Consider the following 131779-nt stretch of genomic DNA (forward strand, 5'->3'; position numbering starts at 1 on the left):
ATGTGATGTCATCCCATATTTTCCAACAATAACTTATTTTCTCATTATTAAAATTATACAAGATAATGAATGAATTTTTATCTCATAAGAAAATTATATAAAGGAAGTTCTAAAGAAGTTTTGTATAGAAGATTATTATCCTACATACACTTATGGAATATGGTACCAAGTTAACTAAGGAATGTGAAAGTAAATACATTAATCTAACTTATTATAAAAGTATAATTGAATGTTTAAGGTATTTGACATGCACTCGACCTGATATATAATTTGGAGTTGGTTTAATAAGTAGATATATAGAAGCTCCTAAGACATCTTATTTAAATATCACTAGAAAAATTTTATAATATATTAAATTGATAATTAAGTATGAAATATTCTATTCATTATCTAAAAGGTTGGAGTTTATTGGATATAGTGACAAAAATTGGGCCAAAAGCTATGATGATCCAAAAAGTGTAGTCGAATTTGTATTTTATTTTGGTGAAGCTACATTCACATAATCTTCAAAAAAATAATATATTGTTACTCTATCAAGTTATGAAGTAGAATATATAGCAACATCTTCTTATATTTGTCATGCAAGCTAAAAAAGATTATTCCAAGAACTTCATATGTCACAGGAGAAGTCAACCAAGATTTATATTGATAACAAATCAACTATTGTCTTAGCCAAAAATCTAGTCTAGATCGAGACATATCATCACAAGATTTTATTTTATAAGAGATCATATTAAAAACAAATAAGTAGAGCTATTCTATCTCAAGACAAATGAACTAAGTGGTTAATATACTTACAAAACCTCTCAAATTTGAAATATTTCAACAACTTCAAAAGCAACTTGACATGTTAGATGAAACAAGTTTAAGGGGAGAGAATGTTAAAATTAAACTTGATAAGATATCATAAAGAGGTTCATTGTATCAAGAGAGAAACACAAGACAAATCAAATTGACTATTGATTTTTGAAAGGATTTATTGAACAAGAATTATTCATTTTAAATATAATTAATATAATGTATATATAGAGATTATATAAATCTTATATGTTGGGTCATGAAACACAGAGTTTTTAAAGTTATAAAAAGTTTTGAGAGAAATATAAAAGATTTAGTCTTGTCCTACTCTTCCCATAGTCGTATCTCTTCTTCCATTCTAATTCAATAAATACAAGGCATATTTATGGCTTTGGCATGTAGATAAAATAATTACTTTTTGAAATTATCTTTTCTGTCATTTCAAAATCATTTATGATTCAATAATATTTTAATAATCCATACTCAATAATATTTTACAAATCACAATCAATGAAAAATAGAGAAGACAACATTGGAGCTCGGTATCTTATGATAGGTAAGATAGCTAACGTCTTCAACATAATTTCATTAAAAAATAAAAAATATTTATTAATTAGACAAATATATATAAATTATTCCTAAGAAATTCAAAAAAATTAACCAACTTTTGGATTAAGTTTGCTATATAACCTACTCAAAATTGTTGTGATCAACCTGTAGATAAGAATCACAAATAACACAAACATTTGCTCCTTGCAACTATAGATACAAATATTACAACTTACAGGCGATAGAAAAACACAAATCAGCAGAAGCAACGTACAACACAACAACATGCTCTGCTGTTATTCTTCAGACAAGGCAGAAAAATAAAACAAGTCCACACACAATATCACTGAGCAAAGAGCAAATATAGTAATAGGAATAACATCGTGGTCTTGGCTTCAGTCATGGGATCCGAAGGTGCCGCCCTCTGTGTCAAAGCCACGACATCGACTTTGAGATAGACTCCCAGCCAGTGCTCGCCTTCAGTCGATGGTCTCCTCCAAGGCTCGACATAAGGCTTTCAGGCATATCTTGCAAGTATAGATGGCGGAGAGCGGGAAGGTTGTCGATGCCACGAAGTCTTTCTCCCTGTAGATCTCCGCAGCGGCTAAGATGCAGCAAAGATAAGCTCGGCAGAGCATCTTTCTCCATGTCCAGCTGACTCAGGCATTTCAACTCTGCAATGTTAAGTGACTTCAGACGCAAGAACGTGTTAGCACGGAAGCACAGCCGCGCTCCGTTGTATGCCCTTAGCAACGTCAGGTGCACCAAACTTTCTAGTTTCTCAAGATGAGGAATGGGGTTGCAGGTAGCCTCCAGCTGAGAATCCAGTAAGTACAAGTGAGTTAGGCTGCTTAGGAGATCGAACCATGGAGGGACTTTCCACAGCTGCCCATCCAATACAAGCTTGCGGAGGTGAGGTGGAGGAGAAGGCAGGGAGTCCAACATCAGTGCCTCGTCGGATGCCGCATCGATGGTGAGAGAGAGAAGGTGGCCCATCTTGCTAATGGAATCGCAAAGCAGAACCCCGTCGTCCGCATGCACGTTCGTAAGACCAAGGCTTCTCAGTTGGATCAGCGCAGCCAGGTTAGCGATGAGCCTTTTATCTGCTTCAACTGTTTTCAGAGTCAGCAAGCCTTCTATATTATGTATCCACGAAATGGTACCTGTTGGAACTTTTTTATCCAGTAGCTCGTCGATCTTCCTCATGGTTGCCTGATCAGATACTAAATTAATTATACGCCTCCCTTTTTTTATCTTCTTTAGTACATAAACACAGTCCATTAGCAGATGCCGCAGTTCCTTGAGCCTAGCCACTTCATGGGGAAGACAAATCACCTTGGTTCCCCTCAGATCCAAGGTCTCGAGTATCTTAAGTCTTTCGACATATTTGGGGAGCACTTCAACTTTTGTGTCCCTTAAGCTCAAGTACCTTAGATTGAACAGATCGAACACTTCACTCGGGACATGGTCGATAGGAACATTTCTCAGTTCTAGCACCTTCAACAGCATAAGATATTTGGCCCTGGTTAGGAAAGCAGCAGCAGAAGCTTCGTCATCAACGAAGAAAAGAAGCGATCGAAGGCGAGATAACGGGGTCTTCTCCTCATGCCGGACTTCGGGGACTTTCTCAATGCTGATCTGGACGGATATGCGACGCGCTTTGGCTTCATCTACTTTCACACCTTGCTCATACAAAACCGGACAGAGTTTGTCGGCTTTGGATACACATAGGGATACCTCTCTCATGAGGATGTGCATTCGGCAGGCTTTGACCTTGCCGGATTCATCCTTCCTTGCCACTTGAAGCATGCTACGAAGGATCAGCTCATCGAAGTAGCCCTCTGCGACTTCCTCCGGTGTCATTCCACGTTTGTCCTCCACGAGTCCCTCCGCTACCCACAACCTGAGGAGCCAATTTTTCTTGATGATGCGGCTCTCAGGGAAGACATTGCCACAGTACAAGTAGCACTGCTTAAGATGGTAAGGTAGATCATCGTAGCCAAGCATCAATCTGCGCGACATGGTTTTGAGCATCTCGTTGTTGCTCAACTGTGAGCTGATACCAAGGTAGAAGTTTTTCCAAGTCAAAGAACTCCGATCTTGGGACGACATCAAGCTTCCTAGTGTTAGGATGGCTAAAGGCAAGCCATCACACTTTGCTACGATTCTTCGAGCCCAGAACTCTAAGTCTCTGGGGAAAGACTTATTGGGATCCGTCCAGAGAGCCTTCTTGCAGAAAAGAGACCAAGCTTCGGATTCAGGCAAAGGCTGGAGGTTCAAGATATGGCTGTCAAGGGATAGCGAGGCAGCTACGTGGTGGTCTCTTGTGGTGACGATCACCCTACTGCCGATTTTACCGTTTTGCAGGAGATAAGAAAATTCATTGCATGCGTTTCTGCTCCGCACATCATCTAACACGATCACGTACCTGTTCTGATGAAGGCACTGGTCGAGTAGGCCTAGTAGGGCTGCTCTGCTGCTCCGGTCGAGCTCGTCTGGTGTCGCCTGCACCTCGCGCTTGCCTATGATCTGCCTTATGATGTTTCGCAACAGCTCTTCAGCGTTGTAGGTTTTGGAGATGGAAACCCAAGCAAAGCAATCGAAGTGTCTCCTGACATGCTGGTCGTTGTAGACTCTCCTGGCCAGGCAAGTCTTGCCCAGGCCGCCCATACCACAAATCGAAATCACCATGTTCCTCTGGGAATTGTCAGTCTCGCCCAGGAGCCATGGGATGACTGTGGCTTCGTTTTGTTCCATTCCCACGACGTCAGTGCCCATGGTTTCGTGAGGCAGCTCCTCGTGGGGCTGCCTCATCTGACGGCCACTGCTGCAGCTTTGTTCTTCTCTGCGCACCAAGCTTGGTTGCAGGTATCGGTCTCTTCTTTGTGGAATCTTGATTTCGAATTCTTCTTTGAGCTTGGGCAAATAGCTGCTAATGTATTTAGAGGCCTTGGATCTCCATGATTTATCCCACACCGGTGCATGAAAGTAGTAGACGATCTGTTCCGTCATGGCTTCGAAGTCCCCCGCTGCTTCCTTCACCTCCTCCACCCAATTCACCAGGGACTCGCTGTCGAGTTTGCTATGCTCCATGTCACGTAGAAAGGACTGAATGCTCCTGAGCTCCTTCGTCAGGTTATCGAACTCATATACGATATCCATACTGCTGGATCCTTGATTCTTGCTGATGGCTGCTATCGCTCCTTGGACGACAGCGGAGGTCAGGATCTTGCCCAGCATAGCCCAAGTCATCGGATCCATTTCCGAAGATATACTCTCAGCTGCTATATATCACCAACACTTCCGACGTGACGACCGCCTCTTACTGCTCCATAAACAAGCAACGAAGGTTATGCATGCAAAAGGAGCCTATAATCTATCATACATAAAGAGAAGGAAGTTACATACCTTCTTCCACGGCGTCGCTCCTCCTTCCACAACCATTCCCAGCTCAATCAAAATTGAGTGCATCCGAAGGACTAGTTTCTCTGTATAAGCATGAAACTATGGCTATTGTGACAAGACGATCACTCGTCTCCACCCCCTTTTTTGTTTTTCTGTCAAAGATTAAAAAAAATTATTAGCTCAAAAAAGGAATCACATCACCTCTCCTATAGGAGCTATCGAAACATCCATCCAAAAACTTTGGATCCTATGGACCCTTACAAAATTGACTAGCCGGTTAGCAACACATTTTCTTTCCCTAAACATATGAGTTATCCTAAACTCCACAAAATATTGAAGTAGAGACTACAAATGTCCTCGCATACACTAAAAAATAAACCAAGGAGCTTCTCACTTGTTACCTAAAATATGAATCAAACCATCAGCATCAGCTTCAGCTTCAACATGAATTAGATGCACATCTTCCCTCGTAGCAGCCAGCAAGCCAATTCTTATAGCAATAGCTTTGTTGTCGATTACATGCCTATCCTCCGGTATACCACCCATCACCAAAAACCCAAAAGACAGGATCACAGCCTCACCACTCGTCTTGTTGAATCATTCAATCATATTCCAAGCTTGTTGAATCATTCACCCAACTTGAGGCTGTGAAAGCATCACTTCGTTGGATCTTAAGTGGACTGACCCAACGCGTTGGAAGTCGCAGCTGGTTCAATCTTTCATTGGCACTGACCCACCACCTTGGACACGTGATCAGCACGACTTGGTGGGCTTGGTCAACTCAGCGACCACACTGAAGTCTAGGTGTGGAGCATCTTGAGGTGACTGACTACCTTGCTTGCTCGCGCACGGCATTGCGACGTGATTATTTGTTAGAATTGAAAAGTATTTTAATTTTTTTAAATGTCTCTGAGTTTAGTATTCGTAAAAAAAATCTTAATACATATCGAACATTGAAGTCAGTGTTTGTGACGAAAAAAAATCTGATAATTAAAATTTGATTATTATATAAATATCTCGTTTTTTTTTTTATGACGAGAGGGTAACGTGAGAAATACTATTAATACTTTTGGATTTCGTGCGTAAAGAGAGTATTCTCTAAAGTTTCAAAAGAATATTAGAAAAAAATTTATAAATTCTTAAGAATTTATGTGATAAAGTGTATAAGAAAATCGTGAGGATAACTCAAAATTTTATAATTGATCTTACATTATGAATAATTTAAATTTTCTTCGTCGTTGTAGATGGTATTCGTATAATTACGTTGAATCTTATGTTGGTTTTTTAATATGCTTTTTAATTTGTTGCTTAAAAACTTCTCAATTTCTTTAACGAGGGATATCAAAGTCGATCAGATATTCAATAAAGATGAACAACGAATATCATAAGTATTGTAAAGCAAAAGTATTTTCTTTTTAGAAGGCACAAAGATAGATAAAATACTCACTAAGAAAGAGATTATTGGGATTAATAAGTATTTAAAAATTTCTAGAACCAAAATTCTTACTGGATAAGGAATCTTAATACCATAAAAAATTCTCGTGAAGAAATAAAACCTTAGTAATTAGGGTTTTATTCTTATATAAATATCTAATCTATCTTTGGATTTTGATGGAGTGTATAAGAAATATTTTTGATACTTTTGAATTTATTTCTAATCTGTTTAGAGAAATAACTCTCTATGATTTATAGAGAGAGAAAGAAAAAATAATGTATTTTTTTTTAAATTTTTTTAGAGTGTCTTTAAGAAGAATAATTCAAGTTCTTATAATTGATATCATATGATAAAATTTTTATTTTTTTGATAAATATAAACAAAATTTATTGAATCATATTAATTTTAAGTTGATTTTTTAATATATTTTTATTATTGATATCTGATTTTTTTTTAATTCTTCACTCCCTCCTGAACACTACTTTAGTTTCTAGTCCAAGTTTCTTTAGTTTCTTCATGTGAAGCACCGAAAAAATAAAAACATGGAATCGTCCACACTCTCTCTCTCTCTCTCTCTCTCTCTCTCTCTCTCTAATAGTCAAATAACAATTACTTGACGAAGATTAACGACAATCATATACATGATTTTTTTAGATTTTACAACTAAATATATAAATTATTTATTTTAGATGGGCATAAGTATACCCACACAAATGCAAACTCCTTCAAAAGAGTGATGAAATATCATATCCGACGTATCAAAACTACTCGCGCATATGATCTATCAAAACTCAAGGCAATCCCGAATCTCCAAGCGTGATGTGTGGTTAGCTTGATCCGGTAACGAGTCTCCCGAATCTCCAAGTCTGACGTACGGTCAATCCTAAAACTGGAAAGGAACGGTCCACCAAACCGGGGCACTGACAGGGGTCTGGATCGGACCGGCCCACCAAATACCGATTCATAATTGGGCCTGACCAGCCCGGTCTAATCACCACCAAATCTGTTATCCCCTTTCTCTGGTTCAACAAACCACACACAAATCAAGGGGAGGAGAGGAAACCAATCTATGGCTGCTGCTTCTGTTCTCTTCTTCCTCCCTAAACCCCCGCCTCTCCACCTCCACCACTACCGCCACCGCCACCAGCATCTGCAGCAGCTCGTCGGACTTCGCCTTCCCGGTCCCTCACGTCGTCGGCAGTGGCGACGTTTCGACTCCTACCCTGTTCGCGCCTCCAAGAACGGCGACGCCGCCGACCCCCCGGACCGCCTTCTCGCCGCCGTCTGCTACCTGTACCCCTTCCTTGACGGCGTCCACTACGGGCGCTTCGTGCTGACCCAGTTCCCGGCGTTCCAGGTCCTCCTCCAGCCCCTTGTCCCGGCCATTCGCCTCTTCCGCTCCTCCCCCTTCACCCCCTTCCTACTCTTCCTCACCCTCTATTTCGCCGTCGTCCGCAACCCCTCCAGGTTTAGCCGTTACGTCCGCTTCAACACCATGCAGGCCATCGTCCTCGATGTCCTCCTCATCTTCCCCGACCTCCTCGAGCGATCTTTCAACCCGAGTGAGGGCATCGGGTTGGACCTCCTCCAGAGCCTCGACAGCACTGTCTTCCTGTTCCTGCTCCTGTCGCTCATCTACGGGTCCTCTGCGTGCCTCCTGGGGCAGGTCCCTCGGCTGCCTATCGTCGCCGAGGCCGCCGAGAGGCAGGTCATGTGATGGATGCAATGTGAGTATCTCCCTCCATATACTTTGTACATCTGCCATCATTTTATTCTTACTGCTTTCAACGAATGTCGGCTAATTATACTTAGATCTCTTTAATATCTCGGTCTCGAGCGTATGAAAGTGAATTATCTAGCTTTATTTATCTAACATTGTCGATCTTTTCGAGGAAAGTACGAAAACACTAGATTAAAAGGTAATTTCAACATTCAAGTTATGTTTTTGATGGTAGCGAACGATGACATCGTTGAGGGCCATGGCTGGTCCTTGTGGATAAGGAGTAAGAGCTACGGTGAAATGTGAGACAAAGGGAGAGGAAGAAGAGGAAGATGCAAATATCAACGCTTTACATTTGGTGCTGATGTAGATGCTAAGCGACTCTTTCTTCGCTCTGCATCTACGTTGGTGCTGACGCAGATGCATAGCGATGCTAACGCAGATGCAGAGCATCGACATCTGCATCCTCCTTTTCCTCCTCTCTCTTTGCCTCATCTTTCGCTGTCACTCACCCTCCCCATACACAATAGTCACCAGCGGCTCCAGCGGTGCCGTTGTCTGTCACCACTAACGTCATCTGTCACCACCAAATGAAACGTAAAATTATATTTTTACCCATTATTTTTGTGCTTCCATTAGTAAAACCGACGGTATTATAGTAAATGGAGTTAGATGTTTCATTTTCATAACCATAGAGGTTTTAATATAAATTTTTTTAGCCTAGGAACTTGATGCTAAATAGGTCTAACTACATGGGATAATACGTAATTAGCCCATTAAATATTACACTAAAGTGGAATCTTTCGTGTTTATTGATTATGTGAGGTTTTTAGTGATCCTGAAATATATAGCATTAGAGCTTATATCTAATCTACTCACTTAGAATAGATAGAAGGGGCAAAAAAAAAAAAAACTGATGATCGGCAAAGGAAGACACCAGATTTTTGGTTGAAATGGATTTCTGAATCCAAAGAACCTGACCTCTTTTTGACAGTTTTTTTTATTGATTAAACATGTAGAATAAAGAAATCAACAATTTCCTAGGTATTTCAAAAGCTGAAATTAGCAACAAACATGTAAAAGATTCTTATCCTAATATGCTATGAGTTCTTTGTATTACAAGTTCTCAGTTATAAAAATGTTATGATAAAGAACTAACTTTGACAATGATGATTTAAACCAATGCCTCCATCAGAGTCCAGATAGGAGGGTGAATCTCAGGTGCCTGGCTTTGCCAAAGATCTTCATTACATAAGGGAGGGAGGAAAAGGGGAGAGTGGAGAGGAAGAGGTGGATGGGGTGGAATTCCTATGCATTGCAGTCCTTGAAGGAAACACAGAAAGAGAGGAGGGCAGTGAGAGGAAGAGAGGGAGCAGGGAGAAGTGAATTGGGATGAGGCTGCTGCATTTTGCACTTATTTTGAGGGTAAAATTGAAGTCTTAAAGAGGATTTGGACTTTGGTTTTTGCTTTTGTTTAAGTTTCAGATGATATATGTATTCATGGACATGCCTCCATGATGCAGAGGAAATCATAGTAAATCTCTAAAATCTGATTCTAATTTCTTGTTACAATAATTTCAAATGAGATCATGGATAATGTTGTATGAGTTTTTCTTCACGAATTTACATATAGATAAGTGTACTATTTCTTGTTGTAGGATCAAAGTTGGAGAAAAGTTTAAATAGGTTATCACATGGCAATAAAACCTCACTTTCAAGATATTTTCTTTTTTCTATGATTTTAGAAGTATACTTTTTATTTTTTTAGGCTAGTACCATTTTTTTGAATAATGTAGAATATATGTTCCTGTATATACTTGTATCTTCAGTTCAATTGTTAAAATACTAAATGTCACGACGCGGGTCTAATGGGTTAATTAGCCTATTAACTTTGTTTAGTCTAAATCATTGATCAAAATATTGATAGTAATACACTCATTAGACCCTTAATAAGTCAATCTTAATTTTAGTGTATATGAGGCGTAGTCTAGTGGTGGCTCCACACTGTGATGAGTCCTCCGACTCCATCTATCGGCAGTCCTTTCCTACTCAAGCCCTCTTACCATGTCCAAATACTAGGTTGCCTCTGATACCAAATGTCACGACCCAGGCCTGATGGACTAACTAGTCCATCAACTTCGTGTGGCTCAAACCACTAGTCAAAATGCTTAAGCTGAAGTTAATAGGCTAGTTAGCCCATCAGTCCTGGGTCGTGACATTTGATATCAGAGTCGAGCTAATATTTGGGCATAGTGAGGAGGTTAGAGTAGGAAAGGACTATAGATGGAGTAAGAGGACTTGTCACGGCGTGGAGCCACCACTAGGTTACACCTCATATGCACCATGCTAGGGTTTGATCTAGGCTATACTGGGCCTTGATGAGGATATGAAGTCTTTGAGTGTGAGAGATTATAACACCACTGATTAGTCCCACATCAGAAGTGGGTAAGATGAAGATTGACTTACAAGGGTATGATAAGTGTACTATTATTAACTTCAACTTAGATGTTTTGGTCAATGGTTTGAACCAAACAAAATTAATAGGCTAGTTAGCCTTGGGTCATGGCACTAAATCAAATTAAACTGATATATTTTTCTCTTTTCAAGTTGAATCTACCCAGCCCAACTGGATATATGTTCTGTTAGGTTCATCGGCACACCCTAATTACAGCCAATTTATGGTTTTTTGATTTTAGATCAACATTTCTTTTTTTTTTTTTTTCAAGATGATTCGCAGTTGTACAGCATGATGTGAGAGTAGTGATTTAAAAAGCGTTAGGCGCCAAAAGGCGCCAAGGTCCAAAAACGCCCGAGGCGCTAGGCGCTCGCCCAGGCGCTCGCCCGAGCATGAGGCGTTAAAATATAAAAATATATAATATAATTATTTTAAATTTAAAATAAAATATGCTGTTAACAGTATACTTTCGACAGAGAAGCGAAAGAGAAGAGAAGAGTGTAAGAGAAGACCGAGGGTGCTGATTGAAAAAAGCGGGAGCGATAGCGATAGCAACAACGACGAGTGACGACAATGGCAACGGCAGCGGTAGCAGCGAGCAACGGGAGCGGTGACAGCAGCGGGAGTGGGAGCGACGACAGTGGTAGTAGCAACGGGAGCAACGATCGACAATAGTGGCAGCGGGAGCGACGAGCGGAAGCAGTAGCGTGAACGACGAGCAGGGTTAGGGCTGGGGAAGTCGTGCTGATATCGGTGCTTTAGTTAGTTCGATTGAACCAACTAAAGCACCAGAGACTGAACCAGACCTAAAATGTTGGTTCGGTCGCTTGGTTTAACCCAAGCGCTCGCCCGAAGCGCCAGACGCCTGGGCTCGGGCCAGCGCCTAGGCAGTGCCTCTTTGAAGCGCGCCGCGTGGAAATGAAGTGAGGCGCTCGGGCCTCGTCTCGCCTTGCCCTAGGCGAGCGCCCGAGCACCTTTTTAAATCACTGTATGAGAGTACTTTTAATTTCTGATATTTTTGTGAAAATGATGGTTGTAGCATTATCATATTGGTTGTTTTACTATGTTGCTTAATTTTGTTTTTTTAGATGTTTCAATTTAATCATATGATGACACCAACATCTTAGCTCAATTATTTTGTTTTATTTGGGATATGTCATAGCATGAATGCGTCCATATTAACTGTCATTATTTGATCATAGGACATTCCATGACATTCTATACGCCACACCACAGAGAAGCCAAGTTGGTCTACTAGCAATGGCCCTTGTCCTGCTTTACAAACATATTCCATTGATCACATTCAACTTCGAGATGCCGAGGGCATCGATGGTAAGCATATGAAGAACAACATTGGGCAAGTGATAGCATGTTCATCTGTATGGATGATCATGCAAGACCCATAATTTATGTTTTTGGTCACACTTGTTTCTACGACAATCATATAGGTGCTCCAAATTATCTGCTATTTACTTTTGAAGATTTGGAATTATATTCAGCATTATCTTCTGTTGTTAAATATGGCTAATATTGGCGTACTCTTGCTCCATCCATTTATCTTGTGCTGCTGCACATGTTATTGCATTGCTTGGGTTTTTTATTTTTTTATCAAAAAAATTGATTTTCTTTTACTGACAGTTGGTACCGACACATGATATGCTGATATAGCTCGAAGCCGTATTGGTTCGAAACCGACACATGGTATGCTTGCTCGTAAAGCGAAGTCGTATTGGTCCAAGATCGACAAATGGTATGCCGATATAGCTTGAACTCATTTTGGTTAGATTTCCGTTATGAGTTTGGTATTCAAAATTAGAAGTTTTGAACCTTATCACCATTGCCAATGTAGTTTGTGCAAACTCTAAACTTTACTATTTCAGATCCATTATCATTTAGCATCTAATGGGATCTCATTACAGACAGATAACTGGATTCTACATCGTAAGAATCAACCCCTGGTCATCCATGATAGCAGAGGAAAAATGTACCGATTCAAGATTGAGAACAGCCAGCTCATGAGAGCATTAAAGATGGAACACGACATAAATGATAATTGAAAACAATTGTACCAATTACTGTCGACTAAACCAATGACCACGAAAGAATGGACTTCACCAAATGAAAGAAATAGAGATGCTAACTATGGCTGTCCAAAACGTTATCTGATTTAAAATATTACAAAAAATTAATATTAAAATATAAGATTAAATAATAATAGATTAAATTTATGATATATATATCTTTTGATGTTATTCAGAAAGTTATTTGATCTACTAACACATTGTTATGGGATTCGGAACACATTGTTATGGGATCCGGAAGCTATAATTATTTAAATTAAATTATTTAAATTAAAATTATTTTTATTTTATTTTATTTTAAAATTTTTTATATCTTATAAATTAATATGTTAAGTGAAAGAATGTTAGATCATGTTATCTTATCTAATTAGGTAGGATATATTATGGATATGATTAGATTTTAATTATGATTATGCGTCAATAAAAAGAAGTCTAATTATGATATAATTCCTTAGGAGATGATATTGATGAGAGGAGCTCTCCAAATTATTTATTCTAGACCCTCTACTCTTATATATAAATAGACCGGATCACTTAGGGGCTAAACAATATAATACGTGAATACATAAATGATATAACACATGGATATGTAATATTGTTGAGAGATTACTTTTATCTCTCCTTAGTAAATAATCAACGAGAGATTATAGATCTTCTTTCATATTATTGAGAGATTACTTTTATCTCTCCTTAGTAAATAATCAACAAGAGATTATAGATCTTCTTTCATCTCTCCTTTGTTACTCATCAACAATCAACTGCATTCAATGACAAAAAAAAAAAAAAAACATCTAAGGGTAGATATATATTATAAAGGATTTATTGATACACTGTCATAAGTTTGAATTTATATTGTTAACCCACAGCAAGACTCATTTTACAAGGGAAAAAAAAAGAAAAAAAGAAAAAGAAGAGGCTTGAAAAAGAAGCAGCCCCACCCACGATTGTCATGGAGGCCACTGCGAAAAGACAGAAATGCAAATGAAAGAATGAACACAACAGTTCCCAAACACCTCAACAGGCCACAAAGGCTGAACAGAATATACATTCATACGAAGAATTCATCATTATGACAAAATCAAACTATAATGGCCAACGAATGCAGTACTAGCGATGAGCTTTGTGTCTTTTGGATGCTTGTGATGATTCCTCGCCACTGATCCCCATCCTGCGGTAACCAATTGATTGATTACATGATGCAGGATCTTCTGGTTCCTACAATAATGCAAAGGAAATAAAAGTCAACAGACTAGGATTGTTTAGCATAAGAAAACAATGCCAACTCGAAGACAAGATTCACAGTAATCGAAGAAAGTTGCAATCATGAGATAGTAGAATGATTATTTATTTTCATACAAGAAAAGTAAATTAAAGATCATTTTTTGCTTTAAGAATAAGATTCGACATCTTTTTAACTTATGAATCGGGGTTTTAAACAACAGTCAGTGTGATATTTTTTTCTCAGTTGATAGGTATATTAGTAGCACTGCACTAATATAGTTGATGAATGATACTAGTAACAGATCGAGATATTAAACCCTTTTACCATCCAAATCCAATCGAAAACCGAGAAGTTGGGAAACAATAGAGCCCATACCTTAATGGTGGAAGTTGTGGCTGTGGCATCAGGCCTCTTATTAATTGGTGGCTTGCCAAATTTAAACTGTACAGAGATATTGGCTTGAGACAGATCTATGCCAGAGCTTTGCAATGCCTCCGTCAATGTGTTTAACAACCTGTTTTTCCACCAGGAAACTAAGCAATAAATGTCTTGCAAAAATGTTTGAAAGATTGATTCGTCTCTTCGAGGACATTTAATTTAGACTAAAATTTTCACAGCAAACAGACATCTCTACCACTACACAGGAAATTAATCTAAAAAGATTGACAAGAAGATCCACTTACAATAATGCCAGTGCAAAGTACCAAATTGAAGAAAAACTTGCATAACTTTTTGAACCAAACCATGAGAAAAAAAGAACTCAATAATTCTCATATACATACATACATACATACATACATACATACATACATACATACATACATACATACATACATACATATATACATACATATATATAAAAGAAAAACAACAGAAAAAAAATAAATCTCGCTCTGAAAGATATGGCTGCATTGCCAGAAGTATATATTCAGAAATAGAATCAACTTATGGAGTTATGCTTAATACTCACCCATGGGAGTAAACAGTAGACACACTAATTGTGCCCTCATCAATTGTCAGCTCCTCTTGTTCATTCAACATCTGCTTGCTAACAGAACAATCAGCAAGGCTGCATGTTCTTACACAGGGAGATCGATTGTGGGATGCCATGGTACCAGCATCAGCCAGCCTCTGCTGTGACTGAGAAATGCTAGTTTCGCTTCCAACAGGGAACAACCTTGGTTGCAATAGATTCTGTGTGGCAACCAGGTTACTATTTGTCTTGTAAAAGACACCAGCAGTATGACCTGTAGCGGGTGGACTGTGCAGACTTAATGGGGAAGGAGGTACAACTGGAACTCTACTTTCATCAAGTTGTTTGGAGAACACATGTGCAGGAGGAGCAGAATCATTTTTCACTACATGAGGTGGGACAGATAAACCATTTGGAGGGACTTGGCTGTTGTTCTGCTACAAACAATTTTTTTAACCAAAAAGAAACAGAAAAAGAAAGCAAAAAAGATAAATGAGTAAGCTTATCAGAAAAGAAGACTAGCAAAATAAGAAAAAGTATGCAAGCAGGATTATGATGAAGTAATTTTGAGCCCCTCGTTTCATAATGGTAAATGCACATGTTTGTTCTTCATTATGATTAAAAGAAAATATTACCAGCCAAGAATCCAAAGCACAACATTGAAAGATTTTTTCAGTTTGCAGAAATAACAAAGGGATCACAAGCTTGGTGCGACCAGACACATTGCTTCTGATTTTGTTAGGCAATCATTTTGGCACAGATGAAGCAGAACAGCAAGGATAGTAGGATCCATGCAGCAGTCTACAAGCACAACTCATCTTGCAAACAGTTAGTTTCTTTTTAGTTGGTTGCTACAATCTAAATGTTAATGAATCTAACTAAAAAAGAAAAGAAAATAATTAAAAGGTCAATTACAAAGACAGTTCAAACCTCAGGTTGTGGACTTTATGAGACAGAAAAAATTATAGAGATACTGACTAAGGAGTCATTATACACTTCTCGTAAAGTCGCCTTTTTTAAAATATCCTAGTGACATAATTAGTCTCTATATATGACTGTTGCTATAATCAGACTATGTTTGAGGAAAATCCTAAGCCGTTCAGATGTATTGGAGATCATTGACTATCTCGATGGGAGTATTCATGCACCATGGCACCTACAAGCATTACTCAAGGACATTTTGATGATTGGAAAGAGTTCAATCATGTGAAATTTTGTCACACTAGGAGAAATGTGAATGTGGGTCACCCACCATCTTGCTTTGTTTTGGCAGAACCGGAAAAGCTACACACTCCTGGGTTTTAATTTCAATCTTAGTTTGTAGTTGGACACAGGTCCAATTTAAGGTTAATCTAGTGAAGACTTGTCTCTAAAAACATAATAACATGCTAAACTTTACTCCATCATAATAGCATGTGTGAAAGAACACATTATGCACACATATAAATTGTGCTTTGTGATTTTACCCATCGTATTAACTTGGTATTGTCCTTATTCCATCCTGGGGGTGATGACTCATGCTTCTGTATCTTCTCTTGTAGGAAGCGGACGTATTCAATGACCTGAAGAAAGTTTGCTAAAAGACGTCAATGCGAAGGAACTCCATTGTAGAAAGAAGAGAATATTGTGCTTAAATACCCTTGGCATGATGAATTACCTCCATGAGAAACGAAGCTTTATCCCTCCTCTGATCGCTATGAGGTATGAGCTCCCTGAGTATTTGAAATCTGCACAATATTTTTATGTTCTAGTATAAACACACAAGTCTAGGAAAATAAATGACTAGTATATAACTCTACACCTTGGATTTCATTAAATTTAGAAAAAAAGAAGACAAGTAAATAACTCTACATCTTGGATTTATGTATTTTATGTACTATCCATAATTCCATGTAAAGGTCAATCCAAAAAAGCAGCAGACTGAAGAATGAAGTCAAACAAGAAGGACGATTAAATGATGAAGTAAAATCTATGTTGTCAATCAAATGGTAAGAATCATAAAGTTGGCATCCACTTGTGGAAATTATCTTCCCAATTTGACAACACGTCACCTATAAAACTTCAGTCATATTAACTCAGATATGGTTATAATATTTGTGCTCGGAGAAGGCTAAAGCATTCGACTGAATACACCTTCTAGCTCAATACTTTGTCATGATTTATCGATCTTTACATATTTTTTTGTTCAATATACTTGAAACAAAAACCATGTCAACACCAATAGAACCACAAACATGTTCTACAATACACTGTCTATAATGAACTATACAGTAGGTAAATGCAAATTCTAGTTCTAAGGAGCACTATAATTTGTTGGAACGTCAGTCTAATATTGTCATTGCATGACACTCCAAAAAACACAGGAAAATAAGGAACTGAACGAAACTAGATTTGGTAACAAAACAAACATTTTTCGTTGACTTGCCTATCATTGATTTTGCTTCTTCTTCTCTGCTCTGTGGCAGAATGCTTTGATCGTGGGTTGTTTGGTCTCTGATCGACGCAGCTCGCTTTTCCATCCACTTTGATGGTCAAATCTGCATCCCATTGTAAATAAAATGAATAAAATCAGATGATTTTGCTCCAAAGATAAAGCAACACAAGTAACAAAATTTCAGCTTCTATGGCTCCAAGAAGCTGGATAAGGAACAATATGAACGAAGCAAAAAAGGAGCCACCTTTACTGGCGGAAGAGCCTTCCCTCTTTGCAAAATCCTCATCTTCCACTCCATCATAAGCTCGACTGGATCTCGATGTGGCAGTCTCTGTCAGCTGCTTCTTCTCTGGCGTTGAGTCCTGCCTGTCAAACAGTTGCCCACACAGTTCAGGCAAGAAAAGCCTCTAGAAAATAGAGGGATGAAGAGGAAGACAAAGGATACGAACCTGCCAGTGGTGGCTGCGGCTATGGCGACGGTGGCGGGGATGGGTCCAGAATCGTGGCATTCGCCTGCGGCAGCAAATTGTGACGTCCTCTGCCCTGCCATGAAACCAACCAGCATACGATATGCTAAATTTTATGATAATTCAAAGATCCCAAATTGAATTTCATAGTATTTTTTTATTTATGCAATTTGATCTCTGATATCTAAAATCTTGTTCACTATTTTTTTTCTTTTTTGAAAAATATTTTGATCTTAAATTATATATATATATATATACATATATATATACATATATATATACATATATATATATACATATATATATATACATATATATATATGTAGTTATAGTTATAGTTATAGTTATAGTACTTCTTTCACAATCAAAATAGTAATTAAAAAAGCTTTTATGTTTGATAAGAGAAGAGAATAGTGAACAAAGAACTATAATTACAAATTAATTTGGGCTTCTACTTGGGCTTTTGCACGGGAATTGTATGGCCCCATGGAGGCCCAATAATCTCACGAGTCTATCACGTGCATATATCAACATCTGTTTTTGTTTTCAGAAATCACAACAAAATTTGCTTTCGGGAAACGGATTCGTTTCTAAGAACATGAAGCGAGCGAGGAAAACACTGCTGTTTTTTTTGTCTCGAATTGAAAGTAGAAAACGATTTTTTGTTTGCGAAAAAGAAAATAATTAACTATAAATAAAAAAGGTGATGAAAATGTTACCTCCCGAATCCGTGTCGTTGTCGTCCCACGGCGTGTAAGAAGTGCCGCCGGCGTGGCGATAGCTGGCGGTGGTGGTGGTCCGGCCACCGTATTCGGGTTCGGGTTTGGTCTGTAACCCGGCAGGGAAACCCGGCGCCTCGCTGCACCCTCTCCGCTGCGGCTTCGCCGCGCCCGCCGCATGGCCGATGGCGTACGTGCCCACCTCGCCGGGAAGCGCTTGCTCCGCCGGCCTCTCGACCGGGACAGCGTCCTCCTCTTTTCCCCGCTCTGGCGGTTGAAGGAAGTCTCGCGTCTTCAAAAAGAAGCCTGGAAACACATTTGCAACGACGAAGGGAAAAAAGACAAAAATTGAGAGAAAAGAAGACGACGATTTCATCAGTAGACAGCATAATTCCAAGTTCTACATCAGTTACTACAAATTATGGAGCTACTCGGCGGACGGGTACCTTGTGAGGGAGGCCTTGGATCTTCGAGCTGCAATGACGAATCCGAGGAGTAAAGCGAAAGGAAATCATGAGTTACTTTCTTCCCTGTTTACGCATATGAATTATCGACTCAATAAGCGTCATAATTGGGCGTTAAATTGCAAGAACGCATGGAAAAACTTTTAGTACCCTGCCCTACCTTGGACCTCCATCTATCTTCTATCTTTTGCAGGTTATCCTCAGCAATTCATCACAGAAACTGTAGAATTGCGCCCAACTTCTTCTCTCCGAGAAGCGAAATCCCAAATTCCTGCCGCAGAATTACGATCAAATCAGAAGCCTAGGAAGAATCTTCTTGGTTCTCCGCCGGAGAAGTCGAACCCGATCGCATTCAGGGGAGCAGAACGGATCCAAGCAGAATGAGAAAATCGAACTATGAGATCGATGTGATGATTCCCAATGGAGAAATTTGGCCTTCACGGAGGAGAAGCGAGGGGAGACCCCTTCGAGATCTTAAAACGCCGCGCTTCGGTGAACTCCCGTCTCTGCTCTCGCTTTTTACATATCCTTTTCTCAACCCTTCTTTTCCGTCACCGAAAACGCCGTTGACGGTATCTAACGGCGGTTTCTCTCCCGTTTCTGCCCATCGCCGCGTGGGTGAAACTACGTACCGATTTGGCTTTCGATCCGTATTACCGCGGGCGCTACATTGGCGATCGTACGGCCGTGATCTACAGACGGAGGCGATGGGTGGGATCACGTGCCGTACGGCAGTTTGACTGCGGTTGGTCGCTGACGTATCAGTTTAACGAAAGCGGATAATTTAGCAGGCGATGATTAGGCGCTAATCCCGAGGAATAATAAAAGAGGATTATTAGTTTACGATAATAATATTTACATGAAGGAGGAGAGGAAGAGATTAGATTAGGGACAAGTACAGCAGAGCATGTTGGGGACGTGGGTGGAAGGATCACGTGACGCTCATGTGCTTAAGATTCTCCCACCTCTCTTGCACAATTCATGAGAATTTTACCTGCTTTGATCCATCAAAAAAATTGCATATCTTAGGATAAAGCTCACACGATGTTTCTCTTTCAGGTTGATGTTCCTACAGAGAAGTATGTTGCTAATAATCTACAGTGTATCTTGGCATAAGCAATTTTTCTCTGGAAGAAGAATTTGATCGATGTTAGACTAAATATGATCCATTAAAACTTGAGTCAGATCCTCTTTAGATCCCGTATCTACTCTAACTCATAAATAATTAATTGTTTTAAAATGAAAACCTAACCATTTTATTATTTCGGAATAACGGTAACTGTCTACGTGGTGGACTAACCATGACCTCACCATCCACGTACGTCTCGGCAAGTCATCGGTCATTTGTTGAGACGAGCCCCACCGTCTCTTCGACCCCTTTCTCACGTGTCCTTATCCTCCTCCACTGTCTGCTACACTATTTATGTGCAAGATTCAATCGGATGAAACCATTCCTGGATCACTTTGTCAACCATCACCTGATCTGTGAATGCCAACCAGTAGATGATAAGGTTCTTTTCTCTTTTTCTATGGCATAGAAACAGCTGGTTTCTGAACCTATTTGTTTGAGGGAAAGAGAGTAACCTTGCTGCTGTCGATGCTGGAACTCCCGTGATCACATCGGGCAAGGAGACAAAGTAACTGGAAAAGCTCAGGCACTTGTGTTGGCTTTTATATCGGAAACTGACGAAAATAGGTTCAGATACAAAACAACAATCGAAATGAGCATTTAGAGGAGATAAAATAGATGAGATACGCAATGAGGTTGCATGGAAATCCTCGGAACTCGGATGAGATCAAAACCTGTGGCTTTCCCACCATTACCTCAGTTGTAGGTCATGCATTGCACAGCTCCCAGGAGATCTGAGATGGTCACAATGTGTCTCAGGTCTACGTCTCTCTGCATGGCAACATCTCACGTGCAAACAGTGACAAGCTCTTCCTCCGGCAAATAGTAATCAGGGCTTCTCTTCTGTTCTCGCAGCTGACTTCTCCACCCCCCTCCAGTGATTTTGTTAGTTTTCTTGCAGATTATTGCTTGGAAACGAGTATCGATCAAGCTTACATAAAATATTTGCCTGATCAAGTAGTATATTCTACTGACAGCATCTCTCTTTCGTGGATAGCTGAAAACTACACCCTCCCAATCATTTCTGGCATCTCTCCTTCCAAGAGAGAACGTTACGGAAACTGGCTTCACCATGGTCCACGCATATATAAGATCATGTCCTTTAGGGAGAGCATGCTTGCAGCATCTATCTGTCTCTATCCACACACCACAAAATATATGTATACACATCTACCTAGTCTCAATCGTCTCCATAACCTATGTCCCCCACCTAAGTGACTTATGCTAACAAAAGGACATCTCAACAAAAAATTGACACGTCCGTAGAAAAGAAGACTCCCACAAAGCATATATTTTGTGTCGATTCCAGACTTGTTGCGTGACACATCCGACAAAGAGTGGGTGGTCGGAGGACTACTTTTGTGTTGCTGTGGCCACTCCGTGAACCACACGCATCACTAATGTTAGGCAGTGTTTAATGCATCTTCCCTTGTGAAAAGGAGAAGATAAGGATCACATGGACAGGGATGCAAATTCCAGTTCATGCGAGGAAGCAGAAACCAGAAACAAACACTTGAGCATTATAAGGAAAAGAAGAGGAGTTTGCAGCAGTAGTTGGGGGTTTAATTACACAGGTTTTTGTTTGGATCGGTGAAAATTCTGTTCTAAGGTTTCAGCTCAGGGATGAACAGTATATTATAATTTTATTTACCCCTCTCTCTCTCTCTCTCTCTCTCTCTCTCTCTCTCGCGCGCCCTTTATTTTCTGGAAAGACAGGAAATGTTGTTGTTTCAAGTGGATCAAACAAATCATCCAAGTATTGTTGCATTTGAATGCTTCCATTATTTGGCGTGATTAACATCTACAACTATTCTCGTCATTTGCTTATTTGTTATCCCATGCAGTGGCACGCGTCTGGGGATGGTTGGCGGATGAGTTGGCGCCACGTGATTAAGGGGGGAAAGGCCTCGCTCACACGTTGCCTCACGAATCACGTGGCCAACTCACGGCGGGTGGCGGAGTGGGTCCCGTAAGGTAGGAGGTTAAAAATAGGGCGCGCGAATGGGACGAGGGTTGGCCACAACTTTCTTTACCCCAAAAACGACCCAACCTGTGTGTGCCATTCGTTCGGAAAGGGTGGGCTCTCTTCCTGAGATCACCGAACACGTCGTACGTTGCGTACGCAACGTGCGTGCGGGAAGACTGTTTCTAGTGGCGCTGTGGGGACGTCGCGAAGTGGTGGAAGGAGGTGGAGGATCGGTGGGGCCCAGAGGCGGCTGGGCACGTGACGATGGTGGGGGAGGGCGAAGGTCACGTGCGGCCCATACGGGTGCTCTTTGTCGGGAAGCGGAACGAGTTGACGGGCGTACAATCCGTGGAAACGGCCGTTAGGAACGGAACGGAGAACGGACGTCCCGTTTGCCGTCTGTTAAAGCGCCCGCGAGGTGCTCGCTCGCGTCGTGTCGTGAGTGGTGGCGGAAGGCGGAGCGCGCGGAAGCAGCGGAGCTCGTCGACGTCACATGCGAGCGTGACGACAACGCGGTGTCACTCGGTGACGTCGTCCGTGGCAGAGACATTATCTCGTGCGGTGGAATTCCCGCTCCATGTCCCGCCACGTGCTGTGGGGCAAGGAAAGGGCGACCAGTCTCCATCGGGCGCGTGGTTCAGACCCCTCATGATCGCCTAGGTGGACGCCGCCCTCACGTGACGAGGCTCCCTTCTCCCTTCCTTCCTTGCAGGGCGTGGCCCCACATTCCTCACACGTGTTGCTGACGTCCGGTCGAACGCTCCCACCATCTTTTGGACGCATGCATGCATATTTATCACCTCATTTCTAAAATTTCACACAGTTTTTTTTATTTTTTAATATAAAAATATTTTAATTTCTATCTTTTCCTCCCCTCTCTTACATCGAACTCGTCGTTATCCCCATAACCCTACTAACTCTCATCAATCTTATCCGTACATATGCATCTCGTTTTTGTCATCCTCGCTTGCGACATATATAATCAACAACATAAACCTAATGATCTAGAGTCCACCCATAGAGGCAAAGACGATTAACGATGCCTCGTTGTCATGTCGATGAAGCTCGACTACCTATAACACTAATAGAGATGCAGACATTTATAAAAGTGAAGACTTCGATCTACATACTGAGTTTAATTTTTAGGACATTCATTGTTAGAAGCAATCAATAATCGTCCGATCATCATCAAAGGCAAAACATATAGCTTATCAAACAGTATAACTGAGGTGACTTTTTAAAGATATTTGTCATAAAGAGAAGTAAACAACTAATAACAAACTACTTTTGCAATAATAAAAAACCGCACCTTGAATGAAAGAACTAAAGATATAGACACTATCATTTCATCTCAGATCTTTTTAGTAAGTCATAATTCTAGAGTATTATAGGTCATATGAATAAGTAGTTTGGTATATGTAATTATGAATCTAGTGAGCGTGTCGAAAATTGATTCATAATTAATGGTCCGAGTGATTTTAGTAGCTCTATTTTCTCTCCTGATATGGTTGAATACTAACCATGGATTTGATTAGTAATGTTAATTTCCTCTTACATTATAACTATTTTGGTGTTCTTCTATGGTAGCATTTCCTCTCAATTCACTTAGCTTGCTCCACCACCCCAACCAAGCGCAAGATGCTCAAAGGCAGTGATGAAGCCTTTTGTATGAAATATGCAACACCTTTGAAGCAACATGAACTTTCAGTCAAACCAGCAACAAGGACTGCAGGATAATGGTTTCATGCTGCCTGCACTTCTTGAGGTTTACTGTTGAATTCTATGAGTATAGAGATTGGTACTGCTGCTACATCTCATTTGCACAACATTGTGGAGCTCTTCATCCCATGCATTAGACACCTGCAAATGCTTAGAAAGCTCAGTGCCACAAAGAAAAGCAGTCAACTGTGTGGACTGGAAAATACAAGTTTTAGGAAAACAAAACCATAATGCAGAAATCAGATTGAAACAATTTCCTCTACAAAGTTCAAATAATTATCATTTTATATCCAAGGAAAAAGCCTTTTGGTATTCTAATGAATCTATTGAGTTTTTTCTGTTTAGTGTATGCAGATGTGATAAAGGAGAAGAAAAAAAATGATGTGGTAATTGGCCAAATAGAACACTTCCTGAAAGTAATCCAGACATAAAAATTCATGCTGACAAGTAGCATCTTATTTCAGCTCAGTCTACTGCAAGGCTATACTGACAAGAATAACAGAGCATCATGTATTATGGTCAGTGGTTAGAAGTTTTTGTGCATTCTTGACTTTACTTTTTGTGGATCCCTTTGTTTCTTTGAGTTGAATTCATTTTGTCATCTTAATATTCTTGAGGAATCATAAATTGCTCATGAACTGGTCAAGAATTGTATTTAAAGATACACAGAACAAATGAGCCTTGCTAGTTTGCCACAGTCCTGATGAAGTCAGTGAATTGACTATACCTGCATGTTATATCCATCTTCTGCAGTCATTTGAGTATCTATTGATCTTCCAAGTAAATCTGGAGGGTTTCTGGTCCCAGATAACCCAGATTGGATCAAACCCTGGTGTGGCAGTTGTAGTTGCGGATGAATTATGTCTGATGAGAAACCAGCAGCAGCTGAGGGGCTATTGCAGGGCTGAAGTAGCTGCCAGGGAAAGAGAGAGAGGCTTTGATGTGATGATAAATAAGCAATACTCATCAATTAGATAAGGCTGTATGATCAGCATAACGAAGCCACATACATATTTAGGAAGAACTCCCTCTCTGTCAATGTCCAGCCTTGGATTGATAGCTGCAAGCTTCATTGACAGGAACTGGGAATCAAAAGAGGAAGTTATTTGTTGCTATAAAATGGTCAGCAGGAAATCTGAGAAGATGTCTCAAAATACAGCAGAAAATGTTTATGTTATGAAGGATATATACCTCAACCTGCTGTTGTAGTGATTGAACGTAGTTGATGATCTCATCCAGCATTACTGCCTTTCCTGTGACCTGTGTTCATATGTCGAATGGTGATAAGGATAGGTAGAATGGAGAGTTCAAGAACCATACCTTGCTGCAACCAGGAACAAGGCCTTGAAGAAGCTTCATCCTCTCATTGATCTTTTCCCTTCTTACCTAAATTGCACATATCGGTACATTTCTATCAAGAAAGAAAGATTGGCTCTTATAGAATCTGGGACTCTCTAATGCTGGCAAGATCTTACTCTTTCTGCAAGACTGTGGTTGCTTGTTGCCTGGCCATGCCTAGCCCGGACGTGAACTAGATTTGATTCAGTGATGTCTTTTACCTGCTTCCGTTTAGGATTAACAGTAGCCACCGTCAAACTCTTTCGCTCGGTTTTTGGTTCATGATCCTCTTCCATCTCCATAGGTATCTGACAGGATACTTGTGCTCGTTGAGATATCTACTTGTGATCAATGGAAGGCAACGACAAAGAAGACAGACAAACGAAACATATCTGAGAGAAAAGGATCTGAACTACCTCATTTGCTCTTCTCCTTGTCGTAGAGGAAGAAGAATTCCCAGCTGCAGTGGCTAGATTAGATGGATCTTCTTGGTGAACACCAGTGCGGTTAGGCTGATGATGCATGTCCTTTTGTTCCTTCATCAGACTGCCATTCTTGGATACATAATCAGTAGATAATGAGGCAATTCTGACAGCTTCCATCATGTCGATTTTGTTCTTCTTCTGCATCTGAGCTCCAGAGTTATCTCTTGATGTAGTTGCATCGAAAGGATTCATCATGTAGCAAGAAAACTTTGCAGTTGATCTCTCAGTGAAATCTGAAATCAGCTGGGAAATCTAAGCTATTTTTGCATGATTTCAAGCTTGTTGAGCTTGTGGACAGGTTCTAAAGCTCACTGCTGAATGAGTCATCCATGGAAATTGATGAGCATTAGACAGCGGTTGAAGGATTGCTGGGAGTCAATCAGAAGAATATCCAGAGTTGCAGCTCAAATTATCCTCACTCCTAACTGAGTTCAGCACAAACTATATCAATCAAAAATTGAGAAAGAACAGCTGCCTGCTGTGATCTCAACACTGTCACTGATCAGTAGCACACATTTGGCAAAGATAAATCTGCTCACAGATAAAAAAAAATGGAGCCAATGAATCTATCAAATAGCAGAATCACCTACTCCACACATCAGTAAACTGCTGACAAGCAAACGAAGTGAAGATTTTTACCTGCCACAACAAGTTGCATTAAATCAAATCATTCAAATGTGTAGATTATATGGCATTAGAACCACTTGCAGAAGCTAAAATTCACCAAACCCACCTTTTCAGAAGAGAATCTTAGAAAAGTCAGACACCCATTCAAAGACAACTCAGAAAACCAAGATTGCTCCACTGCCCATCAAACTTTCCTTGGATTTCACAATGTAGGAGATCAAAAGGATGGATAGATGAGTGATGATACGTTAGGCCAAAGATTCCAAGCCCTAGGAGTTGAACAGGGACACAAGTACCCAGCTGTGACCAGAGGTGAAAAGACTACCAACCAGAGAATCCTTGCTTCTCAGCAATCATTGAAGGAAGCTGAATAGAACTTGCCCTTCTTGACTCGGTGCAAACATTCATGGTCACCACTGTTGCACATAATAACACTTCTTGACCCACTGCAGAGTGAAACAAACCCTACTGAAGCATGTGTAAGTAAAAGGACTATCGAAGGCAAATTATATAATCCATTGTAGATTCGATTCTACTCTCTATCACAATGCTATGAAGAGAGAATGCAACTGTCTACCAATGCTTATAAGAATATTGGTTAGCATACTCACACCACAGGAAGACACCCTTGAGACCTGAGTCCCCCCAACTCATAATCCCCAGTCTCTTTGTTCCAAAGGAACATTATACCACCAGCTTCTCTTTATCTTTCATAGGCATTGTTGGATTTTGATCCTTTTATCTTTGTTTCTTTACTTGGCATATTACAGGCCTTGAGCTAGCAGCCTGACATTGCCAACCACCCTTGTGATGTTTGGGATCTCAAAAAGTTCTGTCATAATGATTTGGCACATTTGGAGTTGCCCCTCTCAGAAAAAAAATGTATATAATAACTTGCATAGAAATGGAACCCATGTACCACTGCATTTTATATCATGTAAGGTAACAGTGGCACCACTTAGCATCTGAACTCTCAGTTACTGTTTGATAATGAATAATATGCATCTAACTATGCTTAAAGATTGTATTAGCCTACCTTGCATATCTGATTGATTCATTCTTTGGTGTGACTCCAATTAGTGGAACTCAGGCTTCACTATCCTCTTGCATATTATTTCTACAATTTTATGGATGACAAAAAAAAAGATAAAAGACATGATTTAGCACTTGTGTTTCCTTTCTTTTTTGTTCTTTGGAACATTCAAAGTAGCTTAAGAGTTATTTTGTGCCTCATGAGAAATTTTAGAGTATAAATTCATACATGTTTTCAGGAAAGGTAATAAACCTGCAAACTAGCTTGCAAATTATGCAAGATCCAAGAACATTTGATTCTGATTTTTTGGTTCACTATGACACAAACAGTATAGGATTTGTTAGATATTAAGTTATTTATTTATTTTTTTGTTTGGAAAAAAAGGCAGTGAAATTGCACCTCAGAGTCAGCAACAGCTGAGTAATTTGCTGTTGACACAGGAATCATGCACAGTGGAACCACTTGCTCTTCCAATCATTGCAAGGAAAGACCATGGATAGTGCATTCAAACAAAAACTAGATCTCTGAAGAAGAGGGAGGGAAAACTCTGTGGGGAGTCTTTGTTTATGTTGCAAGTAGTACTTGTAGGGCCATTCCCAAGGAGTTCTACTAATATTTTCAGAGACAGTCTCTGATACAAAGAGAGGAGTTCAAGGGGAATCTATACTCATCCTTGCATGTAATTATTAGGTTACATTGGAACTTGAGCATCTTGCTTTGTTAATTACTGCAGATTAGGTGCCTAATTTTATAGCATTCAGGAACATGATCTCTGTCAATGAGATCTGATTCACAAGACCTTCCTTTGTTGGTGTGCTGGCTACCATGGAATTTACTCTTCCATTTTTCCTCCCTCCTAGTTGATGATGAAATCTGTGTTCCAAGGATGATGAACAGAAATATCAGTAAAGAAAAAGTGGTCCATCTGTTGCAAAAGTTTCTATTTTCAGATTTGCATATATGAATTTCTAATTTACAGGTTTTTTGCATTAAGTATATTTGTATATATATAAAAGCAATTTTTATTTATTACTCTAAATTTAAGCTAAGCATATATATAAATTTGCAGACAAATGTATATGTTATTGTGGTTAATTTTTGTTAGTTAATTATCATTTGACTATTGGTTAAAACTCTAAATGAGATTAATCCATCATAAAAACTCATCATGTTTCTCAGAATATTAGGAGTATTTTAGGTATTCAGATTCTTGGGGTAATAAATGCTGCATACAGGCATGTCATACTGCTTTTTATATGTTGACATCTTCCATCTTTTCTATTCATAGAATTCCTTGATTTTTGGTGAAAACATCAAATACAAGTGTTTTCAGAATGGGAAATAGCAAAGGTTATGTGAAGCAATTTATTGCAGTCTAATCTAAAACCTAAAGAATTTTATGTGGTTGATTTAGTTGCAAGGCATTGTTTCCCCAAATTCCCTTAATTAGATTGTGTCCCTGCTATCTTTCAAACAAGATATCAGTCTCCTTCTTTCTACCACATTTAGTGCAATTCCAGCCTGGAATCAGCCTATTTGACAACACTCTATTTTCACATCTAGCAGAATAATGGAGAACAACAAATGTAAAATAATTTGGGAAAGTGTTTGATGGATTTTCAAACTTGCAGGAGATGCATATGATCATATTTTGTCTTGAACAATTTCACATTCATGATCATTCATACACCTACCACTTCAAATTCTTTGTGAATGGATTTTGCAGCAATCTGATGCCACAAACTCTGAACTCAAAAGCCATAAGTGAGTCAATTCATGAGGAATTGTGTCACTGGGGTGCTGAGTTCCTTTGCATTCCTCTGCTGCTGGGGTTGCTTGCAAGCTGGAGTAGGAACCTGATCCCTCTCACATATGCCAGTTTTCCATCTCACTCTTCTAAGGAGGCAATCTTGTAGCAAAGTCATCTTTTGGTTTTATGTACTGGTGACAGCAATGTCAAAATGAATAAGAATGACATTAAGCTACACCAGGTTCCTGAATATGTGATTGATGATCATTATCTGCATCATAAACAAGACAGTATTGAGTCAAAACATGAAGATGATCTATGGGGAAATTATAACAAAACACATGTTTCCTTAACACTAATAATAACATTTTAGGTACAAGCATCCAAGCAATCCCTAGAGTCAATTGCTGCATGATGGTCTTAAGTCTCTGCACAAGAAGCAGCAACATCCATGCAGGAACTGCATATTTTCAAAAGTTGGCTGAAGGTGGTGGTGGGGTTGGCAGAACCAACCAAGGATGATCTCTCAATATATGATTGAAAGCATTCAGACATGAGGAGAGGAATTCCTGAGTTTTTAATGTGGCTGTCACATCTAAGGTGAAGAATCATTTTATCAATTATAGACCTAAATAATTAGTATAAGAATATCTTTGAGAATCTGGTACCTTTGAGAAAGCACTCACGAATGAAAGAAGAGTGTAAGATAGGTGAAGGGTATACAACTCAAGCTCATGAGGAGGCAAGTTTAGAGTTGAAAATGATGTGACCTAAAAAGTTTCTTTGAACCATTTACACCTGCTGGCTCCTAACTCACAATCATAGAGTGGCATGTCTATAACAAATATAATGTATAGATTGAGTAAGAATCCTTATTTAAGCACAATAACAACAACAATAATAAAATCGTAAGTCTTTGGAGTCGGATATATGAATCTTTTGTTGTCATTAAGATATGTAAAAAATTATATGTTTAGTTCATAATACTTAAATCTTTATTTATGTTAGAATAGAAAATTATTATATTTGTTAATGTTATAACGAACTTAGCTCGTCAAGCATCTCATAAGAATTAGAGTAAATATCTATCAAACCTTATCAGATACTTGAAGGCTAGTCCATGAACAAGTAGGTCATATGTAACTAAAAAAATTGATGACCTCCTCATGAAAGGAAAAACAAAAAATCATACCAAAAATACATAGACATTATGAAATTCATTAGGTCCCAACATTAGCTATGACAATAAATACATGTTTAGCAAATAAATTACTTATTTCTTGGTTTGTTTGGATGATTGCCAGATGCCTAAAGAGAGAAGGAAAAGCCACTTGCAACTGGGCTAGTGTTCCATAATCAATTCAATATGGATCAACTTTAAAACATTGTTTCTTTCTTTTATATGATACACAAGAAAACATGCAAACCTCCTCCTTCGTAAAAGAACTTTTAAGAAGCAGCAGAGGAAGTCTGCCAAAGAATTGAGCTTTTAGCAAAATGTTCCATAACATCCTTCCGGATATACCTTGACATGATAAGAGAATAAATGCTCATGGTTAGAAAATTTCTAATGTGAAAGTCATAAAAGATATATTCTTAATATAACCTTGGCTTAAAGGGCCATGACATTAAAGTTATGAATTTGCATCAAATAAGGAACAGGTGAATGGTTAACATAAAAAGAAGCACATAACACAATGTCCAGAAATAAGATTGTTGACATGAAGATAATAATAGCACTATCAATGTACAAGAAGTCTTGCAAGATGGATAATAGCATAAGCATATGAGAGTATTTATCAGAAGTAGGTGCAATGACTAAAACAAGTTGAGACCAAAAAAGAAGTAGAATAACAGTAATATGACAAGTGATCAAAAGAAATCTGAGGAACAAGAATAAAATTTACAACACAACGAAAAGAGATCGGTGATGGGATTAAGAGAATTTTAGTTGATAGTTAAACAATATTATTATGAGATATTTTGTTAGGAAAATTAATAACATATTTTTATGCCTGATTACCCATCCTCACCAAATGGGCCTGTATTTATGGATTATTTCAGTGGCATAAATAATATGTCAACTTTTCTGGGAAATGACTTCCATTATGTCACTCATCTTAATATAAATATAAAGCCAGTGTCACAGAAATACACCAATCAAACATTCCTTGCATATCTTCTTTCATTTTCATCCTCTTTCACCTTGCTCTTTCACCAATCAAACTATCAACCCTCCAGTAAAATGAACTCTAACCTCTCATTCAAGAATTTATCTATCCTCATCTCATTAAGCACCTGCAGCTGCAATGTTCCAAGCTTTAAGCCCACAATCCTTTCGTCAATTATACATGATCCAGATTCATGCTTGCACCAAACCTTTGTCAATATCCTGTTCTCACCTCAGGGGAAATGCTTGTCATTGTTAAACAACCAGCACCTCATTTAATGGTAGTGGATGTGATGCTATTGGGGGTCCATTCCATTTGCACTCTAGTGTCCAACCTTGATCAGACAATCATGATGGAGACACTCTGGACATGCTTGGAAAACACAAACATGAAAACTGAGCCACTCATTCCCTGGTATCCCACAAGCTGGATGGTGATCTCATGGATGTGTGTTCTTATTGCCTGTTTAACAAAGTGTGAAATGCTTGAAGTAGGTCTCTTACCCTTTGGTCTTTTAACACTATAAATAACCTCCACATCCTGTTCTTTCATGCTTCCATTGCTCACCTCAATTCTTTCTTTGTAACAACTCTTCCTACCAAAGCTGTTCTTACCTTATGCAGTCTTTTTGAAACGATACAACCATGCACCATGATGAGGTTGATAGAATTTGGTATCTTTCACCTTCAAACCTGCCTTCCTTCCAAGCCCATTATAGTATGGCTCCAAGTGACATCTCATCCTTCCAGTTTAGCAGTCTCTTCAGATCTTTTGCCACTTATGATTCCAGGATATATGCTGATTGCTATCCAAGCTCTTGTTATAACACTAACTCAGCTGCAGATGAGGAAGATGAAGACAAATCAAGCCTCATCGAAGAGAGGAGGAAGAGAAGGATGATATCCAACAGAGAGTCTGCTCGACGATCGCGCATGAGAAAGCAGAAGCAATTCAATCAGCTCTGGTCACTGGTCATTCACTTCCAATCAGTGAACCACCAACTCCTCCACAAAGTAAACAACATGATGAAAGAGTGCCATCACATCCTCCATGAGAATATAAAGCTTAGGGACAAAAAGCTTGAGCTCCTAAAGGAACTTGAAAATCTAGCAGCTGAGTATAATTGTGTCTCACATGTCTAGAATAACCCAGCTTGCATGAGACTTGAACTAAAAATTGTCTGGTCTCACCTGAGATGCTCCTTTGGGGCCTTCATTTCCTCGATAATAACATTTTTGTTCTGCTCATGCAGTCCACCTAATTCAAGCTGCACACCAAAATTCAGAATGATGCATTCAATAGTTTTTGTGACAACCATTTTCATAAAATTTCAAACCAGATTTTCAACAAGTAATGTATGGAGCTTTCTTGGTCCATCAAAGTGGCATTTGCATGCAAAACTAGTCCAGTTTCATATCATTTTATATGAGACAAGTAATTTAACAGCTGCCTCCTTTCATAGCTTTCTGTGTCCTACTGTCCTGGCTGCAATAATCCATAAGCACAAAGGCAATAAAATAAGTACCACGACAACACATAAATACAACTTACCTTTTGTCTTCATCACGTTGTCCTCCAAGTCATCATTAAAAGTTTTTTTTGGAAGATTATTTATTGTTGGCTGTCATTGTGGTTTCTGCTTCCAGTGCTGACTAGTACTGATCTTCCAGGTATTTAATTGGGTCAGAGATGATTTTGGACAGGGCTATCTAAATAGGACCACAAAACTGTGGTCAAATCCAAATTCAATTTGAAATATAAAGAACCATGAAATTTACCCATTTGACTTTATGTCCTCATCATCAAAAGTGTGTTTCATGGTCATATTGCCCCCTGTAAATTAATTGCAGAAAAAAATAAAAGTCGGTGAATGCCGAAATGGAATATTATGTACTTGACAAGTTAAAATGTATATCATGGTCCAACAAAGCTTTAAATAAAAAAAGCTTTGCGACGGATGTAGGTTACTAGTTACCAGAACATGTAATAACCTCAGAATGCTCTATCTTGATTATGCAATGACAAATAAATGAAACAGAATAACAAAAACCATGCTGAAAGTGGAATGATGTAAAATAAGACCCTCACTACTGCTTAGAAGTAATGAAATTTTGTTCTAAAGACAACCAGCATAGATAAAAGTCATATGGAGTTGATGATATTAACAATATATTCTATCAACATAATATGATAGAGGGCATGTAAACTAAAATTTTTAGATTATCAAACTCATGAAATCTAATAGCCCAGATCAGGTTTCAAAACATGGAGAGCCTTGACTTGATAAAGGTATAATGCATTGCTAATCAACATCAAGAAAGCAGATTTCATTCTGAACCATTAGCATGCCAAAAATGGATTATCTGAATGGAAAATGGACAGAAGCTGATTCAGATGAAACTTTCATAAACGTATTTGTTATTAACAAATTCTTAGAAGATAGTCTTTAGTCCACAAACACATCTGGTTCAATATAGTCTATAAAGTTTTCAACCATGACATCAACTTGAACAAACTTTTAGTGGATCATGGACAAAGATATCCAAGATGCCTCATATTAATCCTCAATCAGATAAGTAAATATGTATCTTAATTGCAGAAGTCCATAGTAAAAAGATCTACAAGAGCCAGTTTCATGGATCCACAAAAGAGTATCTGGGTTCTCCCAGTCAATATCTAAATTTAGTTAAGAGAATGCATTTAAGACTCTCCTTATGCTTGATTCTCAAAAGTAATTGTGGCCTTTATCTTGGAGCAAGAACTGGGGCCTACCAGTTGCCTACCAAGAAGGATAGTTGATAAAAAGTTATCAACTCGTAACAAAGTACTAAAGTTAAATGTACATCCAAGATATTTGTTTGACATACTGATTGCAAGTGAGCAAGGACAATATCTTTTTTCAACTATAAATTAAACTTAGGAGAATGCTAAGAGAAACTGAAAATTCCTCTGAATATTTGAAGTCCTAGATACTGTGATAAGCTATATTAATTTAGGTTTCAACCATTGAAAATAGATGTAAGCATATAATATGTGAATTTAAATTTCCTTCTACCAATATAGACAACAAGTTGTTAGAATCGTATCATCTTTTTATGAGTTCATGCATAGTTTGAACTAAATAAAGTCGCAGACTTTACCTTTACCTCCATGTAGGGCTTTCTTGGAAAAGTACTTGGTCCTCAAACATCAGGAATATAAGGGCTCACATATCTTATGTTTCTCATATATTGCAGCTTCTACTTCCCTGTGGATGTTTAACATAATTTTCACCATAACACCTTAAATAAAAAGAAAGGGTTTAGAGACGAGCATCAAAAGTGTTCATAGAATATTAAAGTTGCAAGATTTGAAATGTTAAGAAGCCTAAGAGATGAAGCAACGAACAGAGTAAGTATGATGGGACATGGAAAGATCATCCAAACTATTAGCTGCTATATCTGATTACAAGGCTCATAACATGCATATCAAACCCAGAGTTCTAACAGAATTCCCTTTGCAGGGCAAGGGACTTCATTAACAAGTTGAAATCAAGATGCCTACAGCACTGCATGCAGAAAGCTGAGGTACCAAACGCGAATGATTTTGATGAATGGTGAGGTTGAAGAAGATTGCATCAGGCGACGGCCGACCCGAGGCCCCGGTCGCCGTTATACTGGAGGCGAGCAGGCTTCCGGGAGACGCACAACAAGAGAGAGAATACGGTCTTCTGCACGACCCAGATTTCCTCCAATGGCCGCTTTATTTTGAGCCATCGAGAACCACACACAGCACAGGATCCACTGTCTTTAGAGGGTGAGTATGGTCCGATCATAATTTAGTTTAAAATTGTAATTGTAGAGGATCCTAACTAGGACTAAACGTATTAGCGAAGAATATACGGAAGAAAATACGTATCGATACCATTATATCGAGGGGTATATACGCGTAAAAACTTGGCCGAGAGGAAGATCACATGATTGACCTCTTGTTATCACGCCACGTGTTTTTTATCAATCTCAAAGCTATTCTATTCATCCCTCCCCTCTAGCCGCCGCCCCTTGTACCTCCTTCTCACAGGCTCGCTCCACTCCACCCTCCGTCGAATTCCACTCCGGCGGCCACCGTCGGCCGCCGCGGCGCCCCCTCCTTTCATGCTTAGGGTTGTCGTTCTATGACCTTCTGTAGTTTTGCGCCCATTTTTGTTATGGAAATCTTTCCATTTCCAAGAAAGAACTCATTTTGGAACCCTAACTAGGAACTCCTTTTTCTGTCGTTCGTCATCTCTGCAGTCAAAACTCAGAAAGCATGCATCGAAACTTGTACGTGGACCGAGTTAGGATGAAACTGTTTCTTTTGATGAAAATGTTTTCTTGATTTTGAACTTAGATGTTGGACGCCGTGGTGATCAGTCTTTGCTGTGCTGGGTTTCAGATTTAGGGCCGTCCGGAGATCGTTTGCTAATTTTTGTGACGCGCAGATAGTGCGGAAAAGGGTGGGATGATTCTTTTACCTTTTTCCTTTCCTTTCTTGATTTCTCATGTGAAGTTTAATTGGAATCTCTAAGTTGGAATTTGCCCAACAGGCTTGGAAGAATGGCGTACGTAGAACACAGCCATCTCATACTTTTTCAGGTTCTCATGGTATGTCACTGGAAGCCTTTTGTGATATGATATACTACAGTGGTATTGGAGAATGTAGTTCATATGTGAAATGAATTATATAAGTGTGCTTGGTTATTTTTTTTGTGACAAACCATGAAGAAACTGAATGCCTTTTGTGACAGAGCATGAAGAAACTAAATTCTGTAACTTTACGTTATTTAGGAGTTGATATGGTGTGGATTATCCGTGATGCTTCTTTACTACCTTCATATTGAAGTACCAAAGCACCGATGCTTGATTTTGTCAAATACATTTTTTTAAGAAATATTGTTGAATACGTATTAATATGTGATACTGTTTAAATGCTAAAATTTTTATAGTTGCTAAAACTGAACTCTACAAATGATACTATATACATACTTGGTGATGTTAGGTTCTGTTTCTTTCTCCTTAGCTTCATTGACATTCAGTTTATAGTATTTAACACTAATCATAATTTTAGTCTTGAAGAAGAAGACATCATGTTGACTGTTATCTGGGAAATACCTAAGGAACATCAAAATTAAAAAAGTTATTCATGACCTGCAATAGTTGTCCAAAACCCCAAATGGCATTCAAGGATCGATGTGACTTTAATATGCATTTCCTCGAGTGGTTACCATGTTTTCTCTTATGAGGAATTAGCCTGGAAATTTGCAGATTTCAACATTTATCATTTGAGAGACAATGTGGGGACTGGATTTGTGCAGCTGCAAGTTGTTAATGCACTTCGGAAAGGAGATAGACAGCTAGCCTCCAAGATGCTTTTGGACCTTGGTGAAGTAAATGACAAGTTAAGTGCTAAGGATTTTGCTTGTATTTTGGAATATTGTGCACGCACGCCAGATCCCTTGGTAATAATTATGGATGGTAATTCTTAATCTTGATTTTAGGTGTTTGAGTGTGTTTTTCTTTGCAAGTCTGCTCTTTTCTTCTTCTGTGGAGCAAAATATTGATGTTGTACCTTATAGTAAAGCTATTTTATTAGTAGGACTCTTGTTGACTTTTATTTTGTTAGTCTTTGATATTTTTGTTGATAGAAAACACTATTGCAAGGACCCATTGGATTCTTTTGCTCATGTTTGTAATTAGTGAGCTCTACAACAGATTATACATAACTGAAGTTACTGAATAGTTAATATCCTCTGTCTTTACTTTTTTCTTTGTTACTCATCACTCTTTAGTATAATCATCACCACTGTAGTACATGAGGCTTCAGCTAATGATTTTTTTTTTTTGAATGGGAGGAAATGCTTTTTTTTTTTACTTTTCTTTTTATTTGAAGAATTGTCTTGTTTCAATGTAATGGAATAAACCCAGTTATTATAAAAAAAAAGAAAGAAGAAATAACTATTGAAGCAAGAGAGTGTTTATAACCACTGGCTAGACAATCACTTTGAATTGAGACCAATTTTTCAAAAAAAGTGAAAATAGAAAACAGGCAACTCTAGAAGCAAGAGAGTGGTTGTTAGGCACCAGCCAGGCAAGCATAATAGTGCTATTTCATTCATTGGCCAGGTAAATATAGTAATAGGCTTTGTAGTTGTGGGACAAGTAAGCAGCAACAATTGGGATGTCTCCTTAGAATTGAATCATGAACTAGGAGGGTCTTGATTGTAAACAAGAAAAGGGAAGTATTAGGTATTTGATATCAAACTAAGGATGGATTGAATTCAACATGATAAAAAAATGACTTATTTCTCTTTAAAAACCAGAGTGGGATGTCTCCTTATAATTGAATCATGAACTAGGAGGGTCTTGATTGAAAACAAGAAAAGGGAAGTATTAGATATTTGATATCAAACTAAGGATGGATTGAATTCAACATGATAAAAAAATGACTTATTTCTCTTTAAAAACCAGGGTTGATTTTTCCCTTTGACCTGGATCAAGGCATTTGGGCACTGGGTTCCTCTGCATCTTTTTTTTCTCCTTTTTGGCATAGAATAAGATTCTTGTTTTGTTTTTTTTTTTGGGGGGAGGGGATGTGGGGTGGTTTATCTCATCAGACTCCAACACTCACCTGGAATGACATGTTAGTACTTTCTTTTTCGATGATTAACATGTGGGTTGTTGGCAAAGTTTTAACTCTCATTCCAATGGGTTTCACTAGTCTATAAGACTGATATGGTACACCATGATATACCTTGCCATATCACCCAACCTTTGTTGGACCAGTAAATACCGATCAGTGTGCACCTTGCTGCTGATGGGTATTTGAAACCTTGTTTGCTGGTAAATTTTTGAAATTTGGTGCAGAACCCATCTGGGACATATGATTTATATTCACATGTCTAGGTAAATTTTTACTAAGATTCCATTGTATTTGGATAACTGAAGGTGAATATGTTTATTCTAGTGACTAAAGTCAAAAAACGTATGTAGTGCTTCTTTAACTATTTGATGTCTCTACGATGGATCATCTCAAACTCTGTAGTGTCTTTTTGTGTTTAACATAGTGGTGCTGATGTCCTTACATGATTGTATGTGAATAGAATTGTTGTTTCATGATATGGTCCATTCAGAAGAGGACCAAATGCTTTCGGCAAGTACTTCTGTTCATCCTCATGATTGCAGGTTTTACTTTAATGATCCTAATGAACTAATGAAAAAGAAAAAAATAAAGAAATTGTACAGGGATTTTGAAAACCTTATTTTATTATCCTTCTAAAACTGTTAACTTTGACTTAATTTTTTTAGAAGTCAAAATTCTAAGCATCAAATAATGTGATGTACACATACATATGATTTTGTGAAGGAAGTACTATGCCTGATAGCTTCTTTTGTTAGCAGTGAGTGCTCTTTTATAGTACTACAAATTAATCAGATTATGGAGCTAGTAGACAAATGTAGTTACCAAATACAACTATCATTATGTCAAGGTTATAAATTCCCCTAGCTGATCCAAGACTGCATTGACTGAGATAAACAACATTGAGATGTTTCTAGCATTAGGGACCTTATGAAATCTTCCTGCATGCTCACATTGAATTATGGAATTTTTGTTATAACTTACTCTTACTTGAGAGTTCTAGGGAAAAAAATGCAAGATGATTTTAGGAAATGTAGCATAAAATATTTTCTTTTTAGGGAACAAGACCGAGTTGTTTTGTCACACTGCATGCTCGATATATTCTTCAAGTCTCTGAGAAGCATGCTCAGTGTGTTTGGAGGAAGTGACCAAGTGATTATACTAAACAATCTTCAATTTACTAAATATTATTAAATTTATATATGATTAAACAATCTTCACCCTCCCCATTTGCCATATTGGCAGGAGCCTCATGCATTGGTTTCCCCTATTGGAAACCCTCCAGTTGTTTCTTGGATTGAAACTAGTTATTCTTCATTAAGTGCATAATAGTTCTTCGAGTAAAATTAGATTTGTTTAGTGCCCTTTATTGATTATTGATGGTAAATGAAGCACCCTTTTTATTTTATATTTTTGTGGCAATACTTTGTTGATTGTTTCGACACGATTTGCCTTTGCATTGGTTTATTGGTATTTGTTTTGTGTAGTTTGCTATGGAGACATGGAAAATCATGGAGGACAAAATGATAGACATAAACAAGAAAAGTTGTATATTCATACTTCAAGCTTTCAGCAAAGGAGGATACATTAAGGAGGTCTGCTTAAGATTTCCTTGCATTCTTTGTCTCTTGATCTTTCTATTCTTTATGTTTATTATAATACATAAAGTTCACTTTTGGCAAAAAAAATAAACTATCCTAAAATTTATCAATTACTTTAAAGTCAATAAAGAAATCTATTAAAACTTTTGATTTTTTTTTTTCTACATCTTTAGATAATCTTCTTATCCAACCAAGCCTTTATAAAAAATTAGCCATAGTAGTTTAGGGGTGCTAACTAGACATATGGATTTTACAGATCTCAATGGCGGCAAAAGATCGATGTAGCCAACCCTAAATAGTTGGACTTACAGCTTTGTTGTTGTAGTAGTAGTAGTTTACGGGTGAAAATTGATTACAGATGGATCTGATAGTGAAAAAAATTTAATGCCAATTAGTTCTGAATCAGTGGATACAAATACATATATGGGCTTTAGATGGGTACCAAATTTTGAGCCAATTTGTTTAAAATGTATTGGATGTCAGAAGGGAATAAGAAGGATAACATAGCTATTAATATTGCATGAAGCAGAAATTTCTACAACTTATTAAAGGACTAGCTCAAACCAATCAGATTGACAACAGCAACAACAACAATAAGTTGTAATGTCTCAACCATGACATGCAGATCGGCACATATTGGGTGGTATTTGTCAATTTGATTCAATTTTTATAACACGAAGTGGGACTTGGGGTTTTTAATAAACCCCTTACTCTTTCTCCCTCGTCTAGTAGACTTGCATCTCATGCCACTCATCATCATCGGCAGCCCACAATTTAACTTTGAATCAAAAACTTTGATTTACATTAATTTACTTTAGGATATAGTTTTCAAATGTCATAAATTGTCAAATGGCAATTGATTGTCAACTACTTTAGGAGATAGACTTGCATCTGCTTCATTTTTTAATCCCCTTCTTACTGATGTTACATCCTTGGTTCTGAAATATTGCTTTTAAGATCTAATATTGCAACTGCTTGTTTCCCTTGTTCAAAGATACCTGATATATATTGCTTATTATACTTCTATCTGTTGAGTTTTCTGAGGACTTCTTATACTTGTCTACATATATTGCTTATTACCTTTTATTTGTTGAGTTCCACTTTAGACAGAGATGTCCACCAGCATTTGCAGGAAATTATCTGAACAGAGAATTTTCTGTAGGGGTTTTTAAATATGTTTTCTTCCTAGGCATTTAACTGGCTCAATTTTCTTGCGGAAAATGATCGGATGCATTATGTGCCAATGTTCAATATTTTCTTAAGTGGATGCTGGAGTTCAAAGAGCTTTAATCATGTAGACCGCTGCTTGGAGCTAATGGAAAACCAACTTGTTGGCAAGTCTGAAATAACTCATTGGGAACTTCTTAAGGTTTGTATCAATGTGAAACTGTATTCTGATGCAATGAACTTAAAGAGCATGAAATAGAGTAATTCAGAGATTATTTTTGGTGGCATATGAACCATCTAAAATATTTTAGCTGTTAACTTATTTCTGTGCCAACCAATCATGTAAAACATTTTTATTTCTATTAAAATCGTCTACATGTATGTTAAATGATAATTCATGATATGTTCCCATCAATTACTGTCATACCCTCTCCAGTCATACTGTAATAGTTTCATTGGGCTGTGGCCTTTGCTTACTACTGAGAAAAAAATACTGTTGTACTGACTTGTTGAGATTGGTACTTTTTTCATAGCTAATATGATCATTTGAAATTTCATTTTTCTTTCCTTTGGTCTTCAATTGATTTTCATGTATGCAAAATGCATGTACAGTCTCTTTATTGCAGAATGATGTTTTTCTAAGGACAGAAGCAATGCTACAAAAGCAACAACACTAACAAGCACAATTCCCTAAAATAGAATGGTAAATATTTTGTTCAAAACTTAAATAATTGGTCATGATCATAGCCATATAGCGAGTTAGCATCCAAGTGGCTTGGGTCAGTCAATGTTACAATTGACTGTATCACACGGCAAGGTTGCTCAAATGGATAAATCTGTATAGTGGCCTGGGGACTGTCTTCCACTTTGCAGTCAATCTCACCATTTTCCGACTGCTTGATCCTTGTGACATGCAGGGGCTGTTGAGCCTTCTATAACCTTTGGTCTCTAAAATGAGTGATGAGGAAAAAAAAAAAGAACATCTTTGGTTATCTGCTCCAGCTGACTAGAACTGGAATCTAAAGGACCTAGTTCTTATATTGCATTTTTTTTAATCTTACACGTAGAAAGCAACCTTGCCAATAATACCCATTGTTTGTTTGTAATGTTTTAATTATAAACTTTATGATAGTATGATGACAAATCCATATCCTATCATCTATTGACATGACAAGTACTTGATGAAACACGAAGAATTCTCTATCAATTCTGAGCTATTCTTCCAAGTTAACATATGGTAACTGTTTCGTGAACCCTAAAATAATGAAGTCCTAAAAATAAACAATCAATGAAATTATAGTTGATCTATGACTTAGAAGTAAATCCAAATAAACTAGGGTCCAGCAACTCTTAAAATTAACCTACTGCATTTTAAAGATGATTTTTTTATGTTTTAGGTAAAAAGATTTCCTGGCATAAAATTAAGTATCATCATGAGAAATTTCATTCCTAAACTAATAATATATCATATTTTTGTCAATGACCTTCCATGTTTGTGCTTGAAACGTATATTTGCCTTTCAGCAGCTTCTAATCAATCTTGTTTGTTGCATAGACTGCCGTAATCTTAATATAATGCAGCTTGTTCTATGCTTATGCTACTACCAGTGATTTGTTCTCTAAACAATCTTATTAGAACCTAGGTAATTTGATAATTTACTACCATTTAGTCCTAGCTGACATGGGTAGTATCAGATTAAAGATTCTTTCTACTGCATGGTATTGATAGGATAAATGCCTTGTCCACAGCAAACAAGTCCCATAGGATCATTACATCAATTATTATGTCATTCATTTTCGGTCTCAAATTATCTCAAATGCTTGTTATTGGTAATCTTTTTTTTTTACTTCATAGAAGTTAGTTATCCAGAGTGAAATTTTTAGTTGCTGAAGTTAATTAACTGCACCTTGAAGCCTAGTCAACTATACATCAGCAAGATGAGTTTACTTGCCCCAAATGGCTATATGATGGCAATTTGTATGATTCTCTAATTATGCTTTACAAGTACATGCCTATGCTCATGCCCACTGATTGTATGTGAGCAAAGTACCTGTACACAGCCGTGCAGCACGCTGGCATCCACCTGCACATAAATTTGTGCAGGCAAGGCGCACTAGTGCCATCATAATTAATCCTTAGTTTGAGTCAGGTACTTATGTTGAACTTACCTGTTTGGAATGTGCTTTTATCATTGTGTCAGGTTCATATGTCTAGTTTTGTTTCCCCAGTTCTGGAAAATATTATTTTCTCCTTGTTGAAAATTTCTTCTTTGGTTTTATATGTTCTATATACGTGGTCTTCAGCTACTGTCATTTTATTTATATGATTGTTGATTTTAAGAAGTCTTGCAGCTTGCAGTTTTGCAGAGGAACTTGTCTGCAGTTCATGAGATTTGGAAGGAATATACTAGATATTACAGTCCAAGTGTCATAATGCTACGGAAATTTATTTGGTGCTATGCTAAATTAGGCGATCTTGATTCTGGAAATGCTGCCTTGAAGCATCTTTTGGTGCTTGCTAGGCAAGGACGTGCCTCACTTTCCATATCTGGCACAGGGAATTATCAATCATCAGCAGTAGATATTCCTATACCAACAAAAGAGAAGTCATATGAAAAGAGATTTTCATTAGACAATTTGAGTTCCTTGACATTTGAAGGAAACCCAGAGAAAAATGAAGGCCCCGTTGAAGTTAGCATGGATGAATCCAGTATGGGACACCACAGCATCATGAAGAATCTTGAATTGAAGAAAAGTTTTGAAAGTCAATCAAAATTGAATATAATTGATGCACTTCTATTGAAAATCAATGGAAATACTTTTTTTAATGAATTAGGGAAAGGTAGATGCATTCCTGTGGCCCATACAATCTATGATGGTGCTGTTCGAATTGACAGTTCAAACTTCCAAGTCAAACAAGAAGATTTTTCTGAACTTAGCAGTGGAAAGATGAAACAAGGATTGGAAATGACCTCTTGTCCACTTAAGAACTTGTTGAGGTGGTCTTTCAATGACATGATACATGCCTGTGCACAATCTAATAACTACCAAATGGCTGAGCAGCTATTTCTGCAGGTACCATTGTCGATATTGTTTTTTTCCTTTATCTTTGTTATTTATTGCTCCCAAGGTAATAATTTGAATGTTGTTTTGAAAACTTTATGGGCAACATTTTGTGCATTTGCTTTCTTTGATTGTCTACAGAGCTTGTCCATCTTGTTTGTTCTTATTTATTGATCCGATATTTTGAGGTTATTTTTGTGCTGAAGTAGTAAAAGGTTTGCTACTTAAATCTTGGGGATCTGTTTGTGATATAGAGACATTAGTTTTGAGCTATGATTTTAGTGATATTATGATGGGGCTTGTTAGCAGGCATTCTTTGTCATTAACTTGACCTCCATGAGATGGCAGTTAGCAAACATGTACAGAAAGCTAGTGTGGCCAAGATAGGGATGTTGAGATAGTATCATATTAGTCTTGATAAAAATTAAACTGAAGGAGAACATATAAGTCTTGATAGTCAAGATAGTATCATATTAGTGTGGCCAAGATAGGGATGTTGAGATAGTATCATATTAGTCGGACTGGTATGTACCAACCTTATCATACCATATTGATCGAAACTGCAAACAATGTTATTAGCATATGCAAAATAGACCTATAGAACTATTGATTAGATGAGGTGGGTTTATTAGGATTAGTGGTGCTAGAAGAGGTACGAGATATGAGAAAACTCTATTAGGACAAAGAAAAGAAATTTACTCTTAGCTTGACTTGTGATATTGTCGTGGACTGAACTCATTGGAGAGAAAGATCCCTGTAGTAGTTGGGACACTAGTTGTGGTGTTTCTTTTTAAGTCTGTCACCTTTTCTAGTTATTAGCCTTCTGAGTATTTTAGCATGCATGGTAGATTAGGCCTTTTTTTTATTTACTCTTTAAAGAATGCAGTTAAAAGTCACAGTAATTTTGTTTTGTTTTCTGTCGAAGCTAAATTCATTACACTGATTTCATAAACTATTTAGCAGCTCACTCATCATTCATCAGACCTCTTTATCTTTTTTAAATAATTCAGACACTAACTGAATTTGTTTTTTTCTTTTTTAGATGCTTGACATTGGATTGAAACCATCAGAGCATACATACGATGGCTTTGTTAAAGCTGCCATTGAAGGGAAAGGAGTTGATTATGGCATGAAAGTGGTACCTTCTTTGGATCAATCATAATCAATCTTTTTAAACTAGAAGTGATAGTGTTGCTATCTATCAGTGGTTACCTTATGCCCTGAAAAGAAGATTATGAACCTATGGAGTTACCAAGAGTGGAAGAATGCTGCACAAATACTGTTAAACTAGTTCTCTAGTTTGATATATTTTCTGTATCCTTTGTATTGTTTGGTTTTACTGTTTATGCGGGAGTTCCACTTTTGTATTTATGATTTTGCAGGTTAAGATGATGCAGGAAAGGAACATCAAGCCATATAATAACACTTTTGCAGTTCTCTCAGTTGGTTACAGCAGAACTTTTGAACTGGATATGGCTGAGTCCTTTTCAAATAAAATATCTGATAAATTACCGAAGAACATACATACCTTCAATACCTTACTTGCTGCCTGTGGTTTCATGGTACCTCTAATTGCCACCTCATATTTTTGTCCTTTTCTATTTTTTTAAAATATAACTTCTACATTGTCTAAATTGGTCTTTGCTGTTGTCAATAAGATACAACTAAACTTCTTGATGTTACCATCGCAAATTTGAACTTCTCTCAGAAAATGATACTCTTATATGGTTGCTGCAAAGCTGCTATGAGTACTGACCTTTCTTTCATAAACCATGGCATTTAGAAGTGCAGTTAGCTCTTACTGTATTATAGACACCTAATAATCATAATCATGGTTCTTTGTTATCTTCTATTTGTAACTGCTAACTTGATCTAAACTGGTTATGCCATTAGTAGATGCGTGTTACTCAAATGAAGGTACTCCTCTTGAAGTGGTATTACCATATCTGTTCCATGACCTTCAATGTCACACATATAGTAATTCAGTTATGTGTAACACCAGGCATACAACTATGCCAGAAGATGCTGATGTGAAATGGAATGGCTAGTGTTGAATCATTGAATCTTTGAATCTTGGGCTCTGAAAAATAGGACAGTCTGATTTACAAATTAAATTGACTAGCATATGCAAGCTTTACTTTTTACTATTGGAATATGTTATTTTTTTATTTGTGATTGTGCTAACGTCATTTCCTTTACTATTGCATGTTTTTCTGATTGTATAAGTCAAACGAACTCTAGGTTATGGATGCTTTGACCACTATAAACAGCCTAGGGATTTAGAAAATTGGATGCCTGGATAATTGGTCTAAATGCACTATAAATATTTTTGAGCTCTTGCAGGATGAGCCAGAACGTGCTGTCCGTGTACTGGCAAAAATCAAGAGATTGAAAATCAAGTTAAATATCAGGACTTATGAACTCATGTTTACCTTGTTTGGCACCGTCAATGTTCCTTATGAGAGAGGAAATATACTCTCACATATGGATGTTACCAAAAGAATAGGTGCCATCGAGATGGATATGATGAAGAATGGAATTCATCACAGTTATGCATCCATGAAGAATCTGGTACTTTGGCCTGTTTTCCTTCTTTCAGATTCTGATAATTGCACAAATTAATAAATTGTTGAGACATGCATTCTTCCATGATATTATACAGGATCTTGTATGAACTGCCCTTTAGGAAAATCCAGATAATATGGCAAGTCCTGCACTGATTGCATGTAACAGTTTATCAGTGCAGCCACCACTGATGACTTGTGATGATAATTCTTGAAGGTCACATTAGATTGAATTGTTTCCTAATTGGCAAAGAACTTTTGACAACGTATAATTATTACTGTCCCATGTCATTTGACATACCGAAATAATAGATGGCCTACCATTTCACCTCATGTTTGATCATCCGTAAACAACATCTCTCTAATGCAACTTGATTAGGTATTTACCGTATCAACAAGCTTACTTGTTGCCTGCTATTGTATTATCATTATTATTTTCCTCCATTTCAGATAAGAGCTCTAGGATCTGAAGGTATGATACAAGACATGCTGCGGTATTTAGATATTGCTGAGAACTTGCTATGGCAGACCGATGCTCATCAAACAAATGATTTGTATAATATTGTACTGCATGCACTAGTCAAGGCAAAAGAGGTATCTAGACTTCTGAATAGTGCAGTAAATGTGACAGACCTCTTCCTTCCAAGTCACTTCCACCATAAAAAACCACGAGAACATATATTTAATGAGATCTTAAGTTCTTGAAAAAGTACTGTAGAATTTATTCAATGACTATTTTTCCTTGAATTTCAGAGACACAAGGCAATTGAAGTCTTCAGAAGTATGAGATCATGCGGTCTTCCAGCTAATGTTGCAACATACAATATCATGATAGAATGTTGCAGCATGCTCAAATGTTTCAAATCTGCATGTGCAATTATTTCCTTAATGTTGCGAGAAGGCTTCTATCCACAGACTTTGACCTATACTGCACTGATTAAGGTATGATCTTGAAATGGCTTTTGAATACATCGGAATACTGATAAATTTTATCCAACATTGTTATTGCGACTAACCTATATTATAGCCCCATCGATCCTACAGTTTTTTGTGTTCTTTTGTACCAATTTAACCTTGGTTAATTTACTGCTCAAGACACTACTGTAGCTAAGGTTTTTGACTTTTGCACTAAAAATGAATATTGAAACAGATCTTAGCATAGAGGTCTTTTGGTTCTGTTGTGTGGAATGGGGTGCACTATCTGGCCGTCCTTCAGTTCAAAGTTTTGGTTCCCTTTAATTCTGTTTTTTCTTTGCACGTAGTTACCTACACCAGTACCCATGTTATCTCCTTCAACATGGATAACTTGAGGTTAAATTTGAGGGTCCTTTTAATGGTTTTAAAGGCCAATTTAATTAGGGCACCATAATCTTTCACCATAGAAGTTTTCGATGTTTTCTAGGTTTATCAAAAATGAACTGAAGTGCAGTTTGAATCACAATTGTATATGTGGATTCGTACATAGTTTTATATACGTAAATACATATCAGTTGGTGAATAATAGCATTGCAAATGGGTGTTGCAAGACGAGTATTCAAGTACATGGCGAGAACATTGTCTTCTCTGTTTACATGTCCACCCAATACAATGGGTGATAATCTCTCTTGCAACACAGACATCTAAAACTCTGCATATTGATAACTTTGTTGTATTAGGACCATATGGCCTAATCGTGCATTGGGAATGACATTTTAGATTAGTCGACTTTGTGTCCACCTGCAATTTTATTGTCATGATATTTCATAAGGGGTATGCCAACATCTTTTTCTTTATAACATCCATGCCAAGTTCATGATTTTACTTGCTCCCAGTTCATGACGTCAAGGCAATCAGAAAAGATACCACTCTGGGTTTCAGCATATTCACCGGTAAATGCAGTCAGTCAATTGGTCCTTTTCCACATATTTGATGGTACAAATTAAAATCTTAGTGGCCTATTATCCACTCTTATTCAATAAGGAGATTTGGAGACATTTTTGTCGCTACATCAGTGAAACTATGATGCTTTCATGCAGCGATTTAAAAAGGCGCTCGGGCGCTCGCCTAGGCGCTCGGGCGAGGCGAGGCGAGGTCCGAGCGCCTCGCTAATCTCCCAAGCGGCGCGCTTCAAACAGGCGCCGCCTAGGCGCTCGCCCGAGCCCAGGCGCTGGGCGCTTCGGGCGAGCGCCTTGGTTAACCAAGGCGATCGAACCAGGATTTTAGCTCTGGTTCGGTCTCCAATGGTTAGTTGGTTCAATCGAACCAACTAAAACTGCTATAAGTGACAACCGAACCCTAACCCACGTCGTTGCTGCTCCCGATCCCGCTGCTCGCAAATGCTACCGTTGTTGCCGACCTCGCCGCTGTTGCTGCCGCTCGTGCCTCTCGCTGCTCGCCGCTCCTGCTCCTGCTGCCGCTGTCGCTACTCGCAAACGCTGCCGCTGTCGCCGCTCGTGCCTCCCGCTGCTCACCGCTCCTGCTCTTGCTCCCGCTGCTCGCCGCTGTTGCTGCCGCTGCCTCCTTACACTCCGCTGCCGCTGTCGCTTCCTCTTTTCTCAGTCAGCAGGCTTAGCACCCCCTTACACTTCCTTCTTCTCCTTCTGTTAACAGTATACAATATACTGTTAACAGTATACTGTATACTGTTAATATTGTTAGGTTTATTTGAAATTATTAATTTTCAATACTGTTAATAGATTTTCTTAATTTAATAGTATATTTTAAATTAAAATTTTAAATAATTATATTTATTAATTATATTTTATATTTTTATATTTTAGCGCCTCGCTTCGCTCGGGCGAGCGCCTAGCGCCTCGGGCGTTTTTAGACCTTGGCGCCTAGCGCTTTTTAAATCACTGCTTTCATGACCTAGAACCTGCTCCAGATAGGCCCAAAAAGAAGAATTAATTTCTTTGTACTTTGAGATGTCTTGTTAAGACAATAAGCATTTGTGATTCCATTTATATAACACATTCATTTATTAAATTCCAGCTGAGGGTTATAAAGTTGTGAAACTTATTTTTATCTCCCTGGCATTATAGACTTGATCCTTTGCATATATCTGCCATGACAGCTTAAGAAATTATTGAGTTTGGATTTTATATTTGAAATACTTAACAAATTATAGGCTTTTGTCTGTTCTTATTTTTTCAGTATTGGTTTTTCATTGGAACTACCTGAATATGAGAAGATTGAACTCATTTTATCTTTCTTTTATGGCCACTTTCTGATGTGATTTTGAGGGTGATCAAACAGGTTCTTTTGGCAAATGAAGACTTTGAGGGTGCTCTGAATCTTTTGGATCAATCACACTCTGAAGCTATTCAGCTTGATGTCCAGCTTTTTAACACAATTCTTCGAGAAGCATATATAAAGGTATTTCTGTGGCATGCACAATTTTTTAGTTCTTCATTCTAGTTTTTAACAAACAGCTGATCATTTATAATTTTGTCATTTTCTCAGAGAAGAATTGATGTTGTAGAGCTTGTTGTTGAGAGTATGCACAGGGAGAAAATCCAACCTAATCCTACATCCCTTTGGTATACATTCTCTGCATATGTAGAGAGTGATTTTCACAGCACAGCTATGGAAGCTCTACAGGTGTTGAGCATGCGGATGATCTCTGAAGACAATGAAATTCTTCAAGGGAAGAAATCTGTTTTCGAGGAACTCATTCTTAATGAAGACCCAGATGTTGAGTCAGAGATCATCAAAACTTTTAAAGGTTCTCAAGAGTTTCTTGCAACTGCTCTGATGAACTTAAGATGGTGTGCCATTATGGGTTACTCAATATCATGGTCTCCCGAGGAAAGTCAATGGGCCAAAAGGCTTGCCAACAAAGTATCTACTTGATTCTCTAAGACTGGTCTCACTCAAATTCTGCTGCCCCCTTACACTGCTGATATGTAAAATATCAGGGGCGTGTGAATCCAACTGGCATCTAATGTCTGCATCTCTCTTCAGCTGATCACTCATTTCCCTACATTCAAATCCAGAGCAATCTGGGCTGTCTAGTCGACATTGTTTGTTGTGCTGACAACCCTAAGGATGTCTGAAGTTTGTGTCACCTAAAATGTTGCTGACTCTGTAGATACCAAGGCAAAAGCACATAACTAAATTGGATCTTTTGTGGCCAGCATTTTCCATGTAGGTGACTGGTTCTGGAATCCTTGCGATTGCTTAGTGGCTGACAAAGTCAGAGTGTCAGTGGTTTCCGAATTCCATTGCCAACAGCTAGCTAGATGTTTTACTAGATGTAGAACATCTTGTACTTCAGCGGAAGTCGACTAGGTTTTTGTATCAAACAGACAGATTCATGTACCTTACCAAAGTCTGCTCTCGATTTGTGTATTATTAATTTGTTAAGAGATTGGTAAACTGAACATAATTTTATTCCTGGATAAAATAAGAAAATTTATAGATCGAACAATCTGATTTTACCTAATCAATAAAATTTCACACTAACTTTTCTGATCTACAGCAAGTTTTCTATTTTAAGCTTCAAGTTTGGCTGTTGATCTACAACAATGAAGTGCATTTCTCAGTCATCAGATGTTCTAAAACCTTGTTGCATGTCTGAAAATTATTGTTGCAATGCTTGAGCAATTAAATAAAGTACATTGTGGATCTTAAATTCTGCAGCTACCTCATGATCTCTTTATTACACTATTGTTTAGAATTTTCTTTTGTCTGGTATTTGTACTGCTGGTTTTAGTGGCTAGCAATCACACAAAACTGAGCAAGGTCTTTCTACTGAAGGTCTGCAACAAGAGTTCACAGCAAAGATACATATCCATTTTTGTCTTTCATCTTGTCCCCTGTGCTCTGATGACTAGGAAAAACTGGCATTCGGATGACTCGATCAAAATGTAATCGTTTATCACACAGGAAGATGAGTATTCATTCATTCACAGGAGGACAAGCTCATCATAATGGAACTTCCTGTAGTCCTGAACTTTATCATGTGTTTTCTTTTCTTTTTCTTTTTCTTTTTTTTTCCTTATAATACACCTGCAGGTTGAAGCAATCCCTGGTAAATGAAAGTTGCGGCAAAATGTGATTGATCGTATGTTGCAGCTGAAAAGGATGAGCATATTGTGTTTGTGGATTGTCGAGTGATGACCCTCCTTTTTGGTAGGTACAACTAGGAAGTGAGGTTGTGGCATGGATACTACTGATATCTGTTACTATTAATATTATTATCTTTCATAGATCTTTTTTAGTGTTATAAATTTTAGTCTTAAAAAAATTTATATTAAATTTTTATAGTTGAGACTTCTTTTGTATTTCGGACCTAAACTTTAAGATCTATATAGTTATAAAAGTGAAACATTTAATCTCATTTATTATAATGTCATCGCTTTTACATACGGAAAAGATATAGATCAAGTCGAAATCACCTTTTTACCTATCATTTTTATGTCATTCGTACATGTATTGTCACGTCCGTCGGTAAAATCGATAATATTATAATAAATTAGGTTAAATATTTTATTTTTATAATTATATAAATTTTAATATAAATTTTTTAAGTCTGATGATACTAAAGATGTCTAACTATAAAAAATTTTAATATAAATTTTTTAAGCCTAAACCGATGATACTAAAGAAGTCTAACTACAGACAAACGATAATTAGTAATTAGTTCAATATATAATATAGATGAATCAGAAGACAAGTCTGTATGTGTTTTTTTCTTGTGAATCTTCTAACTAGTAAATGAAAGTTTTTATGTGATTGAATTTAAGCAGCAACTGCAAAAGGATTATTAGATTCTGTCTGTGGATTCCAAAGTCATCCCTCCTCAAAATAGCTACAACTGGGAACTGGGACAAATTATTTCACTCTTTTATTTGCACCAATTAACTCTTACATAATTCTATCTATATTTGAATTAAAAAAAAGCAAACAATATATTAGTTATTAATAATGAAATACCAAAAGAATACAAGCAGGTCAGGATGGTCGAGTGGTCTAAGGCGCCAGACTCAAGTTCTGATCCTCGTGAGAGGGCGTGGGTTCAAATCCCACTTCTGACATTATTTTTATTTTTTATTTTTTTTTATTTTATTTTATTCTTTTTTTTTTCTTTTTGAACAGAAAATTAACAGTTGCAATATTTATTTTATTGTTTTAAAGTGGACCACTTAATTCCTTTAAAGAAAAGAAAAAAAACACTGATGATATTTTATTGAAGGACAGAAATAATTTTATTTTATTGCCTCTCTATGTATGCATTCACCGAACTCTTACATAATTTCACTCTTTTATTTGCACTAATTAACTCTTACATAATTTTATCTATATTTGAAGAAACAATACAAGAATATACTTGTTTAATTCTTTTAGTTTAAGTTATAATAAAAATAATATACCAAAAACTTACAAATAAGTCAGGATGGCCGAGTGGTCTAAGGCGCCAGACTCAAGTTCTGGTCCTCGTGAGAGGGCGTGGGTTCAAATCCCACTTCTGACATTGTTTTTTTTTTTTCTTTTTGTTTTTTTTTTCTTTTTTTTTTGCTTTTCTTTTTATTTTCTTTTTCTTTTTGTTTTTATTTTTATTTTTATTTTTATTTATCTTTTTTATTTTTGTTTTTGTTTTTGTTTTTGTTTTTGTTTTTGTTTTTGTTTTTGTTTTTGTTTTTGTTTTTGTTTTTATTTTTATTTTTATTTTTATTTTTATTTTTATTTTTATTTTTATTTGTGAACAGAAAATTAACAGTTGCAATATTTATTTTATTGTCTTAAAGTGGACCACTTAATTCCATTAAAGAAAAGAAAAAAAACACTGACGATATTTTATTGAAGGACAGAAATAATTTTATTTTATTGCCTCTCTATGTATGCATTCACCTTCTGAACTCACTTAAGAGACTTTGAGCTTTGCATGAATGCCTCCAACCATAAACCAAATTTTGATTTGATCATCCAAAGGGTATTACTATGAGATGCAAATAGTTTTTTTTCGTAAGAGCAGATTAAAGTGAAATCATTTTTGCAACATCAGGTTGTCGATCAAAGATGACGGTATCGTATAAGCACTAAAAAGCAGTCGATCCGCAAAAAGATAGAACGAAAACCAAACTCAAAAACCGCATAACATAAATTAGTTTCCGTATCAACATCACAAATTTGCCATAAAGTTCAATTTCTTAAAACACAAGTCCTATAGAAAATTTGATTAAACTACATAGGCAAAAAAAGATAGACAACAGTGCAGGAAAATTACTACTCCTTTATTTACAAGCACATCAATTGTTGTTGCAAAGTCCAGTGCATAATATGATATTTGACTGAGCAAAACTATCAGATCAGCCACCTGAAACTTCTTTATTGAATATGAGAGTTGGATTCTTTTAGAGTGCATAATCCATTAGTCTTGCAGAAATGATGAGAAAACAAAAATCCTACAAGAAATTTCCTCCTCGGTTTCACTTAGTTTCTCTAACATTACAAGAAATAGCTGGTTATTGTGTATGAAATGAAAACTGCTACATCACCAGGAGATTTATTAAAATCTATAGCACTAAATATATCAACCACTCGAAACTTTATAAGGATAGGAACAATTTGGGTATGGTTGATGAAAAAAGGCCCTCCATGGAAGAACACCTGAACTAATTTTTGAAGTCTATCACGGAGTAGCCGGTTGCTGTTGCGTGATGCAATGAATGTTCCCACCTCCAAGACAAATCTCCCTTGCACCTTGTATCATTACAACCTGAATGGCACAACCAACACATTTGGTTTATCAACATATTTATCGGACTTGAAAATAACCAAAGTTCAAAGAACAAATGTTTGACATGTAACATAGACAGCAAAATCAGATAAAACATATTTGAATAAATAAATCAAATCACATGTAAGTGCTCAAACATGTCCTTTCACAAGATCTCAGAATTGCACGAACCAGACTGATCTCACTAGTATCAGAAGAGCATTTGATTGGAAGTGTTACAAGCTTATTTCATGGTTAGCTGTGCCAACAGAATGCACTCTGCCCGCTGCACTTAGAGAGAGCTCATACCAGTACTGAGAGAAATATTCAGATATGACAAATAAAAGGAAAAAGAAGTTGAGTAATGCCAACGAAATGTTACATTCAATCAATTTATGAAAACAAAAAATTGTAGTGCCTTAGGGTCTCAGTGTTGTCTATCAAATTATGTCTCGCTCTACATATTCGTGTAACAAAAAGGCTACCAAAAAGGAAGGTGAAGATAAGGTGTGACAAGAAACAAATGGACGTTCATCTTACCTCATGATTAGGGAATGCTGACGTAAGAACATGATAAGCTTGTTGGTCCCACTTCTCATCACCAAATGCAGGTGCTATAATTCCACCGTTGGCAATATAGAAGTTTACATAGGAAGCAGCTAGCCTTGTACCTGCAAGTCTGGGTTTTGCACTCTCATCCTACGATTACATACGAAAAATTGAAGTAAGAACTTCCAAGCTTTAAATAGATAAAACCTGCAGTTTCTAAAGCAAAGCAATGATATTATGGAGAGCAAACAAGGGCAATGAAGACAATTCATAGAATTTGAAATAGCAACAAAAAGGGAACTCCACCTGAGGAACAAAACTTTATATGGCATATCAATTATGACGCCACTGAAATGAGACAGTCAAACTCGCCTCACCTTTGAGGAAATGATGAGCAGATAAAGACCATAAAATAAAATTTTAAACAATGTTGCAGTGCCTCACCTTTGAGGACTTATAAGGTGAACAATGTCAAATCAGCAATCTATTTTAACAAAAATTATAAATGGTCCTATATATATTATTTACTCCAACCAGAAAAGTAAAAGAAATGAAGCAATTCTAGATAAATTAAACAATTATTTACCATGAAGTATCAACAGGATAGTGATTGACATTTTGGATCACAGAATCAAAACAGACTGCAGTCTGGAAGGATAAATTATGCCCCAGAAACCTAAATGTAACAATGCATCTATAGGTTGGATCGGCATGCTAAGGCAATACTAAGGGGAAAAACTTTTTACACATATTCAAATGAATTGTCATTTTTTCTTTGGATTGGTATCCATGTGTTTCTACGTTACATCCTCATTCAAATCAATCTACAGATAAACATGTATAAATATGGAAATATGTGTTTCCTGTTCCAAATAGACATAGTTTGTTATAACTACTAATTAAACCATCCAAAGGAAGTATACCCATCAAACATGTCTTTCATGACTTGTAATCCCATTTCGCTCCATGAAATATTACAATGTTACTTCAGTATGATGTCTTACTCATGCTACATGTTCTAGTTTATCAGATTCAAACATTCAGTGGTCTTTCATTATATATACCATCATAACACGGCTAGCCTCCTTGAGGGCAATGGCATCCTTACACCTGGTGAAAAACCCACCAACACTCCTTATATTAAAAGCGAATTATTCAGAAAAAAAAAAAAGATGCCTGAATATCTCCATTCCAGAAAGCTTTAGCTTAGAGCAAGTACAAACAAAATGCAAAAAAATCGAAAAACCGTTATACTGACCAGTGTAACTAGTCCATCTGCTTCTTCTTTAGTAATATAAAGTGGCCCAGGTACGTGAAGTTTTATAATCTCTATTTTTCTATCCTTGGCATCAGTAGTATTGGATAGAACTGAAAATGCCTCTACTGACCGTTCATATTGTGGGTCTAGCTCATCATCTGTCCATGCCAACAGAACCATGCCAGGCTTAACAAAACAACACATGTTATCCACATGACCATTGGTATCATCATCACCTACAAGAGTTGTAAAATTGTAGCTGCTCAACAAGATAAGGCTAACAAGAGAGAGAGAAGAAAAACAATAAAAGCCACATATCCCAATTTTTTATTGTAATATACCCAAGTTAGGGATCATATAAGTGAAAAAAAAAGTGCGGTAATCTGCACTTGATAAGGTACAAAAGAAATAATTGAAATGGTTGTACAACAGGCTATGGAGAACACAATAATTGACAGATAACTAGGTTTCCCATATAATCATTTGCAGTTTATCAGGACATAATGATGCTGAAAAAAGGGAGAGTTCTAATTCAGACACATAACATTGCATAGTTCTCGCTTAAGAATATGAACAAAATAGAACAAGAAGATGATTTGGTTCAGGCTAGAACATATAAGTTGACTATTATGTGAAGGCCCATACACTATAGGATCAACTCTAGTGACATCAATCTTCTGGGGTCCATGGTTTGCCATGTGGGTTGTGGCGTCTAGGTGCCAGCATCAATAAACCCCCATTCTTTGTCAAGTACATCATGTTGGCATAACGTAAAATGTAACAAAGCCCTTGTTTTAAGCACACTCCCCAGACTGAACCAACACAAGCTAACACACAACCGGGCTTTCTATTGTGTTCCTTTATCTTCAGTTTTCACTTTTTCTTGATGATTCTAACAGCATATATACATCAACATAGCATGTGCCACCAACACAAAATATCAGCTAATAAAGGGCATGACAGTTTATTGATCCAAGTCGGTAATGTCAGGAACCACTCAGGTGCACGACAGGTTATTGATATAGGTCAGTGATGTCAACATCCACTTGGGTCACCTAGGAAATCAGACGAGTTGAGGCGAGGCAAGGACCAAGAGACTCAATGGGCTCTCGGTAAGGCACCTTCAACTGGGTGCCACTTAGACGAGTGCCTCAATTAAGGTGATGGACATCCTACATGGGCACCTTCAGTTAGATGCCACCTAGGCGAGCACTTCAGTGAGGCACTCGGCATCCCAAATGATCACCTAGATTGGCCTATACAGCCTAAACCTCTAAAGAACCTAATTTTCTTCCACCTCCTCTCCTCCATCGCTCCACACAAAAAAAAAAAAAATCCAAACTCAATTCCGATCTGATCCATATCCAACATCCCTTAACCCAATACCATTCCAATCCAATTCCCAGCTAAACAACCTACCCTGTCGTGCCCAACACTTGCTAGCACTTTTGTGTACCCTTTTACCATTGATCGCATCTCCTCTCTTTGTTCAGCATGTCTCCTATCCTCTTCTCTTACTTCCTTCTGCTTTTTCCTCCTTCCTCCAACAGGTGATCCACTACCACCATCTCCTCCATCTTCTCTGCTCATCTCCCCTGTAAATGGCCAACACCATCAACCATGGCAGCCATCTCGTCTTTTCTCTCTCCTCCCTCTTCTTCTCTACTCTCTTCTCGCGCCCTCTCTTCTCTCATATCCGTCTTCTTCCCCGCTCCTCTCTTTCCTCTCCCCAAGACCAACAACTATCATCGTCGTTATCCTCTCCTCTCTCTCACCATCCACTGTTGCCCTCCCTCTTCTTGTCTCCCTTCTTCTCCCCTCTCTTCATGGCTTAGTTAATCAATTTAACAAGACAATTTATTTTAATTATCAAGTACAACAACTGTAGATATGTAAAAGAAATCATCACTAAGAAGCACGAAAAAGGATCTTGGATGGAAATGCCACTACTTAAAGGGAACCAACAGGCTCTGATGTTGTCACTAACATGGTTCATGACTAAACAAATAAAGGTGGAATATTTCAGGCAAAACCACATGTTAATGTTTTGGTATAATGATATAAAACATCTTTCAAATGAAGTTTCTGTTTTAATAACTATCTTTATTCTTTATTATATTTTATAATCTTTGCAAGATAAGTGTCGATTTATACGGATGAGCAACTACATGAGCACCTAACACCATAGGTAAGGACCTTGGCACTTATAGCACACTAACATAAATGATCAATCAAATTCATTCCACACCATCAGTTTCTGATAAGCTGAAGAAGAAAAGGCAACCTTAATTTTGCAGATCACTTATTAGAGTTATGAAGGTTAGGAAAACACTATAAATTATAAAACATAGCTTGCTAAGAATACCATATAGTCCTCTGGGCAACCAAATGATCTTGCTAACCCCGAGATACATCATCAGCTCCTGCTCTATTTCTTCTTTTGTCATATCAGGATTCCTATTTGTATTTAATAAACATTCTTCTGTTGTAATGCAAGTACCTGTTAAAAAATAGCATAAACAGTAAGACAACCTAGAATTGAGCCTATAGAGACTTCATGCAACTAGCAAAATTAGTGCTGACATAATACATTGGCAACAGAGTCAAGGACTAAATATAAATAAAGTTTTGTGTACAGACAATAAAAAAGAACTGTCAAAAACAAGAATGGGATTAATTTGTAGATTATTTTTTATCCAATAGACAAGACCAAATTTCTATATAAAATAATCAACCAAGCTTGTTTCCAATACCAATAGAAATGTATTAGCAACACTTAGAAACAATTAAATTTAGTGCATATTCAATACTAAGAACACAAAAAGAAGTAATAAGGTTGATGGGTATTTGAGAGCTCTGTATGTCTGCAAAAGCATGAATGCATCACTGAAAGTGACATTGATACAACTTGGACCAACTACCGACGGAAAGATAAAAGCTTCATAAACAAGTAAAACTTGACCAAGAAAATTTTGAGGACATAAGATTACCATAGAAATTGTTATATGTAAGAAAAACAAAAAACAAAACCAACACCAACACCAACCAGCAATGAACAAAATAAAAAGCAAAATCCCTAAGTTTCCAGTTAAATCCCAGAGATCAGGGATGAGAAAATAGGATGAATAAACAAATAATTTCATTAACAAGTCCAAAGATCTGAATGGCTGTGCTTACGAGGAAATCATGCTGACTTGAAATTGTATTAAATAGAATAACAGTATGGCCAAACTACTTCTCAGTAACATGGTTGAATTCTCTTCTTTGAATTGGAAAATATTATGAAGATGTAAAATCTAATAAGATTTAGATTCCCATGTGGGTTGTGGGTGTTAGACAATGCTTGACTCTCTCAAGACCATATAATGGAGCCACTTGCACTCACCAGTCCCTTTTTTCCAAATTCATCTCCTAGCAACTGGAAGCCTCTCCTAAAACATATTCCATCAGTATTAAGACACTTAACACTTATATAAACAAAATATAACTTAAAGCACTACAATAAATAAATAAATGATAAAATCTCATAAATCAAGAAATAGAAAAACTCTAATTTATGATTAAATTTGACTCTTAATTAGGACAGTTTAAACTTTAAACTAAGATCCAACCTGTGTCAAAGGAGGTCAAACAAACAATGTATCAGCACAATGACCAAATATGTACCCATATATAAGGCTTTTGGAACATGACAAAGGCAATGCTTAGCTTTAAAAAAGCAATTTACAAAGAATATGGAAACAGTAAAGACAAAATTGGAGGGAAAAGCATTGCATGGTAGATTATTATGAAGAAATGGATTATTTATGCATACTTCTCCTGATATTTCAAAGAACAAAAGAGACTTTTATATTTATAGTAGATCATTCAACTTCTTAGTTCTTCCATTCCAATAACAATTCATATATCCGCTTGGACTGCAACACATGTAAACAACTACACCCCATAACATTCCCAAACAATCATTAATATAAAATAGGGAAAGAAATTACCTTCTCCATCAACATGAATGCTTCCACCCTCGAGAACCATCCGATGAGAAAATCTAGATAGTCTATCCAACTCGAGAATCTAGATGCAAAATGTCATAGATAATGAGCATTAAATACATATAAGCCTGCAATTATAAATCATGGTTACAGTCATAAAACTAGGAATGTTCCATTAACCTTCTTAGCTACAAGAACATCAAGACTCCAGTCACTATAGCAACCATCTTCTGGTCCTGGATAACCAAAAATATGCTAAAATAACTTCCATGATTCTAAAGCATAAATACAATGAATCGTTTTTTCACTTTAAAATTCTCAATCACTAGCAAAGAAATAATAAAGACAATCCTAAATTGAATTAGTGTGTCTGTTCCATTTAAGGACATTGCTCCCCTTCAGTCACTATATATGTTCTCCTTTTGTATAATTAGTCAAGCTATACATTTGGGTTCCTTATTTTGAAAAGCAAGAAAGACTAGTGAATCACATCATCAGATGACTAAATAAGATTCGATGAGTGAGGAGAAACATTCCTGAATTATTCCGCCAGCACAAGAATTTTTTAGACTAGGTTTTCCTAGTTAACAACAAGCTTCTTACCAAACTCATCATAAACTAAACTCAACTCAATGCAACATTTGATTTGTTTTTCTCTTTAACTGGCATCCACTGATCCAGGAACCACAATTTCTCTTAACAATAACATTAACATAACTGAACAACGTGATGATAGACTACCAACCATCATAAAATAACACAGCTTTAACACACACACACACACAACCCCCCCCCCCCTCTCTCTCTCTCTCTCTCTCTCTTTCTTACTCATCTGTCTTTCTCCTACATTCAGTTGAATGCAGAATAGATGCTCATATTATGCACAAAGATCATGACACTCGAACAGAAAATCTCAACTAATTATCGAAATAATGAGTATGCAATATGTTTCCATGTAAGAAACTCAGAATTAGTCATTCAATTCTTGCAATTCTATTTTTGGTACGAGAAACCTATGCTATAATAACAAACAACATAAATGAAGACTGCCAAAAAGTATCTCTACGGATTCGTATACTATGTCAATTCATAGCCTACCAAAATAACATTCGAAACATCACAACTCCCACTCTGATATCCCTGACATGCCACATCCACATAAAGTCAACTGCATCACTAAAATCTCGCCATTATAGGTAATATGGATCCTTAAAGGCACCCATTCCCACCATGTTGTTTCCACCATCAATTATGCCCAAATTCCTTCCCCTAACCAGAGGCTCACTCATCAGGTGCAACATGACTTACACAAGTATTTAAAGGGATCAAGCCCCAAAAAGAGATACCTCAATGATGCTCTTCAATGATGCTTAATCACATAGAATAATCCTAATCCATAACCCACATTCAACACTGGCCTATTCTGAAGTAAATAGTTAATTCCATTTTCGCAAGGTCTTAAATAGAAATTATCCAAAGGGTAACCTACCTCGTCAAAAATTTGTTAACATAGAATGAAGTGTATATCAATGAGATATTCTATAGCAAAGACAACCATCAATCAAATATAAGATGAGAAATTATCAAGCCATTTTTGGCAGTTCTAATATATTTCCAGATGAGTTTACTATACAGTTCATGTTGGCTCTCCTTCCTTAATCTTATATCGTATTAACAATTATTTCCTTTTCTTTTATTGAAAATATTTAATTATTTATCATCAGTGATCTGAATGATGCACGGCACGCAAAAACTAAGTTGCATGTGTGATTCTTGTGATGTAGGGTAAAGAGCAAAGACCAACAAAAAGAACATGATTATAACTTAAATTCATACCACCCCAGCAATTAAACTTCCAATCAATGCCTGCAACTTCACATTCCTGATCCCCTAAACTTGGTTTTCTGTCACGCCGAACAAACTAATATCAAAGAATGTTTATGCACTATAATTCCATAGTAATAAATGGAAACCAAAACCAACAGGAGAATAAGTGGTAAACCGTTGGTCCAATATCACGAAACCAAGCATCATTCATGCTCATCTCCACCACACGGATGTTACCATTTCCATGAAGCCAATCATATGCTTTCATGTACTGCATATATCAATAACAAAGTTCAAACTCATCGAAAAAGATACATCTTACAATCACAGAGAACCCGTAACTTACAAAAACTTTATACATCAGAATGAATACATTATGACTTCTACCTGGGCAGAACTAACACACATGGTAACTGGCTCAAATTTTGAAATCTCAGTTGCCACCTTGACAAATGTGCTCTGAGCTGGAAATGCACCCTCCCGCCAATTATCAAGACGTTCCTGAAATCCAAATGATTCTTGAATTTTAAATTGTGAAAAAGATTAACTGTAGTAAGATATTCATCATAACAAGTGCAAAAAATTCTTCTTTTAATTTCCAAAACCAGTTATATAACAATTCAATGTAAACAAAGGCACACAAAAACAGACTTTTATAGCTTATATAAACAAAGAGATGAAGAATAAGATAAAAAAAATTAACAGAAAATAATTAAAGCAATCAAAAAACTTATGTCTTCTGATCACCAAATGCATCACCAATTCCACTGATCAAGTTAATAATGTACACAATTAATTTCCAAATCATTGACTATAGAAAATATTAAATAGAACTTACAAATACAATGGTTATTCATCTAAAATAGAGACCATATCCACAATTTACCAATTTGGCTCCGAAATCAAAGAATTGGCATTTGAATATTCAGGTAACAGTTATCCCTAATTAAAAACTTAAATTTAGCTGCTTATTAATGTTTTTTTTTCTCATTGGAAAGAAGAAATTGTATTATCATAACGATAGGTGGTTCTTGAAGTATTCCTGGGTTCGCAAAGCAGCACTTTGTTGGTTTTAGGGACGGTGAGCTGAAGTAATTTCTGTGGGACGATTAATATAAGTAGCTCATATTCTATATTCGTGTGTATGAATCAAAGAGAAGTAATGAGAATCTTCCTCCCTAGTCTCCTGCTCCTCCTTTTATTCCTCCCCTTAGTTAAGAACAGAACCTATAAGATTATAATATGATACACAAAAAGAGGCTTTGATCAAAAGTTCAAGAGGAAGGAGAGAAAGGGGAAAGTACGCAGGAGTGCGATGTCAGCCGATGATCCATTACTGGAGCATCAAGATCGACCCCTAAACAGCCAAAGAGACACCAAAAGATGGATTTTTTAAAACCAGGGAAACATCAAAAAGATACGCAGTGTCGACCAGAATCTCAACATGAACACAAGAAGAAGAAGAAGAAAAGAGAGAAAGAAAGAATCTTTCAGGACTCACAGGCCAACCCATCCAGCACTGTTGATGGGGCTCCCACTCCGCGGGCATGTGGAAGCCCAAAAGGGCCGGCTTCTCTTCCAAACATTTCGACATCCCTCCCACTTTCCACTGCCCCCTCTCTCCTCCGGTGACTTCTCGCTCTTGCCTCAGCCGCCCGTGTCCCAGTACGAGAGAAAGCCGAGGCGGTCCGGAACGCATATGAGCGGGCCCCGGCCGTCGATACATCGAATCCAAACTCCGCGGTAAGATATAGGCGTCATTTCTTCTTTTTTTTATTTTTCTTATTTCTTCGTTCTCCGATTGCATCTGATTTGTTTAAATTGAACCAATTAATAACAAAATTATTAATAGATATGAATGAAAAATAGATATTCAATTCAGATTTATAATGAATTTAGATTATTAAATAGTTATTTTTGTTTGCTAGAGAATTTACTTAGTATATTTTTTTTAAATAGATAAATATATATTATAGGTTTATTATTAGTTATTTTCAAATTTAACTTTTCCTTGGTTTTTTCTTTTCTTCTCTAGTTATAGGTGCAATAGAAAATATTATTGACGTTTTGATCAATTTAATATAGCCCGGACTCTGTATGCACAGGATAATCCGAGGTGAAAGCATCAAACTCTTTGAAGTACCACTTATGTAAAGATTGAGATTAAGAGAAATTTTTCGAGCTGATTCCTTTGATGCCCAAATTAGTAATACAAAGTGTGAGTACAAACAAAAATACCCAAAAAAAAAAAGGTAAGTTGAGCATTCATAACTACTTGTAAAATAGATTAGAAGGAAGAAGCTTCTCATTACTTCTGGTTGCAAAAGATAAGAAGAAAACTTATAATTATCATTCTAATCATAATTGATCAAAAAAGAAAACTTACGATTATTTGCTTTAAACTTTCCCTTTTTTTTTTCTTTCTAGACATCATGTGACGATTATATATTGATGATTAGTCGATAATATATTCTCTGTTAATTATCATTTATCATCTCTAAAAGATGAAAAGCATGAGAATATCAAGGAACTAAATCGATTCACTGTTTTAAAAAAATAATTACACTAGTATCTACAAAAATGTTGTATATATGTAATTTTTTAATAGAGGAGCATCATCTGATTAGAACCAGTTCGTAAGGAATTTTGTAAGTAAATTGGAGAGGAATAAAATAATAAGAATATATGTTAGATTTATTTTTTTTATTATTTATATAATTATATTTGTTTTGGTGAAATCATCAAAGGCTCTTTTTTTTTTCAAATCACACTGAATATTTCTAAACTTTATAAATAGACATATATATATCCTTAATTTATAACTTAATTTTAAGAAAATATTTTTACTCATTGCCTATAAAGATAGATGAGGAAATGGGATGAATTTATGATCAAATAAAAAATACTGAGAAATAGTTTTTGACGTTTGTTATCATGATTTAATATTTTATAATTATATATATATTTTTTAATATCTCATAAAATATCAATTTTTAAGTTAATTACATTAATGTTATATTTTATACCTCCGTAAACTACTGATATATGAGCGATAGAGAGAGTCGACAATAATTTGTAGATGGAGGCTTTTGGGAAAATAAAAATTAGAGAATAAAAATAAAATTAGAGAGATTATAAATAATAAAATATTATTTTATTAATTTTTAAAAATATAAAATATCCATATGATAATAATCATTATGAAGACACCTTACAAAAGCTTTAGCAAATCTACATAAAATTTAGTAAAATTATGGTCAATTAAAAGATTTCTTGGAGAGAAAAAAAAATGTAAGGTGTGATTAGGAGGTTCTTTGCGTTTATTTTGAGCTAAAAACATCTAAGAATGAGACGTTTATATTATATTGTTTTCTAAAAATCTTGCAACGGACCAAAAATTCATTAAATGTTATCCGATCTTACACTCGGAGGAAGCAGCGGTGCTAAAATATCGAGTTCCAGCACGAATCTTACAGATTGATGAAGTGGTGGTGCCCATCTCAATATACTTTTGCTACCCGTTATTCGATCACCTATCACGATTACCTCGGTGACAAAGGGCAGCGGGGATTCATTCTCCAATCATCGAATGGTAGAAATTTGGGTACATAGAAGGTGGGTAGAAAAGTTATTCTCATGGTCCTAATTTCGAGGGCCACAGGTCGCCACGCTGCGATATCTCGAACTCGTCCCTCCGAACGAGTGGCGTGCACGAAATCCGCGGTGTGAAGAAGCGACATCCGGATTTCCATATACATTCGCGTGTAGAGGAGTGAGAGAGCACATCGTCTCGGGCTTCGTCTTCTTGTCCGAATCGACCGCGATGAGCATCCAAACCGCATTCCGTGGCGTCGCGCTTCCGAGCCTCACTCCCGCTTCCTCGTCGCCCCATCGTCCCCCTCGTTCCATGATTCGTGCAGAAGGTTTGCTCTCTTTAACTCTCTCTCCTGACCTTCAGCGCCTTGATTGATTCAAGTATTGGTCTCTCTCTCTCTCTCTCTCTCCTTTTCCTTTTCTGAATTGAAGGGTTTGATTTAATTGGTAACCTTTAGGAGCTCAGAGGTTGACGTGCGGTTTTCTGGATCTTCCTTTGTGACGATTCAGCTCATTTTTAGGAATTCTCGTGCAAAAAAACCCTAGAAATCACATTTTTTTCAGGGAGGAACAAGTTGCTGTTTGATGAAATGCGCTTAACCATACCGTTGCAAGCTACCGTTTTGGTATTGCGGGATTGTGGTACAAATTGGAACAAAAATAGTTGTACTATCACTAGCATTCATACATAGAGGAAATTAGATATTTAGAGTTCGCAAGAAGTACTAACTATTAAAAATAGATAGATCATATATGAAAGTTCTTATCAGATAATATTAAGCCTTGTAAATGCTATATATTGTCCGTACATGCTATGGAACAGTTTTAACATTTGAATTTTTGTAGTGGAGCCATCTGATAAATCTGTTGAGGTTATGAGGAAGTTCTCAGAGCAATATGCCCGTCGTTCAGGAACTTACTTTTGTGTTGACAAAGGAGTCACTGCTGTTGTTATCAAGGTAATTCTAAAGTATCAATCGCATATTTATTTGTAGTGCTTGAGTCATTTTTATGTTATTGGTTCCTCTGTGGCTGTATAATTTACTAGGAACAATTTGCATCCCTACTCATTTATTAAACATCTAATCTTTAATGAGCATGTTAAAATTAATGATACTGTGTCTTTTAAGTTTTTAACTATTTATTACTATGATATTCTACTACCAAGCATACTCCAGAGTTTTACAGCTTTTCCTACAAAGATATAAATTCTTTAGCATATGATCAGACACAGAGAATGGTAAGAAGAATGCAGATTCATTCATGTACCATGATGAAAGTCTGCTTATACCCAGCCTTTCGCAGTTGAAAGTCGAAAATTTTTAACTAGCTGAGTTTCTGGAGCAAAGTTGCCTTCTAGATGCTTTTGTCTGTGAACTAGATGCTTTTATTTTAAAATTCACTAAAGAAAATGATTGCTATCTGTGTGAAGCATGAACCTTCATGTTGAGGATCAGGTTTGTTGAAGCATCTAACTCGTAGATCCTTTTTCACCTGTTTCTTTCCACAGAACTAAAGAATTTTTTACTTCCATAATTGCTGCTTGACATAATCATACATAAACTGCTATTTGTAGTACTGTATCACATACTACTACTTTGTTGATATTGTTATTCTTGAACATCTAAAAGGTTGAATGAGGACTTGATCTTTCTTCTTTAGGTTAACCAGGCTTCTACTTTCGCCCTATATTAATTTGCTGTCCACCCAATCACCCAGCCAAACTGTTTTTTATAGTTACAACTATATGGCTGTATAAGAAAACATACTGCCATAGCAGGATATTGTATTTATACAGCTATATAAATATATAGCCATATGTATATCTGTAATAGATGGGGGCAAGTTAAGTTGCACCCTCAAACCAAGGGTAATGATTGAATGATTCATAGAAGAAAAAAGGAGTGGGGATAAAAATTTCTGTCATTTAGGCTTTTTCCTTAAAAATTGGTCATACCGTCATAGAAGGGCCCTTACATCAATAAGAATCAAATCAGCTGCTTCTTAATAACTCCACAAGCTGAGCCAACTGATCTTTAAAGTATAGCCTTCAAAATTTTAAATTAGTAACAATGTAATGTAAAATTGATTTTTTTGCATTATTTTTAAGAAAAAATTATGCTTTAGCTCTTTTTCTTAACCTACTCATGCGTAAAACATCAAAACTATCATTGTAATGAATTTCTAGATACTAGGAGTGCCAACATACATGTTTACCTATGACTTGATAATTGCCTCTTGATAAATTAAGTTTGTAGCTAATTGCATCAGTGCATGCCACATGATCTTGATAGCAGCACAATACTCGGATGCCTTCTCTTGCAATGGTCACAGCAGTTCTTTGTTGGCCGTACACATGTGGAAATAGGTTAATGATGGAGTATACAAAATCTGCAACATTGTTTATTCTGATGGGACTTAGACTATTTAGTATACTACTAAATCTTCTTTTACTAATCTATGGTTTTGCCTATAGCTCTTGGTTAAGAAATTTCTGTAATTGCAAGTGTTGTTGGATGCACTGGTTGTAGGAATTATATATTGATCTTTTGTCTCTTGTTTCAATTTTTTTTATTCTATTATCTGGATTTCATTAAGACCTTGACTACTGCAAAGAATACAAGCATTTTGTTGAGCTAAGAAGAACTATCAACTTCCACAGGGGCTTGCTGATCATAGAGACTCAGTGGGGGCACCTTTATGTCCTTGTAGGTAAATTCTTAAAAATATATATTTTTAAAAAATTTAGATTATTGGCCTATCTTCTATGCACTGAGGTATGTTGTTTGGCACAACCTATGCATCAGGCATTATGATGACAAAGCTGCTGAAGTAGCACAAGGATTTTGGAACTGCCCATGTGTACCCATGCGAGAGAGGTGCTAATACTGATACAACTTTCTCTAGAAACATATTGTCAAGCTGAGAATGAAGTTTATTATTTTTTTGTTGATTAAATTTTAGAATCTCAACTTTGAACTTTTTAGAAGGTCTGGGAATCCATTTCACTGCATGATTTCAGATTTTTTGACCGCAAATGGGAGTTTAAGATATAATTTTGTTTTTTGATATCCAAAATAGATCTTAACTTGTTCACATGATCTAAATCCATCCCTGTTGTCACATTCTCTAACAACTTACCTAGCAACAGATGACGAACAGCTTGGAATTATCTAATTTATTATTTGATTTGAACAAAATGGTCTTTTTAACTAGTTAACTTAGATGTTAATTCACAATGACTTGGTCTTTTATTAATGTGGTATTTTATTTGATTTGAACAAAATGGTCCTTTTAACTAGTTCTTAGATATTAATTCACAATGACTTGGTCTTTTTATTAATGTGGTGTTTTATTTGCTTCATTTTCTTTTGGATAACTAATAAATAATGCTCCTTATGTGGTAGTCATACACTTGAGTGAAGTCTCTGTTGAAATATTATTTATTTTGGTAAATAATTTACTCCATGATATCTTTTAATATATCGTTGTGACTGTGCAGAAAGGAGTGTCATTGTATGCTTTTTCTCACACCTGACAATGATTTTGCTGGGACAGAGCAGGTATGTGATAAATCATTAGCTTTTGCTTTTGTGAATGTGTTTCTCGTTATTGCATCTGGACAGTCTGATTTAAATGACTCTCTCTTGGAGATACAGGTTGAAGTTCTGTTGGACCACATAATTACCTTCTACTTAGGATAAAGTTAAAGTTGAAGTTCCGTTGGACCACATAATTACCTTCTACTTAGGATAAAGTTAAAGATTATAATATCCTGTAGTGTAGCTTATTCTTTTGCTTCGAAACCTTGTGTTCATTTTGCCCTATTATTGAAAATATTAGAAGATGTTATCTTGTGTTGTAGCACATGAAGATACAATAATCGGAAATCAATATAATCTAAGTGATTTCACGCCTTTTAATCTTTCACAAACAGAAAAAGTGATTGCTAATAACAGCATTCATTAATTTCTGTGCTTACTTAAGTGCTCAATGTTGACAATCTGAAATTAGTGGGAAAATATGATGACAATAGGTGTACTAAACATTTCAATCTTTCGTTTGAATTCTGTTAATGATTTGAAGTCTTTTTACTGGTAAGTTGAGGTGGTTTTTCCATCTCCACAATCATTTATGCAAACTGATTCCTCAAGTTCTTAGAGCTGTTTTTGGACTTGGTTAAAAAAGATTATGGGTATTCTCTAAGTCTCCTTTTAGACATTCATAGTTGAAGTAGTTGATTTTTTTATATTGCTAACAGTAATTAGTTGAAAGGTGCAGTAATTTTTTATATGTATACTTGTGTTGTAACATGTGGCCTATTATCTGCATTCTCTGTGCATGCTAACTAACATCTAATAGGAAACCTCAGCTTAATGTTGAATGGCAAGAAATTAATTTTTATTATCAAACCCGATGAATTGTTCTATTACACATGTTTGTTATATAGGAAGTGTCCGTTAATATTTTCTTCTTTCCACTTTGCTCGTCAACTGTTGTTTATTTTCTTTCAGGCTATCTCCTTCGAAGAGATCAAGGAAACAACATCCAAGATTTAGCCACCTTTTGCTATCCTGAGTATCCTTATGTATCCACTATATTTGATCATATAGCAACGAAGAAAACTGGCATTCTTGTTTCCTGCTTTCAATATCTACTGTAAGGTAGAAAAATTCTCAAGCTTGTAACCTTCTGCAAACATGGTGGATGTTGTGTTTATAGTTCTAAGGAATCTATGAGCATCTTGCCCTAGATCATCAGCCATCTTCTTCCCCAGCTTGAACATTGAAGACGTCGACATGAATCACGGAAAATTTGAAGAAAAACTTCTCTGTTCATAAATGTAACCATTTGCCATCAAGAATATTCATCATATGTACTTTAAATGGCTGTTGATGACATGGGTTTCTTTCTGATCTCATCACAGCTGCTAGTTGTCCAGAGTCATGTATGCACAAATTTGACATGGTATTATTCACTCTATTCCTATATGGTGCGAGGAGAGTGTATTATCGCTTTATATAGAGCAATCACTTAAACACAACCTCTCTATTTTTTTGGGTAATTTAAAAATAAAAAATAATTTTGTATAACGTTGAGGCAAATGCAAAGTAACGAAACGGTCACTTGACAATTGCATCGTCAATGATGCAAATACAGAGTGATCCTTACATCTTATCGTCACTCTTTTCATCCACTATAATCACCTACGGTTCTTAACAATGTCATCATTGATATTGTCATCATTGATATCGTCCGTCATTAACCTGGGTGAACTTTAAAACTCTCATCGTTGCTCTTATCGTCTATAATACTCACTCGTGATTTATATATTTTATTTTTATGATTATAGAGATATTAATATATTTTTTTAAAAAAATTAAATTACTAAAAGTATTTAGCTAAGATGGGTAGACAAGTTTTCTACATGGAAACAAGTGCAACAATTAGTCCTCATCAGTTTGTACAGTGCTAATGACTACAATATGATTCTTAGATTAAAGAACGGTACCCACAACAAACTGTTTCTGCCGCTTCCCCGTCTCACTTTATCTCTCCCTCCTTTTCCTTTCTCGATGTACCTCTATTCCTCCCTCCCTCCCTCACTTTTCTTAGTTCTCCTGCTGTTTCTCTTTTAACGGAAGCCGATCCCTGAGCGATTTCCAGGCGAATCCCTTCTCGCCCCCTCTTTTCCCTCACTCCCTCTCTCGCTTGCCCTCTGCCAACCGATTTCTAGGGTTTCTCGCGACCAGGAACTAATCAAGGTGCAGCTGATCTTCCCCTTTTCCTATACATTTAGGTGCCGATCGACCCGGCTTGTGAGAGGAGGAGGAGGAGTGGGAGATGTCTGCTCGGCCTCACGTCACCATCACTCTGGGCCGGAGTGGACAGGTAAGCCTCGCAGACGAAATCTCTGTAAAGCCTGACCTTGGAGTTGGATTGACGTTGGGTGGCTTCATGTGTTGTTGATTCTGGCCGTAATTATCTTCAAATGCTTCTGCCGAGTCGTCCGTCAACCTTGTTAGGTTTTGAGTTGATTTTGTTAGTTAGGAAGGGTTCGATATTCTGTTTTGGGTTTCTTGTATCAAAATCTGCGTAGATGGATTTTAGTTGGTTTGAGCTTGGTGCAGAATCTACATCTTGCAAGAATGATAGAGTGAAACTGAGATTATGGCTATTTGGATTTCTCATGGATTGACATTTCTATGATAACTAAGCCACGTTGTTGTTGGCCCATATCTCGCTCTGATGAATTGTAATTTTATGCACTACCCCCCATTTCTTCAGATAGTATAAGGATCTTGTTTCTTCTTCTTCAGTGAAAGGTGTAATTTGGAACGGCAATCTGCAAACATGTGATCTCCATCTCCGCTCCGCTTTGTCATACTTGATTTGTCTATCTGCTGAATACAAGATCTATAGCACATGGTCTATTTATAAGTCTGTTGATTTCCCTTGACGTTGTGCCCAATGAATGGAGTGTAATCTAATGAATAGTTGAAAGTAAATTTCTTCTTTGTGAGAAGAAAATGTTGACTATCCCAACTGAGTTGAAGATTTATTGAAACAAAAAGGTGTTGGGAAGGAGAAGTTGGATTCAAATATGTTCTTGCTGAAGACAATTACACAATTGCTAGCGTTTCAGCTTGTGGCTTTATTGGACCATGGGCCTGTTAATTTTCTTATGGAACCAATTTTTTTTTTTCAAAAAATAATTGATACTGCTGAAATTAATTGTTATCCTTGATTGCACTAGCGACTAGCATTGCATATCTCGAAGTGTAACTTTTCCATGTTTCCAAGGGACCTTTTCCTCTCAGGTTTCTTCGTTTGGAGAAATTGTGTGTCTACTTATGAGATTTGACAGTTTGCAACAAAAATGGAAAACCTAATAAAAAGGTCTCCCTCGAACTATTACAACTGAAAATTTGGCAAATATTAACTGAAAATTTTGAAACTATTACATTAGGCTTAAAGCCTTGTTGGCCCTACCCTAAGTTAAAACATGCTCATGAGTTGAATCCAGGAGTCACTGAATAGTTTACTCCCACTTATTGGACTGGATAATTTTGATTAGTATATATAAGTTTTTGAATCTGCTGTGAACGCTCCTCTTATGCGTGGTTAAAAGGAAAACTTTCCTGAAATAAGTACATCTTTTGAGATCTTAGAATCGACCATCTTGACCTTTTCCTTTTTTGATGATTGCAGTTTGTCAAGAGAGCGAGACCTGGAGCCGATTTTGGTCAATCTGACCATGACATTTCATCAGGAAGACACCAGCCAACAAGAGAAAGGTCAGGAAGCGACATGACTGATTCCAGTTTGTATGGGAGTCAACACAAGAACAAACGGTATTCTTTTTTCCCTTCTGACAGAAATAAACTTTATGTGAAAAAACAATTGTTTTGGCAGGGATTCAACTGCCAGTCTGGTACCAGTGTTCGAAACTTGTTGAACCAGTATAATACTAGTATACCAATCGACCTATACTATCTGTGTTGATTGAATAAAATAGTACAATACTTAACCTGCTGTTGTCTTCTTTTGTTGTGACAATGATTTTTTAACCTTTTCTTAGAAAGTTTGCTCTTCTTATAATCTAATTTATGAATAGGACAAGCTGAAGATGGCAGAGTTTGGTTAATTGCGTGGTCTTCTTAGGGTAGTTGTTTATCTTATTTTATATGCAGCACTGAAAAGATTGCTCTTTTTAATCCTGATTTTACTATTATTCTAGTTTATTACAATCTTTTTCCTTTTTAAGATATACATGTTTAGCTACTCCACAATTTATTTCAATCTGTATTTTCTTTGACTATGATTTCTATTCTGTGCAGCATTAGAACAGAAAACAGCAATTCCAGCTCAGGTGAGTATAAACATACAAACAAATCAGAATAAACATCCATCCTTAAGATCTTCAAGACTAATTGTTTTTATTTCATACATTTTTTTGTTGATGTTGGTGTCTTAAACAAACAAAGATCGTCAGATTGGACGAAATGATCTTCGATTTAAACTTATAAATAAAAGTTTATTTCGAAAAACTGGTACTGGAGGGGGAGGACAAAATGATGTTGATCTTCGTGAAAAACTCTCAAGGATCAGGGAGATTTCTTTCAAATCCAATCCAAGAAGGAATTTAAGAGAATTCAGAACTTCTGGCACTGTAAGGCGACTGCCTCCTACAAGAAGTGTAGATGATTTACTTCAGTTGGATTCAAAGAGAAAATCTTACTCTTCACGGACTGTCGATGAGAGAAGACATAGATCACCGGATAAACTTTTTAGCAATGCTAGGGCTTTTTACTCCCCAAGAAGTCATGAGGATGCTTCCAGACATTCAAGTTTTATTAAAAATGGTCGAGTTAATTCTTCAAGAACTATTTCTTCCGTGGGCAAGACTGGACTTCTAATTGATGCAGGAAAGTCTGGTATTCGAGATTCTTCATCTGGGAGCATTATGCACAGAAGCACACATAAGGTATATCATTGATTTCTGCAAATGGGTTGCTTGCTGTTACACTAAATTTTCTTAGGATTATAAACTGTGTACATGAATGAATCTACTCAACTTTATTGCACCAACAGATGAGCGATGAGTGGCAAATAATAAATTTATTTGGTTAGTTGTTACATGGGCATTGAATAGGTATGCCTCTACTCTTTCTGTGTAGGTGCCAGTTATATGGTAGCTTTTAATTTTCATTGAAAATAGGTGTGGAATTGAAAAAAATTCTAGATTTTTGGTTATTACCACATTGGGCATCAAGGAGGAGCCTGTGCATATCAGGATATCGTTGGACACATTCAAGTTGGAATATACCTTTTTATGAAGTGGTGACCCCTGTTCCTTACCACCATGCAGACATACAAAGGAAAATGAAATTATTTGAGATTGAGTGAAAGAGGGACCTATAATTTGGAATTTAAAGATGAGACATGTATAAACTTGAGTTTATTTCAAGGTTTTCAATTTTGGGTTGGACTGGACCAGCAGGTACGTGTTCAGTTCTACAAACACACAATATATATCAGAATGTACCTCTGTGTAGAGAAGGGGGAGGGGAGGAAGGGAAGACAAAGAAGTGGAGGGAAGGATAGGGGACACTGCAATGGAGGAGGAGATGGGGTGTCAGTGGCAGAGGAGGATGAGGAGAACGAGCGTACCAATCAATAGGGCCTAGTGGTGGCAGATGTGGGTGACGGTTGGATGCGGATGCAAGCGAAGAGAGAGAGAGAGAGAGAGAGAGATGGGGGATTAGGTGTTTAGTGTTAAGGTTTTTAATTTTTTGAAATAAAAATAAAAAATAAAAAACCTGGGCTAGGCTTACCATCTGGTCCAAGCCTGTCCAAGCCCATCATCGGGCTTTTGAACTGGGTGGTAAGCCAGGTTCACATGACTTAATGGGTGGTAAACCCTGAATCGCATATGGACCACCAGAGCTTCGGCAGTCCATGTGTTGATTTACATCTAGACCAGTAGATACTGATCGGTACATACCGAACAGGGCAAAATTGGATTCCTTGATTTATACTTGTTACATCAGATCACTTCTTTGTTATTTGCGAAATGCAACCAAGTAGCTTGTTCAATGTTTCAACTTTTTGTTTTAACTTCTTACAAGTATGTGATACATGTGGAGTCAAAATTATTTTGACATTGTCCTGGATGCCAGTTTGGGTAATGATACTTGTTCTCAATAAATTTTCTGGACTGTCTGGATAACCCAATTGTGAGTCCAATATATGTCCATAATCCACATATTCTCTCTTTCTTTATGATGCTCCTACAACATAATCAATAGTGTAGGCAGAACATGACTGACACTTGTAGCTCTACTTCTGGCAAACATAAAATTTGGTTGATGATATACATTCTAGAATCAGATGCATATACCGAGATAACATTTTGGAATGCAATCAACAAGTGTTTGTCATGAGGCAGACACCAAACAGACACTGTTCTTCATTGGTCTAAACAAATTGTGAATTGCCAAAATTTTGATTCTTCACTTCTAGGCTAGCGTTTTTTTTTTTTATGTCACCATGTAAGTTTCCATTTTCATTGTATAAGATGTTAAGACATGGGAATGAACATTTGGATATGAGCAAAAAGTGACATCTGATTGCTGTGCATGGGTCTAACATCTAGTTGACAATGAGTTTTAGTTACTGAATGCATAATTTGGGAAAAAGCTTTGTATGTTTAGAATGCTTATATTTAGATTTTAAGTGAGGCACTGTACATGTCTACTATAATTGGTAATTTGATTATTTGCAGCCTGAAGAACCATTTACAGTTTCTAGCTTTCTGAATGCATTGGGTCTAGGAAAGTATGCCATTTTGTTTCAAGCAGAAGAGGTTTGTTTTTGTGAATTCTTTTGTATGTCTATTTTGTCATTTTGACTCTTTAAACATGCTCAGAGTCTTTTATTAACATAAAATATAATTTGCAACCATTTTTCAAGGCATTTCCACTGGTTGAGAAATTTGACTTGTCCGACTGTCCTGCTGACCTCAAACTCATTTTGTGGTCAAATTTGACTATTTGTTGAGCTCAGATGGTATTTTTGTTGGGATTTGTTGCAAAGATTGTTGAAGGATTGACGTGGTATGGACCAAAGCTTGTTCTGGCTTATTGTTGCCTTGGTATTTGGTTCATGCATCCATTTTTTATTATTAGTAGCTACTTGCCTATTACGATTCAAGAGACACCAACCTGCGCTTGGTGAAAGATGGACAAAGCATTGTGTTGATTGGTTATAAACTTATATCCTCTACTTTTGCTACCAGATTAGTTTAAAACATTGTCAAGGTTACATGTTCTCTGGAGAAGACCCAGTAGGGCAGAACTCTTTTATAAGTTCCAAATTTTGGGTATCTATGTCCATTTAAAGTGGTATTTTACAAAAGCTGTCAAATTCTCTGGAGTTTCAGCTTTTTGTGTGGCCAGAAATCAACAACTTTTAAATGAGACCATTGATCATATTCTCCTTTCTGCCTCTATGCTGCATGTACTTGGAGGTCAGTTTCCTTTAAGAAAGATCGCCACCCTGAAAGATATCTTCTATTTGGGTTAAGTGGAGAAGAAGAACCAAACTATAGATGCATTGTATTTGGGTTTGGTTTGTTTAGCCATATATTAGACTGTTGGAAGTATTGAAGCATACAATCTTTTTGGACATCTGTTATAATGCCCAGGGGAACCTATCCTGCAGGGAAGTATGTATGAGAAAAAATGATCTTTTTATATACTTTATTTGTTTCTTAATCTCATTTTAGTCACCTCACTGTTTAATTCCTTTGTTTCAACCCTTAATGAGACAAAGTTGCAGACATTTGCCTAATTTTTTCTTTGAATAAAAATGTGTTACATTTTGATTAATGTTAAACACTGTTCAATGAGGACATTAATAAATTGATTGTCCTTGGATTATATATATATATATATATATATATATATAATCCAAGGACAATCAATTTATTAATGTCCTCATTGAACAGTGTTTGCCACGTCTTCAACTTGTATATGGCAGTATCTCATTTTGACTTGCAAAAGATTTTATGTTTCTTAATTCTTCCAATGTAAAATGTTATGGATCTTTTGTCCACCTATCTTTATTTTAGAACCTTTTTCCAAAATCTTTTGATGTTACTTAAAAAAACCCTGTCACCATTGGTTTAAAATTCGATTATTATGTTGATTTATTACTTGCACTGCTTATTCTTAACAATCTGTGGAGTATCTCAAGCAGTCCTGATGTCTCTGAGGGTCTAGAGGTGGATCTCTGAATTAAGGTTCTAGAACATGATATTATTGTTTAAGAATGATTCCTTTAAGTTCTAGTCAATCAACAAGGTCTAGTGAATCAACAGACATTTTTCACCCTTCTTGTTAATATCAAGCTGTACTTAATTACTTTTCCTGTTTCCGATCAAAATCTATAATTATGAGTATCATTTTTGCATGTTGTGAAAGTTCTGTTGTAAAAGTTTGTGCTTGACATTTTCTTGTGTACATATATGTATTTGTAGTGATGACCATCTATACATAGCAGGAGAAACCTCTGGTTTAGATGTCTCCCACGATTAAATGCTGGTGTCAAATAATAGCTCAACACAAACATTTTGGAAAGTGGATCATACTTCTTATCTAGTTCATTCGGCTTCTAACTCCAATTTGGTAAAATAATTCTGTAGTTATAACTTATGTCAAAAAAGTTACCGTACCATATCAAGGTATATTATGTATATCCAGAGGCATCTAGTCTATTATGTATATAGATCAAGGTATGCAATACCGTACCGTATCGATGTTTCGAGATTGGCTCGGTAAAGTACGGTGCGGTATCGGTATACCGAGCGGTATACCAGGGCATACCGAGTGGTACACTCTGGTATACAGAACAATTTTATATATTTTTTCATTAATGTAACGGTATCGGTATGTAGCGGTATCGGGCGGTCCGCGTACCGGTATGCCGTCGGACCGGTACGTACCGCCCATACCGGACGGTATCATTCGGTACTGCATACCATGATATAGATAAAATTTAGGGTCTTCTAGTTGTATGTTGAGATCAGTTGCAATAGTACACCTGTTTCCTGCAAAAAGTCCCATGTTTTCTGTTTAATTTTCACACATTAATTTCATAAATTATTGCAGGTAGGTACTGTTTGATGGTATAAATGCTGAGATGGTCTGTCAAGCTATCTCTGTCTTTTGGTTAGGTCAGTAGGAAAACGTATTGGTCTGCTTCCCCATGTCAGGTCAAGATGAAGTAATTTAATTGGTTTCAGATCACTTATAAGAACTTGATTTAATATGGACCATTTAATGACTAGGTAACCTTTTGTGACACCATGAATGGTACTAGCCATTATATGATTGTACATTTTTGTTAAAGAAATGATATATTATGTAAAATACCCGAGTTTGCAATGACTGATAATGCTGCTCCACAAATCAATCATTCTGAAAAGTGGTATTTATACATGTCACACAACATAAGAACCCTCAAACCTTCTCTTTGGAAAAATTATCTTGCATTTACTCCATGGAAAGTCATCCCATTGTGCTGATCAACTACGTTTCCTGATATTTTCATCACAAAGATATCCTTCAATGCCGTTCGTATATAGCCTAAACTTCCAAGTTTCGCAATATTGTTGACTCAGTATGTGATTATTCAATTGCAGATAGACATGACTTCACTGAGGGAGATGGGAGACCATGACCTCAAGGAACTGGGTATTCCCATGGTAATTATACTTTTCTTGGTACTGCATACTTTTAGAGATTTGTTTTCAGAAAGTGACTGCGTTTTTGTTTCACTTGCACTGTCATCTTGAACATTTGAAAAATTAGCAAGGCCATTCTTGAACATGCCAAAGAACATGACATCTTGTGCAGTATGCATTAAGTAGATTTTCTGATGATAATTATGCCAGTAAAATGTTTCCCTGTTACTGTATGATATCTCCGGATTTTAGATTCTGATGATAGCTGGTTCCACTTGCAGGGACCTAGGAAGAAGATTCTTCTGGCAGTATTATCTCATACAAAATACCACTATTTGTGAGATTGTCCACTTGATTTGAAATTCTCAATTACATCATGCTGTGGGTGTGTTGTACATTATCAAAACAATGATCATTTTCATGTACTAGCTCCTAGCATTCTGAGGTTCATAAAGAATGATGACTTGATGAAAACCGAAAACTACGATAAAGGAATGTCTATTGTCTCGAGTCACTCTTGTACAGACCAAGTTATTGGAAGTCTAATGTTGTTCTGAAATGAAAAGAAAACACTTACAGATGACGAGTTTGATGCAGAAAACACCATTCCTGGTTGGTGACAGAAACCAAGAGGCATGGTGGGAAGGAAAATGCATTAGAAGCAGATGTTTTGGTTGCAAATCTTGTATGTGCTCTTCATGGAGAGTGGCACCACCTCTTTGCAGTTTGCAGAAGTTGACCGGGACTTTTCATGTCCCTCCAGTTTGGCCTTCTCCTCCTCACCTGCTTCAAATATTTTTCCCTGTGGTGAGAAGGTAACTGGTCATTGTGATCTTGTTTAGCCAATTAAAATCTGTTGTTGAGATCAGACTTCTAGTGTTTTACTCGGAAATAATTACCATTCTCTCTCATTGTCTTGCAGTGCGTTTTTCTATGGAGAAGGCGTGGGCTACATTCCAGTGGAGAATTCAAATCTTCTCTCTTGCTTGATAGAACAAGATCTATCTTGATTCAGAGTAACAAGAGGATGGAGCAAGTGATTCATCTCTACATTGCCAACGCTCTCCAGTATCGGGTAACGCCTCTCTCTCTCTCTCTCTCTCTCTCTCTATATATATATATATATATATATATAGTTTTATTGTTTTGCTTGTCTTTTTGGTGGTATGTGTGTTTTTTTTTTCGGAGGGCGGAGGGGAGGGCCGGGTAGTTGTTGTGTTGGGCCCATGCGGGCCCCACATGTTATATTTCCGGTCTAGATGTAAACAACGATCCCACGGCACGTAGACCAGCTGGGGTCAACCCCTTTTGTACGGGGAGTTGGACTCTGTCCTTTACCAGCCGCGTCCAGCCCACTGATCCTTTGTTTTCTAGATATAAAAATTATCCTACGGTTATATTTATATATATTATTATTGGGAGCCACTTTCCATGTGGTAGCTAGATAATCTTAATCCATCCAATAAGAGCGACCTCCTCAGTCACTGGGAAAGGGAGGGCTAAATTAGACTATTATGTTACTTAAAACTCCTGCTTGTGTGACTTGGAAGATAAGATGGCAAGTATTTCGATCATTGTGAAATTGTAATGTGGCAAGATCCACCGTTCTATTATCCCATCTATCATGGCGGTGTCCTTATCGCTGCCTGTACATGGAGATTCCCTACATGACTTAGTTTGAGCATTGAATGCTAGCTTCTCTAGTAGCAGTGTTGAGCCGACAAGAAACATTGATATGACTTATGTTGTTGAGCATTGAATGACAACAAATCTTGTTGTCAAAAAGGAGGGGAAATATCACCTTGTATTTGAGGCCCCTCTTGGATGAATGGCTAGGATCAATTTGATATGATCGTAAAACTTACTATGGCATCCTGTTTCAACGTCAAGAGAATAATTTCCGCACTTTCTTGTACTTCAAGTCTTCCGTTTGATATGATAGAAAAACACGGTTGAGTGTTTTTTTATTCAAAGGAAAGATTTGGTTGAAAAAACTCTTCGTCATTTCCTCCGCGGTCAAACCATTACCAACCCGTATAATTATGTTTTTATTTGGTCAATGTCATTCTTACATAGGCTTCGTGAACAATTCCACTGCTATTATTGTACATATCTTGAAAATAACCAATATATAAAAGAAAAAAAAAGAGTAAAAAAGAAGAAAAAGAAGACATAACACTTCCACATATTATTACAGCATAAAAACTAAAAACCTGCTAAACTCACCCTAATATATCAACCCCGGGTTGATAAATTTTTATATGTAACGACAAAACGGAATAGAATATATCGGACATTTAGAACGGGGAAGTTCCGTTGCCAACTACCTTGTTACGGCGCCGAAACGACATCAGCCCATCCGATACCACGTCACCGTCGTCCTCCGCCGGGTAGCCCTGCAGCGGCGGCGCCTCGTCGTCCTCCCCCCTCCTAATCGCCCGCAGTGTCTTCTTCGCCATCTCCCGTCGGATGTCACCGCTGTCCCGCTCCACCACCCTCATCAGCACCTTATCAGCCCCGGCTGCCCTCGCCAGCCTCGGAAACCTCAATCGGTCCCGGCTCATCCCGTACAGCGTCGCCACGCAGTGCTCCTCCACTGTCGCTCCTGCAGCGCCCCTCATCAGCGCCGCCACCGCTGGCACCGCCCCGGCGTCCATCAGCGCGCTCTGTCCCTCCCCGCACGCCGCCAGATTGCTGATCACCATCATCGCCAGCCTCGCCAGCACCGGCCCCTGATACTGCGACGAAGCGTCCGAGACAACCGCCTCCGCCTCCGCCACGGCGAGCAGCGCCCTCACGGCCCCGGTGGTTCGCGCGATCTTGGGTTGGTTAGGGCGGGCAACGGAAAGGTGACAGAGCGCCTTCCCGGCGTCGCGGCGGGCTCGGGGGCCGGCCGCGGAGGGGCTCGTGAACAGGTTCAGCAGCGGTGGGATGGCGCCGAGGGAGCCGATGGCCACCCGGTTCTCGCCGTCGAGAGCGAGGCTGTGGAGGGCGGCGGCGGCGTGCTCGCGGGCTTCCGGGTGGCCTCCTTTGAGCACCTCCACGAGCGGCAGCACCGCGCCGCAACGCACAATTCGGACCTTGTTCTCTTTCTCCAAGGACAAGTTGACCATAGCGGCGACGGCGTTGATCTGGACGGCGGTGCAGCGGGTGAGGAGAATTGAGCGGAGGGAGGCTAGGAGGTGCGGGCTGCAGAGCTTGATCCGGCAGTCGCGACTCTCTCTGGTGGCGTGGCGGAGGGAGGCCGCTGCGAATTCCTGCTCCTTGACATCGGAATCCATCCACTTGGTCAACATCTCCTCTTCCCACGCATCCGTCTCGATCTCGGAAGCAGGAGACACAACGTTCGGAGGAGGTAAGACCTCGATCTCGGAAGAGGAAGAGGAAGAAGTGGGGTGCAAGGATGGGGATGAGGTAGAGGGCCGCGAAAAGGAGAAGCATTTGTCCTCTGTTTGCGAGACCGAAGAAAGACGAACTCCAGGACTCGTCGTTTCCTCGGAATTGCCATCTAATCCGCTCGATTTCGATCGCACTATGTCATCTTCGTCTTTGTTTGTTCCATCAGACAACGCCGAAGCCTGCAAGAACCGACCTTTTCCATCGTCTCCACCGCAGGAGAACGCCTTCTCTCGCAAGGCTTCATCTTTACGTTCCGGCGCTTCCAGGGTTTCGTCTTGTCCATCTGCTCCAACAGAGGGCGGAGGAGAAGCAGAGGAAGTGGAGGGAGGGGAACTGGAGGGCATGAGGCTACGGACACAGGCGCAGGCGGCGTCGGCAGGGACGGGGAGAGGACGGGGGAGGCCGTGGCGGTCGCACCAGTCGTGGATGGCGGACTTGAGGATGATGTTAGGGATGAGGACGAGCGGCGAGGTAGAGGATGAGGATGAAGAAAAAGGTCGATCGAGGGAGAGGTCAGGTGGGGCGACTCCGAGGTCGGCGCAGGCCTCGACGCATCTCCGCTCGAAGGTCCACCCGGTGGCCGCGACGACGACGGGGTCCGCCATGACCGACCGCGAGATGGGGCACCGGAACTCCACGGGCGGCTCCACGGCCGCCGTAGTAACCGAGGAGGAGGAAGAGGGCGAGGTGGACAGCGAGAGGTGGGAGGTGAGCTTGCAGCGCTGCTCGTCGCTTCCCATTTCACTCGGTTTCCATGCGATGACACGGCCATCCTCGTCTTCCTCCTCTTCTTGGAATCTTTTAGCAGTCGTCGCACGGAGTCAGCGGCGCGGATCAGCTGCGTGATAACCGCAGGGTGCAGGGACGTCCACGCTGTTAACGTCTGGGCCCGTCACGAAACAAAGCGATTGGAGGGTGAAAACCGGGTACGTTTCCATGTTTCCTGTTTTTACACGAAATCTGAACTTAGACGGCCGGCTCGTAATTTCCGAAGATCTTGACCGTGAATCTTGTCAACGCCAATAGTCTGATAGAATCGACGGTTCACATCTTCTGGGGTCGGGACATGGTTCAATTCCGTACGTTACATATATTATTCTCGCATCTTTCTCATCTCCATGATAATGAATATAAAAGGGCATGAAGAATCCATCCATCTTCCCACTCATGAAGAGACATGATTTGGTAACATATATGAGAAGCTCAAAAATTCATGAAGTGTTATCATATATAGTCTATATATAAATGTATGTGGTAGAGCTTGGGGCATGGAGATTACATGCATCTCTCCATGCCTAAACTACGACGACGATGGACGACATAATCCACGGTCGAGTCTTGATGAAAGCTTTCGTTGTTTAGGTGGAGAGGTTGTTGAACGCGTCGCAGCGTCGCCGGACCTCGCCCTTGCGGCCCGTCTTCACCCCAAGCACGCTGAGCTTCTCCATGGCGTGCGCGAAGTCCGTGAAAAAAGCGGTCTGGTTGGCGGCGTAGAGCTGCACGAAGGGCTTCGTCCGCGGGTGCGCCGCCAGCGCCTGGTCCGACGCCAGCAGGCCCAGCCCCCGCAGCAGGTTCTGGTAGTACAGGTTGTCGAACTTGCCCGGCGTCATCACGTCGTTGAAGGCGGCGATGGTCGGGTCCGTGGTGTAGTTGGCACACGCCTTCTGCAGCGCCTGCGCGAACTGCGGGTTCATCGCCGGGTCGTAGGCGTTCTGGTTGCGGCCGTCGTAGCCGTAGATGCGCGACGCGAACTGGTCGCAGTGCGAGAAGCCGACGGTGTGGGCGCCGGAGAGGGCCACCAGCTCCTGTGCGGTGAAGCTCTTCTGAGCGAAGAGGGAGATGAGCTGGTCCACGGTCATGTTGGGGCCGGGGAGTTGGCCCTCGACGGAGGCGGCGGTGGAGTTGAGGGCGTCCTTGCGGCCGAGGCGGACGTGGTAGAAAGGCCCGCCCAGCATGATGACGAGCTCGCGGGTGGCGAGGGCGAGGACGTCGGCGCAGGAGACCACGCCGGGGCACTGAAGCTCGAGGGCTGTCTTGGCGCGGATGACGACGTCGAAGCCGTCCCCGGGGAGAGAGACGTTGTCGTCGGCGTCGCGCTCCGCGCGGTTGAAGGCGTTGGTCGACACGAGCACGGAGGCGTCGCAGCCGCCGGCGAAGCAGTCGTGGAAGAAGAGGCGGAGGGCGCCGGCGGCTGTGATGGGGGTGGTGATCTGCTTGGTCGTCACCACCTCCGACACGATCTGCTCCGCCTTGGGGCACGTCTTCTGGTAGTAGGTGGCGGTGAGCTTGGCGGCGGCAGGGGTCGCGAGGAGGAGGACGGCAACCAGAGCCGCGATCCTTGTCACCAGGGCACGTCTCTCCATGTTTATCTTCCTTCTTCTCCTCCTCTTCTTATTCTTTTTCTCCTCCTTTTTCTTTCTTCAATGCTGTATCTGAATGGGATGATAAGATGATGAAATTGCTTCTTCCCCCCCGGCCGAAGTGGGCGGAGGAAGCAGAGAAAGAGTGAGACAGAGGAGGGTGCCTTTCGAGGATGGGGCGAGAGGAGGAGTAAAGAGAGGGAATGGGGGGGAAGACAGGAGCGGTTGGGAGTAGTTTCAGGGGGGGAGGACCGAGTAGGGACGATGAAGGAAAACGCAAGAATAGCACTATTCATATTTAAGATATCATAAAATGGCCGAATACGTATCGTCGTTCGATATACTTAGATCCGCGCATGTTGGAACGAGTAGAGTTGACCGAGACCAGTTTGTTGAGGCAGGAGGGTTGTAGTGCTAAGATAGCGATGCTATTATAAGGGAGATAAAGTGAACGTGTTGACGAGGGTAATAATGGCGATAAGACTCGGGTGACGTCAGCTGCCCCAGATGACGTCTCATGTCTCCGTTAACCTATCAGCACCTAGTCAACGCGGATCGGAACGTCGACCAAGGCACATTAACACCCTGCTTAGGCTCGATCCCTCACGTCACGCCAACATCGATGTCAGACGCTACCAGAAGTACGATCCTGCCCCCTACGGACAGGTGCATCAGGCAACGGTAACCCTCACCCTTCGAGGAAAAGGAAAAAGGAGGAACACAACAGATAAAAAACCACATACGACTATTCACTAACTTGATCATCAAAGGGGTCGGACCGAGCTCCCCCGACCCGACCTGTGTGCAGGTGCGAAGACGGAGGTCTCCCACTAAACGCCCAGGCAAGGAGTTCCCTCCTGGAGGAGACAACGACCCCGTCTCGATCGGACCATCGTAATCGACCACCTCAGCGGTCTCAAGGGCCGCCTCGAGAAGATCCCCCATCATCCGGACCCGAATCAAGCTGCGTCGGCCCCGAGGCCAAGGCTTAAAGTTGTTTACACCAACACGTGTGTCGCCCACATTTTGGCTACTGCTGCATATTCTTCTCTTATTAGATATCCCTTACATCGTAGGCCAAGAATATTTGTGGTGTCGGGCAGTAAACATACATGCTCGTCACACGAGCAGACCATCGATCACATGAGGCCCTTCTAGCATGAATTGGCCTTGGTATCAGCAATGTGCCTTACTACAGGAGCCACATCTCTTTTTTTTGCATGACAATTTGACTTCATCCCCATACCTCGAGGAGCGGAGTGGAGCTCTGAGCTGTGAGCTCTGAGCTCTGAGCTTGGTTCCTTCAATGGGGGAACTCAGCCAATGTGTCGGCCCTACAAGTGGGGTCGGGGTCGGGGTCTCAAGTAGTTTCTCCCATGAAAATTTTAGGTCTATCTTAGATGCCTCTTCCTTCGAGGCAAACAACTCTTGGCTTGTATCTAAGGTTCCTCCTCCTCCTCCTTTTTATTTTAATTTATTTTTAGTTTTAAGCTTTGGGATGTCTATGGGTTAGATCGGTTTTATTATATGATTTTATTTAATTGGATAAACTATATTATAAGCTTGATTGAATTTTGATTATAATTATCGATCAATAAAAAAAATTATGATATAATTTCTTACAATATGATATTGATGGAAGGGACTTTTTTTTTTTTTATCTTAGACCCTCTGACATGACCTCCTAGGGACTACAATATGATACGTGATCTAGTCTCGCTATAGCTTTCGATATGGTATTATGAAGGATAGAAAGAGATTCTAGTGTTTCTATAATTTATGATTCAAATTATTCAGAATGATTAATGATTCACACGAAATGTATTATATATTAACCTAGTATTGTTTATTTAAAGGCCTATATATTTGAGTATTATAGAAGATAGATTTAAGTTTATTGATAAATCATTGGCTGACATTATTAATAAAGGAATTGACTATAACTTAATATGATGATACTCAAGAGATTCAGGATCACATCTTCAATATGACTAATAAAACTATAAAAGAAAAGATTAGACATGAATATATATGAGTTTTTTCTTGTGCAGTTTATTTTTAATTATTTTTCTTCTTAATTTAGCTCATTCAAGATTCACTATAATACAAATATGTGTATTTAAGAGGATTTAAGATTAAGGTAGAAAAGATCTCATAATGTTCTAACTACTAGTTAAAGAATTGATAACAAGAAAAGAAAGTTAAATATCGTATACCACATAAATTTGTTGGGTACCTAAATGCTTGGTACACTAATGAAAAAAAAGATTTCACAGTGAAAAAAAATTGTTTTAAATGTAAGCCTAGGTTTAAAAAGCAATATATAAACTTAACCTTTATATGTTTCAAATTAAGCATTATATAGGTTTTTTATGGTACTTGATAGATTGATTTTGTTGTTTCAACTTATGTTACCAATAATATAAAGATATTTTTTTAATTTAAAAAATTAAAAAATATGAAAGATTCATCAATATAGAGAATTGTCTCAAAATGAAAGTGACAACGGTAAAAACTTATCGCCTACACTTAGAAATGGGTCATTTGACAGAACCTATATATGTTATATTTCTATTATTTCTAAAAATTTAATTATTCTATTAAGAATTAATGAGTTAGGATATTGTCTGGTAATGATAAACTCAATATATTTTATTATTTAATAAAAATTAGTTCTAAAATTTTATATGATAATTTATAGAGAAATAATTTGAATCCAGAGTTTACAAAGATATTGATGACTATATAATTAAATGTTACATTGAAACATAATTTCATTGATTAGAGATCTTTTATATTATGATACAAATGATTGGAGCATATCTCAAAGGAAAAGAAAAGAATTAAAAGATTAATGAAAGATAATATTTTAAAAAATTTAAAATTAATTTGAGGCATTTATATCTTTGAGATTGTCTCATAGAGATAAAAGTTTTTAATCTACAAAGAAGAATTTTGATCGAAGACTTATTTTTAGATATTTTATTAATTTCTTAGAAAAATTCAAGGGATATAAATTTTACTACCCTGATTATAGTATAATGATAGTAAAATCTAATAACGTAAGATTTTCTAGAAAATAGTGAAATTAATTGGAGTAAATTTTTTTGAAAGATGTCACATGATCATAGTCAAATGCTAATATATCTTGGTGGCTAATCTATTTAGTGCCGGAGGATATTTATTAAAAAAAGAAAATGGCCAATCACTTTTGGTGCGAAATAGTGCCAAATACCAAGCTTTGCATGATTTTATCCATTAATTTTTCTATTTATTATTATTATTTTAAGGATTTTAACTTTACTTTAATAAAAGATAGATAAACTCGTTGAATTCATTTAAATTAGTAGTTCAAAAGCTTTTTTAGGTATTTGAATAAATTGGGATGCTCTTAGTAAATTCATCTTAAAATCCATCCCCTAAAATCAAGAGATTTTTTACTCCTCCATCCATGAATTAAGAAGATACCAATCCTTATCTATTAGAACAGATTTTTCATAAGACCTTTTATTTGGGATTTTTGTTGGAACCCAATTCCTAGCATTGACCTAAATTGAGCTCATGTAATCCTGATTTGACTTGGCCGGACCAAATAGAAGAAGCCCACCTCATCCTTTTCTTCCACACACTAGAAATTGGACTCATCATCGATCCGTCTCCCTCCTTTCTCCTCTTCTCTTCCTCGAAGGTCACACCACGGCGTGGCTCCCCGCTCCTCCTTTTACACTCTTCCTTCCTCTTTCGAGTGCTACGGCGGCCTTCGCCACCATAACAAACCAAGCCCGTGTCGTTAAAGCGAACACTTGAAGCGCCCGTTGATGGAGCCCCCCGCCCTCGTCTCCTCCTATTCCCTCAAGCCCGGCCTCCGCGTCCCCTCCTTCGCTCCCGTCTCCCATCAGCCTTCGCGTCCCTCGAACCGCCCCCGCAGACTGCTATTTTTCTCTCTTCCTGTCTCGTGGCCGGGGTCGGGAGGCCGGGGGAGTTCGTTCGTGACCCTCGTCCCCAAGGCCGCCGCCGAGGTGCCCGATGGAAGGCCCAGCCGAAGTGACGCCGCAGGAAGAGGAGGGAGGAGAGTTTTAAGGCAGTCTCAGGCGCAGTCGACTGCCCCGTCCTTTCCCGTGAAGGAGGTTGCCTCCTTCGTGGTGCCGGCTGGGATGTTCGTTGCTACCACGTTCGGTATGCGGTTTGCTTCCCCCATCTCGAGGCACTGCAGTTTGCTCATTATTATGATTATATTTATTTCCAAATTATGATCTTGTGGGAAGTTGATTTCTTCGGTAGTGGTAGCATTGGTCTATGAGAAGGTGGGATCGTTTCCTAGTAATGCAATATGGATGATCATATCAAGTTGAAACTAAATTACGTTTAATAATTGCAAATTGGCATTCATAAGAGTTTTTAGAGCATGTTACTCCTGGAAGGATCTTTAGGACTGGAAGCAATAATGTGATCAATCGAGAATGGATGGATGAACAAGTTACATGTATGATTTTAGGTGGGTGGTAGCACAAACTTTCTAGCAGAAAGAGGGTTCTGTAGCATAGAATATTTATATATTAGAGTTTTCATCAAATAGGAGAACTTTATAAAGGGGCAGCATGGTGTACGTAAATGGCTTAAAACTGATAGTAACAGTATGAAACACTATATAATGTGATAATGCTGTCTGATATTAGGTGTAGTATTCTAGTACATTCTGTATTGAGATGAAAGACACATCAACAAACTCTATGGTCCTAAAATGTACAAATATTACAGCTAACTTCTTTTTTGTTTGATTGCCAATCCTTCATAAGAAAAAATGAATTTCTATGTGCCATGTAGTGATTTAAATAGGCGCTCGGGCGCTCACCTAGGCCCTCGGGTGAGGTGAGGCGAGGCTCGAGCACCTCGCTTCACTTCCAGGCAGCGCGCTTCAAAGAGGCACCTCGTGGGCGCTCGCCCGAGCCCAAGCGCCGGGCGCTTCGGGCGAGTGCCTGGGTTAAACCAGGCGACCGAACCAGCATTTTAGGTCTGGTTCGGTCTCCGGTGCTTTAGTTGGTTCAATCAAACCAACTAAAGCACTGATATCAGCTGCCGCTGCCCAACCCTAACCCTGCTCACCGTTCACGCTACCGCTGCCGCTGCTCGTCGCTCCCGCTGCCGCTGCTCGCCGCTGCCACTGTCACCGCTCTCGCTGGCGCTGCTCGCTGCTCTCGCCGCTCCCGCTGCTCGCCGCTGCCGCTCGCCGCTCCCGCTCTCGCTCTTGCTGCCGTTGCCACTATCGCTGCTCTTGCTGCCGCTGCTCACTTTTAGCGTTGTTGCTGCACCCTCGGTCTTCCCTTACACTCATCTTCCTTCTCCTTTTTCGAAAGTATATTATTAACAGTATACCGTATACTGTTAACAGTATACTAGTAACAGTAATGTATTTGTATTTATTAGATTAATAATATATTATTTTGATTTTAATATTATTAATTTTAATTTATTTGAAATTATTGTTAGGTTTTAAGATAAATGACAAGTGTACAGAGCAACTCAATAGAGTCTCAAATGACATAAAAAAATATCCTACATGGAAGTATAATTATCTGAAGGATCCGAAAGATCATAATACAGTGCAAAAGCATCAAGCTCGGCTCCTGCTATTATTGAAGACATAAAGAATGAAACATATTTTGATAAAGAGGAATGAGTCAAAGGACAAGAGGAAGAGGACGAATTCAATAAAGATGATTTGTGTGAAAATGACGATAATATTGATTATGATGAATGACTTTGATGTAAAATTTTATTGTTTTAAATTTTGAAACTTTTTGTTAATGTGACATTGTGATTTTGTATCTTAGATTTTCTTAATTTAATAACATATTTTTATTTAAAATTTTAAATAATTATATTTATTAATTATATTATATATTTTTATATTTTAGCGTCTCGCTTCACTCGGGCGAGCGCCTAGCTCCTCGGGCGTTTTTGTACCTTGGCGCCTTTTGGTGTCTATCGCTTTTTAAATCACTGGTGTCATGTGTTTTCTTTTTTAAACAAATTTTCCACATATTAATATTATGATAAACTTCATACATGACACTATGAGGACTTGAACTTAAGACCTATCAGCTGCATAACACTGCACTAACCGCCCAGATGTCTCTACAGAGACCTTGTTGCCATGTGCTATGTTGTGCGTTATGCTATAAAAATTCAATTTACACTAAACTTCTTGTTGCTTTAACATTGTATCTTGCTCTAGTAAGTTGTTCATGGCACTAATTTGCTTTTTCAGCATGCAGTATTGTGGAAGGTAGTCGAAAACGTACTAATGCCAAAACCAAAGGGTTCAACTTCCAGGGTCAATAAATCTTCTCTACCTGGAATTAAGTGGTCTTTTTCTCCTGGTACTAATCTGCAATCAGGTGCTAGTGTGAAGATTGAAAGAGAGTCCAAGCAAAAACTCAACGAATTTGCCAAAGAACTTCGGACATTCAGCAGTGTTGACATGTCAGGTGAGTGGATGGACATGCTAGATTACTTGTCATGTCATTTTATAGCCTAGACATCTGCACCTGTTCATAGAAGTTCATTGTGATATTGATATCTGGGTGATCAACAGGTTGAATTCATTTTGTCAGCAAATTAGTTTAAAAAATTTTACATATGAAATAGACTTGAAGACCTTTAACAAATTTATGGTTTTGTTAGGTCGTAATTTTGGGGATGATGGTCTGTTCTTTCTTGCTGAAAGTCTAGGTTACAATCAGGTCAGTTCTTTTGCTTCATTTTCTGCATTCCTAACCCTTTCCTAAGTTTGTTATGGTAAATTTGCTCTGAACCAGACTTGTGGGGTGATTTTTAATCGCTAAGGCAATGCAGTTACAATGACTTGCTTGAAAGGCATGTAGATTGTACATATCATGCTGTCTTGTCTCAGGCAGCAGAGGAAGTGGACTTTTCTGGCAATGGGATTACAGCAGCTGGATTAAAGGCCTTTGATGGTGTTCTTCAAACAAATACTGTGCTGAAAACTCTGAATCTCTCTGGAAATAATATTGGTGATGAAGGAGCTAGGGTAATTTTATTCTTGAATTTTACTTTTTTTTTTGCAAATACTTATTCATATAAGACTGTGACAATTGGTTTTTTCTGGCTTTCTTAATAAGAATTTTGATTAGCTTTCCTTTTGGTATGAGTTCAATAGCTAAATTTATTCTTGTTAAAATGACATGTGACTGAAGTGCTCTAACTCATATCTTTTCTTTTTTTCTAATGGTCGGACTGGAGTGCCCCGCATATGGGGGCAGTCCTCATACCAGTCCTGTTCCATACCGGTCTGAGTGAAACCATAGTCCATGCTTTAAATTACTTGTATCTCTAAATTTGATCATCTCTCAGATTTCGTTATTTCTGATAATTGCAATTTGTATATCAAATATCACATGTTGGTTTTACTGTGAGGGCACTCTTCTGCACTAGAAAGATCACAATTTTCTGTTTTTCTCATGTTATTCCTTTTGCATCTCACAAAAACTTGAGATTACAAGGAGTATGCTTGCAGTGTCTTTCAGATATATTGATGGTGAATGATGGTATTCAAAAGCTCCAGCTAAACAGTACAGGTCTTGGAGATGAGGTGATTTTCATTTTTCACTCTTTGTATGCATCAAATTTGTTTGTTCGTTGTAATGAAGAAAACAACTATTCATCATGGTAAATTATGTTACGCAGGGAGCAAAGGCTATTGCAGAGATGCTGAAAAAAAATTCAACTTTACGTGTCCTTGAACTTAACAATAATATGATTGACTACTCTGTATGACGTTCTTATCGATCAATCTTTATTGATTTTCAGTAAAATCTTGACCAGCTATGCCAATTACTGTTTGTTCTCTTATATGCTCCTTTTTTTTTTTTCTGAAACCATATAGGGTTTTGCAAGTCTTGCTGGGGCTCTCCTTGATAATAAGGCAATTCGGTCAATACATCTCAAGTTAATGATGCTTTACACACACTGACTCAGTTCCTTGTAGTACTTGCTTTCTTGCATATTCAATGTTTTCCCATGTTCAACGCTTTCCGTTATTTGTTCGCATTCACTATTCCCAGCAAGGAAGATGTTTAAATTGTATTTTGGACTTAAATCAGTGGTAACTATGGGGGTGCGCTTGGTGCAGCAAGTCTAGCTAAAGGAATTGAAGGAAATAAGTCCCTAAGGGTATGAACTCATCTTGAACTTTATGAAATTGAACTTTTAGTTACTCTCTATAGATTATTTATGAGTCTTCATACAAAATGAAAATTCTACTAAACTCTAAGTACTCTTATGCATGTTCTGCCTGCGGGTTGTGTTATTCCTCTGAAGGCAGACATGGCTGAACATACAAGCAACTTATTTTGCATCTATATATTTTGTCATGCATCGTTAAAAGCAACTGTTTTTTTTTTGAAGTCTGCAAAAAAAATTATCATTCAGACACGTTCATTAGAAGCTTTGGCCTTAGTTATTTTTGTTCATCTTCATATCTGGCTTCATATTCATGATCTTGTCCTTATTTCAACTCTACCGCCATCAAGTGAACACATAATGATGATGTTTCCTTTACATTTGATTTTGTGTACACTATCTACAAAATGAAAAAAAATCTTTTTGAAAGTATTGAAGACTTTGTTCTATCATATTGTTTAGGTTGTAGTATTGAAAACAAAAGTTGGGGAAAGGTATGTACCAAATTATGAGTAGTTCACAAATGGAGGCACCCTTGGGTTTTTATGTAGTTGTCACATGCTTTTCAGACATGAGTAACAATTTTACAAGGTGGTAATTATTTCAATAATTTTAACTGATACACAATTTTGCAGGAAAAAAAAGGCAAAATAACATTTTGATTATTTGCACCGGTAAACGGTTGCCAAAACATAATTTGAAGGTAATTGTCAGCAGAATGGAGAAATTTGGAACTGATAAATCTAACCCCTCATAAGTTAGTGTTAAGAAGGATTCTGAAAAGTAAGAACAAATAACTGGGAATTCTCTTATGCTATTTGTGAAATATCTGTAAGGTGGTCAATAAGTTTCACATAAATAAGGGATGCATGATGTTTGACTACTGAGAAATATACAATTTCATAAGACCAAACCTTACTCTTACTATTATTTGGCTTTGTAGAACAGTGAATTTCACTCTTTAGCGTATGTTTATTTGCAAGTTTAATTTTGGCCTGAAGTTCTTTTTTGAAATTTCTACCAGGAACTTCATCTTCATGGAAATGATATTGGAAATGAAGGCATTCGAGCACTGATATCAGGTTTATCTGCCCATAAAGGTGCATTATTTGGTTGCTGATTGTCATCATCGTTTATTTATAATTAATTGTCTTATTGAAGCTCCTCTTCTTTTTGTAGGAAAAATAACACTGCTAGATATTGGCAACAACGATATTGGTTCAAAGGGTGCCTTCCATGTTGCTGAATATATCAAGAAAACTAAATCCTTGCTGTGGTTGAATCTTTATATGAATGACATAGGTGATGAGGTATGGTCATTTATAGTTGTTGTCTTAGACTTTGTATGTTCCCTTTGTCAACCACTACGTGTTGGTTATCAAGGAAATTTAATTATGTACATTTTATGCTATATTTTTGGTCTCCTTTCCTGCAATTGAAAGACAAATCAGGCCTACATGTTCACATAGGTACTCTTCTTGGTAACTGACAACTGTTTTAAAACAATGTGGTTATTACACTGTTTAAAATGATGAAGGCTAGAAACACATGACAAATTTTCTCCTGTAAATAACTCACATAATTAATTGTGGATCATTCATCAACAGTATTAATCTCTGCATTCTCCAAAGGTCTGAAGCCTAAGTTTTGTTAGTTTCATATACAGCAGACTATGATATAGCCACGAGCTTTTGACTGGCATGATGGACTATTTTCTTGTTAGTATTTGTACATTTATGAACCACCATCTCAATGTATTTTTAATCTCTAATATAGCAATCCTGCCGAACACATATCTAGTTAGAAGATGTAATGAGTAACAAGATATTCTGTAATGACCTTTGCACCATCATACAAATATGTTCAACCATTTTGAATGTTTCATTTGTGTGCTTTATATTCTTTTATTATGTCACATGGATTTATAACAGGGAGCGGAAAGGATTGCGGATGCTTTAAGAGAGAACCGCACAATAACTACCATAGATTTGGTGAGACTGGAGGACATCCTCCAACAAATCATTTATCGTTTCTCATAAAATTTTTCTATTATATTGCTAAATTAGTGTCTAAAAGAAGCTATTTGATTTAGTTATAAAGTAGTTCTTTTATTCACTTTTGTATTTATTTTTGACTTTGTTCTTAACAGTCTTATCAACCATCCCTTGTTTGTAAATCTTGATATCATCTTTTCATCACTACATGTTGTCCAGCTTGTATATTTTAGCTGTGAAAACATTCAAAGCACAAACACTACAACTGCTCTACATTTTTCTTGCTGAAACCTGCAAATTCTACACTCATTTTTCCTTTTATTTATATTATGTGTTGGGTTTGATTTATTTTTTCTTTTGTGTGTGTGTGGGTTGGGAGGTGGGTGGGATGTTCTGATCATGATTATCAGAAGTGTTTTCCTTGTGAGCTGGTATTCTCCAGGACTTCATTTGGGTTACTGTTCAAGAATCATGCAATTTGGATTTTTGAATGTGTTACATCAGTCTGTAGTCTCTTTACAGAGTATAATATCACCCCGCTAAAGGTTTAGTACCCCACTTCCATGCATCAGTTGTTTTGTCTGAAGAGGATAACTGAAAAGAAACTTGTCTAAAGAGGATAAATGAAACAGAATTTGTCTAAAGAGACTAAATGAAAGAAAACCACTAGCTGTGCTAGCATGAAATGTACCTAATTTAGATAACATATTTTCTAAGACAATTATAGGTTTATCTATGGAACTGCAAAAATGTTATTGACCCTAGTAGCTCTTTCCCTACTTTTCTTTCTGTTGATCAGCTGTTATTTTTTACTCATAGTTACTAACTGTTAAAAAATTTTCACTACTTCGTTTCCTTTTTAGGCCTTCTCTTTAGTTCATTTCCTATGCAGCACTGAGTATGTATGCTAGTAGTGCCTTGCTATTGTTTTGTGCATGTGCATTTTTCTTATCTTGGGAAGGTTGCCTTTTGTTGAAGTTAATTTCTCCAGGCTCTCTCTTTTAGGGGTTTTTGCGAAGAACTAAGGTTGTTGAAGTTGGCTCTTTTCTTTTTCTTTTTTTTGGTTTACATCATTCAGCATGCCTTCCACCTCTCTGGTAGTTATATGCGAGCACAACTGTTCAGTAAGACCAACATGCAACTAGTTGATCCTTGCATAACTAGTGTCATTTCTCAGTAGTATTTTCGTTCAGGGTGGTAATAACATCCATGCGAGTGGCGTGAGTGCGATTGCGAGAGTATTGAAAGATAATTCTGTCATCACAACAGTGAGTATTCTAATCTGATATCCTGCTTCATGCTCTTTCTTGTTTAATTGGCAGAATCTGATGCTATTTACTTTCCAGCTGGAGTTAAGTTATAATCCTATTGGCCCTGATGGGGTAAAAGATCTTTGTGAAGTTCTGAAGTTCGACGGCAAGATAGAGACATTGAAGCTTGGTTGGTGTCAGGTAGTGTTTAATTTCAGTGAGATGTTATCCTGATAGAGCTTTTTCTTTTCCTCTTTTCTAATAGAATGTTTTGCAGATAGGACCAAAGGGTGCTGAGCATGTTGCAGATTGTTTGAAGTACAATACCACATTAACAACTTTGGATTTACGGGCAAATGGACTTGGAGATGATGTATTGACCTGTGCATAGGAAATGTTTCGTTTTTTGCTCTATGGATGGTTGTCACATTGTGTTTTTCCCCCAATCATTCCTTCCAGGGTGCAGTCTGTCTGGCACGCAGTTTGAAAATTGTTAACGAGGCTCTAACATCACTTGATTTAGGTTTCAACGAGATAAGAGTATGTTCATCATACAAAGTACAGCTTGAATTATGTGAAGTTCTTCTAACAGCTAGTTTTGTATTATTATGATAACCTGCAAACTGGAAACAGGACAAGGGAGCATTTGCTCTGGCACAGGCACTCAAAGCGAACGAAGATGTAGCCGTAGCATCATTGAACCTCGCAAGCAATTTTCTTACAAAATATGGACAGGTTAGCTTCTTTTTTTTGTGTTTCCGTTATCCTAGAATTTTCTATTTTTAACTTACGAGATTGAAATTGATTAATACAGGTTGCTCTGACGGAAGCTCGAGACCATGTATTTGAGATGAGTGAAAAGGAGATAAATATCTTTTTTTAGATGGTCTTTTTTTTTTCCTCATTACACATTTTGCTCCCAAATTTGTAAATGGCCACAAGAGTCTGTTGAGCTGCACAAGTAATACCGTCCATAGTGATAAGATGGAGCAACTCATGCGGCTCAGTGTTTATTTGCAAAGACCATTTAGGCAGCAATTGGAAGAGTTTAATACATGTAGGAAACAGTCAGTACAAATTTTGATCTGTCAAGTTATTACTTATGTTTTTCTTGGATGACTTTGATCTTGAAATCATGCATTTAGTATTTGTGATGTCTGAGGATGAAATGTTGCAGTTTCTTGATGATGTTTATCTTCTTGAATTAATTTCCATATTTTTTTCATAATGACATCACCGGTCATGGTTGTGAATTTTTTTATTTTTCGTTCAAAAAAATATTTATTTAAAGAGTTTTCAGTTTCGCTATAATAATAGTAAAATAACTCAATTAGGGAATAAACCCAAGTATAATGATTCAAGGGTTTGGGCATCTGACCCTCCCACTATCTGAATGAAAAGGAGTGACTTCTTGTTTAATGTGCTTACTCAAGTTAAACATTCTTATAAGCATTAGAAATTATGATTCACATTAGCTCGTCTTGCGTTAAGATTGCTGAAACTGTCATGTCTAATGGACAATAAGATATGTAACATATTATTAGTCCCATATCGAAAGTGGATAATGTGTATGATTGGCTTATATGGGTCTGATGAGTGTATCAAAAGTTAAACTTCACATGCACTATGCTAGGATTTGATCTGAGTTGTGTTGGGTCTTGACGAAGATATCAAGCTAATTGAGTTGGTGATATTACATTAACTCCTCACTCTCTCTCTTCTGGTGACTTCTCTTCTCTTCTTAACAATCTTAGGTCAACAACACCAAAAAATCATTCTAATTCTTGAATGCTTTCTTAAACAGTGTCAATAATTTCTTTTTGAGGAATTAGGGAAAAAAAAAAGTTGATCTGGAATCGATAGAGTTCATCCGACCTGATCCTTTTTGCAAAGCCCGTCTGATCAGATTTTCGAGATGGACTTCAAGATGAATGTTTCTTTGACTTAGCTCTTTGAGGGCAATAAAAGATTTATTTCATTCATTATTGAGATAATATATAAGAAAGATTTTTTCTTAACTATACATTCAAATTACGTAATTAAATCAATCACTCAAATGTATGATTGATTCTCAAATCATAGATTGATTGAGGATATAGGGAATGCAAGGATATCACTCCATATTTATCTTTATCATGATCTTTTATTATGCCCCTATAATATTGAGTTTCTATCAAGAATATCATTCAATATAATTGAAATGCCTAATAAGCAAGAGCCTTGTAAGGGAGTCTACTAATTGGTGAGGAGTATAGACATGAGAAACACGTAGTTAATGTCTGGCAACTTAATTTCTAATAAGTGAAAGTCGATGATAATGTATTTCATGCATGAGTAAGACATCAGATTGGTGCATAGGTAGGTAACACTAACATTATCATAATATATAATAGGAGTAGATTAAGAGACGATATTAAATTCATGTAGTAAATTAGTAACCCAATTGAGTTATGTAGTGGTGGTGGCGATGACTTAGTATTCAGCTTTAATGGTGGATCTTTTGATTGTATTCTATTTCTTGAAACTTTAATTGATTAGATTTGTTCTATAGAAAATAATGTAGGTTGATGTAGACGTTCTATCATCAATGTTGCTTGTCCAATCAGCATCGACAAAGACATAAAGATAAAGAAGTCCATGATTAAGATTCCCTTTGAGATACAATATGACACGTTTTAGTGCAAACCAATATGTGATAGAGGGTCGATACATAAATTATGATAGTTTGTTGACTACAAATGAGATGTCTGAACATGTGAGAGATAAATACTACAAGGAACTAAATACTTGTCAATACTATATAGGATTCATAGTAGAACTGTCATCATATAATTTTAGTGATTCAATAATGGAGAGAGGGGTGACGACTTCTTTAGCATATGTTTATTCATCTTTGATAATAGATCTTAAATGTATTTCTTTTGAGATAAAAAAATCTAAAAAATATGAGTATTAAATAGCTTAAGGTTCCTAGATCTTTGATAAAGGATCAATCTATGAAAAGGAGTTACTTAATCTCTATGGAATTATTACCTATAATATTATCCATATAAACTAGTAGATATATATACTTCCCTTTTATTGTTGTAGAAATAAGGTGTTAGACTTGAAGTTGATAAAGCCAACTAACATAAAAAATAAGCTAAGTTTAGTATACCATACTCTTGGAGCTTGTGAAGTCCATAAACAAGTTTTCATAGTTAACAAACATGCCTTGAATATTAAGGAATAATGAAACGAAGAGGTTGCTACATAAATACATCTTCAATTGAGGTCGTATGTAAGAAAGTATTGTTAATATCTAGTTAGTATATATGTCAAGAGTAATAGTCAAACTCAGGATGAGCCGAATTATCATCGATTTAATAATTGTACTGAATATTTTTATGAAATCAATACCTAATTATTGGTGAAACCATTTAACCACTAGACATACTTTATATCTGATAATGAATTTATTTGGCTTCTGTTTAATTTGAAACATCTAGTTACACTAGATAATATTTTGTATGCAATGAAATAGTACAAGGGTCTATATGATATTATGGAATAGCGTATCATATTCTTCACACATGGTTTTGCGCTAGTATGAAGATTTTTGGGCTTAAGTGATGGTTGTAGGTTTAGTAGATTAAGGTGGAGAGCTTGTGGTAATATAGAGGTCAAGGATTTGACATACTTTGAAGAATGTTTAGAGGAGAGCTACTAGTTGATGTGGTGAGAGGTGTATTTGAGGGGGTTTGAGGTGTACTCATATGGATCCAGTAATGTATGGTTGTTATAGTGGCTCGTATTCCTGAAGGCCCATGGTTTTGAAAGGGAAATATGAACTCAACAAAAATAACATAACGTGATACAAAGACCTTTTAAGTTTGAGAATTATAACATCAGAAAGTATTATGGTCAAGAGAATACCCAATGAAAATGCAATGCTTGAATCTTTATGTTAACTTGTGTGAAGCATAGGGGCGTACCCAAGGATAACATAAATGATCAAATACTTTAAAATTTTGAAGGTTTAAGATTTTATAAAATAATTTTTTAAATAATGACTGGTGTTATAAGATTGGATTGAGGATACTGTTAATGAAGTAGATTATGGTTTGAAAGGCTACTAACCAAAAACTTACTAGTACGAAGGGTTGGTGTAAAAGGGTGAGACTAGCTTCAACTATATGTTGATGCTTTCATTCAACAAAGCTAACTAGTTGAGATGTGTATGATGGTGACTTGTGATGTTGTATATCATAGGGTGAGAGATAAGTTGTTAGAGCTTGGTATTCATCTCTTTTATTAGAGTAAACTATTTTAATGATAGACTAGAAGAAGTTTTCAACTATTTTTTTCAAATAAGTAAAGACCATAGTGACTTCATATTTATGTTTGAGAGGGTAAAATCATGTATATTTAATAAATTAATCTATGAAAATGACATAAAATCTAAAATGATCAAAGGAAGAGGTTGAAGTAGGACCCTAAACATCAGTGTAGATAATTTCAAATGATTTGGAGCAGGATATGAAAGATATTCTAAAAAGTAATTCTACTTAATTTGGAAGTTGGAAGAGAATAACGAGAAAGTATCTATTATTGAATCGAGGATGATGGATTACTAAGGTGATGTTATCACACATCGATCAGAGCAAAAATTGAGGTAAGAGCGATTGACTACGTGATTTGTGAAGTTGACGACCACTCGTAGATGTTATTTTTATTCTAGTCACGAACCAAGAATGTCCTCATACTCAAATTCTTTATAAGAAACAAGTTAGGAAAGAACTCAATATATGTTTTATTTTGTTTGTAGAATTGAGAAACAAAAATAAAGTTTCTTTTTTTGTGAGGTATACATAAAACATTATTGAGTGTAAAAGTATTAGTATGTGAATTAAATGTTGTGAAACCTATGTGAGTAATAGAGATTCTATTACTATCACTAATGATGATGTCTTCATTGCCTCCATAGTTGTTATGGACGGGTAAGTTCTGTAAATTAAAAGTGATATGATGAGAAGCACCAGAGTCAACAATCTAATTACTTAGATAAGCAGTTAGAGTAATCATAATGTCTACTTGATGCCAATTGGGTATAGTAGTAAGCTTGGGTTGAGACTAATAAAATTTTATTGTATATCCAATTTTGTCATAGAGTTGACAGTTGACTTTATGTTGATTATTATTACTAGGATGTCAAAGCTATTGATAGTTGTAACTGAAGTTATTTCTCAGGTTATTCGGATTAAAGTTGTCATCATGATTAAAGGGTTGATAGTATAATAGAGGATGATGGCTCTGTGTGTTACCCATGTGTCTAAAAAGTATCTTGTCACTTTTGATTGTTCTTTCTTTTGGATTTTTGACTAAATTGAGTTATGATAGTTGGTCCTGTCATCATCTCTTCTGTTTCAGATATGTTTCATGATTAATGAGTTTATCAAACAATTCTTCAAATGACATCGATAAGTTATTACCGCTAGTTCCTTATATTCATCTCCTAAGTCATTAGGAGTATGATCAATTAAAGCTAAGTCATCTATAATAACTTTTAGATTTTACATATAATCAATAATACTACCTTATTGTGTTGTTTTTATCATAGTAGATAAGAGACTTAACATACGAGTGTAAGAGTAATTGGCGAGGGTAGTTTGTAACTTTGACCATGCTTCTACTATAGTACTACATGAAGAGATTAGTAATATTATGAAGCTAGCAGTTGAGGTTTGAATTGTTTATAGAATAAAACTATTTTATCATAGCTATAACTTGTGATTAGGATTTAGCATTGAGATAGGTTCTCTTGGTATTTGGATCTTTTTTGATGGGCAATGAAGAGAACCATCGATATAGCCTAATAGATCATATCCAAAAAAGAGATTAGTGAATTATACTTACTAAGATGCATAGTTGCCACCTTTTGATAGTCCGAAGAGGATTAGAGTTATTGTATTATTGGATATAAGTCCTTAGGTTGAGATGAGCTACTGTTTTATGAGGAAACAATAATTGGGGCATCATATGTAAATGAGAAAGAAGAAGACATGGATGTCGGTTGGTTGCTTACAATGAGAATGCCCACCAAGTAAAGTTGAACAGAGAAGGGTCACCAACAGTCACTCTTCTTGCGACAATGGCACCCTGATGGTTATGATGGAGTCACACAGAAAGGGGCATTAGAGACTGAATGCATCTGTAGCTTAGCAAACGACGATGAAGTGGGAAGCATCATCCTCTTGGGAGGCAGGTGGTAGTGGGTCGACTACTACGCCCAACGTGAGCATAGCTAGAGGCAATGGATGTGGAGTGGCAGCAGAGGGGCTCATCGTTTGACAATTATGATCATGGCTATTAGAGCTAGTAGTGACCGAGGAGTTGTCTTGGGCTCCTTCTCCAATTACAGGAGATCTCAAATATGTAGATTTGGGATCTACGATTTGGGAGATCACAACGATCGAGAAGGGGTCTAGGAATAGCGATTAAGGGCTACTTCAATTACAGGAGTGGGTCACGAGGAGGGTCCGAGAGCAGTATTCGAGAAATAGTCATGATCGGGGAGGGCTTCGGGAGATCTCATATGAGAAGTGGTGATCGACTCTTGGCTCCGAGAGAGCGTCGAAGGAGGCATCCAAGGAGGTAAGGCAATAACGAGAAAAGGGGAATAGCTTTGATAGCTGTTATGGAACAGCATAGAGCAAGCATCTGAGTGTATAAGTGAAAATGCTTCTGACGAGGAAACGAAGCTTGATCCCTGGTGCTGTTGATCTTCCTAAATAGAGGAACGAGTAGCGAGCAGCATCAGAACTCCGATAAAAAATAAGAGAAGAATATGAGAGTGAGGACTTAAAAGTAAGGAGGCTCTGATACCATATAAAATAGATGAATATATTATGAAAGGGATTTTTTTTATTCATTAAGATAATATATATTTATTTCACTCAAATTACAGAATCAAATCAATAACTCAAATATGTGATTGATATCCAAATCATAAATTAATTAAGAATATAGGCAATATAAAGATGTCATTTTGTGTTTATCTCTATCATCATTTTTTATTATAATATTCTATTATCTCATGTTCAATTCAATCATAGATTCAAGATGAAAGTTTGGAAGCATTTCAAATTGATAATCATATTAGAAAGGTTTCTATTTATAGTGAGTGACCATAGAAATATTTCTCATACAGTGGAACATGAAAAATTTCCGCATAAAATTTTTCGAGGTCGATCCCTCGGGGCTCAAGCTTGCATGATTGTATCACTGCGGAAGATATATACGCATACAAAACCATATAAAGCTGAGAGGAGCATTTGTTGTGACTTCATACATCCAGCACCTAGAGAAGACCTTAGTGTGACTTCATACATCCATGTATCTCTCTCTCTCTCTCTCTCTCTTTGTTCAGGTCTCTTCTCTTCTACAGAGTCCTCATTCTGATCCTTGAATGCTTTATTGAACAGTGACAATCATTTCTAGTTGGAAGACTAGGTCAAAAAGACTGATCTCTCCCATTTTTCTCAGCTTCCAATTTGCTAAACCTTGCACCTTTTCTCCTCCTGTTTAACACTGTTATCACTAAATATCAGCATCAGAACTCAGTCCTCATTTGCTGCCACTGAAAGACTACAGAAATGATGGGCCAGTATCTCATTCAGAAACATCACCATTTGAGGCAAATACATGTATAATGCTTGCATGATGTGTCTCACTGTGGAACATATGAAGCTATGAGGAACATTTGCTGTGACTTCAGACAACCACCACCTAGAGAAGACCTAGCATGCTTTAATCTCCTATCACAACCATCTTTGCACCCCTCCACAAGGTTGCATCACCAACCAGCTTTCCCTTTGGGGTTTATTCTCAGGGAGAACTGAAAAAGAAAGGCTGCTTTAATGACCACCCTTATCAGAATGAACAAGTTGCGTGGAAGAGAGGTGGATGCATGCAGACATCACACACCCAGCGCTTGCTCTACCATGCTGACCATGCTGTTTGTTGTTGAGACCTATATACACATCAACATGGTATCTGGAGCACTGTTACAGGTGTGGCTTCTATTCCTTGTGTTCATCTCTTTGTGTTGGTAGTATGTGCAGGTGGTGTGTGTCTGAGGATATTGTGTGCCCAACCATTTGATCAAAAAATTGCCATCACTTGGGGAGGAAATCATGTTGCCTTTGTGCATCAAGGCAAGTCCATCTCTCCATGGACAAATCTTCTGGTGTCCAATATTTTCATCTTTTACTTGCACTGAAAATTACAAATTATGTTGCTTCTCTTGGTTATAGATTTGATATTATGTCTCATAAATCAGTGGTTTGTAGGTAGCAGAGTAAACCAAAATTAAAATATAAGCTCCTAACTAGATACATTAGCATTGACTCATATACTATTTGCATGTAGTGACAAATCTGATTCACTGAAGCTCACAAACTATTCACATCTTATAAATTCAGTCATTAAACTTAAAGCTCACGATTGTGAATGAGAAAGATACCTTCATTTGAGGATCTAAGGATCCAAATGAATAAGCACAGCTTCAAAATCCAGATGTTCGATTTGTTTTCCGAATGAAAAATCCATTACTTCAACCATAATCATGTGCAAAAGTACCACATGATATTTCAACTGATTAATTCTTGATCAAATGTATGACAAATTTGCTTTCAACTTTCATTTCTGAGGCTGTATAGTTCGATTCCCAGAGTCTGACAATTCTCTGCAATAGCTGCCATGTAGGAAATGCAATTGCATTGCTTGCAGTATTTGCAGTGAAGCAGTTTACATGCCATGTATTCTAAGCTGTCAGTGTTTGTAAAACTAATTGACCAAAATAAGTTGCAGATTGATTGATTTAATACATTTCCATGTAGGGTGCTGCATTTGGTTCAAAGATGAGATACAACTCTGGCTTCTTTGAAATGATGGTAGTATTATGTAATAAGGATACTGCTGGGGTGGTGACAGCATTTTATGTAAGCTGTTCTTGAAGGTTTCAGCAAAAATATATGTATATTGAAGGAGATGTGAGACTCATAACTACAAACTACAGTGAGCAAATTTGCATTCCTATGATATATGTTGATTTTCATGCTTAAAATCAAGTTAATGATGGTCTATGATAGATGAAAACTATGCTCCATGTGGTTCATATCATGAGAAGAAAAGAGAGGTCTCATTTCAATAAATGGCTTGGCTTTCCTTTATGTTTGGCAGCTAACATCTCACAGAAATCATCATGATGTGCTGGCCTTTGAGTTCCTGGGTGATGTGAGAGGGAAGCCCATAACTTTGCAGACAAACATCATCTTCACCAATGGCAATGGCAACAGAGAGAAAAAGATCCACTTGTCGTTTGATCCCACTGCAGACTTCCACAGCTACAAAATCCTGTGGAATCCATACCAAGTGGTGTAAGTTGAGGTGCATTACAGCTTAACATAGCACTTCTTCAGAAGTTGATGCAATCATCCCTCTTCAAGCTATGCTGTCTGTATGCAACTGGTTGATTTGCATTTCAATCTATCTTTAAGAAATCTGATAAATTTAGTAATAGGTCTCAAAAGCACTTCATGATCTTTTGATTCTTCTATTTTCTAATTCCTAATGAGACCATGACATCTGCCTTCAAATCCATTTCATCAGGACAGTCATGCAGCAGAGCACCTCATGATGCATTTTATTGGTTGATTGGGTATCTGCACCATAACTTGAGGACAAACCTTGGCAGTTTGGCAGAACCCAATTAATCTATCAGATCCATGGCCAGTTGTTGTTTATCGAAATGTTCTTTGAGAACGAATTAAGAGAAAAAAACTGAGATGAGCATCTCTAATACAATCCAAACTCCCTTTTGGAGGATTCACCAAGAGACCCAGAAGAGACACAATTTGTCAGCTTGATGAGGCATCAAATTGTACACATATCATGCTTCTGCTAGCAGTACATTCCTCTCACCAGTGTGGTAAATGGATCAAAGAGAAAGTTATCACAAGCCCTGCAACTAAAGTACAAAGAACAGATGGATAATGGAGTGAAGTATGGCTTCACACAGTAAAAGAGATATGGTGTACAAATGGTGGTAATTGGCAACAGGACGCAATGTTTAGATCACTATTCCTACCATATGTAGGCTTCCAGTACCCAAGATAAAATCGAAACAACTAGTCATTGGTGGAGCCTAGTCTGATGGGGAAATGTGATGAGGCTGTACCAAGCTTCTTCCAGGATGAGCTCATTGTGCTGTTGATCCTGTTTCTGTGGCCATTTAGCCAGATTGTTCCAGGCAGATACTGATCATCATGATGGACAAGTGTGTCAGAGCAGTGCTTGTTAGCATAACCAGTCAAGATCCATGTTGCATCACCATGAGTGATATGAGTAGCAGTCGATCATTTTCTTTTACTTTCATGGAATAATTTGATGGTATTACTGTGCCATAAAAATATAAGTAAAGCTTTAAATTAATTTATAAGAATTTAATAAGTATATTACTGTTAATATGTACTTAAACATTTTGAATCAATAATTTAGGCACAATAAAGTTAATAGATCATCGTGACGAATGATTGTCGAGGGGTCCGAATAGAAAAAAGACTATGGGCGATATTTTATACACGAAACCAATGATTCAGGATCAACAAAATTACTGAGTAAATGGATCGTAACAAATATTATCCATGAGAATTAAATTAGGATGGTTTGAGGTAATTTTCTTGATGTTAATGCTATTCAGTGATGTCTGCTTGTATGTGGGTCACATTTTGCTGGTGGAATCTGCGCTGTTCGACGCAGATCAGATTTGATGGAGCTCACACATGACCAACCTTCGTTTCCTACTTGTGCTTTGGATGGATGCCAATTATTGTCCTGGCTATGGAACTGTATTATCATGCTTCATATCAGCCACTTAGCATGAAACTTCTGCTAGCAGTAAAGAGGAACCAACAAGATGTTAGGTTCCACTTGATGGTTGAATTGAGCAAACGCATAGAGTAAACAAACAAGATTGGGCCCAATTATTTATTTAGTTCAGAGACATTACTAGTTTCTTTGGTTTGCTTTGATATTGTTTCTGCTCAAAGATTGTTCTTGATAATTGACAAGAAAGAATGAAAGTTTGCATTTTTATGAACTTGTGTCTAAGGCTTTCTTTTTTAGTCACTTACACTACAAATTGTGAGCTTCAACTCCTCAAATGGAGATTTCCTGAAACCTCCTATTGTAGTTAGTCAAACCATGAGCCAGAATATTTGTCCAGACATATAGTGAAAGTTAATTACATGTACTCTTAGAGAAAGAGACTCTGTCTGCTTGACCTCCCCAGCTCTCTACAAGAAATAGTTCTGGCTATCACTGTCTGACCTTTTTCATCCTTGAATATGCATCCTGTACCTGTCTGTAGTATCAGAGAATGAACACAGTGAGCCATCACATAATAGACTTTCTCCTTCAATCCTATTGATTTTACTGATGGAGTGCAACAGTTTTCTGGCTGGAAAACAAATGAAAGCAGATCAACATTTCCTAAAGTTCAGCAACTGAGTGGAGTGTTGTGTAGTTGAGGGGACTATTGAGATCTCCATGGAACAGTGAATCAGAGGCCTCCCAACCCAACCCAGGAGAAAGAAAAGAAAGAAAGAAAAAGGTGACATGAGTGTTCAGAATAACCTCACAAGTGCACCACTCCATCTCCAAGTGAAAAGAAATTGTCATGCACCTGTACATGATTTTTTTTAAGGTCAACTGAGCACCAGCACAGAGGTTGGCTACCATTCCATGGTGGGATAATGAGAAAGAGTGAGATGCACCAATAGAATTCTCCAAACTTAAAATAAAATTATAAAGGAAAAAAAAAATGTTTGCTTGGATTCATATAGTATGGATGTATTGCATGCAACATCTCCATAGGTTTTCTTTCATAAACAATATAAATCTATTTTATGGAGTTTTAATAAATTTATACTTTTCCTCGCATGCTTGAGTTAGATATTAGACGACGATGAGACCTTTCATACGAGAAAGTTTATTATGAATCTAATTCATAATAAAAAAAAAATTCATCATGTTTCTTTTGTGCTCAAGTCAAATATTAAAATATAAGATATACAACTACAACAGAAACAAGTTTTAATTTGGTTCATATACTCTGAATCATTTTTCTACATAAAGAAGAGATTCACTACCTTCCTTTGACACTTGAGCCAATAAGTTCAGATACAAACTATACAGGTCTAGTTGAGTTCATATAGTATGAATCTATTTCATGAAAGATGTTGGAATTAGTCCCAAAAGTTTTCACACAAGGAAGAAATTTACTGTGTCCCTTCTCAAAGCTCAAGTCAAAGAAAGAATAAAAGACCAAATATTTAATAAGACAAGATATGCTCTGTATATTTTTCACTATGCTATTCCTTGCTACAACAGAAGTACCTCATCCATCCATGGATGAAGTTGGCATAAATCCCTACAATACTGGACACATGAATAGTCAGTCAGTCCTCAATGACAAATATTGTCTTATTTTTGCCCACATCAGGTCAAAAAAATACCACTGAATGGATGATGTTTTCAGATCACAATATTCCCCTGAATCTCTAATTAATTTATTTTCTTTTTAAAATCTTTTTCTTTGTCTATTTTAATTTTTAATTTTATTATTATTTTTTTAAAAATTAATTAATTAATTATTAATTTAATTTAAAATTATAATTTTTAGAAATTAAAAACATACCGTCATTTTGGTTGAGTTCGGACCGTCAAACTATTAACCTGACCTGTGACTTATTCTATTCCCATGCAAACGGCAGCACGGTGGAGTCTCTCACAAGGCAAGAAGAAGAGTAGGAACACACACGGAAAAAGGAAAGAAGAAGAGTAGAACCACCGAGCTAGCTGACACCCAAGTAAATGAAAAGGGCACTACAGACAAGATAATACAAACACACACATTCTGCCTCCTGCAAGCAAAAGATTTAGACCGGATGATGGTAAACTACAAGGAAAAAGACTGAGAGATGACAAGGAGGGAAGATCAAAAGGGAGCTACAAGAAAAGCAAGCACAAACACACAAACCCCTTCTCTCTATATAATTACACGAGCCTTACACTGAAACGTAGCGGTAGTATCCCTCGCTCCCAGCTCCCAGTCCATATACTACTCCTCGCCACCACCTCGACAGTACCCACACTGTCTCTCTTCACTCTTTCCTTCCTCTCTACCGGGTTCTGGTGCTCCGCGGTGATGGGAAGACAATGAGAACCGGGTGCCTTCTCCCGCTGTCATGTCGCCCTCCCCCTCCCCCTCCCCCTCCGACTCCTCCGCCTCCTCCTGCTTCGACCTCCTCTGCGGCGAGGACGCCGGAGAGCTCGCCCCGTTCGGCGACGGCCAGCCGATCGCCGGCTTCGTAGGAGGCGAGGGGGCGGCCGCCCGCTCGGCCGGGCCCGACTCGCTCGACCCCGTCGCCCGCCGTGACGCCGTCGCGTGGATCCTCAAGGTCAACTCCCCCGGCGCACTCTAGAATTGTCTCATACGCTTCTGCTAACCTGCGCGGGTCTTCCCCTTCCCTTCCCCCCAACTTAACGGACGTTTGGTTGCTTTTCGTAGGTTCGCGCTTACCACCGTTTCCGTCCGCTGACGGCGTGCCTCGCCGTCAACTACGTGGATCGCTTCCTCTCTTCTCACCGCTTACCGGTAATCGACCGATGTCCCTTGTCTGAGCTCTTCTCCGTCTGATTCTGATCGGACGGGCCGCTGTCTCTTCTCGGTTAGCATAGTAATACTCGTATTTTACACTAAGATCCCTCGGCTTGTAGCTATTAGCACAGAAATCCCCTTGCTCAAGAAACCAGCACACCTTAATGCTGAGTTCTTTGTACAAATGGATGCTATCGTCCAAACTTTGACCTCCTTCTAATATCATGACATTGCATCAGAATGTTAAATGCAATGCTCAGTGAAGCGATGGATGGAATTTGCTGCGTGCAGTCTTGAGAAGATGATGACTTGTGTGTGGCCTCGCATTGCTTGTTACATGTTAGGATTTATGGGTAATCTCATGCTGGTTCTACCAATGCAGCAAAATGGATGGGCACTGCAGCTTCTGTCAGTGGCCTGCCTCTCACTGGCTGCAAAGATGGAGGAGACAGTGGTGCCATCCCTGTTGGACTTGCAGGTAACCGAGCTGAAGAAACTAGTGACTACTGTTCCACCAAACATGCATGCATTAAGGCCTGAGTTGATTGGTTAGGTTGAGGATGCCAAGTTCATCTTCGATCCTCACACAGTGCTTCGCATGGAGCTTCTTGTGCTCGCCGCACTGGATTGGAGGCTTCGATCTGTGACGCCTCTCAGTTTTGTCGATTTCTTTGCCCACAAGATCGATCCATGCGGTAGAACAGCCAGGTTGCTGGTTTTGCAGGCCACACAAGTCATATTAGCAGCAATGCATGGTAATCTTCAGTTCTTGTCGTGGGTATTATATCTCAATGTTAGAGATCTGCGGTGCTTGAATCTGAATCATGTGCTGCAACAGAGGTTGACTTCCTAAGTCACTGCCCACCAGCACTTGCTGCAGCTGCCATGATCTGTGCAGCTGATGAAACACAGGATCGGACCTTTGTTAATCCTGCAACCGCAGCATCATGGTGTGTTGGGCTAACTGAGGTAACTCATGAAGACATATTGATCTGTTGTTTTTGTTCTTAGTATCACCATCATCATCATCATATGCTGTTGTTGCAGGAGGGAATTGGCAATTGCTGTCGACTGATGCGACAGGTTGCTGTGGATCAAAGGCTGAGGAAGTCTCCAATGATCCTGTCGCAGCACAGAGTGACCAGTCCAGTTAAAAGGGAGTCAGGCATCTCATCTTCCTCCTCAGCTCCACCCACCAAAAGGAGGAAGCTCAACAGCAACTGCAATTGAGTGGCTGATGAAAAGAGCCCTTGCTACAAATAAAAGGATGGGCCTTGGGGAATAAGAAGAGGAGTGGGCATGACACTTGTTGGCTTTGCAGATTTCTCAGCATCATAAACAAGAGGTTGGTTTGATTCCACAAAATGTGCAGATTAGTATATTGTGTGTGTATGTCTAGTGAGTTAGGCACTCTGGATAATGTTTTTTTCCTTTCCTTTTTGCTATTGAGTAAGCCATGATGGCATTAGAGTTGCAGAGTCCCAAGGGAGGGGGGTCTGCTGCCATTGTTGATGTATTGGTTTGTGAGGACTGTGAGGAGTACTTGGTTTCTTTCATGGCCACTGTAAAATGATGGGGGTTGGAATTCAAGGAGGGAAGCAGGTAACTGGTGAGATAGAGAGAGAGAGAGAGAGAGAGAGAGAGAGAGAGAGAGAGAGAGAAGGTCCAGATCTCATGTTGCTGGTCAAACTGCTGCCTCAACCTCATCTCTTCTTTTTGTTCCTGTGTGGAGGTTTTGTTCCTTGAGCAGTGTGATCGTGAGTGTCATGCATGTGTTTTTGAGCATGCTTGTCAGCCTGAAGAGGGTGGCAGTCACTGAAGCTTCAGGCTGCATCCTGGAGATGGTGATGCAAATATTTGTGTCTGTATAAAGGCCAATTGAAGGCTGTCTATTCTGAACAATCTGCAATACAAAACCTGATATTTCTATTGTCAATTCCAAATTCCTTATTTACAGATCTCATTGTTCTCGGCAATGAGGATCTGTCATGAAATAGAAAGAGCTTCAAATGAACAATCACTGCTTTGGATGAATGTGCAGATCAAAAGGCATTTTATTTTATGATGGAAAAAAGGGTATGAAACTAAAAGATTCTGAATGCAAAATATAAATAACAAAATATGATATGTTTTCTGGGCACATCAAACACCATCAAACATATCAAATGCTCTTGTGGGAACTCTGAAACACATGAATAGTTATCTTTCAGCAGTTCTTACTGCTAACATGTGGTGTGATGGTCTCCTCTTTCTCTTTGTAAAGGTAGATTATATTATAGTCTAATTTATTTTCATTTCAATCTTTGATTCATTACTTAATGAAAGTTGATCCAAATCCCACATTATTTTTCAAGATTAATATATTTTAAGTCGCGGATCAAACCTACTCTTTAGATTGTGAGACATTTCAAACATCTGCACCCATCTGTTCATGCAGAAGTCAACAAAAAGCATGAAAAGGAGGAAAAATATCAGCAACCCTCGCCATACTCCTTCCTCCCTCCTCTACATGTTCTTGACAAGGACATGATTGAAGCTGACGTATAAACAAAACCCCTGCAGCTCCTCTAAAAGATAGAGGTTTATGTGGGAATTAGATGGCACAGAAGGGCTGGCATCTGTGTGGGGGACACTGACGCAATACGTGGAGGAGAAGAGGAGCGAAATGATGGAGAGGACAGAGGCATGATGAGACTCGGTCGGAATGCGTCCAACCAGCACAGCTCAGGCCGTCGGGTACGGCCCCGAGCATCGTTGCTTGTTCCCTGCCCTGCTGCTAACGAACTTGTAGACGATGCTAATGGGATGCATCTCCTCCACAAAACAACACCCAACAGCTGCACGCTGATTGGGTCCGTGGTCTTTCTTGTGAAACCTCTGCCACCGGGACCGTTCATTCATTGCACAACTCATGTTCTACAGTTCCAGGATGCATGATAGTTTTGCTTGCGGATGTCTCAACTCCATGAACACCGCATGCTAATACCAGGGTTTATACCAAGAAGACGTATTAGTATCTAAATTGATCATCGATCCATCTACGTCACTATTGAGGATTGGATCTTCGAGGGGGTCAGATGCTTAGCCAAGTTAAATCCCTCGCGTCGTGAGCATCATCTACAAACTCCGACTAGTTAGGCTTCTCTTTTTGCATCATAATGTCTTGGAAGTTCTTAGAATTTGTTATGAAATGTGAGATTTTTCCGAAGAACAATAAATGGATCATGTAAAAGAGGTCTTGTTTTCTCCTTTTTTGACTTAATTTTCTCGCATGATAAGCACCATTATCGGAGGAGTATGCTTATATACATGTGGATTGCGTCAGAGTTACAGCTAGAGAATCTTTCCGGGCTTCTCTTTCTGCATCATGAATGATGTTGAACATGTTGGAAGTACTTGACTTTGTTCTAGAGATTGGATCATGCAAAAGAACTCATGTTTTCTCAAATGACAAGTCGTATATGCAAGAGTGAAGTCCAAATCTTGGAGGTGGGGGGGGTATGCTCATACCCATGTAGATTGTATCAGGGTTTTTATGAAGGAATCTCTCGTGGCTTCTCTTTCTGCATCATGAATGATATTGAACATCTTGAAACCTTTCAGACTTTGCTCTGAATTATAGGACTTGGACCATCTGAAAGAATTCTTGTTTTCTCCTTTGAGCTTGACCTGTTTTCTCAAATGACAAAAATGACACGCAAGAGTGAAGTCTACTATTTGGGAGGGGTATGATCATCATATACATGTAGATTGTCATACATGAATGATGTTGAACATCTTGAAATCTGTTAAACTCTGTTCTGAAAAGTAAGATTTTTCCTGAACAATAGACAGTGGGGAAAGGAAGCTGCAGGTGGATCATGTGAAAAAAGCTCTTGTTGTTCTCCTATGATCTTGATTTGTTGTGTGGTTCTATTTGTTTCCATCTCTCACTCTCTCACTACATGTTCATTATTGGTCCTTTTGAGATCTTGCATCCTCACTTTACATAATGAGTTTGCGAAAATTGTCGGTTTGTAAAGATAAAGAACCAACACAGTTTTCACTGTGTTAGATTCTGAAGTACAACTATCAAGCAATGTGCTTCCCAGCTCAAAGTCTAACTGGAGAATATGCTCCACCATCCATGTTCTTTTCCTCCTCTATGAACTCTAACACCTCCAATCCCCTCCTCCACTTTTTTTACCCCCTAAAGATGACAGATCAATGCTCTTTTCCTAGAGTAATGTTCTTCTGATTCATTTAGGCAATTGGAATTTTTATTTTTACCATATGGTAGATCAAAATGTTTTTCTTCCAAGAAGTTTAGAAGTCATCTATGATCCATCTTCCTTTAATTTAAACAAAAAAATGTCAATTTGATTAGTTAATTCACAGGGCTCGAATCGAAAATAGATTATGTTCAGAATCTTTTCAGGAAGGTTAATTATGAGTCTTTTGTTCCTAAGATCTTAATATAAGGCCCTGAACATTGAAGAACAGATTAAGTATAGATCATAAATCTACAAACAGATTTTAATGTGTAAAAGAAATATATATAGCCACTATTTCTAATATCTAAGCAGTAGGAAAAGATATGACAAAATAAACAAAAACTAGCTGTTGGTGTCTTCATGCCGTGTCCCGAGAGTTAGTACGGCTTGGTTCGGTCCCCGATTGTGTGAGGGTGTCCACATGGATGTGTGAGACGGCGATGGAAGGATGAGGTCGGGTTGGGGTTGACGCCTCCTGGGCTGACCTAAGGTGAGACTTAAGCTCTCGCTTCAATGCTGCCTTCCTGCTCAAAAGGTCAATGTCACGAGGGGAATCCTCAACTCGACCTCTTTGAAGCTCAAGTTAGATCGAGGTGAGTTTTAGGGTCTTTTTTTCTCTCTACCCCTTATGCTAACCAGGGGATCATTACTTATACCTGTCGCACGCTTTGTATGACCCCGGGCAGCATTGGCATGGCTACACGTCATTATCAAGCCTGCCACGTCATCTCAAGCTCGTATCACATGCATGTGCCTCGTCGGCTTCGAGGCGCCATGTCGGCTCTGAGGTGCCGACTCCGAGGTGGCTACTAGCTGTTGTCGAGTGGGCGGTACTAGAATATTCCCAATCACTAGCATCCCCAAGTATGTTGAAGGACTAATGTAAATCTATTGAAGGAAATAGAATGAACAAAAGAGAAGCAGAATTCAAACACATGGTCTTCTTCAGCACCATGTTAAATCTTCTGTTGTCAATCATCCAAAATCTTAATTAGCTAATAGTTGTGTTGTGATTTAATTAAGAATCAGACACAGGATTTTACATTTCATTACAACTTTTAGCTACTATTCAGCTTAAATTGTTAGAAAAGGCCCCAAAAAAATTACAAAAGTTGTAGCATATGAATTATTTGTTTCATATTGAGGAGCATTACTAAATGCCATAAGCCTCCATCAATGTCACTCATAATTCCTGCATGAACTTTGCCAGAAGAGCAGCATACATTTCATGCGTTGCTATATATTAGATAGCACAAAGTGTCGATTTTGGATTCATTTTGATAACAATGGGGGCACACCATCATACACAAGTATTTTCACTTTATAGTGGGAAGGTAGGTGAAGATCAAAGTCTTTTCATGCTTAGAAGTCAGGAAAAAAATCATGCACTATAATAATGTCTGAGCCTACAGACTCCTCTCATCATCAAGAATTCAATTTAGTAAATGTAAAAGAATTCAATGTTATGACATATGCCTGAAATTTACTGGAAAGTTGTAGTGGTGCCTCAAGCAAGCTAAAAAGTAGAGAAATTGGAGGAATTACCCTGAAAATAGATAACCATAAAGTAGTCAAGAGGATAATGATGATGATCCAATTACTAGAAAGAAATCAATCTATGAGTTCAATTCTGTATGTAATTACAATTGTGCAAGCAGATATATGCCATTGAATTAGGACTGACTTAGCATAGTAAATAATCTTGTTTTCTTTGTGGACATCAATATTTAAGGAGTGTGTATAGATTTTATATTGATTTTTTTTATTTTGTTGATTTTCTAGACTTTTTATTGAGGTCTTCTCCCTCACCAAATAGGTGGTTCTGTTTAAGAACATCATGAACAAACTCCCTCCTAACAAAATTCATGATAAATTCCAGCAGTTAAAACTGGAAAATGTGGAAGCTTCTCTTGTTTCAAAGCTGAATGTGCTATGGTGGACAAACTCACACATGCATGGCATGTTTTCAAGTGAGAGAAAGATCTGCAGATGCAGTTCTTTTCTCCATCTCCCACCTGGGGTGCACCAGGGCTTGCTTTCCATCTTCCCCTGCTTTTTAGCACTCTCTTTTGTCCATGCAAGGAATCCCATGAATAAGCCTAAAAGCCAAAGACTCTTTACCACCCACACCCTTACCACCTTTCTTTCCCAAAGGATTCTTAGCCAAAGGTGGTCATAATTTTATAAAGAGAGCTTCACCTTTTATTCCTTCTCTTTTGGTGCAGGAACTATCTACCTCATGGTGTTGCTACAGGACCTTATATAATGGAGCCACAAAAGTCAGCATTTTGACACAAGTTATGTAGATATATGGTGATCCCTCCATGTGATTGGAGGCAGCAAAAGTTTTGAATCTGCAAGCACTATTCAGCAAAGGGGAAGATGACTGATCACTCTCAAGTATTTTCTTATGAATGCATTCACCCTTGAATTCTCCGAACTAAACTCATTCTTAAATTCTTTACTGACTTAAGCATCGAAGAGTTACACGGGATATGCTCTCTTTATAGTTCTATAGGATCCTTCGGTTTATGAAGAGTCTATTTCTAGATGTTTCTAAGGGACTTCCGATTTTAGACGCGATAATATTTAAAAAATAGATTAAGTTATGCGGAGTTGACAATCATTTCTGAAACTTGAATATTAAAAATTCCTAAATATATTAAACTCTAGATAATTAAATTACCAAATTAAACTTAGATTTATCATATGCATAATTTTGCCAGTGACTCCTTTTCACAAACCCATGACCAAAATCTACATGTTCTTTTTGGGCTTCACAGTGCAGAAAATAAAGTTTACAGAGATGCCATATTGTCAGCTTACTTCTGCATTAGAAAGAATGAAGGCAAGGTCCTATGTTTAATCATCAGGAGCCATCATCTACTTGTGCCATGATCTGCTTCTCCCTTTCTACTTTTCCTCCTTTTCTTTCCTGCCATCATGGTATGCAAATGAAGAAGACACTTTGATGGCTGTGGGGAATGACAAGGTTCAGAGAAGTGGTAGATGACACATATAACTTCATTGTTAGCAAAGGAAGGGAGGGAGGGGGGGACTCCAAAAGAAAAGCAATTGCATCATGTGGACTTTGTTCCCACAAAGCAGATATTCCAAATGATGGTAAAAGGCCATGTAAAGTAGCCTGGATCAAGATTTCTACAGGAAAATAGTAGATCAAAAAGATGATTCTTCTTTATGTTAAAAAAAAAGCTAATGACTTGCTTCTTGATGCAAACATTAGCAGCTTTCTAGCTTGCCCTGACAATGAGAGATCATAAAACTTCCTGAGCAGAAGAATCACAATCAGTAGCAAAAGGGATTAACAATCAAACACAAGTTAGAAAAACCGATATAAGATTTATGAGATTCAGCACTCCCTATCAAAATTGATGGAGTTTTTTTTTTATCCTATTTCTCAACCTCTCTAGATTAAATCATAACCTATTTTTCAAGCACTTGTAATTTCTAAGAATTTTTTACTTAATACAGAATTCTTTACATACATGGACTCCCTGAAACTCGTCGAATCCAACCGGAAATACTAATTGGATCTGATATATTATAACATAAAGTTTGATAAGAAAATGGATTAACAGTCTTATGATAGCATAATATGTCCTCACGAATTTTATCAAGTTTCTCATCCATGTACTCAATAATTGTGTCTTGCTATTTATATCCTTGGATCGATAGAACTGTATTGAGAGCTGCCTGATGCATGCTGATCTCATGCTCTGTCATCTCTGACTGCAAGTTTCACGCATTCTTTGGATCTTGTTTGAAGCAGTAGCAGCTATAAGTATGAAGACATATGATTCTGCAATGAGCAACCCTGAAAACAATGGCAACCTGCACACCATGCTAGCATCAGGTTGTCATCTCTGACTGCAAACTTTAATGCATTCCTTGGCTCCATGATTGAAGCAGCAGCAGCTTAGTGTGGAGTCATATGATTCCACAATGAGTCACTCTGCAAACAGTGGCAACCTGCACGCAGTGCTGGCAGGGAGGAGGACAGTAGGATTGATAGATTGACTTGCAATGGGTTTTAGTCTCCACACAGCACTCAATTAGCATCACATGCATTAACTTGACAGCCATCAAGAAAGATGGCACAACAAGCTGTGGCATCCATCACAATGCCACTGAACTGGCAATCATCAACACAGGAAAGAGTTGCTGATTCTGACTTTACATGAATCATACTAATTTGTGATGACTCCCTGGGCCTGTATTGGGCTAAAAATCTTTGTGATAAAACAATGGAGAGATTGAATCACAACATACATAGTGTCAAAACTAGTGGTGATTATGGTTCCCAAATCGTCGGTTTCGGTTCTATTATATTAGGAACCACAATCGTTCCAAGCGGTTCCAATTCCAATTTAATTAATCGAGTTTCGATCGGCAAAAAAGTAAATTATTATATTAATATTTGATCTTAAGTAATTAGGCTTTAAATATAAAATATCAACCACTATATTTTTTATTTTATTTTTATATTTAATCGAGTTGAAACTATTGATTCTGGTTTCAGTTCCTCTTAGACCAATTCAATTACTATTTGAATTGAACTATGGTCATTAATTAACTGTCTCATGTGATTGTATACTAACTAGTCCATAAATTTGCTTCATGAGAGATGCTAGCACTAGCACAAGTAAAAGAATGAGATACTAACCCATTCTACCATTTTTTTTATAAAAATATATTTTTATTACATTAAATGGTATATATGACGCTTACACGCATACTTGAATCTAAAAACTATTATTTTGTATAATAATACACTAACCAACTCAAATGTCTCAATAGAGATAAATTGATTCTTGCATTACAACTATAGATCCAATCAAAAAAGTCTAACAATCTATTTATTGTATTGTATTATATATTTATTTTTTTAGTAATGATCTAATTCTTATATAATTTGAATTCGATCGCAAATCTTAATTTCTAATTTAAATTTAATTATATAAATTTTGATTTAAATTTAAGACTCGGATTGAGCTTGGTTCGAATATATAGTCGTGTCATTAATTATTTTATTTTAAGTTTTTGTCTTAAAACAGGTGGAATAGAATGACCTTGTTAAAATATAATGATTATATCGGACACATTTGACACCTATTTAAAGCTATTATTACCTTCACACCAAAAAAAAAAAAAAAAAGAGTTCAATCGAATACTTTATTTTTATCCTTTATTTGATATTAAAAGTATATTGATTATTCCTTATAATTAAATAGTTTTTATAAATATTATATATTTGATTCCATCTATAAATCTAATTTCTTTCGTATGAGTATTTTGTAGCTCGGATCGGGCTCGGGTTTATGCACGAGTTGACCCAACCCGCCCGAGTTAGCACAGCGGTAACTCCCAACAAGCCTTCGTACCTTCTCCGGTGTCACAATTAGGAACCGCACTGATGCGTCTCCTTCCTCCTCCGGTCCCCATCTCCCCGGGCCAATGGCAGCATCCGGTCTACGCCTTCCCCGACCCCCTCCCTCAATTCGCCACAGCCGTAATCATTTCTCTTCCGTCTTGATCTCTGTTTGGTTTGGTATTGCTTGTGATCGTTCATGTTTCTGGATATTAACCTTTGCAGGAGACGCGGAAATTCGAGGGCGAGTTCCGGAAGACGCTTGCCAAGAGTAAGGAGATAGTCGGCGACGACGTCGACGCCGTCTTTAATTTTGTGCATTTGGCTACGAGGGCATTGGTTGGTCGATCTCCTTGTTGTCAAGGTACGATAGCTCGTAACAATTTCTCGTCTGTTGATTGGCTGGTTAAGAGTACTGATCCAACCTGGGGAATTGAAATTGAAAATGATAGCAAGGTTGGGTTCGCAATTCTTTCGATCAAGAAAAGGTTTGTTTAGATGAACTGTAACAATGGCAGTCTTGAAATGTTATAAATTAGTCAAAAATCAGTTCTTTTTATATAATTTAGGAACTTAGCTACTCTGTTATATAATTTGTTGTTCCAACTTATGTTATATTCATCGAAAATAGTAGGATCATAGATTGTAACAAGCTTTTCTTTATCTTCACTTATAACTTTGGCTGCTCTCCATGCTAATCATCCATGTTTAGGATCAAGACATGCTAATCTCCATGCTAACCTATTCCTTTTTCTTATTCTTCTAAATTTTCAGAAACGTTATAGTGGAACTATAAGGAGCATATGATGTGAAGCTAAATTATCATGAAAAGGGTTTGAATCATTTTATGTCCTTAATAAGATTTAGATGCTCATTATTCATTCTTTATCTAGTACACAACTGATATGTCCTTGCCTTTGCAATGTAAGATTGTTTAAGGAGATAGCAAATCTACCTCATTATCAAACTTATAACAATGTTTTTATGGTGCATTGTAATCTAGATATTCAACAACTTATGTCACAAGGAGTACAGTGGTCCTGGGACACTGTTGGTGGGAAATGTTCCTTCAACTAAAGGAGAAGAGACTTCCCGGAGCTCCTATAGCAGCAAGTGTGGCTCTTCTGTGGGCACAAAGCTATGTAGGTCAGGGCAGGGAGATCTAGACTTCCCAACAGTCTCAGTGACCATTGTTCATTCATATAATTTATTAGGTCTTCTGACAACAGAGTGATAGCTTCACTGTAAAATATGACTAGTTTCAGGTTATATATAGAGTAAATATACATAGATGTTTTCTAAGATGTTTCACTTGCCAAAACTCTGTCTTTCCTGTCTTTTTTACTCATGTGACTGTTTGCTTCAAATTCAACTAAATTGAAATCCTGAATCAGTAAGGAAAGCTAGTATCAGTAACTTTGCAATTTCTTGTTCCATAAGCTCTAGATCATGATGATATGTATCTTTGTTTCTGACTCTTGTTGATTACACGATGGACTGTTATTCAAATGTATACTTCCTCTACAAGGAGACTCTTTTAAGTTTTTCCTTATGGTAGTACCCTCAATTTTTCATGATTTGCATCCATAACCAATATCACACTAACCACATGAACCTCATCTCATGCCTGAGATGACTTGTCTTTTTGTTGTGACAACAGGGTAAGAGAATTGCACAATTAGCTTCCCATCTCTGAGATGCTCTGAAGCGAAGGACGCCATTGCCTGCCTCTCACTGCCATCTGTGTGCTGCTTTTTTGTCTATCACTCCCCTGCTTTGTTACCTGTATCATCTCATAAACACAGAGCAGTGAGAACACATCCAAACAGCTGACTGACAGTAAAAGTCCCTTAAATCTCCTGCGTTTTATTCAGATTATTATGAAGTAACTTTTTAGCATTCTTACAATTGTCAAACAGCAGGTAGTAAATGGGTGACTTGGGTTTTAGCTGTTCAGGTGACTAGAACTTTGTGTGGTATTTTTCTGTTCAATATATTATTACAAAAAATGCTGTTTGATTGACAGTAAAATCCATAGCAGTTCATGTAGTATGATGTTCATGGATCTCTAGCCATTTGAAGGATGACTTGCAGCAAATACAGTAGAATGTACCTGATATCTACTTCTTGAATCCTCCAGGTTTGCCTCACCATCCTGATCTTTTGTTCTATGCTCTTGTTGCTGTTTTCTAATCAGTTCAGCCTGGCTCTTCCTTATCTTCTCATATTTCCTTTGCCTCAGAGCCTTTGTAACTTCTGAACAGAAATGTCCACGAAAAGCTCGACGTTAGCCAGCATCAGAAAATCTAAACAAAGTGATCAGGAATTACTAGTCTGAGATGGACTTGCATAAGGAAGAACAGATTCGGACCCTGGGAGGTGATCAGCCGGTAGACTTGGCCGAGCAAGAGCATATCCTTGGGCTTGAGCAGCTTTACGCGGGTAAACCGGACGCTGCTGCCATCCTGCTTCTCCTCGGAGACGTAGAGGCTGACAAGGGCAACATGGTAGCCTGGATTGGTCTTCATGACATCGGCAGCACTCGTCGGCCAGTACAGCCTCTCCACCCTCCCCCCAGGGTGTTGGATCACCACGGTCGCCACCTCCGATGCCTGGCAGTTTCCCATCCTCCTCTCCCTACCTATTTTCTTTCTCTGATACTGTTTGGTGTATGATGACTAATATATCTACAGCAGTGGGAGAGGGAAGGAGTGTCGAAGAGAAGAAAGCAGCATTCAACCAACTGCAGCTGCTGCCATTTTGCGTTTGGCCTTATTTAACGTGATGGAAGGGAGGTGAGGCTCTCAAACACTGATATTATACCATAATGTATCCTGCACTTGGTGTGTTAATATAATGCAGGGAAAGAGATAGAGAGAGGGGCCAATGGGAGCACACTTCCTCGGTTGATGGGTTATCTTCCACGTGGCATGATGTCGATGAGTGGTGGGTTGGGAAATAGCATATGGCAGGCGTGGTCTACGTTGCAGGCCATGGATGTGGATGAGGGAGACGTCATCATCTATTGCATGCAGCAGCTACTGCAACACCAACACCACCAAGGAGCCTGAGATTCTTCATGTCATGAGCGTGGTCCGGGGGATGTGAAGGGCCACATTACCAACAAGAAGGTAAGACGCTGAATCACTGATAGAGAAGTAACCTCTCGTTGCTTTGTTCATCTCACCAGCTCATATGGAGTGAGTGAGACCTGGGGAACCAAAGCTACCACCTTTCTGCGATGGTTGCTCGATGCTACCTGAAGATGGCTTATCTTTTTGGTGCTGGCTCAGGGAAGAGTCAGGTAACGGTCAGCAGCAGTTGCTGCCGTCTTTGTGTTTCACTAATATAGTATTGCTTAAAGATGTGGTTTTCAGTTCATGAAGCTTTCATTCTGATGCTGTTGAAGAAAATGTTCCAAGGTAACCCACCTTGTTTTGTGTGTGCATTGCATCTGCTTTAGGTGATTGTGGCATGAAATCAGTGATCATAGTCAATGTCCAAAAGTAGGGTCTATTGATTAGTGCACCACTTGCACCTGGATTTCATTAGTGTATCCAAAGCATCTTCATTTGTTTAGTCGCCATAGTTCTACACATAAACATGCTTCCATGTTCGTTTCTGAAAGAGTTAGCTTATGTGCATCAGACAAATAACTTTAAACAAGTACTTTGGACGGCCACCATTATTATTATTATTATTCTTCTTCTTCTTTTCAGCACACCCTTCTGCCATATATATTAAACAGTACCACCACCACCTTATCTAAGTGCCATAAACCTGGTGGTGGTTGTGTGGTGGTATGTGAATACGCTAACCCTATCGTACTGTGTATCAGAACAGGGACTACTCACCAGACAGTTTGGATGTTTGCAGGGGAACCCCATAAGAAGTTAGAAGGTATGACACTCTTAAAATACTAGGTTTTTGGACTGATGCATACATGTAAAGAATGGGTTATTTAAGTTTCTCTTCCTTCAAAGCAGTCCTCCCCAGTGTCAAGATCCCCCTTCATTTGGTCCACATGCCCACTACGTGCCATTAAGAGGCCATGTGGAGTGTCGGATTTCTCACACAGACCTATCTCTTCTTATTCAAACAAAAACCAAGAGGAGATGATGACCTAAGGTACCTACCTCTTCTTCTGAATTCCACTAATTTAGCTATCTAGATATCAGGATTAAAATATCTTAAGCATATGAAAGTTGCTTTGTTGAACTACAAGCAAGCTGGTGATCTTTCTGGACCCTCCTTTTGTCATACATGTCCTGTTGGCTGAATACAGTCAGGTGCCATTTGTCATCTTTTGAAGACTATAATTCAGACCATGCTTAGATACATTTCTGGTTGGCTCCACTTCTTACATTCAGTACTCAATCTGATGCCTTTGGATCAAGCGACTCAGGTCCCTGAAAACTTCTCACTAGATGATATGGATTATCCTTGAAATGTAGTATTTCTCAGCACAGTTATACTACGGTTTGGAAGAGTACAAAGACATCACCATTAAAAATTAGGCAAACTTGGAATTCCAATAGGCAAATATGAAATGTTCTCACTACACCAATATTATTTGCTTTCTTAGATTAAATGCAACACAAGAACCAACTGTGCCATGTTTCAGATAATGGCTTTTTGTTGAGATGGACCCTTCAGGCCTTCATTCTCTGAGACAGTAGTAGCAATGCCTGTCCACAACCCTCTCCCTTTCTCGTCTCCTTGTCTGGGTTTCTTTGACCGAGACAAGACTCATGATTTCGGACAGGACTCATGATTTCGGTGCTCCATAATGCATTCATTTCAGTAAGTAGCGGTACTTTGTGCACTTTGAAGCTCCATTATTGCAGGCTTGCAGCTACCACCACAAAGATTTCAAGTGCAAGAGCTGGACTTTTGGAATGCGGAAAGCTTTAAAACTTGTTATCAACTACTTGAAAAGGTAAACACAGCATCCATTAAACTTTTCCAGATCTCTCATTAGGAGCAACACTAATTTTTTTGGTTTAATTTGTCATAATCTGACTACATGATTAAAATAGTTGGACCACAGACAACAGTACCATTCACTGTTCTGGTTGATAAATCAACTTCATTTCTACATCACTAAATTCCATCCACATTCTCATACATGAAAATGACGAAGATTTGGAATGAAAGACAACTGCAAGAACACATAATAGATGAAGATTAGCTTGTCAACCTTTGAAATTGATTCCATTATGTTTGGGTTCATGCAGTAGTAAATGGTTTCAAACATGTAAATTTCTATGTTGTTTCTCTTTGTTACCTCACAGCACCTGTAACCTGCTGAATGATGAACTTAGGGAGCACCATATGTAAAATGTCAATTAATGGATCATTTATTTCTAAATGTCAGATAAATTAGTTTGTTCTTCCTTTTTTCTGTGATTGCTTGAGACTAAAAAATGAATCATAAAAGAAACAAAATAATCATGGTCTGACATTAATGCTAAACCTTCCCTCAATCCAGATTTTTCTACTTTTGACCAAAAGCATTAAGGCACAAGGTTGTTCAGCTGACACCAAAGTGCAACAAATAATGGAACTTATTCTGACAAGCTTATGATGCTTAGACATTCCTTTTGTGTAAACACTCAACTACTTGAAAGATTGCTGTGAGCTAGAGGTTAATGGAAAGAATTGTTTCCATCCAGGAATTAGGTAAATCTGAAGAACAAATCAGGTTCTCAGCCTTCAGCTGAAGCTTAATCAAAGTCAAACCACTTGACAACATAATCAACTCCAAAAGAACAGCTATGGGCCCTGGCACAAAGGTTTGGCAGGATCTGATACCCTTGACCCCATATTTGTGGACTTGATCTTGATATCACAATTGAGCTGCTCAAAAGTTTATTTTGAACTCAAGTTGTGTTAGGTCACATTGATGCAACATAAACTTAAAAATGCAATTTTATGGTCAACAGGAGAGGCTATGTTTGTATGTAGACATGCTTTTCTCTATCACTAACACAATTGCCAGACTAGTGGAAGAACACAAGTTGAAGAATTAAAGCAATCACAAAAAGACTATTTCATGGCAGCCCAGCAGCACAAATGTTGGATTCCTCAGCTGGCTTGGATCTGACAGCCTGCAAAAACATGCCTAAACATCAGTAATCTACATGTCAATAAAAGGCATCATGTTCTTCTTTATGGGACATATTGATTAAGAACATACAAGTAATGAATCCTCTATGCAAAGAAAAATAGGGACAGAAAGGAAAACTATAATCAACAGGACAAAAAGAATTGTCCACAGGAGAACATAACTCAGACTTCAGACCATCAGCATGTAGACTTAAAGCAGCTTTCAAGTAAATGGATGTCAGAACAAGTGCAAACTATGATCACTGGCCTGCTTGGAAGCAATGAGATGATGCACAATTCATGTACATGTTGAAAGATAACATGGCAAAAGCTTGAAACCTTTGCTTGGTGTTGAAGGCAAATTCCCAAAACAGGACAGCTGACAAGACAGCTCTACTCCATCTTACACGCCCTATCATGTTCGAAATGAGGATTCCTTGCCACATGCGATACTATGTCACATGTTATGCTTATGTGACATGCTTTATCAGAAATTATCTGTGTTTTTGGGCTATTTTTCTCAATCGCTTAAATGCAACATAATATGTTTAAAATCTAATTATTCATGCATATCATTATCATCATCTTGGCATAGTCAAACAGCTAATGGTGCATAGTAAATAAAGAAGCATTACTCTAATAGGATGAGTTCATGCCCTAATAAAAAATATAGAGAACTCATATTATACTTGGAGTGGTATCCCTCACCCATATTCTCTAGATGAAGGAACGATCCAACTGTCATATTTGAAAAATCACTAATCTCCGAATGGAATCATTCTCTAGTATATTGGCCCTTCTTTAGTTGATAAGGATCATTTAGATCCTTTTATTATATTGGAATCATACATCATTTTATAACACATCATCATATCATCAATTCAATCAATTAGGTATACAACCATAAAATAGTAGATCATATACTAGGAGGATAATATAGGGGATTCTATCCAATGGGTGCTACTTGCTATACGATGAACCCAAAACTCCTATTGTGTGAGATTTAATTACGCAAGATCTCGTATTCAACCTAAGTAGGTTATTCATCTATTTATCAATCATGCATCGAGTATAAGCTATAGGTCAAAGATTAAGTGCTTATGGAATAAGATAACTCGAAGGAAAAATACATTATGTACATAGTGCAAGATGAATATAAGATAGTGTGCATACGATATAAGATATGTCCATAAAGTATGTACATATCTTATGACTAAATATGTCATCTTATGGTATTAGATGAATATAAATGTGTACATAAAGTGCTTGTCATAGACAACTAAGTTTATGTACAAAAAGTACACTGAATCTATCGTATGCACACTATGATCATGTATATGATTAAGTGCTTATGGTATAAGATGACTCCGAGGGAAAAATACGATGCAGCTCCATGCGAGCATATAGGTCATGTACATGTGGTTGGGATCGACCTTGTCGTTGGTCATACATCTTGTAGTAGGCTACACTCTAAAATTAATTTTAGACATTATAATTTTACATAGAAAAGTGTAGAGGATATGGCATGAGAAACACCATACACCAAGGAAACAATCAGTGCATGGATGACAGTAGCATGCTAAGGTACATGACGATGACTTGTTTGGGGTCAGACACATTGCTATTTACTCGACTAAAGCCGTAGCAAACCTACAGTAGTACCAACGTGTGATCTAAAGGGTTAAAAGCTACCATAATAAGTCAGCTGGATAGTTTTCAGAATGTCTATCTTTGCATGCAAGAAACCTTAAACCTAACCACAGCTTCCGCTATGCAAAGGGTCATGTCTACTAAGTGACACCCTTCTGGGATACTTATCTTAGATTCTTTATTCTTATCAATAAAAAAATAGACTTCGTAAGGACTATACAAATAAGAAGAGATGATGATATGTGATATTATAGAGAGATTATAAATCTTCTCTTATCTTCTTTTATTCCTAATCCATCTTCTCTCGTATCAACATGTGTGTATGGTCGTACGATGGGATGAACCATCGACGACACTCAATCACCAACACACCGACGAGGCATTCCATCGGTGAGGAACCAGTGTGATCTTCGATAGGCCACATAAGGATAGCTATCCCATCATGAGTGACAAGTAACACGTTGGTGTGTAGGCGATAAACGATCGTTGCACCACCAACCCATGCACATGGACACGATGGAACCAATAGCAGCTACAAGAGACGCTACGAGGGCGAAAAGTTATGATTATTTGTAAAATTATATTTGCCATTATAATTTTTTTTTATTTCAACTTGTGTCCTTTTGATAATTGTACCCTTTAAGAATCAAATTTTTTTTATATATCCTAATAAAATTATAGTTTTATGCTTCAAAATTTAAAAAAATTTATTTATATCCTCAATTATAAAATTAATTAATTTGATTTATTTTAATCAAATGCTTTAGTCAAACTTAATCAATACTATATTTTAACTATGGATTTAGATTCGATCAATTAAGTTTTGATCGAAACCGAAGAAAAATCAAATTTTGATCAATTTTAATCTTAACGAGCCTTTTTAGATAGGTGAATGGTTGGCCCAAATCTATGAGCCTAATTTGGATAGCCCAATTTTAGGCTTGCCCAATTAAATAAGATTGACTGATCTAATTTAAGGTTCCATGTGAAATTTTTAAAAAAATATAAATTATGATTTTCTTTGATAGTTTTCTCACATGACATATTGATAAAATTTTTATGTGATAAATAAATATCTAATTATTATTCTCGTATATTTGTTTGATTATTCACATACATATGTTTGAAATTATGAATAATATTTATTTTTCACGTAAATACATGATTTATGTTTATTATAGTTATCATATGAGTTTTGTTTTATACTGATTAATGCTCAACAATTATTACTGTTATTATTATTATTATTAAATAATAATAATAATAATTTAATTATGGTATGATTTCTTAGAAGATAACTTTGATGGGAGAAACTCCCCTAATTATTTATCTTACGCCCTCTACTCTGGCCTATAAAAGATATACATATATGTGGATATACAAATACGTAGATAAGATGATATAAGGATATGTAATATTGAGAGATTATATATCTTCTTTCATCTTCCTTTAGTCATGTGAATCAATTAATAAGATATTATATATGTTCTTTCATCTCCTTTTGTCTCTAATCCATATCTCATAGTGGTCTTATAATTTTCCTTATAGATCGACATCGTTATAATTTTTGGATTCGACAATGATGCACTCATAGATCGGAGCTTTTTGAATAACATCGAAAAGTATGTATCGTAAATTTAATATATTATTTTTTATTTCAAATTTTAGCATTAAAATTTTTTACATAACAAAAACATAGGAATGATTTTTATGCTGACAATGTCATGTGCTATTACTTTTTTTTTTTTTTGTACATTACATATCTATTATATGTTATCAAGCATCCAGTTAGACTTCCCCTAACTCATCTTTCTCCTTACCACAGCCGACCTTTTTGTTTTCACCCTTTCTTCTCTTTGTTTTCTTTCTACCGAGGGTGAGCAAACAATCAAAGTGATCATTAAGAGCATTACAGTACACATGCACGATATGATCATTTGATAGTATTGGTATAAACTACAGATTAGCCAAGATCTAATTTATCCTTCATCGAAGAATCTATTAATGAGATTACCGAATCATAATCTTCTCATGCTTATCATAATGAGTTTTTGACTTGAAAATTAAATAAGATTCTAGCATGTCATAGAGTCAAATAAGAAAGATTGGATGATTTCACCACTAACCTCGCTCCAATGATAGCTTAAGAGGGAGATCATGGTGTCTTTATAGGACATGACCCTGATCTAATTAGGAGTCATAATCTAATTAATTTAACTTAATTTACACTCCTAATTCAATTAAGATTTTATTTAAATTTTTGCCTCCACTTTTAATCAAAATATATTCCGAACCTAATTAGAAGGGATATCATGTCTAAGTTGAATTACCAAAATGTTCACAATAAACTTTAACCTAGATTTAAATACAAAATTCTCAAATTCTAGCAATCAATTGCATTATGTAAGAGATCAATGTCAAAAAGATTTCCAGGTCAAATACATATGAAAATGATCCATACAGTTAACCAAAAGAATATTTGCATTTTTTTTACAAATTACATTTTGCAAGGATCAAACATCTTGGTCTTGCAATCAATGATATTTGGATTGGACAACCTATATAGATGGGGCATTATATAGATTGTGCTCGTCACGAATGTTTTGATTATTGAGAAGTTTGAATGCCACTGGGAACTAATTACAGGTTCCAAAACAATCATTACAATCCATTATATTTCTTGAACCATGAGATCCATGAAATTGGTAGTATTCGGATTTAATCAGTACAAGGTTTTGAAAGGACTGGAAGGAAGCACAGGAGAGCCAAGCCAGAAACTCACCAGCCTGATTATATCATATGGTTCTCCTTCTCTTTAGATGCTTTCTTACGCAACCCCTGGGAAATAAGACCTCTGATCTCCTTGTTGGTGCTCACAGATTCATCAGCTCTGATGGAATTCCTATCCACGAATGGAGGATTATTATCTAGGGCCATAGAATCCATTGCTCGAGGCAGTCTTAGGGGAACATCCTCCCTGATGGTTGTAGCTTCATTGTTTTGTAGCATCGAGGGCGGAGAAGGTCCAGTTGGAACAAGCTGAAATGTTGATTTACGCCATTTTCTCCTCCTGCCTGGTTTCATTGCATTTCGGTTCATCTGGTTGACAATGCTAAAATTAGTACTTCGGAGGCATTATGTATGATTGAAACATGAAAGATAGCACTCGAGAGAATGCATGAACTTGCACACTTGTTTGCAGATTTCACACCTGGAGTTAACTACCAAATAATCTTTAGGAAGCCTAGTAGCAGTAACTCACGATAAAACATAAAATGATACCTGATATTCTTTTATTGTCTGTTGAAATGATAAAAATACAAGTACAAAAGAATGACAGCTCTTGTCCTTCTACTTGATAAACAATAGTCTTTGATAGGAATCCAAAGAATCTGAGTAGATAACATGTGCATAAAATGAGATTTTCTTATAGAAGATAAACTCATCATCGTTAATATTTCATACATTAATATCCATGTTTCTAGACACACTACAGATAAACCAAAATATTTAATAGGATTCATATCTCGTACATTAATACCCATGTTTTCAGACACCACAGACAACCAAAATATTTAATAGGTTTCTGTTGGAGAATATTAAAGACAGAAGAAATCAAAGAAAGCCTTCTTACAGTCGAAGTGCCTAATACTGTCTAAGAAGAAAAGTAAAGAAAATAGAGACAGATAAGCAATAATTTGGACAGAAGAATAAGTTCACAAATAAGTATGATTTTGTAAATATAATAAATCTGGATAAGTGAATTGTGTTTACTGCCATTATTTTAAGAAAATTAAGTTCATTAGATAAAAAAGTGTCAAGCTTATTGTTTCAAACAAGCAGAAATATTATATTGGGTCGAGACAAAATGGAAAATAACGTTAGTTATTACTCGAGTGCAAACACAAGGATTAGTTATGGGCCATCCTAACCAAAGAAAGAAATTTGAAGAAACATACATACCGCAGTATTCCCAATATTAGATAAGGGCTTTCTTGGTTGTACATCATTCTCTACAGTTTTCTTGCTCAGTGCACTCTGCAGAAGCATTGTGCCCTCAGATACCAATTTTCTATTCACATCATCCGCATGATCTAACGAAGAATGACTTCCACCACTTCCTGCTGCTTCTGAGTTGGTTATTTCATCCATATCAGTATTAATCAATCCACCTTTTCTGTTAGTACATTTTGAAGGAATACATCCACAATTAGTGCTGCAACCACTGCCAAGAGCTAGGCACTCACATCTCATGGTCTTACAAGATGATCCCTTTGAACAAGAGCAGCAATGATCAAGCCCATCCTTTTCAACCTTGATCCTTCCCTTTTCATTTGGTACCTCCGACAATAAGTTCTCCACAGTATGACTTTCTTCTGTTGTAGACTTTCCATTTTGATGGTTTCTAAATCGCTTCTTTATGTTCTTTTTTCCAGATTGTACCCAGTCTTCATCATTCAAATCAGAATGAGACTCCTCTGATGCCTCATCATCTGACTTGAACACATCTGACATGTCAGATTCTGATGTATCCATATCATCTAGATTATCAACACCTTGACTGGAACACTGGGTTTCTCTTGGATCCTTTGCCAAATAAGACATTTTTTCAGACAAGAAAAATTATGTAAAAGGACAGCTTATTAGATTAAAGAAAAGTGCATCAATACTAATAGCCATAACATGTTAGAATAAGATTACAAAATCTGCTAGGCAAATGCAGGGTGCCATATAATTTCGATATAACTTTGACAATAGAAAAAGGAGTAAATGACAATGTCAACCATGTTAATTTAAACTTTCTCAACAATTACTAATAGGAGACAAGCATCATAAATGAAAAACCACTGGAAAATACCATAACACCGCAAAACAAGTGACAGATGAGAGCTGTTCAGTAGAAGCAAGCACCTTATGCATAGCATTGGAAGGTCCATCTTCCTCATAAACACAGATATCAGTTCCAGAACTTCCAGCAGGATCCTCATTACGTCTCTTGGCAGTTAACCTCTATTTACATCATAAAAATGAAAATGTCATCAAACATGGAAACAATCTATGAAGGACTTGAAGTCGTGAATCAGAAAGCCTAAACATCAACAATAAACAAAAATATATTAACAAAAAGCCAGTCCAATCTATAAAGTGAACAAAAGTTCACCTTAAGAGATTCGGGAACTATACAATATTAAATGTACAAGCGAAATTTCTGATTGTCTGGTGTGGGGAAAAGCTTACTCTAAAAACTTAGCCATGCCAAAGGTTTATATAAATCAGCATAAGCTAACTTCTTCCATGTAATGCTTGTCATCCAAGCAT

At 37.6% G+C, this 131779-nt stretch overlaps 14 protein-coding genes, 2 long non-coding RNA genes and 2 other non-coding genes across 39 annotated transcripts in view; 9 read left to right on the top strand and 9 right to left on the bottom strand.

Annotated features, from left to right (window-relative positions):
• Positions 1–1532: 1532 nt before the first annotated feature.
• On the bottom strand, positions 1533–4919 carry LOC135593914 (disease resistance protein RPM1-like). Its single transcript, XM_065084252.1, has 2 exons — positions 4756–4919; positions 1533–4672 (listed from the first exon to the last, which is right to left on the bottom strand). Exon 2 carries the CDS (start codon positions 4606–4608, stop codon positions 1777–1779), a length of 2832 nt encoding a protein of 943 aa, XP_064940324.1. The 5' UTR covers positions 4609–4672; positions 4756–4919; the 3' UTR covers positions 1533–1776.
• Positions 4920–7215: 2296 nt separating this feature from the next.
• Positions 7216–12434, top strand: LOC135593916 (protein TIC 20-v, chloroplastic-like). Of its 5 annotated transcripts, XR_010479882.1 has the most exons (4): positions 7216–7914; positions 11565–11694; positions 12001–12112; positions 12282–12434. XR_010479882.1 is itself a non-coding variant. In XM_065084255.1 (2 exons), the coding sequence occupies exon 1, from the start codon at positions 7257–7259 to the stop codon at positions 7902–7904; it is 648 nt and encodes a 215-aa protein (XP_064940327.1). In that variant the 5' UTR covers positions 7216–7256; the 3' UTR covers positions 7905–7914; positions 12001–12260. The 5 variants fall into 5 exon arrangements, 2 of the variants coding, with proteins under 2 accessions (XP_064940327.1, XP_064940326.1); XR_010479883.1 differs by lacking the exon at positions 11565–11694; XR_010479881.1 differs by lacking the exon at positions 12282–12434 and having other exon boundaries at positions 12001–12260.
• Positions 12435–13222: 788 nt separating this feature from the next.
• Positions 13223–19246, bottom strand: LOC135593915 (transcription factor BIM2-like). Its single transcript, XM_065084253.1, has 11 exons — positions 18883–19246; positions 18705–18788; positions 18259–18564; positions 17522–17615; positions 17317–17438; positions 17064–17175; positions 16296–16365; positions 16105–16200; positions 14636–15072; positions 14041–14179; positions 13223–13658 (listed from the first exon to the last, which is right to left on the bottom strand). Exons 1-11 carry the CDS (start codon positions 18893–18895, stop codon positions 13551–13553), a joined length of 1581 nt encoding a protein of 526 aa, XP_064940325.1. The 5' UTR covers positions 18896–19246; the 3' UTR covers positions 13223–13550.
• A 3811-nt stretch (positions 19247–23057) lies between these two features.
• LOC135580913 (transcription factor bHLH49-like) lies at positions 23058–26718 on the bottom strand. Of its 4 annotated transcripts, none has more exons than XM_065084808.1 (9): positions 26598–26714; positions 26093–26454; positions 25291–25890; positions 25012–25182; positions 24857–24922; positions 24728–24796; positions 24547–24603; positions 24264–24449; positions 23058–23677 (listed from the first exon to the last, which is right to left on the bottom strand). In XM_065084808.1, exons 3-9 carry the CDS (start codon positions 25552–25554, stop codon positions 23585–23587), a joined length of 906 nt encoding a protein of 301 aa, XP_064940880.1. In that variant the 5' UTR covers positions 25555–25890; positions 26093–26454; positions 26598–26714; the 3' UTR covers positions 23058–23584. The 4 variants fall into 4 exon arrangements, with proteins under 4 accessions (XP_064940880.1, XP_064940878.1, XP_064940877.1 ...); XM_065084806.1 differs by having other exon boundaries at positions 23062–23677; positions 24547–24618; positions 26093–26432; positions 26598–26718; XM_065084805.1 differs by having other exon boundaries at positions 23062–23677; positions 24547–24618.
• Positions 26719–27566: 848 nt separating this feature from the next.
• Positions 27567–34630, bottom strand: LOC108953765 (uncharacterized). Of its 4 annotated transcripts, none has more exons than XR_010479885.1 (5): positions 34081–34630; positions 32131–32773; positions 30197–30294; positions 28714–29040; positions 27567–27892 (listed from the first exon to the last, which is right to left on the bottom strand). It is a non-coding gene; the product is annotated as an uncharacterized LOC108953765 (long non-coding RNA). The 4 variants fall into 4 exon arrangements; XR_010479887.1 differs by lacking the exon at positions 27567–27892 and having other exon boundaries at positions 28619–29040; positions 34081–34221; positions 34328–34630; XR_010479886.1 differs by lacking the exon at positions 27567–27892 and having other exon boundaries at positions 28619–29040; positions 32131–32207; positions 32492–32773.
• Positions 31519–32187, top strand: LOC135593918 (uncharacterized). The gene is made up of 2 exons (XR_010479888.1): positions 31519–31657; positions 31784–32187. It is a non-coding gene; the product is annotated as an uncharacterized LOC135593918 (long non-coding RNA).
• A 334-nt stretch (positions 34631–34964) lies between the features above and the next one.
• LOC135580920 (pentatricopeptide repeat-containing protein At1g76280-like) lies at positions 34965–50396 on the top strand. 8 transcript variants are annotated; one of them, XM_065084257.1, is made up of 15 exons: positions 34965–35082; positions 35212–35241; positions 35354–35414; positions 35505–35562; positions 36223–36416; positions 39082–39189; positions 40385–40564; positions 42714–43436; positions 44467–44562; positions 44807–44986; positions 45768–45995; positions 46439–46612; positions 46742–46930; positions 49223–49342; positions 49430–50396. In XM_065084257.1, exons 2-15 carry the CDS (start codon positions 35228–35230, stop codon positions 49817–49819), a joined length of 2715 nt encoding a protein of 904 aa, XP_064940329.1. In that variant the 5' UTR covers positions 34965–35082; positions 35212–35227; the 3' UTR covers positions 49820–50396. The 8 variants fall into 8 exon arrangements, with proteins under 8 accessions (XP_064940329.1, XP_064940330.1, XP_064940332.1 ...); XM_065084256.1 differs by having other exon boundaries at positions 35015–35082; positions 35178–35241; XM_065084259.1 differs by having other exon boundaries at positions 35049–35082; positions 36273–36416.
• Positions 50397–51921: 1525 nt separating this feature from the next.
• Positions 51922–52005, top strand: TRNAL-CAA (transfer RNA leucine (anticodon CAA)). Its single transcript has one exon. It is a non-coding gene; the product is annotated as a tRNA-Leu (tRNA).
• A 353-nt stretch (positions 52006–52358) lies between these two features.
• Positions 52359–52442, top strand: TRNAL-CAA (transfer RNA leucine (anticodon CAA)). The gene has a single exon. It is a non-coding gene; the product is annotated as a tRNA-Leu (tRNA).
• Positions 52443–53249: 807 nt separating this feature from the next.
• Positions 53250–63023, bottom strand: LOC135593920 (agmatine deiminase-like). 2 transcript variants are annotated; one of them, XM_065084264.1, is made up of 10 exons: positions 62812–63023; positions 61698–61811; positions 61486–61581; positions 61320–61404; positions 59664–59719; positions 59487–59565; positions 57860–57994; positions 55495–55730; positions 54228–54386; positions 53250–53687 (listed from the first exon to the last, which is right to left on the bottom strand). In XM_065084264.1, exons 1-10 carry the CDS (start codon positions 63007–63009, stop codon positions 53601–53603), a joined length of 1245 nt encoding a protein of 414 aa, XP_064940336.1. In that variant the 5' UTR covers positions 63010–63023; the 3' UTR covers positions 53250–53600. The 2 variants fall into 2 exon arrangements, with proteins under 2 accessions (XP_064940336.1, XP_064940337.1); XM_065084265.1 differs by lacking the exon at positions 62812–63023 and adding an exon at positions 62615–62752.
• A 1996-nt stretch (positions 63024–65019) lies between these two features.
• On the top strand, positions 65020–69656 carry LOC135593921 (ferredoxin-thioredoxin reductase catalytic chain, chloroplastic-like). Its single transcript, XM_065084266.1, has 6 exons — positions 65020–65233; positions 65751–65863; positions 67567–67616; positions 67712–67783; positions 68407–68467; positions 69419–69656. The coding sequence occupies exons 1-6, from the start codon at positions 65134–65136 to the stop codon at positions 69461–69463; spliced, it is 441 nt and encodes a 146-aa protein (XP_064940338.1). The 5' UTR covers positions 65020–65133; the 3' UTR covers positions 69464–69656.
• A 766-nt stretch (positions 69657–70422) lies between these two features.
• LOC135593923 (uncharacterized) lies at positions 70423–78736 on the top strand. Of its 4 annotated transcripts, XR_010479891.1 has the most exons (8): positions 70423–70796; positions 72117–72259; positions 72746–72777; positions 72893–73392; positions 75193–75273; positions 75381–75523; positions 78112–78174; positions 78435–78530. XR_010479891.1 is itself a non-coding variant. In XM_065084268.1 (7 exons), the coding sequence occupies exons 1-7, from the start codon at positions 70749–70751 to the stop codon at positions 78492–78494; spliced, it is 927 nt and encodes a 308-aa protein (XP_064940340.1). In that variant the 5' UTR covers positions 70424–70748; the 3' UTR covers positions 78495–78736. The 4 variants fall into 4 exon arrangements, 3 of the variants coding, with proteins under 3 accessions (XP_064940341.1, XP_064940342.1, XP_064940340.1); XM_065084268.1 differs by lacking the exon at positions 75381–75523 and having other exon boundaries at positions 70424–70796; positions 78435–78736; XM_065084269.1 differs by lacking the exons at positions 75381–75523; positions 78112–78174 and having other exon boundaries at positions 78435–78736.
• Positions 78737–80177: 1441 nt separating this feature from the next.
• LOC135593922 (U-box domain-containing protein 38-like) lies at positions 80178–82395 on the bottom strand. Its single transcript, XM_065084267.1, has one exon. It carries the CDS (start codon positions 82290–82292, stop codon positions 80451–80453), a length of 1842 nt encoding a protein of 613 aa, XP_064940339.1. The 5' UTR covers positions 82293–82395; the 3' UTR covers positions 80178–80450.
• Positions 82396–82671: 276 nt separating this feature from the next.
• LOC103999441 (peroxidase 31-like) lies at positions 82672–83979 on the bottom strand. Its single transcript, XM_018831217.2, has one exon. The coding sequence runs from the start codon at positions 83913–83915 to the stop codon at positions 82911–82913; it is 1005 nt and encodes a 334-aa protein (XP_018686762.1). The 5' UTR covers positions 83916–83979; the 3' UTR covers positions 82672–82910.
• A 3579-nt stretch (positions 83980–87558) lies between these two features.
• On the top strand, positions 87559–96514 carry LOC135586657 (uncharacterized). Its single transcript, XM_065084271.1, has 17 exons — positions 87559–88088; positions 90188–90400; positions 90597–90655; positions 90826–90963; positions 91450–91524; positions 91620–91703; positions 91819–91880; positions 92036–92105; positions 93139–93214; positions 93294–93424; positions 94046–94105; positions 95302–95376; positions 95455–95559; positions 95636–95731; positions 95818–95898; positions 95992–96093; positions 96173–96514. The coding sequence occupies exons 1-17, from the start codon at positions 87731–87733 to the stop codon at positions 96239–96241; spliced, it is 1854 nt and encodes a 617-aa protein (XP_064940343.1). The 5' UTR covers positions 87559–87730; the 3' UTR covers positions 96242–96514.
• An 11959-nt stretch (positions 96515–108473) lies between these two features.
• Positions 108474–110996, top strand: LOC103999263 (cyclin-D1-2). Its single transcript, XM_009420964.3, has 6 exons — positions 108474–108860; positions 108971–109057; positions 109443–109538; positions 109614–109815; positions 109899–110029; positions 110108–110996. Exons 1-6 carry the CDS (start codon positions 108648–108650, stop codon positions 110288–110290), a joined length of 912 nt encoding a protein of 303 aa, XP_009419239.2. The 5' UTR covers positions 108474–108647; the 3' UTR covers positions 110291–110996.
• Positions 110997–120138: 9142 nt separating this feature from the next.
• LOC135593925 (uncharacterized) lies at positions 120139–121329 on the bottom strand. The gene is made up of 3 exons (XM_065084272.1): positions 121074–121329; positions 120816–120958; positions 120139–120485 (listed from the first exon to the last, which is right to left on the bottom strand). Exons 1-3 carry the CDS (start codon positions 121327–121329, stop codon positions 120381–120383), a joined length of 504 nt encoding a protein of 167 aa, XP_064940344.1. The 3' UTR covers positions 120139–120380.
• A 7594-nt stretch (positions 121330–128923) lies between these two features.
• LOC135593927 (kinesin-like protein KIN-4C) overlaps positions 128924–131779 on the bottom strand; it is a 13907-nt gene continuing 11051 nt past the window's right edge. Inside the window, exons 26-28 of the mRNA XM_065084273.1 lie at positions 131372–131470; positions 130424–131047; positions 128924–129559 (exon numbers count right to left, since the gene is read on the bottom strand). Coding sequence (XP_064940345.1) covers positions 129251–129559; positions 130424–131047; positions 131372–131470 — 1032 coding nt within the window. The 3' untranslated portion in view covers positions 128924–129250. The remainder of the gene's footprint in view (positions 129560–130423; positions 131048–131371; positions 131471–131779) is intronic.

The sequence above is a fragment of the Musa acuminata genome, chromosome BXJ1-9 (genome assembly GCF_036884655.1).
Source record: "Musa acuminata AAA Group cultivar baxijiao chromosome BXJ1-9, Cavendish_Baxijiao_AAA, whole genome shotgun sequence".
Taxonomy (NCBI): Eukaryota; Viridiplantae; Streptophyta; class Magnoliopsida; order Zingiberales; family Musaceae; genus Musa; species Musa acuminata.

What these genes read in the sequence shown, in the direction of transcription:
- LOC135593920 (XM_065084264.1), bottom strand. Translation starts at nt 63,009, where the DNA reads ATGCGTTCCGGACCGCCTCGGCTTTCTCTCGTACTGGGACACGGGCGG. An exon ending in TTCGTGATATTGGACCAACG is followed by an intron (nt 61,405 to 61,485) that starts GTTTACCACTTA and finishes CTTTGATATTAG; the next exon opens with TTTGTTCGGCGTGACAGAAA. An exon ending in ATGTTCTTGTAGCTAAGAAG is followed by an intron (nt 59,566 to 59,663) that starts GTTAATGGAACA and finishes TTTTGCATCTAG; the next exon opens with ATTCTCGAGTTGGATAGACT.
- LOC135580913 (XM_065084806.1), bottom strand. Translation starts at nt 25,554, where the DNA reads ATGATGAATCCTTTCGATGCAACTACATCAAGAGATAACTCTGGAGCT. An exon ending in CAAGGAGAAGAGCAAATGAG is followed by an intron (nt 25,183 to 25,290) that starts GTAGTTCAGATC and finishes GTATCCTGTCAG; the next exon opens with ATACCTATGGAGATGGAAGA. An exon ending in ACCACAGTCTTGCAGAAAGA is followed by an intron (nt 24,923 to 25,011) that starts GTAAGATCTTGC and finishes TGTGCAATTTAG; the next exon opens with GTAAGAAGGGAAAAGATCAA.
- LOC135593921 (XM_065084266.1), top strand. Translation starts at nt 65,134, where the DNA reads ATGAGCATCCAAACCGCATTCCGTGGCGTCGCGCTTCCGAGCCTCACT. An exon ending in GCACCTTTATGTCCTTGTAG is followed by an intron (nt 67,617 to 67,711) that starts GTAAATTCTTAA and finishes CCTATGCATCAG; the next exon opens with GCATTATGATGACAAAGCTG. An exon ending in TGTGTACCCATGCGAGAGAG is followed by an intron (nt 67,784 to 68,406) that starts GTGCTAATACTG and finishes GTGACTGTGCAG; the next exon opens with AAAGGAGTGTCATTGTATGC.
- LOC103999263 (XM_009420964.3), top strand. Translation starts at nt 108,648, where the DNA reads ATGTCGCCCTCCCCCTCCCCCTCCCCCTCCGACTCCTCCGCCTCCTCC. An exon ending in CATATTAGCAGCAATGCATG is followed by an intron (nt 109,816 to 109,898) that starts GTAATCTTCAGT and finishes GTGCTGCAACAG; the next exon opens with AGGTTGACTTCCTAAGTCAC. An exon ending in GGTGTGTTGGGCTAACTGAG is followed by an intron (nt 110,030 to 110,107) that starts GTAACTCATGAA and finishes CTGTTGTTGCAG; the next exon opens with GAGGGAATTGGCAATTGCTG.
- LOC135593916 (XM_065084255.1), top strand. Translation starts at nt 7,257, where the DNA reads ATGGCTGCTGCTTCTGTTCTCTTCTTCCTCCCTAAACCCCCGCCTCTC.
- LOC135593923 (XM_065084268.1), top strand. Translation starts at nt 70,749, where the DNA reads ATGTCTGCTCGGCCTCACGTCACCATCACTCTGGGCCGGAGTGGACAG. An exon ending in CTCTGGGCCGGAGTGGACAG is followed by an intron (nt 70,797 to 72,116) that starts GTAAGCCTCGCA and finishes TGATGATTGCAG; the next exon opens with TTTGTCAAGAGAGCGAGACC. An exon ending in TTTTGTTTCAAGCAGAAGAG is followed by an intron (nt 75,274 to 78,111) that starts GTTTGTTTTTGT and finishes ATTCAATTGCAG; the next exon opens with ATAGACATGACTTCACTGAG.
- LOC135580920 (XM_065084257.1), top strand. An exon ending in TTGATTATGGCATGAAAGTG is followed by an intron (nt 44,563 to 44,806) that starts GTACCTTCTTTG and finishes ATGATTTTGCAG; the next exon opens with GTTAAGATGATGCAGGAAAG. An exon ending in TTCGAGAAGCATATATAAAG is followed by an intron (nt 49,343 to 49,429) that starts GTATTTCTGTGG and finishes TCATTTTCTCAG; the next exon opens with AGAAGAATTGATGTTGTAGA.
- LOC135593915 (XM_065084253.1), bottom strand. An exon ending in CAACGACACGGATTCGGGAG is followed by an intron (nt 17,616 to 18,258) that starts GTAACATTTTCA and finishes GTTTCATGGCAG; the next exon opens with GGCAGAGGACGTCACAATTT. An exon ending in GCCGCAGCCACCACTGGCAG is followed by an intron (nt 17,439 to 17,521) that starts GTTCGTATCCTT and finishes ACTGTTTGACAG; the next exon opens with GCAGGACTCAACGCCAGAGA.
- LOC135593925 (XM_065084272.1), bottom strand. Translation starts at nt 121,329, where the DNA reads ATGGGAAACTGCCAGGCATCGGAGGTGGCGACCGTGGTGATCCAACAC. An exon ending in CCGGCTGATCACCTCCCAGG is followed by an intron (nt 120,959 to 121,073) that starts GTCCGAATCTGT and finishes ATTTCTGTTCAG; the next exon opens with AAGTTACAAAGGCTCTGAGG. An exon ending in ATTCAAGAAGTAGATATCAG is followed by an intron (nt 120,486 to 120,815) that starts GTACATTCTACT and finishes GAGATGATACAG; the next exon opens with GTAACAAAGCAGGGGAGTGA.
- LOC135593922 (XM_065084267.1), bottom strand. Translation starts at nt 82,292, where the DNA reads ATGGGAAGCGACGAGCAGCGCTGCAAGCTCACCTCCCACCTCTCGCTG.
- LOC135586657 (XM_065084271.1), top strand. Translation starts at nt 87,731, where the DNA reads ATGGAGCCCCCCGCCCTCGTCTCCTCCTATTCCCTCAAGCCCGGCCTC. An exon ending in AAAGTCTAGGTTACAATCAG is followed by an intron (nt 90,656 to 90,825) that starts GTCAGTTCTTTT and finishes GTCTTGTCTCAG; the next exon opens with GCAGCAGAGGAAGTGGACTT. An exon ending in ATAATATGATTGACTACTCT is followed by an intron (nt 91,704 to 91,818) that starts GTATGACGTTCT and finishes GAAACCATATAG; the next exon opens with GGTTTTGCAAGTCTTGCTGG.
- LOC135593914 (XM_065084252.1), bottom strand. Translation starts at nt 4,608, where the DNA reads ATGGATCCGATGACTTGGGCTATGCTGGGCAAGATCCTGACCTCCGCT.
- LOC103999441 (XM_018831217.2), bottom strand. Translation starts at nt 83,915, where the DNA reads ATGGAGAGACGTGCCCTGGTGACAAGGATCGCGGCTCTGGTTGCCGTC.